Below are 144,179 nucleotides of genomic sequence, written 5' to 3'. Positions count from 1 at the left end.
TCAATTTAATGATTCTCTTGTTTTAATGGGTTGGTCTATTACTATAAATTAAACAACAAAAGTTTACCGATTTTAGATTTGAGAAATCGATTCAGAATAATTAATCAAGATAATAAACAAAACAAATGGAATTCCATCAGATCAAAAAGGATCAAAACCATAATTAAGTTTATGATGATGACACCGGTCCAAAATCATCGTCAACTGATAATTTTGCAAATTGGTGTACCAATTGTCGAATTTTTCTTTTTACAAAAAATGCGAAAAGATCAGTATTGCTATAACAATAATTGCTATTTAAAAAATATAGATTGAATAAATCAATAATACAGTAGTTAAAATAATATGGTCATGAATAAACTGGTAATTTATTTAAAGAAAAAGAACAATGAAACGTACGAGTATGCAGAGAAAAAGATCGTATCTACAAACGCTTATATAGCAACAGAGAACGAACAGGATTATGACAAGAGTATGAGCAACAGCTATAGATACATACGGGCTGTATGCAAATCAGAAGATAACAAAGGAGTGTCACATACATGATGAAACTTTTCATCGAACCGCATCTGAACTCTATGTGGAACAAGAATCAGATTACGGGCGAGGCGAGTCGTTAAAATTATTGAAAGAAAATGTATATTTTAAACCGTTTACGATACAGGTTCCCGCTAATCTTAAAACTAACTTCATTCTATGTCATCTTCCACTTACTTCTAGCGATCGTTCGTTGTATGGGGATGAACCGGGATCTATGAAACCAATAATAACTAGATTCGCCATTGCAAGCAATAGCGGATGGCACCCTCCAGGTGAGCGGCAGCCATTTTGAAAACACAAATGTCTAAGAGCACATGCAGACATATCAATTAACATTTTTGAAAAATTTCATGAATTTTGGAGCATTTTTTAAATGTTTTATGTTTCCATGGTAACGGTTACAATTTCCAAAATTCCAAAGACAGGTGCAACATTGGTACATGCCTTGTTCCATTTCTGTAAAGTTTCATTGGGATTGATGCTATATTCCAAAAGAAAATGCAGCTTTAATGTACTTTCCCATAGGGTCAATGTTAAACTTTTGCCCTGTTTCCATGACAATGGCGACCATTTTTGAACTCCTTGATATTGCATGCATATCTAGCCATGTCAGGTAACACTTCCATAGTTTCATCCACTTGGGTCTTTTAATGAAGGATATAGAATTTTTAAAATTTTTCACATTTTTGCAGTTTCACTGGAAGCGGCAGCCATTTTGAACCATTCCATGCTTCCTGCAACACTTCACATGGGGTCCTCAATATAGTAGAGTTCCATCAACTTTGTTCCATTTGATTTCCAGAAATAGCTTGGACAAAATGTGTGGAGGAAAATTAATAAGAAAAAAAAAGAAACGTAGAATAACAATACGTCACCCCAACTCCGTTGAGGGTGCCATAAAAAGTGTTAAGATAAGCATGAAAAATTTAAATTATTAAAACTTAAAAACAAATTTGGGTTTTCATCTTTTTCCTCCTTCACAAAGTCGATTTAACTGAAACGAATCGTTGTAGCAAACCAAAACCAAGACAAACACAGCAAGAATGTGTCCATAGTACACGGATGCCCCACTCCCACTATCATTTTCTATGAACAGTGGACCGTGAAATTGGGGTCAAAACTTTAATTTGGAATAAAATTAGAAAGATCATATCATAGGGAACATGTGTACTAAGTTTCAAGTTGATGTAACTTCAATTTCATCAAAAACTACCTTGACCAAAAACTTTAACCTGAACTTTGCACTATCATTTTCTATGTTCAGTGGACCATGAAATTGGAGTCAAAACTATAATTTAGCATTAAAATTAGACAGATCATATCATGGGGAACATGTGTATTAAGTTTCAAGTTAATTGGACTTAAGCTTCATCAAAAACTACCTCGATCAAAAACTTTAACCGTACGGACGAACAGAGGCACAGACGGACGGACGGACGGACGAACGGAGGCACAGACCAGAAAACATAATGCCCCTCTACTATCGTAGGTGGGGCATAAAAACACAAATTATATAGGAGGAAAACAACGGAACAACAGAAACACTGAACTGTACGTCACATGAATGAATCAACGCCACAAAAGTTACGTCATTGGTAATTTAAAAACAATAGAAAATCAATTGGGCTTAAGGTTGTGAGGGTGATATTTTATGTATTTTCTAACCATACTAAACCATAACCGATAAGACTTAACACAAATTAATTGTTTTTAAAAGCATAAAGCACCTCTTACAATTTCAAACTATCGATGACTTTTTATGAGAAAGTGAAGTCATCCCTTCTTTGCTACGAGATTTTGGTTCAATGACATAGCAGTAATTTTTTTCTGAATTTTGATAAAAGCAAAATTACGTATATGCAGAACTAATGATATTGGATGATCCATACTTAGAAGTTCCAAAAGGCAACTTTTCTTGTCATTTGACATCAAACTTATAACAAGTTAATGTTTTTAAACATGTTTGACTTTGTTACAATTAGTCAGAGGTATAAATACTCAATAGTTCATTACACAATTTATCGTCTTCGACCAATCGTCAGGATCGTTAACTCATTTAAAATGACGTATTTCATAATGCATTGACTTTGTTTTGTATAGTTGTTTGAAAGCACTTTTTTCCACCCAATATACGTTTTTGCATTGATATACCTTAAGAATAGTGTGCCAATTTCGAAACATCCTAAAAATTCGCGTTAGTGAACCCACAGTGTAGAAGATAAAACGAAATCTCGTTTATTAGGATTGCATTACTCATGAGGAAGGCCCATGATAGGGATGTGTATTTTAGTGAGCAAGATAAAAAGATTTTCTAATTCTGGATTTTACAAGGTTTTATTTGTTGCTGCAGTTCATAGAATGCAAAGCAATAACCGCACAAGAAATTCGGACAAAACAGATCGGAAAAGTATATCGCTATCCTGTTGCACATGGTTTTAAATTGTTCACCCGAAGAATGCTTTCATATTTACAAGTGGTAGCAACAATCCAGTAGCTTGATATTTATTCATCCCTAAATTGTATGTGACGTTTAAAAAAATTGGTGAATTTTCTCGTATGATTCTTTAACAGAATAGTAGATGGGAAGTATTTTACACAGTGTTGATCGAAAATTGCGTAAATGCCCGTTCGATGACACAAAATGTCGTCCTCTTTTTTTATCAATTTACGAAGATATTTGCGCGCAACAGCAAGAGATGTGTTATCCTATCCTGCAACGGCAGACACTCACTGTCATTGATAGATGACATCAGTTACAGGCGTCACATACTTGAGTACCTATTATGTCTCTTTTTTTCTCTCACATATTGTTTTGAATATTATTGAGTCATATGCGACAGCCATACAAGTGAGGGGTTTCGTTAGCTTTAAAATCAGTCTGAGACTAAATCCAGCATTTTTCACTATAAATGGATGCCTGTACCAAGCTAGGATTGTAACATATACTGACAATTTGTTTTGGGTGTTTGAGCTTTTTATTTTGACATTTGATAAAGGAATTTCCGATTTGATTTTTGTTGGGGTTGGGGGGGGGGGGGGGGGTATTTTTTGTTATTTTATATTTGAATAAACACATTCTGCTAATTTTAGGTACTTATCTTTAACAAATCTTCAAGATAGTATACATGGTATAAGTAAGTTAAAAGAGGAAAGAAAACAAGACATTTTAACTAAATATAAATAAAAAAGATATTCTAGAATAACAAAACTACAAAAAAAGAAAAGGCAAAACATTAGGTGAACCTAGTTTTTGCAACTCAGCCTCAAAACAATCAAATGTATAGAAAACGAGCAGATATTTGAGAGATATCTGATCTGTATTGTATTTTAAGCTAAACGGATATTTGCGAAAGAAAAAAAGAAAAGCTTAAAAACAATACAATTATCCCCATTCCATTCTATTGCAGCATATAAAAAAACCAAAAACCATTTAATAAATATTTTGCGGAAAATAAAATAAAAAAAAGGTCTGCCAAACTGTACATGTTAGAATGTCTTACTAAACTAAACTATGTTACGTCACATGTATTCTCATGATGTCAAACATAAAAACTTGACGTATTTATAACTTTTTGTACGCTTCAAAATGGTTTAAATTTTGACAAAAAGAAGATTTTGAGACTCAAAATGCGACTTTCATTTGTGAGACATTACATACCAAAAACAATCAAATTCAAAATGGTGGCCTTCAACGGACTGGTGGAACTTGGTATTTTCCTCTTCAAAATATTTTTCAACGACCAATGGAAATTATCGTTACAAACGAATTGCATCAGAATGAATGATAACAAATGGGATGATTATGATTATTGTTTGCATAGTATAAAACACACGAGTTGTAATGAAAAATGAAAATCCTATTTATTTATTTCCTAATAAAATAGTTAACAATTGAAATCAAAAGATCATTGCGAATTGTATAATTTAGGACATGCATACATGTGTAAAGTGTGCATATAACAACTGTTACAGTTATTTTGCTATATTAGCGATACCCTTTTGTTGTTTCAATAACTCATTTTTCTGACTTCTCTCAATCTTAAGTTCCGTCTCCGCTACTGCTGTCTGTCGTATTGCTTCCGTTCTTTCATTCTCTAATCTTGTCCTTTCGTTTTCCATTTCGTCTTTTAAACCTAAGAACAACACACACACCAGCAAGTATGAATAGTTTGTTCGCTTTCATAAATTACTTTATTATGTTGTCTTGTCTCCCACCTGTGATTTCCACTAAAACTAAGTAAACTCTTACGATATAAGGTTTTTTTTTTTTTTTTTTTTTTTTTTTATATATATTTTATTGAAATCTTTACATTTGTTAGTTTAAAACATCGATTACCGGTACCTTATCCCGGCCTCGTTAACATTAGTAATGATATTTATATATACAGGAGTTAGTGGGTGTTAGTAATATTCATTAAATATATATATAATAAACCGGTATAAATACATGTAAGTTAAAAGCTAACAAATATAAAGATGGTTCAACATAAATGTCTAATATAACAAACAAAAAATAAACATTTCTTCATAAATGAGATATTATTTAGTTTTGGATTTTGAGTAATCAAACAAAGATTATATATAAGTTGGCACGCGTTTTTGTTATTTTTGATAAATTACAGAGTATGATGAGAGCCATTAATTGCCCCCTGATATCAAATCTATTTAAATTTCTTTTATTTAAAAAAAAAAACGCTTTGAAATAGTCTGGACACTTTTAATTAGTACAAAATGGTGACGTATGGTATATATAGGACTTTAACAATTGAGGGACGATATATACCAGAGGGACAGTCAAACTCATAAATCAAAAATAAACTGACAACGCCATATTACGACCCTATATTGGAATTTCACGCATAGTTTTTTTTATGAGAAATCAGAACAGATTTACTGGAAAAATTATACATATTCATATCGTTTGAGATAAAACTGTATTAGAATTATATATTAAAGATCATCAAATAGGGCTATTTTGACTTTTTTCGTGGTTTACATTAAATGTTAAAAGTTTTGAGTCCAATTACAAATATGAAATTTTATATTGATATAAAAGAAAATACTGTGTGATTGCCAATGCAATGAGACAACTCTTCACAAGTGTGATTAACAACTACAAGTTAGTCTACGGTCTTCAACAAAGAGCAAAGCCCATACCGCATAGTCAGCTACATGTATAAAACGCTCCGAAATGACAATAATAACGTCCTCATTAATGCACTGAAAAAGAATAACAGGTCACTAACTAAGACCAGGCACATGCATACATGCGGGGTTAAACATGTAAGATCGAAACCCTCTCTTTAACATGGGACAGTTTTAACAGTACAACATCAGAACAAACTATAAAATCATTTGAAAAAGGCTTAACTCATCAGATGAATACATTATAGAGGGAATGCCACGAACCATCAAACATCATCCCTAAAACTAATTGAAACTACATTTTTTTTTTAAAATACATCTAACAAAAGCACAGATTGGACATTGACGGATACTTGTGCAGCACAACAAAAGAAAAGACACTAAACAGAGTCTGATGTCTGAAAGAGTAAGTTCTCATGAAAATCTGAAAGATGTCATTTAGTAGATTTACTACACTTTTCCGATTCGGGGGACTAAAACGGGTGCCTATTTATACTTTCTGCTTCCAAAATAAAGGCTACATAATGGAAACGTTTATAAGATAAACCAAAATGATAAACTTCATTTCCATAGAGTCACATAGAATTAAAAGAGGGACGAAATATACCAAAGGGACAGTCGAACTCATAAATCTAAAATAAACTGACAACGCCATGGCTAAAAATGAAAAAAGACAAACAGAAAAACAATAGTACACATGACACAACATAGAAAACTAAAGTATAAACAACACGAATCCCACAAAAAACTAGGGGTGATCTCAAGTGCTCCGGAAGGGTAAGCAGATCCTGCTCCACACGTGGCACCCGTCGTGTTGCTTATGTGATTACAAATCCGGTAAATAGACTAATTCGGTAAAATTTAACTTAAGATCATTCTATATATTTTATATACTGGCAATTTATTAGTTAAATCATGTCAGTAATGGCCATCATAACAATTGTCTAAGCTTATGCAAAAAATACCTTCATTAAATAAGCTCTAGATTAAAAAAAATGGAAAATCACAAATATAACATGTTGAATGATTACTACATTTTAAAAATCCATCGGTGATATATATTTAGACTTTGACTATTTCATTAAAATAAATATTGTTCGCGTCTGCTCTGTCCAATAGATATTTGTTTGGCTCTTTTTTTTTTTTGGGGGGGGGGCATTCTTGAATGTATGAGTATCCTCCTTTGGACATGATTTCGTTTCAATGTCTACATTGTATTAAATTTTAAACTTAATAACATATTGTTTGTTTGTTTTAAACATTATTGGTAGTGATTACCTAAGATCTATACTAGTCGACAAAAGAAACAATACACGACTTTTTTTCGAATTAAAGATAAAGTTTTTCGTTTATAGGACCAATATATTGAAAGTAGTAATAATTAATGACAACGGAAATATAAATCAATTAAAAAAATATTTCCTACTTTCATGACGTCATTTTGCGAATTTTTTTTGGGGACATACAACGACAATTTCAAAAACAGAAGTTTTGATTACAACCTCTCATTTGAAGGTAAAAACAATGTTTGCCATCAATTCTTTTCTAAAAATCATAGTTTCTTCATTTATTTGTAAAGCAAATTTCGGCCCCACGAAAAACCGTTTAAAAGTAAACAGTATCAATTGACATACCATTGACAGTTTGTGTAAAGTGAAATTCAAAATACTGCAACAATCTTAAAACCGCTCCGAAAGGTTCAAAATTTACAGGTTGTTGTTTTCGTATCTAAAAATTAAGATCACAAAAAATACTAAACTTAGAGGAAAATCAATTTGGAAAGTCCATAATCACATGGCAAAATTAAATAACAAAACGCATCAAAAACGAATGGACAAGAACTGTCATATTCCTGACTTGGTACAGGCATTTTCAAATGTAGAAAATGGTTGATTAAACCTGGTTTTATAGCGCTAATCCTTTCACTTTGATGACAGTGTCATCAAATTCCGTTTTATTTAATTTATATCTAAAGCATCGATTTGAGACGTAATTTTTTTTTTATTTTGTTAGATTTTTTGAGATTTCAAAAAAACTCTTTACCCAAAAAATAATTACCACGGTCTGAAAGCATCATGTCAGAATTGTTTTTATAGTTTATAATGTTCGAAATACAGTAACGTCAAATGAAACCATAAAAATATTAGACAAGTGATCTATTTGTGCAGTTCGATTGCCAAAGGTGATTATTGCTGTTTTTTCGAAAACATGTACATGTGCTTTCATGAATGAACGAACAGAAAATAAAGGCAGGTCAAACAACATCCAAAATTAAAAACAAGAAAAATCAAAAGCTTTACCTTGTTGCCACATGTTATGGTTTATCTTCAGGCAAACAAATCTATTTTATCAACGAATCAAATAATGACAAAGAGATATGCCAAAGTAACAATTGTATCTTAAACCAAAATACATTTTAGTGCAATAATAGAAAAATAAAATAAATACAAAATTGAAAATCTGATTTTGGAGAACGGGCATTAAGGCCTAGTTTTGGCCCAAGAAAATACAATGTTTGATAACCATTTCAAATTGGAACATATTGTTTAGAAATGCATCAGGTCAAGAAATATAAATGAAAAACTTAAAGATTTTTATCTGATGACGTAATAATATGTACTGTTTTCACAAAAACGATAAAAAAAAACCAGAATGTATGCAGTTTTCTATCTTTATTTCCGTTGTGGAAACATCCTGCGCAGCCAAGAAACAACAAAATAATTTAACAGAAGCTTTATTATAACTATTGGCATAATCTCCAAAAATATAAAGTTGTTTCTTGGGTGCGCACATACTTTTTCACTCTAAAATATACTTAAAATTTGATGAAAAAAACAAGGAAAATCACGAAATTTAACATAATATGCAAATTAAGTCATGATTTGTTGCCATGGTAACTTGTTCGATGTCAAATTAGTTTTGTTTTTAATAGTACCTTATACCTTAGTCAGGTTTTCAGTTATTTGAGAATATGTATGATAACTTTTAAATTTGTTGTAATTTTTGGGCCAAATAAGGGCCTTATTGCCCCTACTCCTTTAGATGGTCATTGTAGTTTGTATGACTATAAAACGGAATTAGGTGTGAAATGTGATGAAGATATCTATCATGAAATTGCATTACCTTGAATTTCTCTCTGTAACCCTTGAATACTACTATCTTCTATATCTGTTCTTCCTCTTTCTGCTTCCTCCTTTTCTTCCTGGAGCCTTCTAATTTCTGTTTTCATCGTTTCCATATATCCTTAAAATATTAGATAATAGCATAGAAATTTACACACATCTTATCTCTTTTCACCGATTTCAAATAGTATGTAATTAAATTTTTGAGAAAAGGTGTTCAACTGACAAAATACTTTTGTAAACATCAAGGGTTTTTAGTGTTAAGTTAACGTCCTCCATTTGAACATTCTAAGGCCTTAATTTTAATTTGATTGCCGGGAATTAAATATATGCATCAGTGATGATCACGGATACATGTACGTGCATCTTGTAAGAACAAACAGCTCGTTATTTTGTTTGCTTCTCCCTTGTGCATTGTCATCCTACAAAACAGTCCAGGTGGTCACGTGATGACTGGAGATTTTTGCATAGTATATACACGCAGAGAGTTGTTGACCTTGACAACTGTTAGTCAAAGGCCTTAGTTATCCCATTCCCCTATACTGTCTACTGGAGGTGAAACTTTAGGTTATTGATGTATGCAATTTAGAATAATGCAAGAATATTTGTAAATTGCGAGCCATCAATAATTCCGATGCATATTTCAATACTATTACATACAATGCACAAAAGAGTCTTTGATCATTAGACGTGAATCATTTAAAAGATCAACCACAAAATATTTAATCAAAATCTTTACAGCTTTTGGGGTTCTATCAAAATCTTTGGTTGTTCTACGATTTACACTGCTATTCCCTATATGACTGTATCGTGTTACTATGGAAATCGTGCATATTTGTTGAGTATGGTTGATTGATGCTTCAGATGGGAGATAATGCACTGGGAGGAGGGCATAACAGTGACTTTGAGATGAAAACAGCAATTAAGGTATACGGTTTTGTTTATATTGTGAAAGTTATGATTGTGTTGTCTTGGATAGAGACTTCGTACCTTTTTTTTTAATTTTAGTTATATTGTACAGAAAACCGAAAATGTGGTATAATTGTCAATAAGCAACTCTCCAACAGAGACCAAATTACATAAAAATTAACAACTATACGTATGGTCTTCAACGATGAACTCATAGTTATCAAAGGTACAAGGATTATAATTTAGTATGTCAGACGCGCGTTTCGTCTACATAAGACTCATCAGTGACGTTCATATCAAAATATTTATAAAGCCAAACAAGTACAAAGTTGAAGAGCATTAAGGATTTAAAATTCCAAAAAAGTTGTGCCAAATACGGCTAAGGTAATCTATGCCTAGGATAAGAAAATCCTTAGTTTTTTTCGAAAAATTCAAAGGTTTGTAAACAGGAAATTCATAAAAATGACAACATCATTGATATTCATGTCAACACCGAAGTGTTGACTACTGAGCTGGTGATACCCTCGGGGACGAAACGTCCACCAGCAGTGTCTTATCGGGGCCTTATATAGCTGACTATGCGGTATGGGCTTTGCTCATTGTTGAAGGCCGTACGGTGACCTATAGTTGTTAATGTCTGTGTCATTTTGGTCATTTGTGGATAGTTGTCTCATTGGCAATCATACCACATCTTCTTTTTTATATATTGAAGAGCATTGAGGATTCAAAATTCCAAAAAGTTGTGGCAAATACGGCTAAGGTAATCTATGCCTGGGATGAGAAATTCTCAGTTTTTCGAAATATTCAAAGGTTTGTAAACAGGAAATTTATAGAAATGACAACATCATTGATATTCATGTCAACACGGAAGTGTTGACTACTGGGCTGGTGTTACCCTTCGGGACGAAACGTCCACAAGCAGTGTCATCGACCCAGTGGTGTAAATAGTTATCAAAGGTACCAGGATTATAATTAAGTACGCCAGACGCGAGTTTCGTCTACATAAGACTCATCAGTGACGCTCATATCAACAGATTTATAAAGCCAAACAAGTACAAAGTTGAAGAGCATACCACATTATCATAAAACTGTGTATAGAAATTGTCTATTATTGTAGATATCTCTGTTAACATGATTAAAATGATCTCAACTTGTCCAACCTCTAGGGCAAGTTAGATCATACAACTTTGTATAGTAATTGTCTATTGTTATAGATGTCTCTGTTAACATGGTTAAGATCATCACTACTTCTCCAGACTCGGGGCAAGTTAGATCATAAAACTTTAGATACGAATTGTTTATTGTTGTAAATGTCTCTATTAACATGGTAAAAATGATCTCAACTTCTCCAGACTCTGGGGCAAGTTAGATCATAAAACTTTGTATAGAAATTGTCTGTTGTTGTAGATGTCTCTGTTAACATGAGTAAGATTATCTCAACTTCTCCAGACTCGGGGCAAGTTAGATCATAAAACTCTGTATAGAAATTGTCGATTGTTGTAGATACATTGTATCTCTGTTAACATGATTAAGAGTATTTCAACTTGTCCAGAATCTGGGGCAAGTTAGATCAAACAATTTGTATAGGAATTGTCTATTGTTATAGATGTCTCTGTTAACATGGTAAAAATGATCTCAACTTCTCCAGACTCTGGGGCAAGTTAGATCATAAAACTTTGTATAGAAATTGTCTATTGTTGTAGATGTCTCTGTTAACATGAGTAAGATTATCTCAACTTCTCCAGACTCGGGGCAAGTTAGATCATAAAACTTTTTATAGAAATTGTCTATTGTTGTAAATGTCTCTGTTAACATTGTTAACAGTATCTCAAATTTTCCAGACTAGGGGCAAGTTAAATCATAAACTTTGTATAGAAATTGTCTATTGTTGCAAATGTCTCTGTTAATATGGTTAACAGTATCTCAACTTGTCCAGACTCGGGGCAAGTTAGATCATAACACTTTGTATAGAAATCGTCTATTGTTATAGATGTCTCTGTTAACATGGTTAAATTGATCTCAACTTGTCCAGACTCGGGGCAAGTTAAATCATAAAACTTTGTATAGAAATTGTCTATTGTTGCAAATGTCTCTGTTAATATGGTTAAGAGTATCTCAACTTGTCCAGACTCGGGGCAAGTTAGATCATAAAACTTGGTATAGAAATCGTCTATTGTTATAGATGTCTCTGTTAACATGGTTAAAATGATCTCAACTTGTCCAGACTCTGGGGCAAGTTAGATCATAAAACTGTGTATACGAATTGTCTATTGTTATAGATGTCTCTGTTAACATGGTTAACATGATCTCAACTTCTCCAGACTCTGGGGTTAGTTAGATCATAAAACTTTGTATAGAAATTGTCTATTGTTGTAGATGTCCCTGTTAACATGAGTAAGATTATCTCAACTTGTCCAGACTCGGGGCAAGTTAAATCATAAAACTTGGGATACGAATTGTCTATTGTTATAGATGTCTCTATTAACATGGTAAACATGATCTCAACTTGTCCAGACTCGGGCAAGTTTGATCATAAAACGATTGACCTTCTTAGCATAAGTTTGTTATAAACACTGGAGTGAAAAAAAAAATAACAATTGAGTATTTTGTCAAGGGGGGGGGGGGGGGGGGGGGGAGGACGATCGTTCCATTTAGCATAAGTCTGTCATTAATACAGATAAGGATGACAAAATTCAGTTGAGTATCTGGTTAGCGGGAGGGGGAGGGGCGGAGAACGATCGACCTCCTTAGCATAATTAAGTCTGTTATAAATACAGATAAGGAGTGAAAAAAAACAGTTGAGTATCTGGTCAGCGGGAAGGGAAACGAATGTCGATCCACCTTCTACACATAAGTCTGTTATAAATACACATAGGATTGAAGAAAAACAGTTGAGTATCTGGTCAGCGGGAAGGGAAACGAATGTCGATCCACCTTCTACACATAAGACTGTTATAAATACACATAGGATTGAAGAAAAACATTTGAGTATCTGGCCAGCGGGGGGACGGCAGACGATCGTTCTTGAAATTTTCAGGTACCAATCGCACAATTTGGAGTATAACACACAATCTTTTCTTTGTTTGGTACTCGTTGGCATTACATGAAGAATATCGCTTTGATATCTAGACATTTTCATATGAATATACAAGCAACAAGGTATACAATAATTACCAGAATTGGTAAATTAAACAGTCAATGTGTGTTACCTCTGAATAAAACCGAAAGGCAACAAGAAACCCCTTCATCACTGGCTTATAGAAAATTTACAAATAATAAAAATTAAAGGTGCGAATTACAGATTGACGACGGATATGTTTCATTTGTCATATTAACCAAAAACCCGGCCGATTTCCCTCGAAATTAAATAAGACTTATCACCTGATTTATACTTACATGAGCAAAACGACGGGTGCCATATGTGGAGCAAGATCTGCATACCCTTCCGGAGTACCTGAGACCATCTCAGGTTTGTTGGGGATGGTGTTTTTCAGCCAATATTTTTGCATGTTTTGTTTTGTTTGTCTTTTCTTTAGTGAATAATAGGGTAATACGTTCTTAAACTGTATGAGACTCCTGAACTGGGAAAAAAACCTGTTGTCCGTCCTAAAATTGTCTAGAGGACTAATCTACAATGTAGCAGCAGCAAATTAAAAACTTTTCTTACCGTAAGTAGTACATGCAGGTTTTACATTTGGAATGTCAAATACATTGTTACATCTGAAAGAATATTTCGATTTTTGTTTCCATTGAATAAATATAGTAAACAAACCGCGATCGCAAGTCATTAATAATTTGAAAAGTTTCAATTGCCATTGTTCTCATTCTTCTGACTTGCATCTCTTTTTATAGTAAATTATCATAGAAGCTAGACAAGACATCATACACAAAACATAGTGCTCTTTCTTGCACTGTTTTCAATTGCTTTTGGAATTTTGCTGTGTGCAGAAATGCCATGCCAAAGTTGAAATTAACAAAGACCAATTAATAAAAAATGGTTCATTTGCACAGTTTGTCAAATAAAGTGCCTAAACATTAGAGCATATTCATTTGATCGGATGCCTTCCTGCAAGTCTTAGTTATATATAGAAAAATTCAGGACCCTAACTACTCAGATCAATGGACCCATGCTATACAATTCAGGACCCTAACTACTCAGATCATTGGACCCATGTTTCACACTCATGACCCTAACTACTCAGATCATTGGACCCATGCTACACAATTCAGGACCCTAACTACTCAAATCATTTGACACATGCTATACAATTCAGGACCCTAGCTACTCATATCATTGGACACATGCTATACTATTCAGGACCCTAACTACTCAGATCATTGGACCCATGCTACACAATTCAGGACCCTAACTACTCAGGTCATTCGATCCATGCTACACCATTCAGGACCCTAACTACTCAAATCATTGGACACATGCTACACAATTCAGGACCCTAACTACTCAGATCATTGGGCTTATGCTACACATTTCAGTACCCTAACTACTCAGATCAACGGACCCATACTACACAATTCAGGACCCCAACTACTCAGATCATTGGGCCCATGCTACACAATTCAGGACCCTAACTACTCAGATCATTGGGCCCATGCTACACAATTCAAGACCCTAACTACTCAGATCATTTGGCCTATGCTACACAATTCAGGACCCTCATTACTCAGATCAATGGACACATGCTATACAATTCAGGACTCTAACTACTCAGATCAATGGACCCATGCTACACAATTCAGGACCCTAACTACTCAAATCATTGGACACATGCTACACAATTCAGGACCCTAACTACTCAGATCAATGGACCCATGCTACATAATTCAGGACCCTAACTACTTAAATCATTGGACACATGCTACACAATTCAGGACCCTAACTACTCAGATCAATGGACCCATGCTACACAATTCAGGACCCTAACTACTTAAATCATTGGACACATGCTACACAATTCAGGACCCTAACTACTCAGATCAATGGACCCATGCTACACAATTCGGGACCCTAACTACTTAAGTCATTCGACCCATGCTACACAAATCAGGACCCTAACTACTCAGATTATTCGACCCACTTAAAATCACTCATAACTATGAATATACAATAAAAGTCAAAAGTGTTGCATGATTCGACGATTTCTAGCTATCTCTTTCTGAAAATTTGATATCCGCCACTGAGAGCACCAATAATCAAAAAGGTCGGGTAATTTTAACAGTGTTTTCAAGATAAATTAAGTAACAAATAACAATTAATTGATTTTAGAAAAAGAGTGGTGTACGAGCCTACGAAAAATAAATGAGTTTTACAGTAAAAATCATAAATTGTACAAAAAACCTGAAATTTTCGGCCAAGTCCCGTTTTGACGATTTGTAATACTGACTTATGACGCGGTCAGAAAATGTCCGGTCGTTAACAGTTCAGTGGACCCATGCTACACAATTCAGGACCCTAACTACTCAGATCAATGGACACATGCTATACAATTCAGGACCCTAACTACTCAGATCATTGGACTAATGCTACACAATTCAGGACCCTAACTACTCAGATCATTCGACCCTTGCTATACAATTCAGGATCTTAACTGCTCAGAGCAATGGATACATGCTACACAATTCAGGACCCTAACTTCTCAAATCATTGGACACATGCTACACAATTCAGGACCCTAACTACTCAGATGAACGGACCCATGCTACACAATTCAGGACCCTAACTACTCAGATCAATAGAACCATGCTACACAATTCAGCACCCTAACTACTCAGATCATTGGACCCATGCTACACAATTCAGCACCCTAACTACTCAGATCAATGGACCCATGCTACACAATTCAGGACCCTAACTACTCAGATCAATAGAACCATGCTACACAATTCAGCACCCTAACTACTCAGATCATTGGACCCATGCTACACAATTCAGCACCCTAACTACTCAGATCAATGGACCCATGCTATACAATTCAGCACCCTAACTACTCAGATCATTGGACACATGCTACATAATTCAGGACCCTAACTACTCAGATCATTCGACCCTTGCTATACAATTCAGGATCTTAACTGCTCAGAGCAATGGATACATGCTACACAATTCAGGACCCTAACTACTCAAATCATTGGACACATGCTACACAATTCAGGACCCTAACTACTCAGATGAACGGACCCATGCTACACAATTCAGGACCCTAACTACAGTACTCAGATCAATAGAACCATGCTACACAATTCAGCACCCTAACTACTCAGATCATTGGACCCATGCTACACAATTCAGCACCCTAACTACTCAGATCAATGGACCCATGCTACACAATTCAGGACCCTAACTACTCAGATCAATAGAACCATGCTACACAATTCAGCACCCTAACTACTCAGATCATTGGACCCATGCTACACAATTCAGCACCCTAACTACTCAGATCAATGGACCCATGCTATACAATTCAGCACCCTAACTACTCAGATCATTGGACACATGCTACACAATTCAGCACCCTAACTACTCAGATCAATGGACCCATGCTACACAATTCAGGACCCTAACTACTCAGATCAATAGAACCATGCTACACAATTCAGCACCCTAACTACTCAGATCATTGGACACATGCTACACAATTTAAAGATGCAGATAAAAATATATTGCACGTTTGTATTAATAAACAAATAATAGCACAACTTAGTTACACATTACTTTTTTTAAAATCAACATAAATAAGAAGATGTGGTATGAGTGCCAATGAGACAACTCTTCATCCAAATCACAATGTAAAAAAAGTAAAACAATTATAGGTCAAAGTACTGCCTTCAACACGGAGCATTGGCTCATATCGAGCAGCAAGCTATAAAAGGCCCCAAAATGACTAGTGTAAAACAATTCAAACAGGAAACACCCGTATTCAACGGACATGCAATTGCAAAAAAACAGGACATGAGCTGAGCTGTACTGAATTGTCACTGTCATTCCTGCTCATCCTGTCACACAATCGTAGAAATCAACAAATCAACACGTCATTATATTTTGGCTAATTAACAAAAGGATAAGTTATGGAATGAAAAAATGAGATTTGTTTAAAAAAATTGATTTAAGTTTAGGTTTCAAACTGTTTCTACTCTAAAACATGTTAAAGCCTGATAGAAGTTTGTTGCCTTGGGTATAAATAAATTGAGATCAAACATTTTTTAGATGTTAGTCAATGACCAAACCATGTAAACCAGTGTAATTGGTTTTCCAAAACGGTTTTAGTTCAGGATTATATAAACAAAAAAGAATATAGCTTAGGGTTTTGAACTATTGTTTTTGAACTGGCTACAAAAACAAATAATCATGTTTCATTTCATTATCTTCTTCAAAACAAAGACTGTTTTCAGTACGTGGTTGCCTCCTATTTAGCATGCAGTAATGTTATTTATCGGAAGAGAAATGAATTCTTTAACAAGACAATTATGCCCAACAATGAGTTTCATTAAGAATCCGTCAGTTTTTATACATCTTATATAAACAAAATCAGGTGAAATCATGGATCCTTAAATAACAATTATCTGACTCTTTAAATTTCATAAAAAAAACAGGCATTATTAATATTCACGATTTCATTTCTTTTTTTTAAAGAAAGCAACTTGTGTTTATTGTGAATACACAACACGGAAGCTAACAACGCGGACCTCGACGAAAGCACCCATCAATATTTACATGTGGAATACACATCTCCACCAAAAGGCGCTTGGGTACATAATACAGATTTTATATTAGTAATTTCTTAAAATATTCAATGTTCTATGTTATATATAGGCTGGGTATTGATCTTCGTTTCAAATCTTTTATGTATTGAACCAGAATATTTACCTGTAAGATCAATAGGAAACTAATATATAAATAACTATCTTATCAATAACCCAGTACGTCCGTCCCACATAGAGTATATATGTGTATGGTTTGTCCGGCTAACTCCTCCTACGATTTACAAGTTTTTGTTGGTAAGCTGCCTTTGTAATACAGATATCTTTGTTGGTCAGATATCTTTGTTGAAGAGATGTCATTGTCGGACAGACTAGATATTTTTGTAAGACAGACGTCTTTGGTAGAAAAAGAATTTTGTTGAAAAGATGTCGTCTTTGTTGGACCTTGGTCTTTGTTGGTCATATTAGATATTTGTCTGTTTTGGTAAGAATTTTTTGGTGGACATGTCTTTGGTGGACATGTATTTGTTGGACATGTCTTTGGTGGACAGATGTCTCAGTTTTTGTTAGTCAGATGTATTTGTTGGACAGATGTATTTGTTGGTTAGATGTCACTGGTGAAAAGATATCTTTGTTGGACAGATGTTTTTGTTGGTCAGATGTCTTTGTTGGACATATTTTAGTTGCATGGACAAACTATAGTATTTGGTTGTACGTGTCTTTGCTGGACATGTGTTTGTTGGACAGATGTCTTTGTTGGACAGATGTCTTTGTTGGTCAGATGTCTTTGTTGGTCAGATGTCTTTGTTGGACAGATGTCTTTGTTGGACAGATGTCTTTGTTGGTCAGATGTCTTTGTTGGTCAGATGTCTTTGTTGGACAGATGTCTTTGTTGGACAGATGTCTTTGTAGGTCAGATGTCTTTGTTGGTCAGATGTCTTTGTTGGTCAGATGTCTTTGTTGGACAGATGTCTTTGTTGGTCAGATGTCTTTGTTGGTCAGATGTCTTTGTTGGACAGATGTCTTTGTTGGTCAGATGTCTTTGTTGGTCAGATGTCTTTGTTGGACAGATGTCTTTGTTGGACAGATGTCTTTGTTGGTCAGATGTCTTTGTTGGTCAGATGTCTTTGTTGGACAGATGTCTTTGTTGGACAGATGTCTTTGTTGGACAGATGTCTTTGTTGGTCAGAAGTCTTTGTTGGACATATTTTAGTTGCATGGACAAACTATAATATTTGGTTGTACGTGTCTTTGCTGGACATGTGTTTGTTGGACAGATGTCTTTGTTGGACAGATGTCTTTGTTGGTCAGATGTCTTTGTTGGTCAGAAGTCTTTGTTGGACAGATGTCTTTGTTGGACAGATGTCTTTGTTGGACATAAGTCTTTGTTGGACAGATGTCTTTGTTGGTTAGATGTCTTTGTTGGACAGATGTCTTTGTTGGTCTGATGTCTTTGTTGGTCAGATGTCTTTGTTGGTCAGAAGTCTTTGTTGGACAGATGTCTTTGTTGGTCAGATGTCTTTGTTGGACATAAGTCTTTGTTGGACAGATGTCTTTGTTGGTTAGATGTCTTTGTTGGACAGATGTCTTTGTTGGTCTGATGTCTTTGTTGGTCAGATGTCTTTGTTGGTCAGATGTCTTTGTTGGACAGATGTCTTTGTTGGACAGATGTCTTTGTTGGACAGATGTCTTTGTTGGACAGATGTCTTTGTTGGACATATCTTAGTTGCATGGACAAACTATAGTATTTGGTTGTACGTGTCTTTGTTGGACATGTATTTGTTGGACAGACTTTATTATTTTGTTGTACGTGCCTTTGTTGTACATGTCTTTATTGGACAGCTATCTTTGTTGAACATATGTCTTTACTAAGCAGAAGTCTTTTTTAGACAGAAGTCATTTTTTGACAGATATTTTTGGTTGACTTATGTTTTTGTTTGACAGATATCTTTCTTGGACAGATTAAATGCCTTTTCATTGAACGTTGTTTGGGTGCTTCTCGTTGGCGTATTCTCTTCGCTTATAAAACTAGTTATTTTTGCAACGAAGCTCATAAAAAAAAATTATAGTTCGTTCTTAATATGTTGAACTGCTACACCACTGTCCCAGGTTAGGAGGAGGGTTGGGATCCTGCAATATGTTTAACCCCGCCACATTCTGTATGTTTGTGCCTGTCTTAAGTCAGAAGCCTGGCTGTAATTCAGTGGTCGTCGTTTGTTGCTGTCTTACATATTTGTTTTTCGTTCATTTTTTGTACATTAATTAGGCCGTTAGTTTTCTCGTTTGAATTGTTTTACATTTGTTTTTTCGGAGCCTTTTATGGCTGGCTATGCGGTATTAGCTTTGCTCATTGTTGAAGGCCGTACGGTGACTTAACGCTGTTAATATCTGTGTCATTTGGTCTCTTGTGAAGAGCTGTCTCATTGGCAATCATACCACATCTTCTTTTTTTATAAGCTACTGAGATAATTTTCTAATTTCCGTGATACTAACAAATATCGTCTAAAGAGCTGTTAGTTTTATAATAATTTAATTGAATCCGATGATGAGACTGTACTGCATTGAGCTTAAAAAATTGTTTAAGTTTCCCGTCTTCTGTTGATTGGTTGATTGATTGATTTCTTATAACGTCCAGTGACAAACATTTCATGCAGATTTAGGACGAGAACACTGTGTCTGTGACCAGGGATGAAGGCTTAACACTGTGTCTGTGGCCAGGGATGATTGCTAAACACTGTACGTTGATCGCTAACAAGATAAATGCTTGACACTGTACGTTGCCCACTAACAGGATGAATGCTAAACACTCTATGCTGCCCACTAACAGGATGAATGCTTAACACTGTACTATGCCCTCTCACAGGAGGATTGCTAAACACTGTATGTTGCCCACTAACATGATGATTGTCAACACTGTACTATGCCCACTAGCAGGAGGATTACTAAACACTGTACTATGCCCACTAACAGGAGGATTGCTAAACACTGTACTATGCCCACTAACAGGAGGATTGCTAAACACTGCACGTTGCTCACTAACAGGATGAATGATAAACACTGTACTATGCCCACTAACAGGAGGATTGCTAGACATCGTGTTGCCAACTAACAGGAGGAATGCTTAACACTGTACTATGCCAACTAACAGGAGGATTGATTAACACTCTATGCTGCCCACTAACAGGATGAATGCTTGACACTGTACTCTGCCCTCCCACAGGAGGATTGCTAAACACTGTATGTTGCCCACTAACATGAGGATTGTAAACACTGTACTATGCCCACTAACAGGAGGATTGCTAAACACTGTACTATGCCCACTAACAGGAGGATTGCTAAACACTGCACGTTGCTCACTAACAGGATGAATGATAAACACTGTACTATGCCCACTAACAGGAGTATTGCTAAACACTGTACTATGCCCACTAACAGGAGGATTGCTAGACATCATGTTGCCAACTAACAGGAGGAATGCTTAACACTGTACATTGCCAACTAACAGGATGAATGCATAACACTGTACTATGCCAACTAACAGGAGGATTGATTAACACTGTACTATGCCCACTAACAGGAGGATTGCTAGACAATGTATGTTGCCCACTAATAGGAGGATTGCTAGACACTGTATGTTGCCCCCTTACAGGATGATTGCTAGACGCAATATGTTGCCCACGAACATGAGAATTGCTAGACACCGTATGTTGCCCACTAACAGGAGGATAGCTAGGTACTGTATGTAGCCAACTTAAAGGAGTATTGCTAGACACTGAATGTTGCCCACAAACAGGATGATTGCTAGACACCGTATGTTGCCCACAAACAGGATGATTGCTAGACACCGTATGTTGCCCACTAACGGGAGGATTGCTAAACACTGTACTTGCTCACTAACAAGAGGATGGATTGCTAAACACTGTACTTTGCCCACTAGATGTCTTTTGGTTATTTGTGTTGTTGGATTGTTGTGTCATTGCCGTATGTCCCACATCTCCTTTTACTCGTACGTTGTGTGTTGTCCACTATATGTCTTTTGGTTATTTGTGTTGTTGGATCGTTGTTTCATTGACGTTTATCCCACACACCCTTTTACTCGTACGTTTTGTGTTGTCCATTAGACGTCTATTGGTTATTTGTGTTGTTGGATTGTTGTCTCATTGACGTTTATCCCATACCCCCTTTTACTCGTACGTTGTGTGTTGTCCACTAGATGTCTATTGGTTATTTGTGTTGTTTGATCGTTGTCTCATTGACGTTTATCCAACACCTCCTTTTACTCGTACGTTGTGTGTTGTCCACTAGATGTCTATTGGTTATTTGTGTTGTTGGATCGTTGTCTCATTGACGTATATCCCACATCTCCTTTTACTCGTACGTTTTGTTTTGTCCATTAGACGTCTATTGGTTATTTGTGTTGTTGGATTGTTGTCTCATTGACGTATATCCCACATCTCCTTTTACTCGTACGTTTTGTGTTGTCCATTAGACGTCTATTGGTTATTTGTGTTGTTGAATTGTTGTCTCATTGACGTATATCCCACACCTCCTTTTAATCGTACGTTGTATGTTGTCCACTAGATGTATATCCCACATCTCCTTTTACTCGTACGTTTTGTGTTGTCCATTAGACGTCTATTGGTTATTTGTGTTGTTGAATCGTTGTCTCATTGACGTATATCCCACATCTCCTTTTACTCGTACGTTTTATGTTGTCCATTAGACGTCTATTGGTTATTTGTGTTGTTGGATTGTTGTCTCATTGACGTATATCCCACACCTCCTTTTACTCGTACGTTTTGTTTTGTCCATTAGACGTCTATTGGTTATTTGTGTTGTTAAATCGTTGTCTCATTGTCGTATATCCCACATCTCCTTTTACTCGTACGTTTTGTGTTGTCCATTAGACGTCTATTGGTTATTTGTGTTGTTAGATTGTTGTCTCATTGACGTTTATTCCACATCTCCTTTTACTAGACTAAGTACGTTGTTAGTTGTCCACTAGATGTCTATTGGTTATTTGTGTTGTTGGATCGTTGTCTCATTGACGTATATCCCACACCTCCTTTTACTCGTACGTTTTGTGTTGTCCATTAGACGTCTATTGGTTATTTGTGTTGTTGGATCGTTGTCTCATTGACGTATATCCGACACCTCCTTTTACTCGTACGTTGTGTGTTGTCCATCAGACGTCTATTGGTTATTTGTGTTGTTGGATTGTTGTCTCATTGACGTATATCCCACATCTCCTTTTATTCGTACGTTTTGTGTTGTCCATTAGACGTCTATTGGTTATTTGTGTTGTTGGATTGTTGTCTCATTGACGTATATCCCACACCTCCTTTTACTCGTACGTTTTGTGTTGTCCATTGGACGTCTATTGGTTATTTGTGTTGTTGGATCGTTGTCTCATTGACGTATATCCCACATCTCCTTTTATTCGTACGTTTTGTTTTGTCCATTAGACGTCTATTGGTTATTTGTGATGTTGGATTGCTGTCTCATTGACGTTGATCCCACACCTCCTTTTACTCGTACGTTTTGTGTTGTCCATTGGACGTCTATTGGTTATTTGTGTTGTTGGATCGTTGTCTTATTGACGTTTATCCCACACCTCCTTTTAATCGTACGGTGTGTGTTGTCCACTAGACGTCTATTGGTTTTTTGTGTTGTTGGATTGTTGTCTCATTGACGTTGATCCGACACCTCCATTTATTCGTACATAACATTGCAATACTGAATGAAATTAACATATATAGTTAATATTTATCAGTGATCCCAGCAATAATTATCGTTTTTATTTTTGTATTATATATCATTTGTAAATTTTGGACTATAGATAAATTATCAGAAAGTTTTCTCCCTTTTTAATTGTACCAAATAAAATATTCTCAAACATATCATTTACGTAACTAATGGTTTAAAATATTCTACAAAAAAAATATTTGCTTCATTTCGACCATCTTAGGTAAACAAAATATTACAAAAGTAAAAATCTGGTGTTATTTAAAATCTAAGTAATTTCTAAAGTAAAATTCGACCTAATAGGTATAAGTAATTAATTCAGAGTAGGATAGCCGACCATATACATACTGGTAGATTTCTATGTCTAAGGTAACAGAACTTAACACCAAACATATTTCGGAAATTCTTTCGGAAATATGAAACAAAAAGAAAAAAAAAGTAATTTTTAAGAGGACATTTGAACTTTAGTCTGATGATATCTGAAATATAGTCATACGAATGTCCTGACAGTATTATTTAATAACAAATAGAAATATATCTTACATTTTAACAGGAAAAATTAAAAGTTAAAAATTGATATCAAACTGTATGTCATATTTCCATTGTCCTTGGCCTCATTTTCGTGGTTCAGCGACTGCTTAAACATGAGTACTCACACCGAATTGTTTTTTTCTGATCGTGATTGAATTTATGTTAAAAGTCTGTAACATGAAAGATTTACTGCAAGCACACGTATCACATGAACTTAACATTATCAGTGATCGATACGAATGAGGTCAAGGTCTACCAGACAGACATGTTTTACAATCATACCGTACACCATACACGTATATAAATAGCTTACAGTATCGGAGAAACCGTACACCATACACGTATATAAATAGCTTACAGTATCGGAGAAACCGTACACCATACAAGTATATAAATAGCTTACAGTATCGGAGATACCGTACACCATACAAGTATATAAATAGCTTACAGTATCGGAGAAACCGTACACCATACAAGTCTATAAATAGCTTACTGTATCGATGACACCGTACACCATACAAGTCTATAAATAACTTACAGTATCGGAGAAACCGTACACCATACACGTCTATACATAGCTTACAGTATCGGAGAAACCGTACACCATACAAGTATATAAATAGCTTACAGTATCGGAGAAACCGTACACCATACAAGTATATAAATAGCTTACAGTATCGGAGAAATCGTACACCATACAAGTTTATAAATAGCTTACAGTATCGGAGAAACCGTACACCATACAAGTCTATAAATAGCTTACAGTATCGGAGAAACCGTACACCATACATGCATACACCATACACGTATATAAATAGCTTACAGTATCGGAGAAAAACATCTAATTACAAAACTTCACATTTAGCCATGAACAATAAAAATGGTGAATGAAATGATTCCAATGTATATGTCAGTCTGGCAGGGTTAACCTGACCTAAATATAAAAATAAAGCGATGTGGCATGCTGAGGGGTATGATTGCCTATGAGACATCTCTCCATAAGAGACAAAATGACGTAGAATTGAAACAACTATAGGTCACTATACGGCCTTCAACAATGAGAAAAACCCACATCATATTTACGTTAAGCACGATATTGTGTTTCAAATGGTAACGTCAAATTTTTACGTTTTACGGCGATAATTGATAATTTGGGATATTTTTTTTTATTTCTCTGGCAATTTTTGTTTTGCACATCAATATGGATACTTCTTAATGTTTGGTTGTGCATGGAATATTTCCCGCTGAAAGTAAAACCCCATTTATTTATTTACTTTTTTTTTTCTCACATGATTTTATAATATTTTGCTGAAAATGTATAAAAATAAAATATAAAATATAAAATAAATGATTGTTTAGCTGCAACAGACACCAAGGGACGATGCTCTAGGATTGTGATCTTAAAAGCTCTAACAATCCTCCTCGTATCTGATGCAGAAAAACAAACACAAATGGAAAAAGTTTATGTATATTCACAGCAAATAACATATACTGCAGTAAACAGGTATTGAGAAGAGTGTAAGTTTCCCTACTGCAACAGACACCAAGGGGCGGTACGCAAGGAGCTGTGGTATTTACACAGTCCTCCTCGTGTCTGAAGCAGACAAGAAAGCCACATCATTAACAATTTTTTGAAATAAATTTACATGCAGCAGTGAGAATAGACTTATCTTCTGTGTTCATAAGCCATATCAGTTTATCTCTTGCGTTAAGAGTTAAAAAGTTTGGGCAACTTTTAGTTATCTCTTGAAATAGATGATTGCGATCATCATTAAATTTAACACATTGGAATAAAAAATGATATTCATCCTCCACATCTCCGGAGTTACAACGAGTACAAGTTCTGTCATTTAGAAGAGTACCCTGATACCTTCCGGACTCAATTCTTAAGTGGTGTGAGGAAATTCTGAGCTTTGTTAAACTTCGTCTCTGTTCAAAATTCCCAATAATGGAAAGACATTTTTCTCTTCCAAAAACTGATTTAAATATAACATAAGTTCTAAGTTTACCATCTGAATGCTTTGCCAATTCCACAAGTCTATAAAATATGATTTTAATTTTTTTTTCATATTAGTTTTTGAAGCTATTAATTTTTGGTAATGGTGAAGATAGATGATTGATGTCTGGGATCATTTCAAGAATTGACTTCATAGAGCCATACCAAGATGTTTTGTTTTGAATGAGAAAGATTCTTTGATGTTACATAAGCATCTTTAAGAAGAGAAAATTGGGAATCAAGATTTTCCAAGCGATACCAGTAATTTAACATGGATTTAATCATATCATAGTATAGTGGGAATCGTCCTAGCTCGGATAAAATTCCAAAATTCATGGATTTTTTATGAACACCTAAAACCAGTTTACAAAATTTTATATGTAGTCGCTAACATTTTGAACTGGAATAGATTTTTTTTCAAATGGTAAAGTTCCATTTCTGATTCTTGCTGAGAATGGATTAAAAGTTCCCCATATTTCAGACCCATATAGGAGTATTGGTTTTATGGTATGATCAAATACATGTAAGCTGGTGCTTATGCTTGGATTAAGTGATAATAAATTCTTGTACAATTTATAATAAGCCTTCAAGGACTTTTTATACAGTTCATTTTGAGCATATGAAAATTACCCTGATGCACTAAAGTGCAAACCAAGATATTTATCATTATTAACACTATCAATCAACATATTTTCATAAGTAAATTTTTCACAAATGTGTCTGCCTGCTTTGTTGAATATCAGAACCATACAAAATGTTGAGGGATTAAACATGTTAGCGGGTGTCTTCCCCCCCCCTCTTTAACCTCGGACAGTGATGGATCAGCACAACACAAGAACAAACTGTACAAAACAATAATTGGAACAGGCAAATATAGATTGTGGCGGGGTTACATGTAAACATGTTAGCGGGTGTCTCCCCCCCTTTAACCTCGGACAGTGGTGGATCAGTACAACACAAGAACAAACTGTACAAACCAATAATTGGAACAGGCAAATATAGATTGTGGCGGGAGTAAAAACGTTTGTGGGCGCCAAAACCTCCCCTAACCTGGTACATTGGTGTAATAGCACAGCAGAAGAACAAGGCTTTAAAATCAGTTCAAAAAGGCTTTAACTCATCAAAATCGATACAAGCACTCAAACAACTAACAAAAAACACTAAAGACACAAAGTAAAGATCTGACTTATAAAAACACTAAAGACACAAAGTAAAGATCTGACTTATAAAAACACTAAAGACACAAAGTAAAGATCTGACTTATAAAAACACTAAAGACACAAAGTAAAGATCTGACTTATAAAAAAAAACACTAAAGACACAAAGTAAAGATCTGACTTATAAAAAAAACACTAAAGACACAAAGTCAAGATCTGACTTATAAAAAAAACACTAAAGACACAAAGTAAAGATCTGACTTATAAAAAAAAACACTAAAGACACAAAGTCAAGATCTGACTTATAAAAAAAACACTAAAGACACAAAGTAAAGATCTGACTTATAAAAAAACCCACTAAAGACACAAAGTAAATATCTGACTTATATAAAAAAACACTAAAGACACAAAGTAAAGATCTGACTTATAAAAAAAACACTAAAGACACAAAGTAAAGATCTTACTTAGAAAAAAAACCACTAAAGACACAAAGTAAAGATCTGACTTATAAAAAACACTAAAGACACAAAGTAAAGATCTGACTTATAAAAACACTAAAGACACAAAGTAAAGATCTGACTTATAAAAAAACACTAAAGACACAAAGTAAAGATCTGACTTATAAAAAAAACACTAAAGACACAAAGTAAAGATCTGACTTATAAAAAAACACTAAAGACACAAAGTAAAGATCTGACTTATAAAAAAACACTAAAGACACAAAGTAAAGATCTGACTTATAAAAACAGTAAAGACACAAAGTAAAGATCTGACTTATAAAAAAAACACTAAAGACACAAAGTAAAGATCTGACTTATAAAAAATCCACTAAAGACACAAAGTAAAGATCTGACTCACAAAGTAAAGATCTGACTTATAAAAAAAACACTAAAGACACAAAGTAAAGATCTGACTTATAAAAACACTAAAGACACAAAGTAAAGATCTGACTTATAAAAAAAACACTAAAGACACAAAGTAAAGATCTGACTTATAAAAAATCCACTAAAGACACAAAGTAAAGATCTGACTTATAAAAAAAACACTAAAGACACAAAGTAAAGATCTGACTTATAAAAAAAACACTAAAGACACAAAGTAAAGATCTGACTTATAAAAAATCCACTAAAGACACAAAGTAAAGATCTGACTTATAAAAAAAACACTAAAGACACAAAGTAAAGATCTGACTTATAAAAACACTAAAGACACAAAGTAAAGATCTGACTTATAAAAAAAACACTAAAGACACAAAGTAAAGATCTGACTTATAAAAAATCCACTAAAGACACAAAGTAAAGATCTGACTTATAAAAAATCCACTAAAGACACAAAGTAAAGATCTGACTTATAAAAAAAACACTAAAGACACAAAGTAAAGATCTGACTTATAAAAAAAACACTAAAGACACAAAGTAAAGATCTGACTTATAAAAAATCCACTAAAGACACAAAGTAAAGATCTGACTTATAAAAAAAACACTAAAGACACAAAGTAAAGATCTGACTTATAAAAACACTAAAGACACAAAGTAAAGATCTGACTTATAAAAAAAACACTAAAGACACAAAGTAAAGATCTGACTTATAAAAAATCCACTAAAGACACAAAGTAAAGATCTGACTTATAAAAAAAACACTAAAGACACAAAGTAAAGATCTGACTTATAAAAAAAAACACTAAAGACACAAAGTAAAGATCTGACTTATAAAAAAAACACTAAAGACACAAAGTAAAGATCTGACTTATAAAAAAAACACTAAAGACACAAAGTAAAGATCTGACTTATAAAAAAAACACTAAAGACACAAAGTAAAGATCTGACTTATAAAAAAACCCACTAAAGACACAAAGTAAAGATCTGACTTATAAAAAAAACACTAAAGACACAAAGTAAAGATCTGACTTATAAAAAACCACTAAAGACACAAAGTAAAGATCTGACTTATAAAAAAACCACTAAAGACACAAAGTAAAGATCTGACTTATAAAAAAAAACACTAAAGACACAAAGTAAAGATCTGACTTATAAAAAAAAACCACTAAAGACACAAAGTAAAGATCTGACTTATAAAAACACTAAAGACACAAAGTAAAGATCTGACTTATAAAAAAACACTAAAGACACAAAGTAAAGATCTGACTTATAAAAACACTAAAGACACAAAGTAAAGATCTGACTTATATAAAAACACTAAAGACACAAAGTAAAGATCTGACTTATAAAAACACTAAAGACACAAAGTAAAGATCTGACTTATAAAAAACCACTAAAGACACAAAGTAAAGATCTGACTTATAAAAAAAACCACTAAAGACACAAAGTAAAGATCTGACTTATAAAAAAAACACTAAAGACACAAAGTAAAGATCTGACTTATAAAAAACTAACAAAAAACACTAAAGACACAAAGTAAAGATCTGACTTATAAAAAACCACTAAAGACACAAAGTAAAGATCTGACTTATAAAAAAAAACACTAAAGACACAAAGTAAAGATCTGACTTATAAAAAAAACACTAAAGACACAAAGTAAAGATCTGACTTATAAAAAAAACACTAAAGACACAAAGTAAAGATCTGACTTATAAAAAACTAACAAAAAACACTAAAGACACAAAGTAAAGATCTGACTTATAAAAAAACACTAAAGACACAAAGTAAAGATCTGACTTATAAAAACACTAAAGACACAAAGTAAAGATCTGACTTATATAAAAACACTAAAGACACAAAGTAAAGATCTGACTTATAAAAACACTAAAGACACAAAGTAAAGATCTGACTTATAAAAAACCACTAAAGACACAAAGTAAAGATCTGACTTATATAAAAACACTAAAGACACAAAGTAAAGATCTGACTTATAAAAACACTAAAGACACAAAGTAAAGATCTGACTTATAAAAAACCACTAAAGACACAAAGTAAAGATCTGACTTATAAAAAAAACACTAAAGACACAAAGTAAAGATCTGACTTATAAAAAAAAACACTAAAGACACAAAGTAAAGATCTGACTTATAAAAACACTAAAGACACAAAGTAAAGATCTGACTTATAAAAACACTAAAGACACAAAGTAAAGATCTGACTTATAAAAACACTAAAGACACAAAGTAAAGATCTGACTTATAAAAAAAAACACTAAAGACACAAAGTAAAGATCTGACTTATAAAAAACTAACAAAAAACACTAAAGACACAAAGTAAAGATCTGACTTATAAAAAAACACTAAAGACACAAAGTAAAGATCTGACTTATAAAAACACTAAAGACACAAAGTAAAGATCTGACTTATATAAAAACACTAAAGACACAAAGTAAAGATCTGACTTATAAAAAAAACATTAAAGACACAAAGTAAAGATCTGACTTATAAAAAAAAACACTAAAGACACAAAGTAAAGATCTGACTTATAAAAAAAACACTAATGACACAAAGTAAAGATCTGACTTATAAAAAATCCACTAAAGACACAAAGTAAAGATCTGACTTATAAAAAAAACACTAAAGACACAAAGTAAAGATCTGACTTATAAAAAAAACACTAAAGACACAAAGTAAAGATCTGACTTATAAAAAAAACACTAAAGACACAAAGTAAAGATCTGACTTATAAAAAAACCCACTAAAGACACAAAGTAAAGATCTGACTTATAAAAACACTAAAGACACAAAGTAAAGATCTGACTTATAAAAAAAAACACTAAAGACACAAAGTAAAGATCTGACTTATAAAAAAAACACTAAAGACACAAAGTAAAGATCTGACTTATAAAAAAAAACACTAAAGACACAAAGTAAAGATCTGACTTATAAAAAAAACCCACTAAAGACACAAAGTAAAGATCTGACTTATAAAAACACTAAAGACACAAAGTAAAGATCTGACTTATAAAAAAAAAACACTAAAGACACAAAGTAAAGATCTGACTTATAAAAAAAACACTAAAGACACAAAGTAAAGATCTGACTTATAAAAAAAACACTAAAGACACAAAGTAAAGATCTGACTTATAAAAAAAAACACTAAAGACACAAAGTAAAGATCTGACCTATAAAAAAAACACTAAAGACACAAAGTAAAGATCTGACTTATAAAAAAAACACTAAAGACACAAAGTAAAGATCTGACTTATAAAAAAACACTAAAGACACAAAGCAAAGATCTGACTTATAAAAAACTAACAAAAAACACTAAAGACACAAAATAAATATCTGACTTATAAAAAAAACACTAAAGACACAAAGTAAAGATTTGACTTATAAAAAAAACACTAAAGACACAAAGTAAAGATCTGACTTATAAAAAACTAACAAAAACCACTAAAGACACAAAGTAAAGATCTGACTTATAAAAAACTAACAAAAAACACTAAAGACACAAAGTAAAGATCTGACTTATAAAAAAAACCACTAAAGACACAAAGTAAAGATCTGACTTATAAAAAAAAACACTAAAGACACAAAGTAAAGATCTGACTTATAAAAAAACCCACTTAAGACACAAAGTAAAGATCTGACTTATAAAAAAAACACTAAAGACACAAAGTAAAGATCTAACTTATAAAAAAACCCACTAAAGACACAAAGTAAAGATCTGACTTATAAAAGAACCCACTTAAGACACAAAGTAAAGATCTGACTTATAAAAAAAACACTAAAGACACAAAGTAAAGATCTGACTTATAAAAAAAAACATCTATCGAAGGCAAAAATATCAAACAGTACACACCCAACATCTACTAATAGATTAAGTGTTAATAAAAGACGAGAAAAAAACATGATCTTGTGAAATGCTAACACATAGATATCGGTAGAATCCTCTCATTTTCCTGGTTCATTGGTCAATTTTAATGTTTTGTGATTAGCTCCGGTTCTTATGTATATACTATAAGCAACAGGTCAACTATATTTGCTGTATGGAAAGATTGTAAGGTGAACATATCAGTCTGACATGTTGCATCTGACCTTGATCTCATTTTCATGGTTCATATTAGCATGTGTTAAAGACTTAGTCTCTATCTTGATTTTTTTAAGTTGATAAATTCGGCCTTCTTTGGCACAACTCCTTTGAAAGGTTTTTTGCATAAAACGGGCATGATAATATGACATGTTTTTCATCTTCTATTTTGTCATTACACATAAAACACACTCTTTCTTCTACATTTTTATTTTACGATTACCTTCATAATTTCTTTACCTTGATTTAATATTTGGTAGACCTACATTCAAATATGCCATCTACATCGTCCATGGCAGAGTCATTTCATACAATATAAGTACCCCTCCTCACAAAAAAAAAAACAAAAATAAAAACAATGACAAACTTCATGGTTTTGTAATGGAAATCCAAAATATAGATTAAATGAAGAAATACAGTAAAACAGGAGGTTCAAAAGTATATATTGTGAAAATTTCAAAAGATTCTGATACGAAATGCAAAGTTGTGACTGAAGGAAAACGAACAAACTAACAAACAGATGCCTGTGTCATAATCAGTAGAAACAAATACAAATAGCTGAGAGGTTCACAGCAGACTGCTTATAACCCTCAAATAAAAAGATATTGTAAGAATCAGCTTTGCCTCGGTTGGCAATATGTTGTTCTAGGGGTAATAATCTGCTCTACATCCCTATCATCTGTAATTGACCTGGGTTGACAATGTTTTTCTAGGGTTAATAATCTGCACTATTACCCTTTTATCTGTTATTGATCTGCTTTGCCTCGATAAACAACGTTTTTCTAGGGTTAATAATCTGCAGTATTACCCTTTTAATATCTGTTACTGATCGGCTTTGCCTCGGTTGACCACGTTTTTTCCCGTGGTAACAATCTGCTCTTTTACCTTCTCATCCGTTATTGATCGGCTTTACCTCGGTTGGCCACGTTTTTTCTCGTTGTAACAATATGCCCTATAACCTTATCATATATAATTGATAAGCTTTGCCTCGGTTGACAATGTTGTTCTAGGGGTAAAACTCTGCTCTATAACCTTATCATCTGTTATTGTCAGATTTGACTCGGTTGACAATGTTTTTTCTCGTGATAACAATCTGCTCTATTACACTAGCTATACTCTGTAATTGATCGACTTTGCTTCGGTTAACAATGTTTTTCTATGGGTAACAACCTGCTCTTTTACCCGGCCTTTAATCTGTTATTGATCGGCATTGTCTCGGTTTGATAATGTTTTTTCTATAGGTAACAACCTGCTCTATTCCCCTACCATCCATTATATAAATATAAAAGTGTCTCAGTATTAAGACGGTCACTTTTGTTTGTTTGTTCTTTTAAGTGTTACATGAAATGTGATCTAGATATCATACCTAAGAGAGGTACTTATCAAGTATGAATCAAGATATCAAATGTTAAAGAAAAAATAGTTGTCTCTTTATTCTTACAGTTTCTATAGATTTTCTCTTCAGATTTGCTAATAACTGGAGTGCAAGTGTAACACGATTGGCTTCTTTAATTATTAGTCCTTTAGAGTGCTATCATTGGTATAAATAAAACGAGAACTAGGCTAGACGTCAATAAGACAGCCACCCAACGAGAACGAGGCTAGACATCAATAAGACAGCCACCCAACGAGAACGAGGCTAGACGTCAATAAAACAGTCACCCAACGAGAACGAGGCTAGACGTTAATAAGACAGCCACCCAACGAGAACGAGGGTATACGTCAATAAGACAGCCACCCAACGAGAACGAGGCTAGACGTCAATAAGACAGCCACCCAACGAGAATAAGGTATACGTCAATAAGACAGCCACCCAACGAGAACGAGGCAAGACGTCAATAAGACAGCCACCCAACGAGAACGAGGCTAGACGTCGATAAGACAGCCACCCAACGAGAATAAGGTATACGTCAATAAGACAGCCACCCAACGAGAACGAGGCAAGACGTCAATAAGACAGCCACCCAACGAGAACGAGGCTAGACGTCAATAAGCCAGCAACCCAACAAGAACGAGGGTATACGTCAATAAGACAGCCACCCAACGAGAACGAGGCTAGACGTCAATAAGTCAGCAACCCAACGACAACGAGGCTAGACGTCATTAAGACAACCACCCATCGAGAACGAGAGTATACGTCAATAAGACAGCCACCAAACGAGAACGAGGGTATATGTCAGTAAGACAAAACATTGTTCCGGTTGTCTTCATAACTAGTTATGCATGGACCTGTTTCCTATCTATTATATTTATATTTATATATCTATATATTATCTGTTTTAATATCTGTTGAAAGCACAAAGTCAGTAAAATACTTACGATTACATGGTTGTTCTGGTGTAAAAATCAATGCAACAGCAACCAAACGACACATATATCTAAACACACCAGCAACCCAACAACACATATATCTAAAGACACCAGCAACCCAACGACACATATATCTAAAGACACCAGCAACCCAACGACACATATATCTAAAGACACCAGCAACGCAACGACACAAATATCTAAAGACACCAGCAACCCAACGTCACATATATCTAAAGGCTCCAGCAACCCAACGACACATATATCTAAAGACACCAGCAACCCAACGACACATGTATCTAAAGACACCAGCAACCCAACGACACATGTATCTAAAGACACCAGCAACCCAATGACACATATATCTAAAGACACCAGCAACCCAACGACACATATATCTAAAGACACCAGCAACCCAACGACACATATATCTAAAGGCACCAGCAACCCAACGACACATATATCTAAAGGCACCAGCAACCCAACGACACATATATCTAAAGACACCAGCAACCCAACGACACATATATCTAAAGACACCAGCAACCCAACGACACATATATCTGAAGACACCAGCAACCCAACGACACATATATCCAAAGACACCAGCAACCCAACGACACATATCTAAAGACACCAGCAACCCAACGACACATTTATCTAAAGAAACCAGCAACCCAACGACACAAATATCTAAAGACACCAGCAACCCAACGACACATATATCTAAAGACACCAGCAACCCAACGACACATATATCTAAAGACACCAGCAACCCAACGACACATATATCTAAAGACACCTGCAACCCAACGACACATATATCTAAAGACACCAGCAGAGCCAAAAAGATGTCATAATCTCTAAATCGTTCCGGGTCTGAGTAAAGAGGTCAACCTACAGTTTTGAACAATAGACAAACGTTTATACAAAATATATAGCTCTTAATCGTCTGAATAAAGATATCAACATACAGACTTAAACAATAGACAAACGTCTCTACAAAATGTCCAGCTTTAAATCGTCCAGAGTCTAAATAAAGAGGTCGACATACAGTCTTAAACAATAGACAGACGTCTATACAAAATGTCAATCTCTTACATGTAATCGTCCCGAGTCTGAATAAAGAGGTCAACATACAGTCTTAAACAATAGACAAGCGTCTAAACAAAATGTCACCTCTAAATCGTCCCGAGTCTAGATAAAGAGGTAAACATACAGTCTTAAACAATAGACAAACGTCTATACAAAATGTCAACCTCTAAATCGTCCCGAGTCTAAATAAAGAGGTAAACATACAGTCTTAAACAATAGACAGACGTCTAAACAACATCTTAATCTCTTACATGTAATCGTCCCGAGTCTGAATAAAGAGGTCAACATACAGTCTTAAAGAATAGACAAGCGTCTATAGATACAAAATGTCAACCTTTAAATCGTCCCTAGTTTAAATAAAGAGGTCGACATACAGTCTTAAACAATAGACAAACGTCTATACAAAATGTCAATCTCTTACATGTAATCATCCCGAGTCTGAATAAAGAGATCAACATACAGTCGTAAACAATAGACAGGCGTCTATACAAAATGTCAACCTCTAAATTGTCACGAGTCTAAATAAAGAGGTCGACATACAGTCTTAAACAATAGACAGACGTCTAAACATAATCTTAATCTCTTACATGTAATCGTCTCGAGTCTGAATAAAGAGGTAAGCATACAGTCTTAAACATTAGACAAACGTCTATACAAAATGTCAACCTCTTAATCGTCCCGAGTCTCTAAATAAAGAGGTCGACATACAGTCTTAAACAATAGACAAACGTCTATACCAAATATCAATCTCTAAATCGTCACGAGGCTAGGTGTCATTTTGGTCTCTTGTGGAGAGTTATCTCATTGGCAATCATACCACATCTTCTTTTTATACATTAAACAATAGACAATCGTCTATATAAAATATTAAGCTTTTTATCGTCCACACTCTGTATAATAAAGAGTCAATATAGTGTTTCTAATTGGCAATCGAAAATCAAATTGTATCTTTTCTCAATCAAATTCAACATTTAATACTGCACGTGATTTGTATGACAACATCAGAACAATGCACAGAAAAAACAAACAAAAAGCTTGATATAACTCGTAATTATTTAGTTGTAGCATATTAATGTTATTATAAGAAAAGAATGCTTCCTTTTATTTTATTTTATAAGGTTGTGAAAGCGTTGATTTGCGCACATTTTTAGTATGAAGCGCCAGTGACTTTCTCATACAAAAAGTGCTTCGGTAAAGAACAAAATAGTTCCCAGAAAATTAACTTTGAGTACGGCATTGATCAATTGTTTAACGCCACTTTAACCACTGTGGACTATTTCGCGGAGGTATTTTCTTATTGGTAGAGGCAGCTTTTACTGCTTTTAGGAAAACTGACATTTTGTGTTACTAGTAATTCAGATTGGAGTCAAATGTATCCGTAATGTGCAGGGGGTTCAACTCAGAATCACAGTCGGACTACTTAGACCACAAGGTCACGGAGACCCCGCAAGCCCCAGTAACACATCAGGTATGTACTCGGGTGCTCCTGAAGGCACAGGTGTTCCTGCTACAAATATGACTCCTGTCGTGTTACTCTTAAAATACATTGATGAGTCAAATCTACAAAAATAGCAAAAGGAAGATAGTTTAGTCACCGATAAAACATTCCTTAAACGCTGGGAAATTAAACTCTTCATTAGTTTTCTCGTTCTCCTGCGGGGACGCTACTGGTCATAAGTGCACAAAAACCGTGACAATCTAGTAAAAATGAAAAGAAAAATTAAATTTCGTACAAATGTACAGATATATCATGTTAGCATTTCCCTCTTAACGACAAATTCGACATTTTGCTTTAAGAATTATGTGTTGAATAAATTTGAAATGGCGCTATGCAAATACATTTATTGCGTACAAATCTCAATCGTGAGTACTTTTATTATTGTCTCGTTTTCACTACATATATTCACTTCCTGTTTTCATCACTAATCGAACTCTTCCTTCAAACCGAGGCCTTTCAAGGCAATAAGGCGTTTTTTTTTTTTCTTCTAACGAACTGCCCAGAACGGTAAGTATGATTAATTACATTGTATATATAAATATATATGATCATTTCCCCTCACTATGTTCAGATTTTATTTCAACTTTAAAGAACGATAATTAAAGGGCTTTTCAAGCAATGGTAAAAAGGGAAAATTAAGAAATGTACTGTTTTCAAACGTTTCTAAAAAGCCTTAACATATGACTTTTAAAGCATATACATAATGGAATAAATATTATAATGATTTTTAAAATAAACAATATCACAATGAAATGGACAACCGGAAGATTTCATTAACGACATTATGTCAGGAAAAGAATGAATTATTTTGTTGAAGCCTATCGGATAAGGCAGAAATCAAGCCTTAAGCTTATAGTTCTGAAAAATATCAAACCCCTGTCAAAAACTGTATAGGAACATGATTTTCAAAAGAATTTTTAAGTTATAAAAATTTGTTTTACTTCAATTTATGAGAAAAGAGCTAATTCCTAGAAAACGGAAACCTCTCATCATACATGTAGTAACATTGAGGAAGACGGAAATTCGAAATTAAGATTTAAACTTTGAACTGTGCTATAATTTTACATCATTAAAACGGAAATATATGTACCAACATTTTTAGAAAGATCTATTTATTGGTGATTGGCGATTTGATAATTTTTTGACAAACTTAAGTACGTTTTCGCCTATTTAATGTGGTTTCTACACGAATGTGTATCTCTTTTAAAAGATCACTTTAAATTAGTTATATTTCAGAAAATTAAACATAAATCCATAACTTTATTCCATTTTTAGTTATAGTTTAACGAGCCAAAGTTGTATGCAAAATGTTACCAAAATCTGTGACATACATGTACCTCATTTTAAATACTGTATACCATCAGTATTAATTGAATGTATTGTTTATAAAAACTACCGACAGAGTATTATGTATTAGTATTTGTATTGTGCATTGCATAACAATGTATTTTCAACATACTATTCAGTAGGTAAACAAGAACTGAATGTTAAAAGATATTTACAATGAAATAAAAAATAAACGCAGTATTTCGCTAGACAAACTAGCTTCACCGAGCGTGCATCTATCCAGGTGAAATCGGATGCAGATAAGAAACTGTTGTAGCTCATTGTACATGAATTTTGCTGCCTTGTAAATAATCCAAATTAAGGTTGGACGAAGTTCTTGTATGAAGTATTTGTATTGTGCTACACATATATCCAGAAAGGAGTAGGTACAGTAAGACCCCTTTTTGACCCCGAAATATAGCAGTTTTACAAAATTGTTAAAATGTAAACTTTTAGCTATTTTTTGGAAAGAAGAATACTTCTGCTACATAAATATGGGCTGTTTTTGACAGTACAATGCACATATATCGGGAACTAGCATCATTAAGTCATGCTAAATTACTGAAATCTTCACAATTTTAGCGTTTGAGTTAAATTTTAGACGGTTTCCGTCTTAAATGAAAGTGGCCGCATTCGTGTTCATTCTTAATATTTAAATGTAAGTTGTATTTGATGATAATACATAACATATATAAAGTTTGAGAGTGAAAACGGATGCAGCCACTTTCATCTTGACAAAAACCATCTGAAAAGTGACATATTATGGCATATTTGATAGATTTTTTTATATCTAAGCTTGAATTTGGGCGTCTTTAATAACTAAATCAGTTCAAATCTTTCACATAAACTAATTGAATCGACTGAAGTAGACACTTAAGTGTTTAAAAAGTGTCCAAATCTTTCATCAGATGAACCTGAAATTTGAGGCCAAAATCGGCCCTTACCGGACCTACTCCTTTGCATAAAAGAGGAGGGGCACTGACTGCCTGAGAGGGGGCCCGCTCCAGTCATGCTTCGGTGATTCACTGTATAATCAACCAAATTTTTACAACAAAAGAGGGGGCAGGGCATATCGCCTCTGATATAGTTTATTTTCAAAACCCTTACTTGAAGTGCAACGAAAATAGTATCGTAATATATAACTGATGCGCTCGATTTTGCACTTTTAAAAGAAGAACGGTTCCTCAGTATGGTGTCACACCACCAAATCATCCAATGAGAATTAAGAACAAGTAAAACCTACTCTGACAAAACTTGTTCAGTAGAACAGTTCCTCAGTTTGGTGTCACACCACCAAATCATCCAATGAGCATTACGAACAATTAAAACCTACTCTGACAAAACTTGTTCAGTAGAACAGTTCCTCAGTATGGTGTCACACCACCAAATCATCCAATGAGCATTACGAACATGTAAAACCTACTCTGACAAAACTTGTTCAGTAAAACAGTTCCTCAGTTTGGTGTCACACCACCAAATCATCCAATGAGCATTACGAACAAGTAAAACCTACTCTGACAAAACTTGTTCAGTAAAACAGTTCCTCAGTTTGGTGTCACACCACCAAATCATCCAATGAGCATTACGAACATGTAAAACCTACTCTGACAAAACTTGTTCATTAGAACAGTTCCTCACGGTTTGGTGTCACGCCACCAAATCATCCAATGAGCATTAAGAACATGTAAAACCTACTCTGACAAAACTTGTTCAGTAGAACAGTTCCTCAGTTTGGTGTCACACCACCAAATCATCCAATGAGCATTAAGAACATGTAAAACATACTTTGACAAAACAAATGAAAACATAGTGCTTTGGACGTTGTTGTTAACTAAAACTAGCAATAAGAGGGACATCAATGAATCTTTACTGAATGAGAATTTTGGAGGCCAAATTTACTTTTCTACGAATACGAATGACATGCAGCTTTAGGGTAAATATGTATTTAATAATTTGCTAACATGTAGTCGAGATTTTTATTTAGTATTTCAAAAAATAGAAGTTCCTTCATAATATACGTTCCAAGTGGAAGAAATATTCTATAGTATTATTTCCACTGGAACAATTTTTACAGTATTTGTTCCTTACGAAATAAGGGTATATATAGACAATTGTTCCCACAGGAACAGATATTATGACATTGTTTATAACAAAGTTTCCAGGAGAACTTATTTATTAAGGTGGAACAATAATACATGTACGTTGAGGTGTCAGACCACCAATTACTCCCTCCAATTTAGAACGTAGCCCTACTCTGACACAAAATAGTGCTTTTGATGTCCTTGTTTACTTAAACTAACCAACAAATTTGCAGAAATGAGACTTTTGGTAAAAGAGAAATATATCTAGACCATTTTGAGCCAACATTTTCTTGTCTATGAGTTTGAATGATTAAAAATTGAGGATTCATGCGCTCCATAGTATACTAACTTAAGATTTCCAGAAAACCAGGGGTTATTTTTGGAGTATCTCTCTTTGAGGGTCATTTATTTTGTTAGAAGGCTTTATATGTATGCTGAAAATTGGCATGTAGAAAGCTGATACATGTACAATTCAGCATATACATGTACCTGGTTTCTATGAAGTTAAACGGATTTTTAATTGGTGGTCTCACACCTTGACTAAATACGACTTGGGGAATGTTATTGAACTCAATTACCTCTCCCAAAATATGTGAAAGTCTACACATTTATATACTTTATGAAAATAAGGTGAATGTTCATGATGCAAAGTTATTATAAAAACTATCCAATAAGTTTTCGTTTACCCATCATTACAAACCAGACAAAGTATAAAATTAGCTGTACTCTACTGTACTGATTATTACGCGACCATTCTGAATAAGTCTGAATTTTACTGAAAATCACTTGGTCCCAATCTTGACCACACTTAACTGTATTGATTTGTACTCGACCATGATCTTGACCATACTTAAAAATCTGATTTAGTTCTCGACCAGTCTGAAACATTTGTAATTTTGTGAGCCTGTATAGCTTGCAATGTGGTATGCTGGGGTTTTACTCTTTGTCATAGGCCTTACGGTAAATATAGTTGCTACCTCCTTCGTATTTGGTCTCTGATGGAGAGTTCTCTCTCTGACAATACCTCATCTTCGCAGTATTTTCATAATTATGCCATGCAATTATCTAAAGTCATGAAAAAATGATTGATTGTTTCTCCTAAACCTGTCGGATTTGTTTTTACCTTCCGGTCATTTTTTTTCAAAAATGATAATTATAAACAATAATAAATTTCAGGGCCGTATCTCACTGACATGGGGCTAATAAGGCAAATGTCTCAGGCGGGAAATTAAAAAAAAATAATAAGTCGAGACAAAAGTTTGTCTTCATATCAAATTGTTTTCACGGCGAGTGTCTTGCAGGAAGCAGCGTTGAATTTCATTAGTATTAGTAATTTAAATTTTAAACGTGAGTTGTATTATATTTAAGGACCTTTTGTCCAATTTTAAATTGTAAAAATATTAGAAATTCGTACACTTAAGACTTGGAAAAGATCTCCAATGACGGGTGAACGGTTGTGTGGTTTGGCATTTTAACATGTCCACCGATGTCCAATGCTGTTTTGAAAAGATACGAAGCTACCGGACATAGACAAATTGGTCGTTTTCTCATGGAAAATTAAACTTTATATTAAAGAATACAAACTGGCTCTCTTTTCTGTAAATAAAACTAAAAGTCTGAATAAGTTAAATTAAAGTGAGACAACCAATCTCCCGGAATGGATTAAACTTGCATTAAGCCGTGTACAGGACCTTAATAGAAAATAAACGGGGATATATGATGAAGACATAAACTTTCAGTCAGCTTAATTCAGGTCTGAAGCTGGCATGTCAGTAACTGCTATAGTAGTCCTTATATAGTAGTCTGTGTCATTTTAGTCTTTTGTGGATAGTTGTCTCATTGGCAATCATACCACATTTTCTTACTTACTTTAACCCCGCCTCATTTTTGCGCCTATCCCAAGCCAGGAGTCTCTGGTCTTTGTTAGTCTTGTATGTTTTTTAAATTTAGGTTCATTTATATCTTTCGGAGTTTAGTATGACGGCCATTATCACTAAACTAGTACACATTTGTGTGCAGGGGCCAGCTGAAGCCCCACCGGGTCACGCGGCGGGATTTTCTTCTGTGTTGGAGACCCATTGGTGAGTTGTCTGCACTTTGGTCGGGTTGTTGCCTCTTTGACATATATTCCCAATTTCCATTCTCAATTTGATATGGTGTAAATGTGCTTGGGACAAAATCGCACACAATTCATTGAAAAAATACAAATAATGCCTGTTCTTCATCTTGACAGGTGCTGGAGGGTCTTCATTAATGATCGAATTATTCATACCCTACAAAAAGGGTTAACACGACCCCATGCCAGTGGTGGATCCAAAGGGGGCGTAGATGGCGTACCCCCCCCCCCTTTATGCTTGGACGTTTTTTTTTTGTTTTTTTTTTTGTAGAAGTTTAATGATTAATCAGACTAGACGACGTGAACTTTGCCATTTCCTGTGTATTTATTTTATGTGACAATTCTTTACTTATAAACATATTTTTCGCTAGTATACTAACTGAAAGTCATGTGATTCACTATGGTGGAGTTGACCAGTGCGTCGAAAAAACGTCACTCAGTCATTTTAAAATTTAAATTACTGTCACAACTTGCTTAGGATGAGCATGACAATCTTAACACCTTCAAGGCGACACAGGATTGAGCAAGAACATATTGACTTCTATTTCATGAGTCCACAAAACAGTAATACTAGTTATATTAGTACACTCATGAAAAAAAGTTCCTCGGCAATATTATTTACCTACGAAAACATGTTTAACTCGTAACATCCCATGATCGGCATCCTATTTTAAAATAACAGCTGAATAATGATCCCCAGTCAGTATCATCTCTAGATAGATTTAAATTCTAAGGTACGAACCATTTGATTTGAGGAGGCAGTCTGAGATTTTTGAGAGATAAAAGAATGACTCTTATTTTTGCATTAAACAAAAATTCTGGTCGTATCTGGATTGAAATCAATAATCTTGTCCATTTTTTTGCTAATAGAAACGAATATCCAACAAACTTATTAAGCATTAAATGAACATAATAGATAAAAACGGGCGTATTTTTTTGGCCGGGGTTTGCATGTCTGATCGGAATGACTATTTCGCCGAACTGATATATTGAATACTTTTTTCAAAACCAGACTACAACCTGCTGCTGGAAGTAGCCTTAGTGTCTACATGTTTTGACCGTCATTCATATATTCGTTGTCTTATGATTTCAGACTCATTCGTAGCTTTTGGTTGATTTGGAATCCGTCAGATCCCTTAATTTTGTTGTGTAAAATATATCAACCAACAGGGGCGTAGCTAGGTTTCAGATCAACTGTAGGCACAAATCGGCAGGGGGTCTGGGGCCGCTGAAGGCCCCCTGCAGGTCCAGGGCGGAGCCATGGTAGGGGGTTCAGGGGGGCGAGCCCAACGACAGAAAACGGTTTTCTACATTTTAGTTGCATAATTTTGTGAACAAATATATCATATTTACTGGTTTTTATCATGATGATATTCATGAAGAAAAGTTCGAAGAATTATCATCGGAATAATATAACATTAACACATGAATTAACTTAGTACAAACAAAAATCTGAAAAACAAAATTAAATATTTACAATATGAGGGTCTGGATGGGGGTCTGTTATTCTGTAAACATTTAATTTTCACCCTTTTTTTCTCTAATCATTAAAAAATTAACCCCTTTTTTTCTCTAATCTCCATATTTTTTCCCGTTATTCTCTAATCTTCATTTTTTAAGGGCATTATTCTGTAATCATTTAACCCCATCCAAACCCTCCAAGTGTAGATCAGACTAGCTTTAGATAAAGGCCCACAGAGGGTCAAAGGAAAAGAATTGGTTAAACAAATTTTATATTTCTTAACTTTTATGAATAACTTTCAGATACACGTAAGATACACGTAACAGTTTCATACACAAAGACAATGATACATTTACTCAAAGTCAAGTCAATGGTTTTTTTCTGCCGATAAAATCAGTTATACTCGCATCAACATCAACACTGATGTGTCGGTGGATATGAAAAAGAAAGATTTGAAAGTCGCTCGTCTACCATTGTCGATCTCAGGAAGGATCTGACGCGTCTCATCGCGCTGAAGGATCTTTCACTAGTTGCCGATGAAACAGGCATTGTCAATAAAATCCAAATAATCATATACACTGAAGGGTACAGGTCTGAGTTAGTTACGTTAAGGACACATGCAAAGAAATATATCATAATCTGGTCTGTTGTCTTCAATACGCCAACAGGCTTTCCATCATGTTATCTCATCTTCAAATTTTGTTTTTTTCTGACCTAAATCGGGCGAACGGTAAGAGTTGTAAATTTTTTCTGCTATTTCTGGAGTCAAGTTCCCTAATTTGGCAATAATACGCATTAAAATTAAAATGTTTATCTTTTTTATTATTTTTTTCCAAAGGGTGTATAATCGGCAAATTTATGTATAGGCACGTGCATGCCTAGTCGAGTGGTCGAGCCTTAGGTAGCTACGCCCCTGACCAAACATTTGGATACATATTGCTTGTTTGTCTTTTTTAGCTCGTCACGTGTCCGTCGTATTGTAAATTTTATCGAATAGCCCGGCTTATATCTTGTTTACAACAAGAAATCTGTGAGGTTATGATAACTTAACTTACAGCAGACCAGCGAGAATTTTCCATGTCTTATTTCTAAAGAACTGAAAAGTCCCACATCAAATTTATCAGTAAATAGCTTGAAATCTGTACTATCATTTTAAAATAGACAATTAATAGGGAGAATACAGCATCGAAAATGTCCAACCCTTACACCTTTCAGGAACTACAAAATATACATGCACCACGGCAGGAATCGTTTTAAAAGTGCATATTATACTTATTTGATGTTTTTTTAGCCAAAAAAGGGTCCCAAAATTTTTTCGCATCGCTCCGCTCGCCGAATTTAAAAACTTCGCCCCCTTTCCAAAATCATGGATCCGCCCCTGCATGCGTCGATTTAAGCAGTACTCAAAGTATTGTGCTGTGAATAAATTTCAAAGTCAATGGTGTATACATCAAAAAGATAAAACAAACCTACAGAAGGTCATATAACCCAAATAATTAGTCATTCATTTTACCAGCAAATAACTTTCTTAAAATTATATAAAACTAAAGTACTTGTTACAGAATAGTTGGGTCGATATATACAGTAACATTCATTACAGTTCAAAAATTTATCTGATATTTCAGTTTTCTATCTCATCTTTAGATTTTCCGGAAAAAAGTCCCGAATCGAGTTGTATATTATGCTCACTAGTTTCGCGCCCCCTGTCAAAATAGGTTTGTGAAAGAAATGGCAAAGCAGACGGTTTTGGTCAAACATACTCAAAGATATGACCAAGATATTGTGAGAATTCATAGAAGTAAGTTATTAAGGTAAGACGTGCATTTTTAAAATGTTGAAAATGCATCTGAACGAGGGGTACAAGTCAAATCGGCACCTTCTTCTTTATTCTTTCCTCCACTATCTGGAGTACCACTACTTTTGTAGTGTAGCACGATAAGCAACTGTGTGCATGTGCAGGCAGGGCCGTAAATTACATAGAGGCATGTAGGCAGTTGCCTCCTATTGCGGGCTCACTGACAAAAAAAATAAAAAATTGGAGGAAAAAAACACTGAAAAAAATAGACGTATCCTACCGTAGTCTAAAATCGTTCATCTTGTCAGTTCGTTAGGTATTTGTGTTTGAACTTAACACACGGGGAAACTCCGCACTGACGTCACTACGCTACTTCTGGCGTAGAAAAACAGAGGAGAATACGCAAAATCTGACACCCCGGGCGACACTTTATATTTTGATGAATAACAGTTTTAAAACCAATTAATTTTAACTAAGAAACTGGTATTTGGTATAAGTCAATGAGAGGAATACAATTCTATATTAATGATACGGAGGGTAGCCTTGTAAAGTAGTTTTTTATACCGAAATTTGCATATAAAGCCTCAAAATCTGCAACACGGAAAACTAGGGCGAGGTGTTTGAGAAAACTGAGCACTGAAAACGACTGCTTCTGCTTTCAGGAAATAGATTATGTTGCGGTTCCTTCCGTGCAATACATTATTTGGTACTGAGAGTTCTAGAAATAAGAAATTTTGATGCTTGAACTTACCTTCTTACCTTTTCGTCGCTTCAAAATTGCCACCCCATGTCAAACATAGCCGACACCCCGCAAGTGGCGTTCTACACGGTGTGAATGTAAAAAAAAAAATTAAAATTAATTAACGGGAATAATAAGATCGCACAATAACTGGATAGCTGTTGTATATTTTTATATTTTGCATAAGATCACTTTTTAATGAATTATGACTCTTGATTACTTTAGTAACGATAAAACACTGAATTATTTTAATTGAAGAATTTATAAATAAAAATAGCCTTCTAAACACAAGTTTATGAACTAAAAATTGTACTATTTCAAATAAGGATCGGCAGCCTTAAATATTTCAAACAGATCATTAACAATTGCAATTATATATTTTAGTCCATCCAAAGTGATCTTTAATTACCTATTTAGAAATTAATGTGCTCATCAAAATATTTTAAATCTGACAACACATGAAGACTTCAGATATTTAAAAAGAAAAATGTTTAAAAAAATTGACAGGAAATTAAAGGATCTAATTGGAATGGAATCGACAAATTACGAACAGATATTCTTTTCAAGTGTGAAAAACATCAACAAAATTTATACATAATCGGGAATATGTCCTTCTTAAAATACTCTTCGTCTCACACCGTAACTATATATAATACTTTAGCTATTTGACCAACGATGTATAAAAAAAGACAACGAATTTAATATATTCACATCCCTCGGTATAAGTGTACTTCCAGTGGCGTATATATTACATGCATTTTGGAACAATTGTGACGAAGACGAAGACGAATTTCGTCCTTTTTTCGAGAACAATCTAATTTAATTATAAATGTCCATAACTTCGATGAGCCAAATAAAGTTATATATCGACCTGTGTTTAAATCTCTTCTTCTTCTCCTTCTTCGTTTGGTATACAATAATCTATCGCGTTTGATGATTACTTACTGTTGGCATACGTGGACTTTTCATTTTACAAAACTTTTACCCCAATTTACGCAAAATATGTTATTCTTTCTTATGTTCTATGTATAAATGTATATATTTTAATTTGCGCTATAGTTCCGTAACTTATAATCCAGGCGTATATACGAATGGTCGACAAGTGCGTACCTTTTTTTAAATCAATATATTCCTGGTATGTTCCAATCTGTCCTTCACCATTGACAACGAGTATATATTACATTTTACCAAATTTACTCTTGGATTTTTTTTTTTATTTCATCAGATCTGTTGTTTTTTTTGGTATTATTTATATTTTTATAAATAATTTTCTTTTAACCAGAAATGTTATTCATAAACAAGCGTATATGTTTAGTAATGACTATATATTATATCACTTTCGGACACGCACGATAGAGATGTATATTATACACCTAATAGTTCAAAATGGAAAGTTATAAGTTATCGGCCGTGTACACTTATCAATACACTAAGAAGTGAAACGATGCATGAATTTGCAAATTCGACAGGAAATCGCTTGAATACCTGGACGTGTCACCTCACACCCCCTACAATACCTTTGGGAGTAATACCTTTAGCCATGCGGGTGATCAGTGGAGCGAAGATCCTAATTTATTTGAATAAAGTTTATTACATAAAAGAATTATGAACTAATTAGATTGCCGAAAACAATTCAAGTTTCACGGAAGACTTATTTATGATTTGAAATTTTGACTTTTTCACTAATTCCTATATTATCAGTCTTAAAATAACAGATCATTAAAAAAAAAAGAAAATTTTCCGTATCAAGTTAACTAGTCGGATAAAACAACCGTACGATTGACGAGATATCGACACGCAATTACGACTACATCGGGTTACTGTAGTTCTGGTCCTTAGACATATCGCGACTGCAAATCGGACAAGGTGACAAAATGGCCGACCGGAGAGAATTGATACTCTGAATTTAAAATCGATGGTGATCTCTTATCTAGCAGAATAAAACTTTAATACCTATGAATTTGAGCATTTTTATACAGAATAAACATAATATCAATTTTTGATTTTTTTGCGAAGTTTCCCTTTAATGTTGTTTGCAGTTGCCAGACTATAAACAATTAGTTATTGTTCTTTAATATGTACTTTTTCAGATACTTAATCCACTTATTTATGTCCCACCTCACCTATGATAGTAGAGGGGCATTATGCAGTGGCCGATCCAGCCATTTTAAAAAGGGAGGGGGGGGGGGTTCCCCAACACAGAGTAAAGGGGGGTTTCAACTGTATGCTCCCATTCAAATGCATTGATCGGCCAAAAAAAAAGGATCCGCCACTGTTATGTTTTCTTGTCTGTGGCTCCGTTAGTGCATTCGTTCGTTCATTTGTCGTCCGTTCATTCATCTGCGTCCATTCAGGTTAAAGTTTTTGGTCAAGGAAGTTTTTGATGAAGCTGAAGTCCAATCAACTTGAAACTTAGTACACTTGTTGCTTATAATATGATCTTTCTAATTTTAAAGCCAAATAAGACTTTTGACCCCAATTTCACGGTCCACTGAACATAGAAAATGAAAGGGGGAGAATCAGGTTAAAGTTTTTGGTCAAGGTAGTTTTTGATGAAGCTGAAGTCCAATCAACTTTAAACTAAGTACAGTTGTTGCTTATGATATATGATCTTTCTAATTTTAAAGCCAAATTAGACTTTTGACCCCAATTTCACGGTTACTAAACATAGAAAATGAAAGTGGGAGTTTCAGGTTAAAGGGGCACTAGCTGTCAAATTCATGGTCACCGATTTGACTCAAATTCTCATATTTGATTTATAACAATGTAAAACATTTATCCAAACTATCAAAAGTCTAAAATTAACAGTTTACAGAGCATGGGATAGTCAGATAATAAATAGGTTCGTTTCATGTGTATTTTAGTCCAGAGGCCATCTAATTACCTATCGAATTGACCGCAGATGACCAAATAAGAGATGTAAACATAAATAAAGATATGACTAGATTAAACCAACACGTGCAATTGGATTTTTATAGGTCTGTTTGGTTTTATTTTATAGATTAAAAATAGAAGTTTTTCATTGTTTTTAACCATATATATAAGAATGATTTTATGTGCATCGAATTAGCAATCAAATTATTTACCGTAGTTTCACTTTCATTGTTGACATTCTTTTTCTTTAAATAACCAGTACACGTACAATGCATGTGTTGTCAGTCTCTAGCTGTGATTAAATTGAAGTTCACATGAATACGAATTTAAAGGGGTCGACTCATTCACTTGCAAGTGAATTACTAATTAGGGCCCCGCCGACGGCGGGTCGCCCTATAGTGATCAGTCTGTCCGTCCGTCCGTCTGTCTGTCCGTCCGTCCGTCCGTCCGTCCGTCCGTCCGTCCGTCCGTAACACTTTCGTGTCCGCTCCATATCTAGAGAACCGTTATGATTTCATACTTAATACTTAACATAATTATTAACCAACACCAGAGGGTGTGTCATGTTGTCTGTACAACTTCCTAGGTCAAAGGTCAAGGTCAAAAACTTTGGTTTCAGTTGACAACCCCGTGTCCTGTGGTGAAGATCGTGTCCGCTCCATATCTAGATAACCATTATGATTTCAAAGTTTATACTTGACATCCATTTTAACAACCACCAGAGGGTGTGTCATGATGTATGTACAACTTCCTAGGTCAAAGGTCAAGGTCAAAAACTTTGGTTTCGAGTTGACAATCCTGTGTCCTGTGGTGAAGATCGTGTCCGCTCCATATCTAGATAATCGTTATGATTTCAAAGTATATACTTGTCATACATTTTAACCACCACCAGAGGGCGTGTCATGATGTATGTACAACTTCCTAGGTCAAAGGTCAACGTCAAAAAAACTTTGGTTTCAGTTGACAACCCTGTGTCCTGTGGTGAAGATTGTGTCCGCTCTATATCTTGAGAACCGTTATGATTTCAAATATTATACTTGACATCCATTTTAACCAACACCAGAGGGTGTGTCATGATGTATGTACCACTTCCTAGGTCAAAGGTCTGTCTGTCTGTTGGTCTGTCCATCGCTAACAAATTTGATCCACATTATATTTTGAGAGGACAGCTGTTATTATTTCATACTTTATACCTGACAAACATTTTCAACTTAACATATATATTAACCAACACAAGAGAATGTGTCATAATGTATGCATCCTAGGTCTAAGATCAGTCTGTCGGTCTGTCCATCCGTTCGTTGTTCTTAACAAATTGTGTCCGCTCTACCTCTCGAGAACCATTAATATTTCATACTTTATACTTGGTGGGTCATAATATATTGAAGGCATAATTCTAAAAATATGTGACAAATATCAATTGGGCAGCACCTTTAAACATATTGTTCAAACATCAATCCATATATCCAGAAGTCACCTTAGAGTAGTAAACAATGAGTTCACATCATGCAGTCATATCACTATTATACTATGAAAGTAAGATGAGAATATTTATCAGTTTTAACTTAAAATCTTAGATCAAAATCACACATGAGACTATGTAATAACTTCAAATAATGCTTCATATCAGATTATCCATACAACTTATTTACCCCACGTTATTGACAGCGGGGCCTACAGAGATGGCTCCCATCTCAATGATATCTAGTTATCCATGTTTCTTAGGCCAAATAAAAATATATGTGTGGTTCCAGTAACCCTACCGTCCCTACTTTTTCGGCTTAAAAATAGCCTACCCTAAAAATTTTAATGTCATTTTTCATTAAGCACTGTTAAAGTCAGAATGTTGCTCCCATAGACTCAATGTAAAAAAAAACCATAAAATAAAAAAAAATCCCTACCTACCTACCCTAACTTTTTTTCAGATGTATTGTAACTGGAACCACACATACTTTTTTATTTGGCCTTAGCGTAATTTGACAAAATTGAACCTTTTTGGCTGCAAAAAGCGAATTTTTATTTCACTATTTCACTTTCATTATTGATTGAACAGAAAAAATATCAAACTTTAGATTTTTTATATATCTCGTAGCTAGTGGCCCTTTAAAGTTTTTGGTCAAGGTCGTTTTTGATGATATTGAAGTCCAATCAACTTGAAACTTAGTACATATGTTCCCTATAGGCTATAGTACAATCTTTCAAATTTTAATGCCAAATTAGATTATTACCCAATTTCACAGTCCATGGAACATGGAAAAGGATAGTGCAAGTGGGGCATCCGTGTACTTTGGACACATTCTTGTTATAAAATAAAGAAATGCCAAATGTTTTTTTTTTATTGTTTAAAATAAAATAGTGACATTCTAGAAACTTAAACAGGTTTTCTTTTGTGAATTAAATGGACAAAATATTGATAATAAATATTGTCATGATGGTCAGGTGTACTACTTGTACAAGTTATTTTTATGCCCCACCCACGGAGGGGCATTATGTTTTCTGGTCTGTGGCTCCGTTCGTCCGTCCGTCCGTCTGTGGTTCCGTTTGTCCGTCCAGGTTAAAGTTTTTGGTCAAGGTAGTTTTTGATGAAGCTTAAGTCCAATCAACTTGAAACTTAGTACACTTGTTGCTTATGAGATGATCTTTCTAATTTTTAAGCCAAATCAGACTTTTGACCCCAATTTCACGGTCCAGACCACTGAACATAGAAAACGAAAGTGGGAGTTTCAGGTTAAAGTTTTTGGTCAAGGTAGTTTTTGATGAAGCTGAAGTCCAATTGCAATCAACTTGAAACTTATGATATGACCTTTCTAATTTTAATGCCAAATTAGATAATTACCCAATTTCATGGTCCATGGAACATGGAAAAGGATAGTGCAAGTGGGGCATCAGTGTACTTTGGACACATTCTTGTTATTTACTTGAAGAAGTAAAACAAAATATACACATTTAAGTTAATTATAATCTTAAAATAATCTCCCCTTAATTTAAAAAAAAATCACTTGTATTTAAAGAAAATTTTTCTTACAGCCCCACAAATATTCTCAAGTTTTGCGATGTAAAATCATGCCTTTAATGATTTTTCCCAGGTTAGCTTATAATTTTTTATTAGAGTTCAATGTTTCAAGATAAGAACATATGGATGGACCCATCTTTAACCTGGGTTGGAACACCCTTTTAGAAATGGCTGAATCTGCCCCTGCCGTCTGTCATATGTCCGTTCTCCTTGACCTCATTTTCATGGTTCATCAGTCAATGTTTAAGTTTTTGTGTTTTAGTCTGTTTTCCAAATGCTATAAGCATTAGGTCAACTATATTTAGTGTATGGAATTATTGTAAAGTGTACATGTCTGTTGGGCAGGGAAGGTATATTCCGAACTTGTCCTCATTTTCATGGTTCATTGGTAAATGATAAGTTTTTGTGTTTTTGATCTGTTTTTCAAATACTACAAGCAGTAGGTCAACTATATTTAGTGTATGGATTGATTCTAAGGTGTACATGTCTGTCTGGCAGGTATAATCTAACTTTGACCTCAATTTCATTGTTCATTGGTCAATGTTAAGCTTTTGTGTTTTGGTCAGTTATCATAAGCAACGGGTCGATTATATATTAATAGAATTTTGGATAGATCTCTGTGCTTGATGTATATATTTCATGTAAATGCTTTCTTTCAATTTTTGATTAAAGTTGCTCAACTTTCATGACTTATATTTATCATGTTTATATATACATGATATATATCTTTTTAATCAGAAACAATGAATTTCATTAACATTATAAACAGAATAGTTTTTAAATTGAATTTAATTTCCTGTTTAATATAAAAAGAAAATTTAGTGCTAGATTTTTAGTTGGTACTTTATTACCAGAGGAAAAATATAATTGTCTAACTATAAATAATGGAACATTGTAGTGCCACGAGCGATCAAACACTTCATGCACTTTTCTTTTCAAGTCTCACCGCTTCTTTTATTTTCAGTTTCAGTTTTAAAAATAGAAGTCACTTCTCTCTACATGCTCTATGATTCTAAAGTAGTGTGAGCCCTGCAACTACAAAGTTTGTGGTTTTTGGGATACAATTGCTTTCAAGCAATCTGTAGACTTATACCGGTGGCTCAGAGCAATTTCCCTCACGTCAATCGTTTTATTCTAAACATTAAGGAACATCTCAGATTCTTATGATTCTTATGCATTAAGGAACATCTCAGATTCTTATGATTCTTATGATTGTCTTGCTTTAAAAGGTAAAAATAAACAAAGGGATTGAACTTAATCAACTTTCCTATAATGTTCTTTTCATAATCTTCATGTTTGATAATTCCCTTGACTTCGATGCGTGTTTTTAACAACACGGAAAATCAGAATTAAGCCGTATTTATATTGAGTGAAGTTATAAATTTAGAAACACGTCAGAGGGAATTCCCAGTTTTGATAAAATGCGATAGTTCTCTGAATACCGATAAATCTATTTCTGTCATATAAGAACTGAAGTGGAGTTTTTCTTATATGTTAAAATACCGTTATGAAACTGATATTTGAGATTGTACTTCCATAAAGAAATTGAGAACCATCTAGGTCGTTTAATAAGCATTTAATATATCTTGCCCCAGGGTTTGATTTGGAAATTATGCGCATGCGTATAGTTTTCTTGGCTTTAAGGGGTTTTAGATTGAATGGTTGCTCTGGATTCCCCACTCAATTAATTAATTTATAATTCATGGGGTCTTTTCTATGTATGTCTGCTATTGAGGGTTATTGTTGTTGCATAATTTTAAATCATATGCATCATTTAGATTAAAATAAATATATTCCACATCGTAGAACACCCCTTCAGGCGAAATGGAGTCTTCCATATTATCGTTTCGAGTTGTCTCCCTTCCGGCAATAACTTCGTGAATTCTGAATATAAACAAGACGTCAAGTATTAGCTGGTTCTGTCAATAAACGTCGTATTATATTAAAAACGAATGCAATTTAAACAGATAAATGTGTACGGAAAGGAGCCATGATGACTGACCCAAAAGAAATTAAATATTTAAAGAGTTAGGAATGGGGTTCCTCCTAGAATTAACGTAGGAAAAAGGTGATAAGATACGAATTGAAATCTACATCTACATCATACGACGATCGATCAGCACATTGATGACTATACGTCGGCGCATCGCTAACAGACACTTAATAAAATATAATGTAACCAATGAGTGAAATAAAATACCTTCTCTGACATCTCTCACTCTGAGTCAGTCAGTGACTGCTGTGGAAAGTAAACTTGGTATTGATAGTACAAAAATAAAACACAATAGACCTAATTACATTGTTCATACACTTTTATCCGGGTTTGGCTATTTTGTAAATATTTTACATGTCTGTTTGTCATTTGAATTAGTTTTGAAAATAATATTATCCAGCTACAGGCATACATGTGTCAATGAAACAATGGCAATCGGATCCCTCAGAGCAATCTGCTCTTTGATTCTCTAGATTGATCAACCAATATGGCCTTCTAGTCTAAAATAGAAGACCGGCAGAGCTCCAGATAAGAATTCACAAATTGGGTTTTTAACCCACCATTTTCAAATATAATTGGGTGAAAAAGTTTTTTAATTGCATGATCAATTCCAATTCACCCCTCATGTTAATATCAAATTGGGTTTTTCACCACGAAGCTCCTTAATGTATTGGGTTTCTCATCAACACAATATTGAATATTTAGGCAATAGCAACCCCAGATTTTTTCCATCTTAAATATGTTTCTTTCTTTGTTTAGCTGTTTTATTTGGTTTAGGGTTAGGGTTATTTGATAGCTGTTTTATTTGGTTTATTCACTGAGGAGCAATTGTAGGTTTAATTTGTGTTCCGTTTCAAACCTTCTGCCAATTTTGTATTTTCTCATATAAACTAAAAAAACGGATAGGTGTATTCACAGGCACTCGTCTTATACCTTTATTTAATAAATTCTGCATTTGTGTGTATTCATTAATTAACAGTAAAATGAAAAAAAATAGTATATAAACTCTAATTATACTTGAACAGTTTTGTTTTATTCCAATTTTCATAAATCTGGGTTTAGTTGTCTTTTATTAGAACTTTTGGTTTCTGATGCTTTATCATGTCATAATTGATTAGGCCTTTCACTTTTTCGGTCTGATTTCGTTTTTGAGGAAACCCTGCCTGTTTTTATTAGCAATGTTCTCGTTAAGGTACGCACACACGCCCGTGTGTTCGATGGACACTTCCTAAAAACACTGGCTGAGTCTTGTTATCATCATAACTTTTCCTCAGCTTTTCAAAAGAAGCAGAAAACATGCTTCTATTCAATATTTTTACCGGACATTCACTTTCGTTTTAATTCAATCTATGTTATGATAAATCCCGAGCAATGCGAAAAAAATATGACTACATGACACACGCTAATTGGATAAATGCCGAGAAGATCGAAATGTTTTCAAAAACACGTGTACCCTTTGAGCAACGGAAAACTCTAACAGGGACCCATTTCAGCTACTTGATGCAGGGATCTATTTTTAGAACGAAAGGAAATTTCCAATTATAAATATTATAAAAATAGTTTACGCGACGACTGTAAACAGATAAGGGTAAATAACGCAAATAGTAGCCAATAAAAGAGTTGAGAACTCATGGTTTTGGCATATTATTGGGTTTTCCTTTGAATTAATTGGGTTATTGAACCCTGCAATGGGCAATTGCATTGGGTTTTTATTATTTGTATTGCGTGATCACGCAAATACGCAGCTTATCTGGAGCTCTGAGACCGTTCTCCCTATGATTCTAAAGTAGTATGAGGCCTGCAACTACAAAGTTTGTGGTTTTTCTCCAGATTGATCAACCAATATGGCCTCCTAGTCTAAAATAGAAGACCGTTCTCCCTATGATTCTAAAGTAGTATGAGCCCGGCAACTACAAAGTTTGTGGTTTTTCTCCAGATTGATAAACCATTACGCCTCCTAGTCTAAAATAGAACATTGAGCATATAGAGGTCAAACTAATATTTCTAAAATAATAACAAACCACACCGGTAGCCAAAGAGGGGGACGCAAAGTTCCCCTTTTGTGGAGAACAAAAGTATAATTAAAAGACTTATAAAGTTGAGATTCAGATTGAAAAGGTTGACTATTAACATTACAGTGACACAACACAAAAATAACTCCCATTAGACAGCCTGTCTGATAATACAGTGACTTGACACAAAAATAACTCCCATTAGACAGCCTGTCTAATAATACAGTGACTAATGACACAAAAATAACTCCCATTAGAAAGCCTGGCTTACAATACAGTGACGTGACACAAAAATAACTCCCATTAGACAGCCTGGCTTACAATACAGTGACGTGACACAAAAATAATTCCCATTAGACAGCCTGGCTTACAATACAGTGACGTGACACAAAAATAATTCCCATTAGACAGCCTGGCTTACAATACAGTGACGTGACACAAAAATAATTCCCATTAGACAGCCTGTCTAATAATACAGTGACTTGACACAAAAATAACTCCCATTAGACAGCCTGGCTTACAATACAGTGACTTGACACAAAAATAACTCCCATAAGACAGCCTGGCTTACAATACAGTGACGTGACACAAAAATAACTCCCATTAGACAGCCTGTCTAATAATACAGTGACTTGACACAAAAATAACTCCCATTAGACAGCCTGTCTAATAATACAGTGACTTGACACAAAAATAACTCCCATTAGACAGCCTGGCTTACAATACAGTGACGTGACACAAACATAACTCCCATTAGACAGCCTTGTTAATAATGCAGTGATGTGAGACAAAAAAAACTGCCATTACCCGTCCCTAGGATTTTCATGGCATTCCATGGAATTTCCATGGCAAAATTGTTGCCATGAAAACGATGGAGTATTGAAACGAGCTTTTTCATGGTTTTCATGAATTCCATGGCATCGAAAAAAAGAGTGACAGGGATTGTATACTCAGTATTTCCATCGTTGCCATGAAATCATAAAAGGATGGAAAGCATGGCATTGATGGCAAATTGCCATGATTTCCATGGAAAGTATGGCATCAATGGCAGGTTGACATGGCCTCTATGAAAAGTATGGTATCTATGGCAGGTTGCCATGAAAATGATGGCAACAATTACAGATTGCCATGGAAAGTATGGCATCCATGGCATTTCCTTGGTATTCACTCACAAATGGATGTTCAGACCTGTAATATTACCTTGTATAGTTCTGTATAGTTTAATAACATATTCTTTTCAAAATAGGACACCGGGAAAGTAAATATCAACAGGAGTTCTCATCAGATTGAATTAACCTGATTTCTTTCAAAATAAAGCTTCACCGTTTAAATTTCGTTGCCATATATTGCTAGCAAAATAAATTAAAATAATAAAAACTATTAAAATTAGACTATGTTTTAATGTAAAGTTAAACATTTTGGAAATGTTCAAAGTTCATTATTGCTATCTGTCGTCTATCTCGTCTTGTGTTCCTTACTTGGCTTCGGCAGATGGTTGATGACCTGGTGGACAACTTTCCATTTCTTTCGTATGATGCCTAGAAAAAAAAGTTACCATATATATTAATTTTTATTCTGAAAAATATCATATATATACATGTACTAGTGAAATAAAATTAACCAAAAATGTGTTTGATATTTTGCACTGCTGGTGTTTGGTACTCGTTTGGTATCAAGAGATAATGTGTGATAATTATTTAAAAAATTGGAGATCTTTGTAAAATATGCATATGCATGTAGATGCTCCATCATGTCCATAGAGCACACAGCGACCTTCCAACAGCTATCATGTCAGGCATTGAAGTTCAAATTATATATAAAAGTTTGTACAGCTTTCTATACCCATATCTTTTGCTGCATTGATAACATTTCCCCATATTCCTCTATTTATAGTTACACTGTATTATTAACATATTGTTTTAATCGTGGTGAGAGTGACTATTACTGACCACAAAAGAAACAGTTGATTGTAGATATCATATAGTTTGTTTTGTTGGTTTTATTTTCCCAGATTTAGTTCATGTCCATTAACGTTTTGATTTTGTCTAACATAATAAATCGTCAGTCACCGTCTTTCTACTAACAGTAGATGAAGGCATATTTACCCTTATAGTAAAAGCAAGTGACATTGACCTTTAATAATTTTTCATTGTGATGATACGTACATATATATTGCGGTCATTTTTCTTGTTTGACACTGGTTTCTGTCCAATTTTCCTTCTTTGGTGTATCCATAAAGTTTCTGCTACTTGTGGGAATGGTACATTGACTATCTGTTGAAAGCTGTGATTCTTGATGTTCTGTTCTACAATAGGCCTGTAAAATTTCATTGAAAATTTTATGTAAATACTAAGATACTTATCATACATGTACCTTACGGAAAAAAATCTTTTCAATATCATTTGAGTTTGACTGAACAATCACGCTGTTGTAAACTAAACAAAGACACATATTATTGGTATACATGTCAGGAAAGAATCCATGACAAATCGCCCCACTGGCAAATCGCTCCACTGGCAAATTGCCCCACTTTTTCACCAACTCGCCCCACTTTAAAAAACCCCGCCCCAAACTGGTTTACCAAATCGCCCCACTTGTGAATTGTGTTAAATCCCGTTAATATTACTCCTGCCAACTCGCCCCACTTAATGGAAAACGGTAAAATCTAGATTAATATATTATTAACCAGGATGAATTTAGTAATGCCAACTCGCCCCACTTATGGAAAAAAGATGTTGTCCCGTTGTATATGGGTTAAATTCCGTTAATATTACTCCTGCCAACTCGCCCCACTTAATGGAAAACGGTAAAATCTAGATTAATATATTATTAACCAGGATGAATTTAGTAATGCCAACTCGCCCCACTTATGGAAAAAGATGCTATCCCATTGATAACCTTATAGAAACATCTTATGTTATTCCTTTTATGTTATTTTTTTTAAATAGCAGTAAGAAGTGAGTATTAGTATTTCGGTAACGTGAATGTCAACTCGTACAAGTATGAATAGAGTTAAGGCTAACAACTAGCACTTTGTGTAGATTAGTTTTCATTAAAGTGGGGCGAGTTGGCAGACATGAAAATTATATATTAATCTAGATATTACCGTTTTCCATTAAGTGGGGCCAGTTGGCAGGAGTAATAAGGGGACAAAGTCCCCTATTATAGTAGAAAATTCAATAAAAAAAAAAAAAAAAAAAAAATCTGGAAAATTTCCCGAATTTTTCATTGTACTAATGAACTCAAAATCGTTCAATTTTTTTGATGTCGTGTTTTTTAATTTCCAGATCTGCGCAGAACACATAACTCTACTTCCTTCTTCCGGTCTTGTTGTCGTGAGACTTTGATTAGTCTAATAAAATATAGGAACTCAAGGAACACAATACCAATATTTCATTTTTAATCATTCTTTGTCTTTGGTATGCATAAACGTTAGGCCTACCTGATGCATTGCGTTTCTTTGTTTACATTGAACATGACGTCATAACTTAAATAACGTCACAAGTAAAATCCCTAACAACAAAACCAAAATCGGAAACGTTACGGTATTTCCGTATCTTTTTTTTTAACAAATATTTAAAATACAAAAAAAATAATTTAAACAAACTTAGTCCCCATTCACAGGTAATGCCTGCCTCATATTATTAAACATGATTTAACCCATTTCACATGTGGGGCGATTTGGTAAATCAGTTTGGGGCGGTTTTTTTTAAAGTGGGGCGAGTTGGTGAAAAAGTGGGTCGATTTGTCCTGCTTCCATCAGGAAATGTACCTGATCACAGTAATGACTATTGACTGTAAATGCCAGTGTAACCCCCCTTTTTTTCTTAATTGAATTTTTAAGCTCGTTTACCCTAGGTGAAAATGAACATGCTTCTAACATAAAATGCACTTAAAATAGTATAATGGAAGAAATTATATATGATAATATATATTGTTCACTGTTGACCTTCCATGTGTCCAAACTTCATCGGGATACAATGTTGACGTTATATTTTTCTCTGATTGTGCAATTTTGATACCTATTTGGAGTTTCTAGATACAATTCATACATATGAAAAACAGTGATAGCCACATAGAAATATCGACATACCATAATAATACTTGATAAACGGCAAGTTTCTCCTCGACTGTTCGTTCTTTGTTGTTCTATCTTTTCAAATTTTCAAAAACCGGAAAAGCGCGAGTTTAAGTAATGCGCATGCGCAATATAACTTCCTGTTCAAATCCCGCGAAAATATGAATGACATAAATTGCGATCTTTGTTCAACTATTTCAAATATCTGTACATGTTATTTTTATGCAGAAATCATTCAAGTATATATACTATGTGAAAAAAATTAATGCATTTTATTTCTTTTTTCCAACGAAATTCAGTATCAAACGATTTACCCCCCTCTTTTTCCCATACACACTTTTTAAGACACTTATCAGTATCTTAAGTTTTATAAGTGAAATTTATACACAAGGTTTGAAACCACAAAAGGAAGATTGGGATTGATTTTAATGGTTATGGTCCAACAGTTAAGGAATAAGGGGCCAAAAACAATACTTTTCTAATACGTTGTATAGATTGCTTATATTTCTTTACCCTTTCAATTTAGGGGTTTTATTCTTGAATTCATTGGGTTCTTCTTTAATATGCTAAATGTTACCATGTATTAAGTTTTTGGGTCCCATTTTTAAATTGGTGCACATTGAGGTCCAAAGGGTCCAAAATTAAACTTTGTTTTATTTCATCAAAAATTGAATTTATTTATTGGAGTTCTTTGATATGCCAAATCTAATTGTGTATTTTAATTTTTAATTTTTGGTCTTGTTTTCAAATTGGTCTACATTAAGGTCCAAAGGTTCCAAAATAAGACTAAGTATGATTTCATAAACAATTGAATTCTTAAGGTTCTTTGAAATGCCAAATGCAACTGTGTATTTAGATTTTTTACTTTGGGTCCCGTTTTCCAGTTGGTCCACATTAAGGCCCCAGGGTCCAAAATTAAACTCAGTTTGATTACAACAAAAATTGAATTGCTGGTGTTCTTTTATATGCTGCATGAATATTAACATGTATTTAGATTTAGATGTTTGATTATGGGCCAACTTCAATTTTTAAGTTGGTTCATTGTGACCACATTATTAAGCTCCAAAATTAAAATGTTTTGTTTGCATTCAACAAAAATTAAATATAAGAAGTTCTTTGATATGCTGAATCTAACCATGTATTTTGATTTTTGATTTTTTGGACCCGTTATCAAATTGGTTTACATTAAGGGTCCAAAATCAAACTTTGTTTAATTTCATCAAAAATTGATTCCTTGAGGTTCTTTGATATGCACAATCTAACAGTATTCAGATTTCTTATTTTGGGTCCCGTTTTCAAATTGGTCCTCATTAATTAAATTAATTTTAACAAAAAATTAATTCTTTGGGTTCTTTGATTTGCTGAATCTAAACATGTATTTAGATTTTTGTATATGGGCCCAGTCTTCATGTTGGTGCAAATCTGTCCAAAATAAAGCTTTTGTTTGATTTCAACAAAATTGGAATTATTGGGGTTCATTGATATGCTGAATCTAAACATGTATTTAGATGTTTGATAATGTTTTCAGTGCTGCTTTTCCATCGTTTGCCTTCCTTAAAAATTTCAAAGTCCAAGTTTGCCATCGTTTCCATCCCCCCAAAAAGTTAAAGTCCAAACTTTGCCATCGATTGCCATAGATTTTCATCCTTTCCATGAAATGTCTTTCATGGCAAATATGAAAACGATGGCAATTTTTGCCATGGAAAATTTTTGCCATGAATTTCATGGAATTTCATCAAATTTTACATCGTTTCCATCCTTTTTCCATGAAAAATCGATGGCATAGATGGAATGCCATGAAAATCCTAGGGACGGGTAGACAGCCTGTCTTATAATACAGTGACGTGACACAAACATAACTCCAATTAGACAGTCTGGCTTACAATCTAGTGACGTGACACAAAAATAACTCCCATTAGACAGCCTGTCTAATAATACAATGATACAACACAAAAATAACTCCCATTAGACAGCCTTGCTAATTACAGGCCTTCATGCTATTATGAATTTGTCCTAAAACTCTTACACTGGGCTATGTATGGTACTATGGTAGGTTATATCTTACACTGAGCTATTTATGGTACTATGGTAGGTTATATCTTACACTGAGCTATTTATGGTACTATGGTAGGTTATATCTTACACTGAGCTATTTATGGTACTATGGTAGGTTATATCTTACACTGAGGTATGTATGGTACTATGGTAGGTAGGTTATATCTTACACTGAGCTATGTATGGTATTATGGTAAGTTATATCTTACACTGAGCTATTTATGGTACTATGGTAGGTTATATCTTACACTGAGCTATTTATGGTACTATGGTAAGTTATATCTTACACTGAGCTATGTATGGTACTATGGTAGGTTATATCTCTTCTTTTTCATTCATGACAAGTTACTTGTCACAAGTATACACATTCAGAAATAGTTCAACTGATATTTATATAAATGTGAAGAACTGAAATTGAACTATTTTATATTTTCAGTTTAAAGATCTACTGTTTGTTTTATTTGATTCATGTCCAGTCAATTTATTACTTAGTAAAGGTAATTTAATATTATAGTCAAATTGTATTGGATCGTTAAGTTTTTTATTTTATCGAATGAAATTCAGAAATATCATGAATATATTTCAATTGTAAATGTTAGAATTCTTAAAGGGGTGATAATCAAGAGATCACTGGTTCATTCCAAGTAGCATTTCACCAGTGCTTTTTAGCTCACCTGGCCGGAAGGGCCAAGTGAGCTTTTCTCATCACTTGGCGTCCGTCGTCCTTCGTCGTTAACTTTTACAAAAATCTTCTCCTTTGAAACTACTGGGCCAAATTAAACCCGTTGTTGGGTTGCTGCCCCTGAATTGGTGATTTTAGGGAATTTTGCTGTTTTTAGCTCACCTGGCCCGAAGGGCCAAGTGAGCTTTTCCCATCACTTGGCGTCCGTCGTCGTCCGTCGTCGTCCGTCGTCGTCCGTCGTCCGTCGTCGTTAACTTTTACAAAAATCTTCTCCTCTGAAACTACTGGGCCAAATTAAACCAAACTTGGCCACAATCATCATTGGGGTATCTAAATTAAAAAATGTGTGGCGTGACCGGGCCAACCAACCAAGATGGCCGCCATGGCTAAAAATAGAACATAGGGGTAAAATGCAGTTTTTGGCTTATAACTCAAAAACCAAAGCATTTAGAGCAAATCTGACATGGGGTAAAATTGTTTATCAGGTCAAGATCTATCTGCCCTCAAATTTTCAGATGAATCCGACAACCTGTTATTGGGTTGCTGCCCCTGAACTGGTAATTTTAGGTAATTAAGTCTCCCAAACAAAGTTTGGAGACTTATTGTTTCTGCTCAGTTCTTATTATTTTTATTATTATGGCACCCTCAACGGAGTTGGGGTGACGTATTGTTATTCTACGTTTCTTTTTTTTCTTATTTTTCTTTTTCTTCTTCCACACATTTTGTCCGTCGTGTTTCTCGGAATCCAATAGACCATTGTTGATGGAGCTTTACTATAATGAGGACCCCCATGTAAAGTTGTGCACCTTGGTATGGAATGGTAAAAGATGGCCGCCGTTTCCATGGAAACAGAAAAAATGTTAAAAAAATCAAAGTGTTCCAAACTGGAAGAAACTCCACAGGAATGTTAACTGGCATGTGCTGATTTCCAGTTTGACTTTGGAATTTTCAAAATGGCTGCCGTTACCATGGAAACAGCTAAAATATCAAAAATTCTAACTCTTTCGTTATAAGATCCAACTGGATGAAACTTTATGAAAATGTTCTCCAGTATGCCAAGGTGTCAAGACAATATTTGGATAGTTCAAAATGGCCGCCGTTGTCATGGAAACTGGGGCCAAGTTTTGCATTGACCCTATGGAAAAATGCATAAAATCAGCATTTTCTCCGAGAGTAGTGCACAAAAGTAAATGAAACTGTACTGATATATAACATGACATGTGGCAATGAGATGTCTGCTTTTAGAATTTTGGAATTATCTACTGTAACCATGGTTGCAGCACAAATGTTCAAAATTTCCAAAAAAAATTAAGTACTGCAAACTGGATGAAACTTTACAGGAATAGTGACTGGCATGTGCGGAGTTGCATTTTGAAGTTGGAATTTCCAAAATGGCCGCCGTAACCATGGAAACGGCAAAATTGTCCACAATTTCAAAATGGTCCAAACTTAATGAAATTTTGCAAAAATGATAACTTGCAAGTGTAGATGCACTCTTTGACTTTGGAATTTCCAAAATGGCTGCCGCTCGCCTGGCAATGGGGGACGAGGGTGCCATCCGTTATTGCTAGCAATTACAAATCTAGTTATGGCACCCTCAACGGAGTTGGGGTGACATATTGTTATTCTACGTTTCTTTTTTTTCTTATTTTTCTTTTTCTTCTTCCACACATTTTGTCCGTCGTGTTTCTCGGAATCCAATGGACCAATGTTGGTGGAACTTTACTATAATGAGGACCCCCATGTAAAGTTGTGCACCTTGGTATGGAATGGTAAAAGATGGCCGCCGTTTCCATGGAAACAGCAAAAATGCGAAAAAAATCAAAGTGTTCCAAACTGAAAGAAACTCCACAGGAATGTTAACTGGCATGTGCTGATTTCCAGTTTGACTTTGGAATTTTCAAAATGGTTGCCGTTACCATGGAAACAGCTAAAATATCAAAAATTCTAACTCTTTCGTTATAACACTCAGCTGGATGAAACTTTATAAAAATGTTACCTGGTACGCTAAGATTTCAAAACAATATTTGGGTAATCCAAAATGGGCGCCGTTGTCATGGAAACTAGGGGCAAGTTTTGCATTGACCCTATGGAAAATTGCATAAAATCTGCATTTTCTCAGAGAGTAATGCACCAAAGTAAATGAAACTGCATTGATATATCACATGACACGAGGCAATAAGATGTCTGCTTTTAGAATTTTGGAATTATCTACTGTAACCATGGTTGCAGGACAAATGTTCAAAATTTCCCCAAAAAATCAAAATGCTGCAAACTGGATAAAACTTCACAGGAATGGTAACCGACATGTGCCGAGTTGTGTTTTGAAGTTGGAATTTCCAAAATGGCCGCTGTTACCATGGAAACACCAAAAATCCCCAAAATCTCAAAATACTCCAAACTTAATATAACTTTACAAAAATGACAATTTGCATGTGTAGATATATTCTTTGACTTTGGAATTTTCAAAATGGCTGCCGGTCGCCTGGCAATGATGAGCCGAGGGTGCCATCCGTTATTGCTAGCAATTACAAATCTAGTTCTTCTTCTTCTTCTTCCGCCACTTTAAAAAATGAACTTGTCCGCAGCGTTTCTCCAAAACCGCTTGTCAGATTGACTTAGGATTTCATAAAATGGTAGACTAATATGTCTAGGTGAGCCATCAATCTTTCGTTTGTGCATTGGGGTATATTAAGGGGTATTTTGGGGGGTAGAAAGGAGGGAGGGGTTTACTATAGAACCCTATGGGATTTTATTTTCTAAAATTTTCAAATGAATATAACTTGAAAACTGTAAGTGATAGATACATGCAGTCTTCCGAAATGATTATAGGACAATAAAACAAATCACATGAAATTTAGGGGGAGTCCCTGGGGGGTCATCCCCACCCCCTCCAATTTGAGAATATGCTTTTATCTTGTAAACGGTCCAGATCCCCACCCCTAAACCATATATATTCTTGAATGGGACGATAAAACAAATCAAATGAAATTAAAGGGAAGTCCCCGGGGGTCATCCCCACCCCGTTCAATTTGAGAATGTGCTATTATCTTGTAAACAGTCCAGATCCCCACCCCTAAACCATATATATTCTTGTAGGGGAGAATAAAACAAATGAAATGAAATAAAAGTGATGTCCCTAGGGGCTCACCCCACCCCCTCTTGTTTGAAAACTTGTAAACGGTCAACATCCCCACCCCTAAACCATATCTATTCTTGTATGGGACAATAAAACTAATCAAATGAAATTAAATGGAAGTTCCTGGGGGTCACCCCCACCCCGTTCAATTTGAGAATGTACTATTATCTTGTAAACGGTCCAGATCCCCACCCCTAAACCATATATATTCTTGTAGGGGACAATAAAACAAATGAAATGAAATAAAAATGATGTCCCTAGGGGCTCACCCACCCCCTCTTGTTTGAAAACTTGTAAACGGTCAACATCCCCACCCCTAAACCATATATATATACTTGTATGGGACAATAAAGCTAATTAAATGAAATTAAAGGGAAGTTCCTGGGGGTTGCCCCCACCCCGTTCAATTTGAAAATGTGCTGTTATCTTGTAAATGGTCCAGATCCCCACCCCTAAACCATATTTATTCTTGTAGGGGACAATAAAACAAATGAAATGAAATAAAAGGGAAGGGAAGTCCCGAGGGGGGTCACCCCACCCCTTCTTGTTTGAAAACTTGTAAACGGTCAACATCCCCACCCCTAAACCACATATATTCTTGTATGGGACAATAAAACAAATCAAATGAAATGTAGGTAAAGTCTCTGGGGGTTACCACCACCCCCTTCTATTTGAATACTTGTAAATGGTGGAGATCCCCACCCGTAAGCCATATATATTCTTGTATTGGACAAAAAATCAAATCAAATGAACATGGGACCATATAAATGGCGAGTTATGGGAGCTTTGTTTGGGAGACTTCGTAACAGCATCCTGTTACAATTACTTCTTGTTTTTGCTGTTTTTGGCTATAATCTTGAATATTATTATAGATAGAGATAAACTGTAAACTGCAATAATGTTCAGCAAAGTAAGATTTACAAATAAGTCAACATGACCAAAATGGTCAGTTGACCCCTTTAGGAGTTATTGACCTTTATAGTCAATTTTTAACCATTTTTCATAAATCTTAGTAATCTTTTACAAAAATCTTCTCCTCTGAAACTACTGGGCCAAATTAATCCAAACTTGGCCACAATCATATTTGGGATATCTAGTTTAAAAAATGTATGGCGTGACCTGGTCAACCAACCAAGATGGCCGCCATGGCTAAAAATAGAACATAGGGGTAAAATGCAGTTTTTGGCTTATAACTCAAAATCCAAAGCATTTAGAGCAAATCTGACATGTGGTAAAAGTGTTTATCAGGTCAAGATCTATCTGTCCTGAAATTTTCAGATGAATCGGACAACCTGTTGTTGGGTCGCTGCCCCTGAATTGGTAATTTTAAGGAAATTTTGCTGTTTTTGGTTATTATCTTGAATATTATTATAGATAGAGATAAACTGTAAACAGCAATAATGTTCAGCAAAGTAAGATTTATAAATAAGTCAGCATGACCAAAATGGTCAGTTGACCCCTGAAGGAGTTATTGCCCTTTATAGTCAATTTTTAACCATATTTTCGTAAATCTTAGTAATCTTTTACAAAAATCTTCTTCTCTGAAACTACTGGGCCAAATTAAACTAAACTTGACCACAGTCATCATTGGGGTAACTTGTTTAAAAAATGTGTGACGTGACCTGGCCAATCAACCAAAATGACTGCCACGGCTAATAATAGAACATAGGGGTAAAATGCAGTTTTTGGCTTATAACTCAAAAACCGAAGCATTAAGAGAAAATCTGACAGGGTTTAATTGTTTATCAGGTCAAGATCTATCTGCCCTGATGTTTTCACATGGATCGGATAACCCGTTGTTAGGTTACTGTCCTGAATTGGTAATTTTAAGGAAATTTTGCTGTTTTTAGCTCACCTGGCCCGAAGGGCCAAGTGAGCTTTTCCCATCACTTTGCGTCCGGCGTCCGTCGTCCTGCGTCCGTCGTCGTCCTGCGTCCGTCGTCGTCCGTCGTCGTTAACTTTTACAAAAATCTTCTCCTCTGAAACTACTGAGCCAAATTTAATCAAACTTGGCCACAATCATCATTGGGGTATCTAGTTTAAAAAATGTGTCCGGTGACCCCGCCAACCAACCAAGATGGCCGCCATGGCTAAAAATAGAACATAGGGGTAAAATGCAGTTTTTGGCTTATAACTCAAAAACCAAAGCATTTAGAGCAAATCTGACATGATGTAAAATTGTTTATCAGGTCAAGATCTATCTGCCCAGAAATTTTCAGATGAATCAGACAACCCGTTGATGGGTTGCTGCCCCTGAATTGGTAATTTTATGGAAATTTTGCTGTTTTTGGTTATTATCTTGAATATTATTATAGATAGAGATAAACTGTAAACAGCAATAATGTTCAGCAAAGTAAGATTTACAAATAAGTCAACATGACCGAAATGGTCAGTTGACCCCTTAAGGAGTTATTGCCCTTTATAGTCAATTTTTAACCATTTTTCGTAAATCTTAGTAATCTTTTACAAAAATCTTCTCCTCTGAAACTACTGGGCTAAATTAATCCAAACTTGGCCACAATCATCTTTGGGGTATGTAGTTTAAAAAATGTGTCCAGTGACCCGGCCATCCAACCAAGATGGCTGCCACGGCTAAATATAGGACATAGGGGTAAAATGCAGTTTTTGGCTTATAACTCAAAAATCAAAGCATTTAGAGCAAATCTGACGGAGTGAAATTGTTTATCATGTCAAGATCTATCTGCCCTGAAATTTTCAGATGGATTCGACAACCGGTTGTTGGGTTGCTGCCCCATAATTGGTAATTTTAAGAAAATTTTGACGTTTTTTGTTATTATCTTGAATATTATTATAGATAGAGATAAACTGTAAACAGCAATAATGTACAGCAAAGTAAGACCTAAAGATAAGTCAAACATGACAAAAATGGTCAGTTGACCCCCTAAGGAGTTATTGTCCTTTATAGTCAATTTTTAACAATTTTCATAAAATTTGTAAATTTTTACTAACATTTTCCACTGAAACTACTGGGCCAAGATCATTATAGATAGAGATAATTGTAAGGAGCAAGAATGTTCAGTAAAGTAAGATGTACAAACACATCACCATCACCTAAACACAATTTTGTCATGAATCCATCTGCTTCCTTTGTTTAATATTCACATATACCAAGGTGAGCGACACAGGCTCTTTAGAGCCTCTAGTTTGTTATTATCTTGAATATTATTATAGATAGAGATAAACTGTATACAGCAATAACGTTCAGCAAAATAAGATCTACAAATAAGTTTTCATGACCAAAATAGTCAATTGACCCCTTAAGGAGTTATTGCCCTTTATAGTTAATTTTTAACATTTTTCATAAATTTTTGTTAATTTTTAGAAAATATTTTCCACTGTAATTACTGGGCCAAGTTCATTATAGATAGAGATAATTGTAGCAACAAGAATGTTCAGTAAAGTAAGATCTACAAACACATCACTTTCACAAAAACACAATTATGTCATGAATTTATCCGTGTCCATTGTTTAATATGCACAAGACCAAGGTGAGCGACACAGGCTCTTTAGAGCCTCTAGTTGGTTATTATCTTGAATATTATTATAGATAGAGATAAACTGTAAACAGCAATAATGTTCAGCAAAGTAAGATTTACAAATAAGTCAACATGACCAAAATGGTCAGTTGACCCCTTTAGGAGTTATTGCCCTTTATAGTCAATTTCTAACCATTTTTCGTAAATCTTAGTAATTTTTTACAAAAATCTTCTCCTCTGAAACTACTGGGACAAATTAATCCAAACTTGGCCACAATCATCATTTGGGTATCTAGTTTTAAAAATGTGTCCGGTGACCCGGTCAACCAACCAAGATGGCTGCCATGGCCAAAAATAGAACATAGGGGTAAAATGCAGTATTTGGCTTATAACTCAAAAACCAAAGCATTTAGAGCAAATCTGACATGGGGTAAAATTGTTTATCAGGTCAAGATCTATTTGTCCTTAAATTTTCAGATATATCGGACAACCCGTTGTTGGGTTGCTGCCCCTGAATTGGTAATTTTATGGAAATTTTACTGTTTCGGGTTATTATCTTGAATATTATTATAGATAGAGATAAACTGTAAACAGCAATAATGTTCAGCAAAGTAAGATTTACAAATAAGTCAGCATGACTGAAATGGTCAGTTGACCCCTTTAGGAGTTATTGCCCATTATAGTCAATTTTTAACCATTTTTCGTAAATCTTAGTAATCTTTTACAAAAATCTTCTCCTCTGAAACTACTGGGCCAAATGAAACCAAACTTGGCCACAATCATCATTGGGGTATTTAGTTTAAAAAACGTGTGGCGTGACCCGGACAACCAACCAAGATGGCCGCCATGGCTAAAAATAGAACATAGGGGTAAAATTCAGTTTTTGGCTTATAACTCGAAAACCAAACCATTTAAAGTAAATCTGACCAGTAGTAAAATTGTTTATCAGGTGAAGATCTATCTGCCCTGAAATTTTCAGATGAATCGGACAACCCGTTGTTGGGTTGCTGCCCCTGAATTGGTAATTTTAAGGAAATTTTGCTGTTTTTGGTTATTATCTTGAATATTATTATAGATAGAGATAAACTGTAAAAAGCAATAATGTTCAGCAAAGTAAGATCTACAAATAAGTCAACATGAACAAAATGGTCCAAAATGGTCAGTTGACCCATTAAGGAGTTATTGCCCTTTAAAGTCATTTTTTAACAATTTTCGTAAATTTTTGTAAACTTTTAGAATATATTTTCCACTGTAATTACTGGGCCAAGTTCATTATAGATAGAGATAATTGTAGCAAGAAGAATGTCCAGCAAAGTAAGATACCCAAACACATCCTGATCACCAAAACACAATTTTGTCATGAATTTATCTGTGTCCATTGTTTAATATGCACATAGACCAAGGTGAGCGACACAGGCTCATGAGAGCCTCTAGTTTTAAAATTCTTTTTAAGGTGGTACCTAACACTTTAACAAAATTTAATTTGGCTCGTTTAATTTTCTGAATATTTTGACAAATTATTTACTTTGACCCTTTGACAAAAATAAAAATTTCAAAAAATTTGAACCAACCGTTTAATCAGAAAAATTACACTGGTTATATATATAAAGCAGTTTGACAAACACTTATTTTGATCATTGAGAAGCTTGATACTCCCTTATAAACACAACGTCATTAAAACATTCTGCTGATTTTACAGAGTTATCTCCCTGTAGTGTCAGGTACCACCTTAAACAGGATTAACATTTTGCACTCATCTACTTTTGTTAAATAAATTGGAAACAAAAAATAACATGACATAATTTATACAAAATGAAGTGCATTTGTTAGTGAAAACTAAACAAAACATTACAATCATTACAATGTGAGTTGCTTAAAGAGTAAGAATTTTTAAGATGTCACTTGTGGTGTAGGAATGACAGATTGGATGTTAAAAAAAAAAATGTCAATGAGGTAGCAACCATTCAATGAAAGAGGTCAACATTGTATTCAACCATTAGAAACTATCTTTAATTTAGAACTATCACTGAGTTTGTACTTACATTAATGAGCAACACAAGTGCCACATGTGGATCACCTAAGATAACCCCTAACTTTTGATGGGTTTCCTGGCACTCAGTCTTTAATTTTTAGCTCTCCTGGCCCTAAGGGCCAAGTGAGCTTTTCTCATCCGTCGACGTTAACTTTTTACATTTTGAACTTATTTTAGAGAACCACTGAATGGAATGAAACCAAACATGGCATGCATGTTCCATATGAGGTGCTGACCAAGTGTTGTTACTTTGTAGCCGATCCATCATCCAAGATGGCCTCCAGCGGGGGACTTAGTTTAACATAGCCCTATGGGAAATGCATGCAAATGACTTCTTTAAGAGAACCACTGAATGGAATGAAACCAAACATAACCTGAATGTTCCTTATGAGGTGCTGAACAAGTGTTGTTACTTTGTAGCCGATCCATTATCTAAGATGGCTGCCATCAGGGGACTTAGCTTAACATAGGACCCTATGGGAAATGCATACAAATGACTTCTTTAAGAGAACCACTGAATGGAATGAAACCAAACATGTCATGAATGTTCTTTATGAGGTGGTGACCAAATGTTGTTACTTTTTAGCCGATCCATCATCCAAGATGGCCGCCAGCGGGGGACTTAGTTTAACATAGGACCCTATGGGAAATGCATACAAATGACTTCTTTTAGAGAACCACTGAATGGAATGAAACCAAACATGACATGAATGTTCCTTATAAGGTGTTGACCCAGTGTTGTTACTTTGTAGCCGATCCATTATCTAAGATGGCTGCCAGCGGGGGATTTATTTTAACATAGGACCCTATGGGAAATGCATACAAATGACTTCTTTCAGAGAACCACTGAATGGAATGAAACCAAGCATGTCATGAATGTTCCTTATGAGGTGCTGACCAAATGTTGTTACTTTGTAGCCGATCCATTATCCAAGATGGCCGCCAGCGGGGGACTTAGTTTAACATAGGACCCTATGGGAAATGCATACAAATGACTTCTTTTAGAGAACCACTAAATGGTATAAAACAAAACATAGCATGAATGTTCCTTATGAGGTGCTGACCAAGTGTTGTTACTTTGTCGCCATTGCAACATCCAAGATGGCTGCCAGTGGGGGGACTTAGTTTAACATAGGACCCTATGGGAAATGCATACAAGTCTTCTTCTAAAGAACCACTGAATTGCACTGAATTGAATGAAATCAAACATAGCATGAATGTTCCTTTCCTTATGAGGTGCCGGCCAAGTGTTGTTACTTTTAGCCAAATTTTATATTTTTTTATATGATTTCAAAAACCCAAGTAGAATCAGGTGTCAGAGTGATACAGGCTCTTGAGAGCCCCTAGTTAATTTTGTGTTTTGTGTACTGTTGTTTGTTTTTTTTCTTTTTTAGCCATATTTTTATTTTGAACATCTATTATTTGTATTTATTAGATCTGTGTCCAGTCAATGTGATCCTTGTACAGTCAAGTTGTTATTATAGTCAATGTGATCCTTGTACAGTCAAGTTACTATTATAGGTAAGTGTACTTATATGTGAACTATATAAGATCAATTACTATTGAAATTTGTTTCAGATGTAAAATGTTCAAACTCTATAGGGGGAGATAATGTAAAATGTTCAAACTCTATAGGGGGAGATAATGTTAAATGTTCAAACTCTATAAACATGGTAAGGGGAGATAATGTAAAATGTTCAAACTCTATAGGGGGAGATAATGTAAAATGTTCAAACTCTATAAGCATGGTAAGGGGAGATAATGTAAAATGTTCAAACTCTATAGGGGGAGATAATGTAAAATGTTCAAACTCTATAAGCATGGTAAGGGGAGATAATGTAAAATATTCAAACTCTATAAGCATGGTAAGGGGAGATAATGTAAAATGTTCAAACTCTATAGGGGGAGATAATGTAAAATGTTCAAACTCTATAAGCATGGTAAGGGGAGATAATGTAAAATATTCAAACTCTATAAGCATGGTAAGGGGAGATAATGTAAAATGTTCAAACTCTATAGGGGGAGATAATGTAAAATGTTCAAACTCTATAAGCATGGTAAGGGGAGATAATGTAAAATATTCAAACTCTATAAGCATGGTAAGGGGAGATAATGTAAAATGTTCAAACTCTATAGGGGGAGATAATGTAAAATGTTCAAACTCTATAGGGGAAGATAATGTAAAATGTTCAAACTCTATAAGGGGAGATAATGTTTAATGTTCAAACTCTATAAGGGGAGATAATGTTAAATGTTCAAACTCTATAAGGGGAGATCAGGTAACTGTAAAATGTTCAAACTCTATAAGGGGAGATAATCAACATATAGTTTTTACATTCAAAATACCATACCACCAATGTTTTTATAGTAAACATGGTAAACAAGACACAAAAATGTGATGACATCATTACAATGTCATTTGTCTTCAAATATAAAATTGAACTTGTGCTATAGAAAAAATAAAGTGAGATGAGCAACCCAACAAAGCAAGAATGGAGATGTGTACAGGTTAATATATAGTCAACGATTCAAAAATAACCTCATATGATAAGGTCTTCATTTTTATGAAGCGGGCCATTAAATTTAGGATTTAATTGCACATTATACCTTTTTTTGTTTGGTTTTGTTTAATTTGGTTTAACGCCGTCACATGGTGCCCTATAGATTTGGTTAGTGAATTTCATATGGGTTCTTGACCTCTGTCTATTGTTAATGGTGACGTCATCTATTGATGTTGTTGTATTTCATTGTTTATTTTTATACAAAACGCAGCAGGAAAAGTCCCATGTGCGATAAACTTGTTATATCGTATATATGGTTCACTACTTACCCCCTTCGGCCTCAGCCCCTATGGATTTTACTAACCCTCTATGGATCCGTAGGGGGTCAATAGCGAACCATATAACTTATAACTGTAAGTTTATTTTATTGAAACAGGGAGATAACACACACACACATTGATATGTTATAAGAAACATTCATAACAAGTACGAATGAAGTATTTTAAGTCATACTTCAATTTTACATATATATCGGGCTTAAACAAGTAAATATGATTTATAGTTATTTTTCACAGATGCGTTAGATGACGACACAACGTTACTTATAAATTAGGCTGACCTCAGAAGTACATTCATCAGTATTTATTTATTAGTATGTATTGTATAATATATGTTTTTTAAGAGAACAAAACAAATCAATCCATAAAGACTGCCTCAATGATCTTCACGGTGTTGTGGTATTGTGTTCACCATTAGTGTGGGAGGTGGTGGGTTTGAACCCTGGACAGTTCAACCAAAGACTTGAAAATTAATATTTGCTGCTTCTCCAAAATGAGGTAAATCAATACAGAGTCAGAGTAAGTAGTTTTCACATCTGCCATACAGCCACTTCCTTTTTTTCACATCTGCCATACAGTCACTTCCTGTTTTCACATCTGTAATACAGCCACTTCCTGTTTTCACATCTGTAATACATCCACTTCCTGGTTTCGCATCTGTCATACATCCACTTCCTGTTTTCACATCTGTCGTACAGCCACATCCTATTGGTTGATAGTTTGAAATTATATAACACTCATTGTACAATGAAAATTTCTTTTTCTTGGCTTCTATGAAAGGGAATGATTTTATATTTGATGAACAGCTTGAAAATGTTGATTTGTAGAATGTTAGCAATTTTTATGCCCCTTTTTAATGGGCATTATGTATTTTGATCTGTGGGTCCGTCTGTTCGTCTGATCTTTCATCCGTTGGTCCGTCTGTCCTGCTTCAAGTTAAAGTTTTTGATGAACTTGAAGTCCAATCAACTTGAAACTTAGTACACATGTTCCTTATGATATGGTCTTTCTAATTTTAATGTCAAATTAGAGATTACTCCAAGTTCACGGTCCACTGAACATAGAACATTATAATGCGGAATGGGCATCCGTGTACTTAGGACACATTCTTGTTGTTTATGCTGTGCAACTTCTTTCTGTTACCCAATAGTTTGAAATTATTCAAATTCATTGTATAAAGAAAATGTTCATGAAAGTTCATGTGATGAATAACAATGATGCATGTATCCCTAGACTAAAGAATAATGATATAAACAATTACAGTATGTCCAACAGCCTTCAACAATGAGCAAAACCCATACCATATACTGTGGATTCATTTTTATTCGTGGTATACCAATTTTCGTGGGTTTCGTGGGTTACAGCGAACCACGAATTTAAGAATTCAACGAAGAATAATCCCGAGAAATGTGTATGGAGTCGGATGTTTATTTCCGGTTATGTTATGCAGTTCTAGTATAGTGTTGACTAGCGATAAACATTGTAACATAACACGTGTTTTTTTCTATTGAAAGAAGATACAAGTATTTTAATTAAATCAATAATAAATATATCGAATATCAGTAATAATTTACTTTCTAAAATTGATTAACACTGTTCATGGAAAATAACTGCAAGTTGTTAATTACCGTGTCATAGTTTGGTTTACTAGTGATTTAAAATCAATAGGATTAAGTACGGGGATATTGCCCGTAGGTAATATTGTTTATGACAGGAACATTTATTTTCACACCTTATACTTATATGACTGTTTATTATATCGTGATTAGGGAAATGAGCTTTCAATCATAAAGTTTTGAATGCCTTATAGAATTCCGACAAGAATTTATAAATTGTAAAACAAACAAATAATTAGTTGTCTCTGTCCATTATTGTAATAGCAGTTATCAATGAACACTTTAACCTAGAATGACCAAGCGAGGATTTTGACAATTCAAAACTTTTTCAATGAATTCCTTCTTTTTTGTTTGTTTTATTATTGATCAAACCAAGGAGGTTATATGATCTCCTAAATCAAAAAGAATTCCACGAATTACGTATCTGATTTTTTTTTTGTAATTAGCGATCCACGAATTTACGTATACCACGAAACGTCTTTTTTTCTCTATCCACGAAAATTGATACCCACGAAAATAAATGAATCCACAGTAATCATCTATAAAAAGCCTTGGTATGATAAAATGTGAAACATTCAAAAGAAAAATCAACAGCCTACTACAACAATGAAGGAAAAACAAATATGGTACACAGCTTCTAACTTCAGCCACTACGTTAGAGGTCCTGTCTGTGGAAAGAGTCACACCCTGTATGTAGAATACACAGCTTCTAACTACAGCCACTACGTTATAGGTCCTGGCTGTGGACAGGCACATACAGAATTAAAAAAAAATCATTGAATTTAATGTGACTGGTCTAGTTCATTATTGATAATGTTTTAAGAAACTGTTACTTGATATTTTTTATGCGTTTCTTAAATGCCGACCTTTTTATAAACCCTTAATCTTGAAACGATCTCAAAATAAGGAGTTGTGGTATGATTAACAATGAAGCAATTAATCCTAGACCATAGGACAAAGATATAAACAATTACAGGTCGTTCAACAGCCTTCCACAATGAGCAAAACTCATACCATATAATAATTAGGAGATGTGGTATGATTAACTGATTAACAATGAAGCAATTAATCCTAGACCATAGGACAAAGAAATAAACAATTACAGGTCGTTCAACAGCCTTCCACAATGAGCAAAACCCATACCATATAATAATTAGGAGTTGTGGTATGATTAACAATGAAGCAATTATTCCTAGACCATAGGACAAAGATATAAACAATTACAGGTGGTCTAATGGCCTTCAACAATGAGCAAAACCCATATCATATAATAATTAGAAGATGTGGTATGATTAACAATGATACAATTATTCCTAGACCATAGGACAAAGATATAAACAATTACAGGTCGTCCAACAGCCTTCCACAATGAGCAAAACCCATACCATATAATAATAAGGAGTTGTGGTATGATTTACAATGATACAATTATTCCTAGACCATAGGACAAAGATATAAACAATTACAGGTCGTTCAACAGCCATCAACAATGTGCAAAACCCATACCATAGGATAACTAGGAGTTGTGGTATGATTAACAATGATACTATTATTCCTAGACCATAGGACAAAGATATAAACAATTATAGGTCGTCCAACAGCCTTCAACAATGAACAAAACCCATACCATATAATCATCTATAAAAAGCCTTGGTATGATAAAATGTGAAACATTTCAAAAGAAAAAATCAACAGCCTACTACAACAATGAAGGAAAAACAAATATGGTACACAGCTTCTAACTACAGCCACTACGTTATATAGGTCCTGTCTGTGGAAAGAGTCACACCCTGTATGTAGAATACATAACTTCTAACTACAGCCACTACGTTATATAGGTCCTGTCTGTGGAAAGAGTCACACCCTGTATGTAGAATACACAGCTTCTAACTACATCCACTACGTTATAGGTCCTGTCTGAGGAAAGAGTCACACCCTGTATGTAGAATACACACCTTCTAACTACATCCACTACGTTATAGGTCCTGTCTGTGGAAAGAGTCACACCCTGTATGTAGAATACACAGCTTCTAAGGCCTAAATTAAAATATTGTTTGTTTGCCCTTTTCCGACCCTATGTCTTGAAACAGGGTAGGTAGGTAGGTAAAATATTTTATTTTTCTTTCCCAAAAAATAACTTAAGCTCGGTACATTTTTTGTCATGGGTAGGCAGGTAGGTATAATATTTTATTTTATAGATACAAAATCTGCATGATATCATTTTTGTCTGTATTGCTTTTGTTTAAGTATGCTTTTGCTTTTAAGTATAATAGTCCCAAGAATTTTAACTTACTAATATTCTGTACTACGTACATGTACCTTGTACGCTTAACCTGGACCTAAAGTTTTTCTGTAAGAGATAACTTTGTCCTGGTAAAATATGTCCGGGTAGACATACCATGCATACTTTGTACATTACTAGTAGAAAAAGTCCCTAGAGTGTTTAAATTTTCGTGTGTGCCTGTGTTTCCAATAAAAATGCTACAAGACTTGAAACTCAATTGTCACGTTTTTTACATCGCATTTATATATGATCTGTATGGAAAAACTTGGCGATTTTACTGCCAAATATTCTCCCCTTTACAGACCTTTGGTTCATGTTTGATATAAATCAGAATATATCAATGCTGGTCAAAGGCATCGTTAACATAATCATCCTGATCTACGGACCAAAAGCCATCACTATATAGGATACAAAGTCTGTTTACAAAATATTTTGTACACACATTGATAATTTAGTATTGGAGGAACTTTTTTTGAATGAACCCAGCTCTTCAAGTATAAAGACACAGAGTAACGTTTGTTAAATCATGATTTCAAAGCTTTCAATACAACATCCATTTCAAACAAATTTATGCTTTGAAACTCCAAACGCAAGTGTTCGTTCATGTCAAACGCTCACATGATACAAAACAGACTAGACCTTATACGGGAAAGATAAAACCCGAGAATTCCGGTAAAAAAGCTTTGAGCGGGAAATACAAATATAAGATTAATTTTTTGTAGGAACAAAAAATAAAATAAAATAAAATCTTGCTGGTAAACACAAATAAAAGATTTTCAGGCGGAACGAATTTATAGGGTCGGTCGGTAAAGAGCAAACAAACAATATTTTAATTTAAGCCTAACTACATCCACTACGTTATATAGGTCCTGGCTGTGGAAAGAGTCACACCCTGTGTGTAAAATACACAGCTTCTAACTACATCCACTACTTTATATAGGTCCTGTCTGTGGAAAGAGTCACACCCTGTATGTAGAATACACAGCTTCTAACTACAGCCACTACGTTATTGGTCCTGTCTTTCGACATGCACATACAGAATAAAAAAAAATGATTGAATTTAATGTGACTGGTCTAGTTGATTATTGATAATGTTTTTATTATACAATTACTGTCTTTTGATGAGGTAAATGTGTAGTTTTATTGACTTTTGAAAAACTGATATTCACGGAGACCAACAGCCGAAGTGAATATCAGTTTTTCAAAAGTCAATTAAACCACATATTTACCGAAACAAAAGACAGTAATTGTTTTATTCCATATTCCGAGAGAGATGCATGTAATTGCAATTATTAACCAAAACCAATTGTACATCAATCGTTTTTTCTTTACCAAAATAGTGCAGGTAAAAGCACGCGACGTTATGCGCGGTGAATATCCTTTTTCCGCAGGTGAATATGCTTATTTATTCAAAATCCTCATTCATATAGAAAAACCTTCTAAAGTTTTATCAATATGGAATAATTAATATTGTTCTTTATGTGTGTCTTAATGCTGGTAAATAAAACTCTTGAAATTTTTAGATCTGGAAAAGTGCAATAGATGTTCTGATGTTCGATGGAAAAAGTGACACCCTGCTTGTAGAATACATTTGTACTTCATTTAGGTATGTGATTAGATTTTTAAGGTTTTGAGTTCAGTTCATTAACTATAAATAGTGCAGAAAAGTTGAGATAAATGACTGTTTCAATGCTATAATATATTATTTGAATGAAATAAGAAGATAAAAATATTAAGTCAGTATTTTACCACTCATAGTGATCATGTTTCAATTGGCAATAACACAAATACCTCAATTAAAACTCAACAGTATATATTGACTATAATTATTCTTTTCTATTTTTAGGCTATAATGGAAAGTTGGAATAAGGTAAGATTTACTTAATAGTCTCCTTGTCATTTATAGTTTTGTTCCCCATTAGGCCAAATAAAAATATATGTGTGGTTCCAGTAACCCTACCATCCCTACTTTTTCGGCTTAAAAATAGCCTACCCTAAAGATTTTATTGTCATTTTTCATTAAGCACTGTTAAAGTCAGAATGTTGCTCCCATAGACTCAATGTAAAAAAAACCAACATTAAATAAAAAAAATTCCCTGCCTACCTACCCTAACTTATTTTCAGATGTAACTGGAACCACACATACTTTTTTATTTGGCCTTAGTGTACAATTAGATACAAGTATGTGATAACTTGAGATAAAAACTAGTAGAATTCTAAGTGAACTACCAAACTACTTATTTAAAAAAAAAAATAAAATACAAAACTGGGACAAAGCAAGGTGAACTCAAAAACATTTCTACTCCTTACACTTGTGACACAAACAGCATTTGAATCAGTATTCAGTAACTGAACAAAACAAACAAAAATGCAGTTTAAGAAATTTAGCGAATATTTTTCAAGTATGAAGGTACATGATGTAGGAGGGATGGACAGCTTTTGAGGATGGAAAGCTTTTGAGGGAGGTGGGAAGGGGGGGAAGATTTTTAAAGTGGGAGATAGTGTATTATTTATGTAGTACCTTCAGAATCCTTGTTTATTTGTACTCTATGTAGGTCTGTAGAGTTATTTGAAAAAAATATTGGGACAATTTTTCTACATAAAAAAAATAAAATACAGAAGTTATCTCCCCTTGCCATTGTTAAGTTCATGTGAGTGGAATACGACAAATCTATTTTATGGTATAAAGAGCTGACTGATGCAACACACTTTTTGTCTTGTTAGTTTACATTCTCATTGCTTTATTATATCCCACATCTACATTTATTCAATCTACATACATTTATATATGTATCTCTTTAAGTAAGTTAATAGATAGATTTCTACTAGCTGATATGAAAAAAGGATGAGAAAGTACCTAGGGGCAAAGTGAATGAAACACAACTACATTTCTTTAAAAGGCAATTAAAGGACTTAGTGAATGAAAAACACAACTACATGTCTTAAAAAGGACGAAAAGTAGGGGCAACTAAAGGACTAAGTGTATTACATGTCTTTAAAAGGACAAAGGTCAAAGTCCAGAAAATACTACAAGAAAGAAAAATCAAGGATATGCCAAATCTAGTCCATGATTCTATAAAAAAATAATTTTTTGAAGGTTAACAATTTTTGTCGAGCCTGTGACTTAAGTCCCAGAAAGCTCGACATAGGGATAGTGATCCAACGGCAGATAACATCTTAAAAGCTTCATATTTTAGAAGGTTGAAGACCTGGATGCTTCATCAGTCAGGGGACTTACTTAAATAAGTGATTTTCTAAATCACTGATTCAAGTAACATTATTTCCATAAAGGTTGGAAGTTAGAGTTGTCTTTCTTTAATAATCACCTATTTAAGTAGTACAAATTAATCACTAGAAGAAGTGATTAAATTTTAATGTAGCTTTAAATATAGAATACTAATGATCCAGGGAGTAATTATGTTTCTAAACTTATCAGAACCAACATCTGTGTTGTCTAGGATGACCAGGTCATTTCAGGTGATGACCTTGTACTGAATCTAGGATAATGACATAAAAATCACTTGTTTAAGTATCAGACCTCAATTTCCTTCCCAAAAATCACTTCTTTAAGTATCATTCTTTTAATAACCACCACTAATTTCAACACCCCCGAACAGTGAAATTTTTATCGCGAACAGTAGAATTTTATTACATAATCTGAAAGATGAAACCTTGAACTTCACAGGAAAAATACTCCCACTGCTGGGAAAAATCTTTTAAGAACGTATCAGTTCATTATGTTAAGCCATTATTATAGCATTTTTTCAATTAAAATAGAATTTTCAGCTAAATGATAGCATCAAAGGTATAAACCTTGCTACTTAAAAGAAGCAAAAAGTTAATTTTTTTTTTTAATTTTACTAATTAAAAGATATTATTTAAACATATATTTTTAAAATTTTGAAAAAACTACAAAATCCCAATTTGTGACAAAACCTCAAATTTGCTACTCAAATAAGTGATTTAAAAATCACTTATTTGTGTAAGTCCCCTGACTTGAAGACCTGGATGCTTCATACTTTGTATATAAATGCCTCATGTTATGAAGTTTCCGTCAGTCACATGTCCAATGTCCTTGACCTCATTTCCATGGTTCAGTGACTACTTGAAAAAAAATATTTTTTGTAATGTTAAATTCTCTCTTATTATAAGTAATAGGATTACTATATTTGGTATGTGTGTACCTTGCAAGGTCTTCATGCCTGTTAGACAGTTTTTACTTGACCTCGACCTCATTTCATGAATCAGTGAACAAGGTTAAGTTTTGTGGTCAGGTCCATATCTCAGATACTATAAGCAATAGATCTAGTATATTCAGTTTATGAAAGGACTGTAAAGTGTATATGTCCAAATGGCAGGTGTCATCTGACCTTGAACTCATTTTGATGGTTCAGTGGTTACAGTATAAGGTTTTTGTGTTTTGGTCTGTTTTTTTGCCCCACCTACGATAGTAGAGGGGCATTATGTGTTCTGGTCTGTGCCTCCGTCCGTCCGTCTGTGCCTCCGTTCGTCCGTCCGGTTAAAGTTTTTGGTCGAGGTAGTTTTTGATGAAGCTGAAGTCCAATCAACTTGAAAATTAATACACATGTTCCCCATGATATGATCTTTCTAATTTTAATGCCAAATTATAGTTTTGACCCCAATTTCATGGTCCACTGAACATAGAAAATGATAGTGCAAAGTTCAGGTTAAAGTTTTTGGTCAAGGTAGTTTTTGATGAAGTTAAGTTACATCAACTTGAAAATTAGTACACATGTTGATATGATCTTTCTAATTTTAATTCCAAATTAAAGTTTTGACCCCAATTTCATGGTCCACTGAACATACAAAATGATAGTGGGAGTGGGGCATCCGTGTACTATGGACACATTCTTGTTCTTATTCTGTATGCAATAGGTCTACCATATTTGGTGTATGGAATGATTGTAAGGTGTACATGTCTAGCTGGCAGGTGTCATCTGACCGTGACCTTATTTTCATGGTTCACTGGTCAAAGTTCAAATTTTGAGTTTTGGTCTTTTTATTTAATACTTTATGCAATATGTCAACTATATTTGTTGTATGGAAATATTTTATGGTGTATATGTCAATCGCACAGGTTTTATTTGACCTTGACCTCATTTTCACGGTTCATTGCTCAGTGTTAAGTTTTTATGTTTTGGTCTGATTTTCTTAAACTATAACCAATAGGTCAACTATATCTGTAGTTTGGAAGAATTGTTAGCTGTACATGCCTTGACCTCATTTTCATGGTTCATTGGTCAATGTTTAGTTTTCTTGGTTAATGTTAAGTTTATGTGACAGTTGTGATAAAGCTTTTTATTTAGGACTATCAACATAATATCAATGATTAGTATAGAAGGCTAGACATTTCAGCGTGTGCACTCTTGGTGTTTTTGTTGATAATATAAAATGCATAAATCCAACAATTATATGCTATTAAAAGAATTCCTCTCTGTCTGTTATTTGAAGGAAGGATACTACTGATTTATGTAGTCATTGCTAAACAGAAGAATACAAAATTATTACCTAATTTAACAGTAAGGACATTCATTACAATATATTTTTATTACGGTTTACTTACAGAAACTTAATACAGCTGCTGGGAATAGAGATATAGAAGCCTTAAAATTATGTCTACAGAATGGTGCAGACATTGATTATCAAGATTAAATGTAATTTTTATGTTTTACTTACAGAAACTTACTACAGCTGCTAGAGATGGAGATATAGAGGCCTTAAAATTATGTCTACAGAATGGTGCAGACATCGATTATCGAGATGTAAGTATTATATTCACATTCAAAACTACCTTATTTTAATAATTCATAGAAAAATCATTTGAAGATACAGCCTTTTATGGTACATGAACAAAAATAGACACAAAACTACATGTTACTTAAAATTAAAGCACAGTGAAACAGTGAAAACTACAAGTAACTTCAAAATGTTGAATATTGTACATAAACACACGACAACAATTTACTTTAGAACTATAATAACAAAAGTATAAAAAATAAAAAAACAAGTTGCTTCAGAACATAACAGATTGTACATAAGCAGTATAAAACAAACAAAGTTCTACAAATTACTTCAGAACAGAACAAATTGTACACCAGCAGTATAAAACACACAACTACAAGTTACTTCAGAACATAACAAATTGTACATAAGCAGTAAAAAAACAAACAACTACAAGTTACTTCAGAACAGAACAAATTGTACATAAGAAATATTCATATACAATTTGTCATATCTAATAAGACTTTATTTACAAAATATAACACATGAGTAAAAAAATCAGAAAAAGAAGAGCCACTATAAAAAAGAATTATTTAAAAAGTGGGACACCAAACATAAATAATATTTCATGGTAGAATTTGACATCAAAATAACAAATAATAATTATAGCAATACAAACAAAACATAACTTAATTACAATGTTTACAGAAGCTCCCATTTCGCCTTAGTTAATTCTTATGTACCTGAAAATTTGTACTAAGGCAAACTGGGATTAATTTTATATAATTATTTTGACAGCTAATGCGAAATGAGAATAAGCCGTTAATTAGACAGTTTTAATGAACAAATATTTGTAATAATTATATCAAGTGGGGTCTCATTTTACTCGTATTATTGTTCTGAATTAGAAAATATTACTCCTTTTCATGTTTCTTAAAAAAATTTTTTTTATTGAAATGAATGATGATACTGAATCTACACTAATTCCTGATGTTTATCAGACAGTTTTAACGAACAAATATTTGTAAGAATCATATAAAGTGGGGTCTCATTTTACTTGTTTTGTTCTACTGAATCCATTGATATAATTATTTTACACATTTCTTGAAAAAATTATTTTTTTAAGATATCAGGTTTTATGGAACTTCTGACATTTCACAACAAAACATGTTTATTTGTTGTTTATGTCGAATATAAATACAAGTATGACTGGTCATTTTATTCAGTTTTGACCACTGATTCATGTGATATATATTTTGTTTATATTTATTACACAACATTGTCCAGTTTATCAGACAAGTTTTGATGTCAGTTGTATTATTCCAGGGTAGTGGACAGACAGCATTAATGAAGGCTGCCGAGGGAGGACACCTGGAGATCTGTAGACTCCTCATTGACACAGGATGTAAGATCGACATCACAACAGTATGTTATCTACTTAGTCTGATCACATTACTATTAATCTACACTAAATCATGTTGTTAATTAGACAAGTTTAATGAACAAATATTTGTAATAATTATATCAAGTGGGGTCTCATTTTACTCGTATTATTGTTCTGAATCAGAAAATATTCCTTCTTTTCATGTTTCTTAAAAAAAATTATTTTATTAAAATGAATGATGATACTGAATCTACACTAATTCCTGTTGTTAATCAGACAGTTTTAATGAACAAATATCTGTAAGAATCATATAAAGTGGGGTCTCATTTTACTTGTTTTGTTCTACTGAATCCATTGATATAATTATTTTACACATTTCTTGAAAAAAAATATTTTTTTGAGATATCAGGTTTTATGGAAGTTTTGACATTTCACAACAAAACATGTTTATTGTTTGTTTATATACAATATAAATACAAGTGTGACTGGTCATTTTATTCAGTTTTGACCACTGATTCATGTGATATATATTTTGTTTATATTTATTACACAACATTGTCCAGTTTATCAGACAAGTTTTGATGTCAGTTGTATTATTCCAGGAGGATGGATGGACAGCATTAATGTTTGCTGCCGGGGGAGGACACCTGGAGATCTGTCGTCTCCTCATTGATAGAGGATGTAAGATCGACATCACATCAGTATGTTATCTACTTAGTCTGATCACATTACTATTAATCTACACTAAATCATGTTGTTAATTAGACAAGTTTAATGAACAAATATTTGTAATAATTATATAAAGTGGGGTCTCATTTTACTCGTATTATTGTTCTGAGTCAGAAAATAAAACTTTTACAAGTTTATTAAAAAAAATTATTTTATTAGAATGAATGATTATACTGAATCTACACTAATTCCTGTTGTTAATTAGACAGTTTTAATGAAAAATATTTGTAAGAATCATATAAAGTGGGGTCTCATTTTACTTGTTTTGTTCTACTGAATCCATTGATATAATTATTTTACACATTTCTTGAAAAAAATATTTTTTTAAGATATCAGGTTTTATGGAAGGTTTGACATTTCACAACAAAACATGTTTATTTATTGTTTATATAGAATATAAATACAAGTGTGACTGGTCATTCTATTCAGTTTTGACCACTGATTCATGTGATATATATTTTGTTTATATTTATTACACAACATTGTCCAGTTTATCAGACAAGTTTTGATGTCAGTTGTATTATTCCAGGAGTATGGTGGAGTGACAGCATTAATGAAGGCTGCCCAGGAAGGACACCTGGAGATCTGTAGACTCCTCATTGATACAGGATGTAAGATCGACATCACAACAGTATGTTATCTACTTAGTCTGATCACATTACTATTAATCTACACTAAATCATGTTGTTAATAAGACAGGTTTAATGGACAAATATGTGTAATAATTATATCAAGTGGGGTCTCATTTTACTCGTATTATTGTTCTGAATCAGAAAATATTCCTCCTTTTCATGTTTCTTAAAAAAAATATTTTATTAAAATGATCAATTATACTGAATCTACACTAATTCCTGTTGTTAATTAGACAGTTTTAACGAACAAATATTTGTAAGAATCATATAAAGTGGGGTCTCATTTTACTTGTTTTGTTCTACTGAATCCATTGATATAATTATTTTACACATTTCTTGAAAAAAATATTTTTTTTAAGTTATCAGGTTTAATGGAAGTTTTGACATTTCACAACAAAACATGTTTATTGTTTGTTTATATACAATATAAATACAAGTGTGACTGGTCATTTTATTCAGTTTTGACCACTTATTCATGTGATTTATATTTTTTTTATATTTATTACACAACATTGTCCAGTTTATCAGATAAGTTTTAATGCCAGTTGTAGGATATGTTGTATATTATTGATATTGATAACAAAGTATTGTACATAATAGTTACATGTCATTTGGTTATATTATAGATTGATGGATACACAGCTTTACATTGGGCTGCTGAGGGGGGGTATCTACAGACCACAAGATGTCTGGTAGAACAAGGAGGTGCCAGTCCCTTGATTAAATCACATCAGGTAATATTTTATAGTATATGACCAGTGTTCAACTATTAAGTAATGAATCACTAAAATGATGTATAAGATATGGTTGGATTTTATTTAAAGGCTATAGTTAAAAGTCATATGATTATTTGAATTGAACTTAAGAAGTTTGCTGTAATTAAAGTCTGTGTAAACAAACAAACTGTCAAACAAAACTTACACCTGTCTGTTGTCATGACAATTATAACAAAGTTATGTGATAATATCAAAACAGTCTAAGCAATGCATTGACATTCGTTCACCATGTGTTTATATATTTAAACAGATACGAGGTGGGCAATGACAGATAATCTTTAAGATGGGTGAAACAAACTTAAACACTACTAGACAATATTTATATGGATTCAATAAGGGGGAAAAATGCTTAATCATTTCATATTGTTGGCAGTAGGAAATTATTTAATGCAATAATTTGAAAGAGATGATCCTATGTTAATTTCTACAAATCTGTCTAGAGATAAATGTCATCTTGTCATAATTTATTTATTTCCTTATTTGAACAATCACTAAAAACTATGAAATGCTGTAAAAAAAATATATATACAGATCTAGGTGTACATGGCAGTGGTCTCGTTAGCCCAAAATAGAAGGGCGCCGCGCCCTGGGTGCCCTCAGCCGCGCCCTGGGTGCCCTCAGCCGCGCAGAGGGGGTGGGGAGAATAGTAAGTTTATTTTGCCTCTTTTGGTTAATAGTATGAATGTGTATTGCCATGTATTATGAACATGATATAGTATGAATGACTTTTCTTATGCAAATTTTATAGAATAAATAATCAAAACAACAAGTTTATAAATGCATCTTTATTAACAATATATACAGTAAAAAAATATGTGAACTCGTGATACACGCAGGGACGTAGGAAAAAAAAATGAGCCGTGCCTTCTATCATAAAAAAGTGCCCTGCCCTCCCCTGGCACCCTGCCCCTTTTGAATTCTAGCTAGAGCACTGCATGGGGTATACAGATATAGGAGGATGTGGATGGGGTATACAGATATAGGAGGGTGTGGATAGGGTATACAGATATAGGAGGGTGTGGATGGGGTATACATATATAGGAGGGTGTGGATGGGGTTTACAGATATAGGAGGGTGTACATAGGGTATACAGATATAGGAAGGTGTGGATGAGGTATACAGATATAGAAGGGTGTACATGGGATATACAGCTATAGGAGGGTGTGGATGGGGTATACAGATATAGTAGGGTGTGGATGGGGTATATAGATATCGGAGGATGTGGATGGGGTAAACAGATATCGGAGGGTGTGGATGAGGTATACTGATATAGGAGGGTGTGGAGGGGTATACAGGTATCGGAGGGTGTTCCCTAAATTCCATTCTCAATTTTACTAAAAAATGTTTATTTATTGTGATTTTAAATAATTCCTCATAAATGTGTATGTTTCAGTTAAAAATGTTTAAGAATGCAAGTTCTTATTATTGCGATATTTACCTAGTCACATTATTCGCATTCAATTATTTCTGAATTTACAGTACTGTACATGTATAAAGTTTGAGTGGTTTACAATAGGCAATATATGTGTAATGGAACTTTACGGAAGAAAAATAAATAAGCGAAGACAATGATAGAAGTCTCATCTGTGTCTTATTTTGATAATGGAAATGGCAATACTTTATGATTACATGTATCTGTATATTTAACAGGACTGAAAGTATGTTTTTTATCCAAATACAGTCTAATCATCTATTAATGGAACATACTTGTACAAGTTTAACTTTTACTGGGATTCATGTTTAGTATCAAATTGTTGCTTTTATATATGTTTATTTTCTTTAAATATTTCTTTATGAGTCCTTGTGCATGTTTCGTGTGTTTTACACCAATCAAGTTTGATTGAGCTATTGATATATTTTTGTCTTCTTTTTTTTCTGCATTGTCTACAGAGTTTGAACTTGTCAATTGCTGGTATTCATTGATATCTACATGTCATGCATGTATACTTAAAAGCTAGTCACTCATGTTGACCGACACTCTTTGCCTTATACATGTAGTAGATTCTTTTAAATATATTGCAAGAATATAAAAATCCTAAATTTAGCTGTTGAATGTACATGAAACTTTCCGTAACATTAGAATTAAAAGTACAAGGTACCACCTTCTATTGAACAATCTGCATCTCAAACTTTGAACCTGTATTCACCACTGCATGTTTCATTTATCATTATTTACATAATTTTCTAAGGATTTCTCAGGGTTGAATTTTTTTTCTGGTTTCTTTTTTATTGAATTTTGTACTGCAGCACCCTCAATTGTTAAAGGCAGTACAATTTTCAAGACGAGCATTTCAGCTAAATGACTATGTTGTATGAAATTTGCTCATAGTTGTAGGCCTTACACTGACCTTGAGTTTTTGACTTTTACGTCATTTAGTCATGTTAGTTGCTTGCCCATGTTTGGGAGAGTTGTCTCATTAGCAATGAAACCACATTTTTTAAATTTTGTATGTACCCATACATGTACATGATATCTTATGCCCTTTCTTATTCTGATACATGTATATGTTAATGTCACAGAAAAACTCTCAAAAACATGATTACTATTGTCTGATTGGCAATCATACCACATCTTCTTTTTTATATTTACTATGTCACATTTTATGTGCCTGAGTCTCTCAACATGCTCAAGCTAAAGCTTATGTTGTTCTTATTTGGTTGCTGTCTGTCATTATTTGTTTATTTGTGTATTAAAGGTAGCATAACTCATGTACAAATGTAATTGTATGTATAAATGCAAATGATAAAGAGTTTTACTTATTGTTGAAAGCGGTACAGTAACTTATAAAAATTGTGATAAACATGATGAAAGAACCAAGAACTTTCATAAAAATCTGTAATCAAACTGGCCTAATTACTCACGAAATTGTAATGAAAGTACAGTGCATAAAAATAAATATTTAATCAAATTAATGTTTTGATACACACGCTTGACAAAAAATTAATGGATGAAGTTACTGTTCAAATGTTGATACTGCCGTTCTTATGAACATTATGTAAAATTACAGATATCTATAACAATTAGCCCTTTTATGTTGATCTTCTGTTCGTAATCAACTGCACATGTAATTTTTCCACTATACAGGTACAACATTGTACAACGTACATGTATATGTGCATAAATTCTTTTTAATCAAATTGTACTTGTTTAGATTAATCTCTGTCTGACATGTCTGTGTTCATGTTGAAAATTAGAACTGTTCATCTTTGATTATCCTTTACAGCTGTGGAACAATCTCTACGAGGCTGCTACAAGATATTGAATTACTTTATAGACTTGAGGGTTTTTGCTTTACACATGTTTCCATTTGTAGGTTGACTAGGTTCCGTTAACGTTAATTTTACAATTTAACAGTCAATTAGCCATATCTTTCACTTTCTGCATTCCATTAATGGAGGGTTTTCTTTCTGTCCAGAAAAAAACAGGCAAGAAAAGATGGGTGTCAATAACTGGGTCCTCCTTTCACCTTTAAGCTGAGTCTTACTAGTATTTTTAATCATTTTTATCATGCTGTTTGACATCACCAATCACCATGATCACACTGTGGAATGTCTGGTTGGAAAGTTAACTTTATTCCATTTCAAAAAGTTGTGTTGCCCTGAACACATTGTTGTCCATGTTTTCTGGATGACAATAAAATATGTGTTGAAAAAGAGGAATTTTGACACAAAGCTTGTGGATTAACAACTGTTCATAGATCCTGCAGTCAGGAATTGCAATGTACATGTAAGGCTTATCTTTTGCACTTTTGTTCTCATCATTGTCATCTTGAACCTGTAATAAAAAAAGTAACAATTGGCAATTGTGTACACAAAACAAAAAACATCCAGTAAGCAGTATAACAGTATTACTGATACAAATATTTTTCATATACACGATATATATATAAACATGAAGGACTTATATTGTAATCCAAGTTTTTATGCAAAAGTTCTGTGAAAAAAGATGTGTTAAAAACTTAACAATATCCACCTAACATTTTTGTAAAAGATTCACGAATTATCAATATATTTTTAGCAAGTTTTTGCAAAATAAAAAAAAACTCCGCCACATTATGTATGTATGTAAATATATGTTCCTGCCTCGTTTGAATTGTTTTACATTGTAAATTCAGTGTTTTTGATAGCTGACTATGCGGTATGGTCTTTGCTCATTGTTGAAGGCCCATACCATGACCTATAGTTGTTAATTTGTGTGTCATTTTGTTCTCTTGTGGAGAGTTGTCTTATTTGCAATCATACCACATCTTCTTTTTTATATAGTTAATTTAATTTAATTCAAACCAAAACAAATTTAAATTATATGCTTGTTTCCAGCCTTCAATTTGAAACAAAAGTTTCAGGTAGGTAAGTCACCTTTTCCCGAATCTATATATATAAGACCTGGGGTAAATGGTAATCTTATTGTTCGTAGACCAGAATGAAAATAACACCACATCATTGGATGGAATTCAAATATTTAGTATGTGTTAAGCCAATCACAACTTTTTGGTGAACGCTTTTAAAAATATTACCAAGAATACATAAGATTCCGAAACGACAAATCTATTTTATGTCTTATTTTTTTTAAATGATTATACAGGTACATTGCAGAACATTGAATCTTCTAACTTCCAAGCCTATACCAAATTAGCATTAAACACCATATAGTAACCCAGTGTTCACGTTCCGCAGGGTCTTTCAGTGTCATGTGATGCTATCTCAGTGGTGGATCCACAAATTTTCCCAAGTTGGGGCCCACTGCACTGACTAGTTACCTAAGAAGGGCCCAACTCCAGTCATGCTTCAGTGATCACCTATATAAACAAATAAATTTCCTCCAGAAAAGGTGGACCCAGAAGGTAGGCTGAATAATTATAATATTAATTTTCCTTTTTAGGCCACACCAATTTAATGTCTTGTTCTACGGATTTTTGGACTCCAAAAGTTGGGGCGAGCGAGCGATTTGAAAATTTTAATAAAAAAATATTTAATTTGCAATTTTTGTCGAGCCTGCAACTTTTGTTGCAGAAAGCTCGACATAGGGATAGTGATCCGGAGACGGCTACGGCGGCTACGGCGGCGGTGATAGCTAACTTCTTAAAAGCTTTATATTTTAAAAGGTGGAAGACCTGGATGCTTCATACTTTGTATATAGATGCCTCATGTTACGAAGTTTCCGTCAGTCACAAGTCCAATGTCCTTGACCTCATTTTCATGGTTCAGTGACCACTTGAAAAAAAAGTTCAGATTTTTTGTAATGTTGAATTCTCTCTTATTATAAGTAATAGGATAACTATATTTGATATGTGCGTACCTTGAAAGGTCCTCATGTCTGTCAGACAGTTTTCACTTGACCTCGACCTCATTTCATGGATCAGTGAACAAGGTTAAGTTTTGGTGGTCAAGTCCATATCTCAGATACTACAAGCAATAGGGCTAGTATATTTGGTGTATGGAAGGACTGTAAGGTGTACATGTCCAACTGGCAGGTGTCATCTGACCTTGACCTCATTTTCATGGTTCAGTGGTTATAGTTAAATTTTTGTGTTTTGGTCTGTTTTTCTCATACTATATGCAATAGGTCTACTATATTTGTTGTATGGAATGATTGTAAGGTGTACCTATCTAGCGGGCAGATGTCATGTGACCTTGACCTCATTTTCATGGTTCAGTGGTCAAAGTTAAGTTTTTGAGTTTTGGTCTTTTTATCTAATACTATATGCCATAGGTCATCTATATTTGGTGTATGGAAATATTTTATGATCTTTATGTCAGTCGCGCAGGTTTTATTTGACCCTGACCTCATTTTCACGGTTCATTGCACAGTGTTAAGTTTTTGTGTTTTGGTCTATTTTTCTTAAACTATAAGTAATAGGTCAACTATATATGTTGTATAGAAGCATTGTTAGCTGTACATGTCTGCCTGGCATGGTTCATCTGACCTTGACCTCATTTTCAAGGTTCATTGGTCTTTGTTTAGTTATCTAGGTTAATGTTAAGTTTATGTGACAGTTGTATTAAAGCTTTATACTTAGGACTATCAACATAATATCAATGATTAGTATAGAAGGCGAGACATTTCAGCGTGTGCACTCTTGTTTTAGGTCATGTAGCATGAAAGATAAAAGGCGAACGATTATAATTTTTTTTGGTAAACATAAAATATTAGATTTTCTAAATATTAAAACTTGATTTAACACTTGTACTCTGACATTTCTTTAATTCATGAAGTGTTTTACCCTGTACACCAAGAAATAAATAAATAATTAGATGTGGTCTATGTACATGTATGTGTGCCAAAGAGACTTTAACCATGTTAATGTTAACACATATCATTTACTTTTATATTATTCAGAATGTGTGGACCCCTCTTTTAGAAAAGTTGTTTCAAATATGATGCAGTTCTCCTCTTTTTAAGTAAAAAATTCTCAGCTTTTCCAAGGATTTGTATAGTAGCACTATACAAATCCTTGGTTTATTCTATTTTTCTTTTCTATAACAATAAAATAACCCCTGACTTTAGGGAGGGTTCTTCCCAGCCTGATAATAACAAATTCAATTCATTGTTCTGCCTTTTACGCATACTAGGGCTATGACCCAGACTAAACAGCAAGCTATAAGTACATAAGCAACCCCAACATTACTAGTGTACACAATTCAAACAGGAAAACCAACAATCTAATATATATATACAAACTGAGAAATAACAGGCTATGAACCATATCAACATACTACTGAACAACAGGCCCCTAAATCAATCCTGACAGGTACATAAACAAGAGGCGAGTATGGGTAGTTTTGTTCTGCCAGCATACAATATATTTGCAATATATTTGCAATATATTTGCAACTGAAGCCAACTGTTCTTTAGAAGTTCTGACAACGAACATATTTTGATGTGGAATGTAAGTAAGGGGAAGGCAACCGACATACAGGCATGTTTTTCCTGTTATATATTTATTTTGGAGTACTCCACACTTGGGATATCTATACTATTAAACGAGAAGACCTCATTTTGTGTAGCTTCTCTTCCTTCCACAATAAATTAATCATCATGCCTCTGTGTCCTATAGGTAACATGCATAGTCGCATTTGTCATCCATTCTTATGATTATTCAGATTGAGTTATTTTGGGAGAAAAACGACAAAAAGGGTGTCCGGATATTGATTCCGTCATCAGACTGACTTTTGGTCATAGATAGGTTTTCCGGTTTTAAACATGCACAACTACATCCAATTGTATGATGTATAACAAAAATGAAAATTAAATAAGCCAATCAGAGCGTTCTCAATATTATATGGTTTATGGATCAATCGATTGATGAATAACAAAAATGAAAAATAAATAAGCCAATCAAAGGGTTCTCCATATTATGGTTTTTGTTTCGCAAGAACCACAACTATTATTTTTATACGACCGCAAAAATTGAAAATTTTTTGGTCGTATATTGGTATGATGTTAGCGTCGTCGTCATCGTCTGCGTCGTCGTCGTCGTCCGAATACATTCTGTAGATTTATTTCTACAACAAAACAAACTAACAAAACTGTATGTATATAAATATATATTATTAATTCTCCAATCCCTTAAACAAAGACCAACAGAAATAAAAAGTCAACGAATGATTTTATGTTTAATAATTCAAAATAATACACGTTTTTTATTCTAGCATTTATAATACAATGTATCATCCACATGAAGGGGCGTAACTCCTAATATCATTCTGACACACTAATCTTAACTCGATCTGAAAGTTTTGAACGTTACTTTTTATGATTGGTCTTAATTTGTCCAAAACAGTCTTAACAGACTTGATTTAACGCTAGAGCTTTCCATCTTGATTAACTTGACATGACTGAACAGTCTTGACACAACATATCTGAACTGTGTCTTAAAGTCTGAAAATTCTAAACGTTTTTCTCTAGCGGTAAATTAAGTCGATCAAGACTTGATCAGACCAAAATGACCGTTTCAGACTTTAATCTGGCTACTAGTGTATATAGGAGAGAGTGGGTGGGGTACACAGATATAGGAGGATGTGGATGGGGTATACAGATATAGGAGGGTGGGGATGGGCTATACAGATATATAAGAGGGTGTGGATGGGCTATACAGATATAGGAGGGTGTGGATGTGGTATACAGATATAGGAGGGTGTGGATGGGCTATACAGATATAGGAGGGTGTGGATGTGGTATACAGATATAGGAGGGATTGGAGGGGTATAAAGATATAGGAGGGTGTAGATGGGGTATACAGATACAGGAGGGTATGAATGGATTTACAGATTAGAAAATCATGAATTGAAGAAGAAAAAAATGATAATCATGAAAATGGAGAGAAATCGGTAAAAAATTAATGAATGGAAAAGAATTGGGTGCAGAAATATAAAAAATGGAGAACAATATTGGGGTGTTAAAAATATAAAGAACTATCAATAATGTGTCCACAAAATTAGAAAAGATAGTTAAAAATGAAGACCCCAAGGTCCTCCACACCCTCATGTAGACATAAGGATGCATTTACCAATCTTCAAACTGCAAAGAAAATTATAGGACAAAAAAGAGTTAAAAGCCTATTTAAAGTCTTCACAAAATTGTAAAAATAATCTAAATGTCATCTTATGAGTTATTTAGATTATTTTGGAGTAATTTTCAGACTTATATAAATATTTGTATTTATAACCATGTATCTCTATCACTCTGAGATCCAGTGGGCATATATATTGTATGGTTTGTCACTTGTTAAGACTTGTTTGTATGATATATATATATATATATATATATATATATACGTCTGAGTCAGTGACAACTCTACAACAGATGTATCCATCGGATCGCCATCAATGATGGTGATACATGGCTGTGTACATAATGTATATACAACTCGTCTAAACATCAACCCAACAATGTTAGATCTGTAAATTTGCTTTCGCAAATTTTTGGTTCTTCCCTCGCCGGGATTCGAACCCATGCTACTGTGATATCGTGACACCAAATCGCCTGCACTGCAGCCGTCCCGCTAGACCACACGACCACCTGGGCTCTCAAAAAAAGAGCTGTCCTATGGTAAAGATCGTGTCCTCTCTATATCTTGAGAACCGTTATCATTTCAAAGTTTATACTTGACATGATTATAAACCAACACCAAAGGGTGTGTCATAATTTATTTACAACTTCCTAGGTCAAAGGTCAAGGTCAAAAACTTGGATTTCAGTTGACAAACCCATGTCCTATGGTAAAGATACAATTTTTTAATGCACATTATTCACAGCAGGGCCCACAGAGATGGCTCCCATCTCAATGATATCTAGTCTGCTACTGGTCTTACTAATTGTAAGATATGTGTTACAGAAGCCTTCGTTGTATCAGATGAAAGCAATATAAAGATTTGTCTGTATTTCAGGGTGAGACTCCATATGATCTAGCAGCAACAAAGAAAAATGTACAGTATAAAGCAGTGATGGAATACTTACAGGTACATATAGTGATATAGAGTTACAAATGCTTACAGCTGCTACTGGTCTTACTAATTGTAAGATATGTGTACAGGTACATATAGTGATATAGAGTTACAAATGTTTACAGCTGCTACTGGTCTTACTAATTGTAAGATATGTGTACAGGTACATATAGTGATATAGAGTTACAAATGCTTACAGCTGCTACTGGTCTTACTAATTGTAAGATATGTGTACAGGTACATATAGTGATATAGAGTAACAAATGTTTACAGCTGCTACTGGTCTTACTAATTGTAAGATATGTGTACAGGTACTACATATAGTGATATAGAGTAACAAATGTTTACAGCTGCTACTGGTCTTACTAATTGTAGGATATGTGTACAGGTACATATAGTGATATAGAGTTACAAATGTTTACAGCTGCTACTGGTCTTACTAATTGTAAGATATGTGTACAGGTACATATAGTGATATAGAGTAACAAATGTTTACATCTGCTACTGGTCTTACTAATTGTAAGATGTGTGTACAGGTACATATAGTGATATAGAGTTACAAATGTTTACAGCTGCTACTGGTCTTACTAATTGTAGGATATGTGTACAGGTACTACACAAGGCTTCCAAAAAATATTTGAGCCAGCCGGACATTTCATATCTGATCCCGATTTTAATCCCGTAAGACTTAGTCACAAAAGGCAATAAAAATTTATGGTAATCAGATGGCCATAATCCAATGATTGACATACCATTAAAAAAAACGATTTTAAACTTTACTTTGATATGATATGAATTTGATGTACGGATGTAACTGTTAAATTGGCAGTGCATCATTCAAAGTGTGCACATCAGCGCGCTCATATCTGCCTTAGACTTTTTATTTGTGCAAAATGACATTGTCAAAAACTTTACTTTCGTTTCACATTGTTCTAACCGGAGAGGTCAACCGGATGTTGACTTGACAATGGTAAAACATGGACCATAAACGGATACGTAAAATCCGTGTACGTTTACAAAGCACGACTGAGTGAAGAAGCTCTTTCCACGTTATTTCTTCAACAAAATACTTGAAACGAACGTTAGATACATGTATCAATGATAATTTTAGCATTTTTGAAGAAATGTAGGATGCATAATTAAATTTCCCACCTGTGCACATGCGCACACGTGTTCTAGTTCATACGACGTAGTTCTGACGATTTTTCATTTAAAACCTTTTTAAATTTTTCATCAAATCATGTTGATAAACTATTTTCTAATAATTTTAATCTTTTGGACTAAATCAATTAGAAACAAACCGCTGAAAAGTAAGAAAAAAATTGTGAATAAATCGATCAATTTATAAAATGTCCGGTACTGAACATAGATCACCTGTCACCTGAACAGGTAGATTTCAGCTGTCCAACTACTAATTAGCCTTGATTAAAATTAGAAGTATTGAAGTAGGTGTTGTTTTGATAGTAATTAATCATCATGTCACATTTATGACCGGAAATGTGATGATGTTAAAGCCAAAAGGTTGGGTCAAAAAGATCGTGAATTATGTAAAAATGACCGAAAAAGCCTTGAAAACTAAAAAGTACAAATGTATATGACCGTTTCATGCTTTGAACAGCCGGACTTTTACCGGTCATTTTACAAATGACCGGAATATATGACCGTTTTGGAAGCCCTGGTACTACATATAGTGATATAGAGTTACAAATGTTTACAGCTGCTACTGGTCTTACTAATTGTAAGATATGTGTACAGGTACTACATATAGTGATATAGAGTTACAAATGTTTACAGCTGCTACTGGTCTTACTAATTGTAAGATATGTGTACAGGTACATATAGTGATATAGAGTTACAAATGTTTACACTTAGAACATGTAGAATGAATCAAGTAGAAAATAAGTGATAAAATATAAAGAAATAAAAAATATAGAAATCAAATGCCACAAAACCAAGATTCATCAGGAGAGAAATCTTAAAAAATTAGTTTTGAACAAACAATTTAAAATTCTAATGTAATTTATTTGTTATCACCATTTTGATTGGACATCATATATTTGAGGCACTAAATCCACACTTAACAAGCTTTTAACTAAGCTTAGTTGTCATTTTTCAAATCAGGAATTTATTATCATGTGTTTTCTTCAATATTCAATAAAATTAGCAAATGTCTTTTATTTCATATTCTAGAGCGAACAAGACAAGAGCAAGTTTTTTTGATTTTTGATATTTAATTGTTTTGGGTTATTGATTTAAGGATGTACAGCGGTTGGTGGACGGCTGCCAAACACTGTCCGTTCATTAACATGAAAAAGCTTTGACGAAATCTTTTCAAATTAAGATATGTCGTTTCCTGTGACTAAATGAAGGTCAAGTTCAATTTTCACGATTTGAGCTGTTTTCATTGTTGAGTTGTTGACCTTTCAGTAAAAAAAGTGATTTTTACCATATGAATTTGAGTTATTTCCCTTTGAACAGAAATGGTGTAATTAATAATTAATTTCTGTCATTTGGTCTCTTGTTTATTTTGAGTTATTTCCCTTTGAACAGGAATGTTTTAATTATAAGTATCTTATTAAAAATAGAATTCTTGTTTTTTTTTAATATGCTTATTCTAACAATGTACTTAGATATTGGACCATAATAGATAAATGTCCAATTTCAAATTTTTCAGTTCTTTGACCACATTCTTTTTGTTTCCGTGCTGTGTCAAATATTCATTTTTTTTATTTTGTATAGAATGCATAGAAATGGAGATGACTGTATTAACTATTTTTTGCTTTGCCAACAATTAACTTTGTCCTACTTTAGCAAATATCCTTTCATGTAGCTAAAAACTATATCACTAGCCTTTTTACACTACGGTTATGAGTTTGAGTCCCTCACATGGCAGGTCCTTTGACTTCTTAAATTCATGCAAGTAATCAGTTTTCCTCACTTTTTGTCGTCATGCTTACAGATGTTGATTTGATATTTGGTATACAGTTTTAGGTTTACCGTGACAAATTATAGAACAATTTCAGATTTTATTCCGGTCTGAAGTTTTGTGCAGAGTTATGTTCCTTTGACTTAAACAATAAAGGAAAGTTATCAGTTTTCAGCATTTTTATACGTTCATATAATGCTATATGATGTCGTAGGTGTTGTCGTTGGCATCGTCCGAAGACACATTTGGTTTCCAGACAATAAATTTAGTTTAATTAATGATTCTCTATGAAATTTTACCAGAAGGTTCAATACCACAAAAGGAAGGTTGGGATTGATTTTTGGGGTTATGGTACAAACAGTTTAAGAATTAGGGGCCAAAAGCAAGAATTTTTGTAGTTTCCGGATGATAATTTGTGTTTTAGTATATGGATCTTTCTATAAAATTGTACTACAAGGTTCCATACCACAAGGAGAAGGCTGGGAATGAGTTTGGGGGTTTCATACTTTTTTTAAGTTTTTGAAAAATTGAAATTTTTTGAAAATTTTCAAGAAGAAATCTTCAAAAGCACCATATTGCAAAAAAGCACAGTATTGCGCAGTAGCACAGTATTGAGCAATATCACAGTATTGCGCAAATGAACAGTATTGTACAATAGCATAGTATTTGGGCAATAGCAAGAAATCTTTAATTGCACAGTATTGCACAATAGCATAGTATTGTGCAATAGCAGGAAAACTTCAATTGAAAATAAAGACAAACTTGTAACCAATTTTAATGGGATTAATTTAAAATCTTTAACTTTTTTCAAGGAGAAATCTTCAATTGCACATTATTGCGCAATAGCATTATATTGGACAATATCACAGTATTGCACAATAGCAAGAAATCTTCAATTGCACAGTATTGTACAATAGCACAGTATTGGGCAATAGCAGGAAATCTTTAATTGCACAGTTTTTCGCAAAAGCACAGTATTGCGCAGTAGCAAGAAATCTTCAATTGCAAAATAGCATAGTATTGCACAATAGCACATTTTTGTGCAATAGCAAAAAATCTTTAAGGTGGTTCCTAACACTACAGGGGGATAACTCTGTAAAATCAGCTAAACGTTTTAATTACGTTGTTTTGTTACAGGAATATCAAGCTTCTCAATGATCATAATAAGTGTTTGTCAAACTGCTATATCACCAGTGTCATTTTTCTGATAAAACGGTTGGTTCAAATTTTTTGAAATTTTTATATTTTTGTAAAAGGGTCAAGGTAAATACTTTGTCAAAAAAAAATTTAAGAAAATTAAACGAGCCAAATTAATTTTAGTTAAAGTGTTGGGTACCACCTTAATTGCACAGTATTGTGTAATAGCAAGAAATCTTCAATTACACAGTATTGCACAATAGCATAATATTGCACAATAGCACAGTATTGCACAATAGCTGGAAATCTTTAATTGAAAATAAAGACATTCTTTTATTAAAAGTCTTCATTTTTTTGGGTTTCTAACCTTGTATTCCTATTTTGGATATTGGGGCCCCATTTTTAAATTGGTCTACATTGAGGTCAAAAGGGTCCGAAATTAAACTTTGTTTGATTTCATCAAAAACTGAGTTATTGCGGCTTTATGATATGCTGAATCTCATTATGCATTGAGATTTTGTATTTTGGGCCCTGTTTTCAAAGTAGTACATATTAAGGTTTGAAGGGTCCAAAATTAAACAAAATTTAATTTCAACTAAAATAAAATTTTTGGTGTTTTTTTTATATGCTGAATCTAACCATGTTTAACCATGTTAGATTTTGGATATCAGACCATTCTAGGAAAATTAAATGTCCCATTTTAAATTTTTAAGATCTTTAACCACATTTGTTAGTGTCAGAAACCTATGTTATGTCAAAAATTTGATCACAATCCAAATTCAGACAGTATCAACCTTGAATATTGTGTCCAAACTTGTCCGAACTTGCCCAAGCTGTTCACGGTTCGACCTCCGCGGTTGTATCAGGCTGCGCTCAGCGAATCATTTTATTTTATCTTGCTTTAAGATATTGATTTGATATTTGGTATATAGTTGTACCATGACAAGTTACAGATCAAGTTCAGAGTTTGTTCTGGTCCTTGGACTCAGAAAATTCGTTTGTATGTATTGGTGTAAACTATTGATTTTATTTGTACATGATTTGTGTCTGTACTTGTGTGTTTAATTATGATGAAGGACCAAAAAACATGGAGATTGAATACACAATCATCAAGTGTCATATCGAAAAAAAGGCACACTGTTCAAAGTATCTATTTTATACACATCTCATAACTTATTTCATGCATTCCAAATTTATGACAACACACTCGACCTCAGATGAGTTGAACCTCGGATAAGTCGAATACTTTGGTCCGTTTCCTTCAACTACGACATAATGAGGTTCGACTGTTTATAATGTGACACATTTTTATTGTATATTATTTTTCGGGGTAAATATTTTAGAAATTTAATAGTTTTACGAGTGACATGAGAGAAGATATATTAACATTGCATATTCCTCATTTTTTAGACTGTCATGTCAGAGAAATCTTCAGGTGTGACTGCTGGACAAGGGATAGAAGGTAATTTATTGTGGAGCCTGCGACTTTTGTCACAGAAAGCTCGACATAGATATAGTGATCTTGCGGTGGCAGCGTTAGCTAACTTCTTACTTTGTATATAGATGCCTTATGTGACAAAGTTTCTGTCTGTCCATTGTCCTTGACCTCATTTTCATGGTTCAATGACTACTTGAAAAAAAAGTCAACATTTTTTGTAATGTTAATTTCTTTCTTATTATGAGTAATAGGATAATAAAATTGAGAATGGAAATGGGGAATGTGCCAAAGAGACAACAACCCGACCATAGAGCAGACAACAGCAGAAGGTCACCAACAGGTCTTCAATGCAACGAGAAATTCTCATTCTGATTACTGCCATACAAGTTTGCGGCTTGACACACTTGACACCTGGTTCCCTCCTCTTGTATTCAATTGTGATTAATGTCATATAAGTTTGAGGCTTGACACACTTGACACCTGTTCCCTCCTCTAGTATTCAATTGTGATTACTGTCATACAAGTTTGAGGCTTGACACACTTGACACCTGGTTCCCTCCACTTGTGTAAAATTGTGATTACTGCCATACAAGTTTGAGGCTTGACACACTTGACACCTGGTTCCCTCCACTTGTGTAAAATTGTGATTACTGTCATATAAGTTTGAGGCTTGACACACTTGACAACTGGTTCCCTCCACTTCTTCTATTCAATTGTGATTACTGTCATATAAGTTTGAGGCTTGACACACTTGACACCTGGTTCCCTCCTTTTCTTGTTTTCAATTGTGATTACTGTCATACAAGTTTGAGGCTTGATACACTTGACACCTGGTTCCCTCCACTTCTTGTATTCAATTGTGATTACTGTCATATTAGTTTGAGGCTTGAAACACTTGACACCTGGTTCCCTCCTCTTGTATTCAATTGTGATTATTGTCATATAAGTTTGCGGCTTGACACACTTGACACCTGGTTCCCTCCTCTTGTATTCAATTGTGATTACTGTCATATAAGTTTGAGGCTTGACACACTTGACAACTGGTTCCCTCCACTTCTTCTATTCAATTGTGATTACTGCCATACAAGTTTGACGCTTGACACACTTAACACCTGGTTCCCTCCACTTCTTGTATTCAATTGTGACTACTGTCATACAAGTTTGAGGCTTGACACACTTGACACCTGGTTCCCTCCACTTGTGTAAAATTGTGATTACTGCCATACAAGTTTGAGGCTTGACACACTTGACACCTGGTTCCCTCCACTTCTTGTATTCAATTGTGATTACTGTCATATAAGTTTGAGCTTTGACACACTTGACACCTGGGTCCCTCCTCTTGTATTCAATTGTGATTACTGTCATACAAGTTTGAGGCTTGACACACTTGACACCTGGTTCCCTCCACTTCTTGTATTCAATTGTGATTACTGTCATATTAGTTTGAGGCTTGACACACTTGACACCTGGTTCCCTCCGCTTCTTGTTTTCAATTGTGATTACTGTCATATTAGTTTGAGGCTTGACACACTTGACACCTGGTTCCCTCCACTTCTTTTATTCAATTGTGACTACTGTCATACAAGTTTGAGGCTTGACACACTTGACACCTGGTTCCTTCCATGTGTGTAAAATTGTGATTACTGCCATACAAGTTTGAGGCTTGACACACTTGACACCTGGTTCCCTCCACTTCTTTTCAATTGTGATTATTGTCATATAAGTTTGAGGCTTGACACACTTGACCCCTGGTTCCCTCTTTTTGTATTCAATTGTGATTACTGTCATACAAGTTTGAGGCTTGACACACTTGACACCTGGTTCCCTCCACTTCTTGTATTCAATTGTGATTACTGTCATATAAGTTTGAGCTTTGACACACTTGACACCTGGGTCCCTCCTCTTGTATTCAATTGTGATTACTGTCATACAAGTTTGAGGCTTGACACACTTGACACCTGGTTCCCTCCACTTGTGTAAAATTGTGATTACTGCCATACAAGTTTGAGGCTTGACACACTTGACACCTGGTTCCCTCCACTTCTTCTTTTCAATTATGATTATTGTCATATAAGTTTGAGGCTTGACACACTTGACCCCTGGTTCCCTCCTCTTTTTGTATTCAATTGTGATAACTGTCATACAAGTTTGAGGCTTGATACACTTGACACCTGGTTCCCTCCACTTCTTGTATTCAATTGTGATTACTGTCATATTAGTTTGAGGCTTGATACACTTGACACCTGGTTCCCTCCACTTGTGTAAAATTGTGATTACTGCCATACAAGTTTAAGGCTTGACACACTTGACACCTGGTTCCCTCCACTTCTTGTATTCAATTGTGATTACTGTCATATAAGTTTGAGCTTTGACACACTTGACACCTGGGTCCCTCCTCTTGTATTCAATTGCGATTACTGTCATACAAGTTTGAGGCTTGACACACTTGACACCTGGTTCCCTCCACTTGTGTAAAATTGTGATTACTGCCATACAAGTTTGAGGCTTGACACACTTGACACCTGGTTCCCTCCACTTGTGTAAAATTGTGATTACTGTCATACAAGTTTGAGGCTTGACACACTTGACACCTGGTTCCCTCCACTTGTGTAAAATTGTGATTACTGCCATACAAGTTTGAGGCTTGACACACTTGACACCTGGTTCCCTCCACTTCTTCTTTTCAATTGTGATTATTGTCATATAAGTTTGAGGCTTGACACACTTGACACCTGGTTTCCTCCTCTTTTTGTATTCAATTGTGATAACTGTCATACAAGTTTGAGGCTTGATACACTTGACACTGGTTCCCTCCACTTCTGATATTCAATTGTGATTACTGTCATATTAGTTTGAGGCTTGACACACTTGACACCTGGTTCCCTCCTCTTGTATTCAATTGCGATTACTGTCATACAAGTTTGAGGCTTGACACACTTGACACCTGGTTCCCTCCACTTGTGTAAAATTGTGATTACTGCCATACAAGTTTGAGGCTTGACACACTTGACACCTGGTTCCCTCCTTTTCTTCTATTCAATTGTGATTATTGTAATACAAGTTTGAGGCTTGACACACTTGACACCTGGTTCCCTCCACTTGTGTAAAATTGTGAATACTGACATACAAATTTGAGGCTTGACACACTTGACACCTGGTTCCCTCCTCTTGTATTCAATTGTGATTACTGTCATACAAGTTTGAGGCTTGACACACTTGACACCTGGTTCCCTCCACTTGTGTAAAATTGTGATTACTGCCATACAAGTTTGAGGCTTGACACACTTGACACCTGGTTCCCTCCACTTCTTTTCAATTGTGATTATTGTCATATAAGTTTGAGGCTTGACACACTTGACCCCTGGTTTCCTCCTCTTTTTGTATTCAATTGTGATTACTGTCATACAAGTTTGAGGCTTGACACACTTGACACCTGGTTCCCTCCACTTCTTCTTTTCAATTGTGATTATTGTCATATAAGTTTGAGGCTTGACACACTTGACACCTGGTTTCCTCCTCTTTTTGTATTCAATTGTGATAACTGTCATACAAGTTTGAGGCTTGATACACTTGACACTGGTTCCCTCCACTTCTGATATTCAATTGTGATTACTGTCATATTAGTTTGAGGCTTGACACACTTGACACCTGGTTCCCTCCTCTTGTATTCAATTGCGATTACTGTCATACAAGTTTGAGGCTTGACACACTTGACACCTGGTTCCCTCCACTTGTGTAAAATTGTGATTACTGCCATACAAGTTTGAGGCTTGACACACTTGACACCTGGTTCCCTCCTTTTCTTCTATTCAATTGTGATTATTGTAATACAAGTTTGAGGCTTGACACACTTGACACCTGGTTCCCTCAACTTCTTGTATTCAATTGTGATTACTGTCATATAAGTTTGAGCTTTGACACACTTGACACCTGGGTCCCTCCTCTTGTATTCAATTGTGATTACTGTCATACAAGTTTGAGGCTTGACACACTTGACACCTGGTTCCCTCCACTTCTTGTATTCAATTGTGATTACTGTCATATAAGTTTGAGCTTTGACACACTTGACACCTGGGTCCCTCTTGTATTCAATTGTGATTACTGTCATACAAGTTTGAGGCTTGACACACTTGACACCTGGTTCCCTCCACTTGTGTAAAATTGTGATTACTACCATACAAGTTTGAGGCTTGACACACTTGACACCTGGTTCCCTCCACTTCTTCTTTTCAATTGTCATTATTGTCATATAAGTTTGAGGCTTGACACACTTGACCCCTGGTTCCCTCCTCTTTTTGTATTCAATGGTGATAACTGTCATACAAGTTTGAGGCTTGATACACTTGACACCTGGTTCCCTCCACTTCTTGTATTCAATTGTGATTACTGTCATATTAGTTTGAGGCTTGACACCTGGTTCCCTCCACTTGTGTAAAATTGTGATTACTGCCATACAAGTTTGAGGCTTGACACACTTGACACCTGGTTCCCTCCACTTCTTGTATTCAATTGTGATTACTGTCATATAAGTTTGAGCTTTGACACACTTGACACCTGGGTCCCTCCTCTTGTATTCAATTGTGATTACTGTCATACAAGTTTGAGGCTTGACACACTTGACACCTGGTTCCCTCCACTTGTGTTAAATTGTGATTACTGCCATACAAGTTTGAGGCTTGACACACTTGACACCTGGTTCCCTCCACTTGTGTAAAATTGTGATTACTGTCATACAAGTTTGAGGCTTGACACACTTGACACCTGGTTCCCTCCACTTGTGTAAAATTGTGATTACTGCCATACAAGTTTGAGGTTTGACACACTTGACAACTGGTTCCCTCTACTTCTTCTTTTCAATTGTGATTATTGTCATATAAGTTTGAGGCTTGACACACTTGACACCTGGTTCCCTCCTCTTTTTGTATTCAATTGTGATAACTGTCATATAAGTTTGAGGCTTGATACACTTGACACTGGTTCCCTCCACTTCTTGTATTCAATTGTGATAACTGTCATGTTAGTTTGAGGCTTGACACACTTGACACCTGGTTCCATCCACTTCTTGTATTCAATTTTGCATATACAAAGTCAGGTTAATACAAGTAAGTTGTCAATAGTTTGAAGAATTTTCACCGAATAATTCTCGTATATATTAACATTGATTATTAGAATTGACTATAAAAGTTAATATTGATAAGGTCTATGCTTTTCCAAAAGTTTAAATACAATAGACGGAGTTTCCGGTTATGTAATAAATGATTTACTTTCAATGGTGTTTATTTGTGTGACAGTATCAGGTTTAATCTGAGTGTTCTTTGTGACAGAAACTATAGTTCCCTCCACTTCTTGTATTCAATTGTGATTACTGTCATACAAGTTTGAGGCTTGACACACTTGACACCTGGATTCCTCCTCTTCTTGTATTCAATTATGACTACTGTCATACAAGTTTGAGGCTTGACACACTTTACACCTGGTTCCCTCCACTTCTTGTATTCAATTATGACTACTGTCATACAAGTTTTAGGCATGACACAGTTGACACCTGGTTCCCTCCACTTCTTGTATTCAATTGTGACTACTGTCATACAAGTTTGAGGCTTGAAACACTTAACACCTGGTTCCCTCCACTTCTTGTATTCAATTGTGACTACTGTCATACAAGTTTGAGGCTTGACACACTTGACACCTGGTTCCCTCCACTTCTTGTATTCAATTATGACTACTGTCATACAAGTTTGAGACTTGAAACACTTGACACCTGGTTCCCTCCATTTCTTGTATTCAATTGTGATTACTGTCATTAGTTTGAGGCGTGACACAGTTGACACCTGGTTCTCTCCACTTCTTGTATTCAATTGTGACTACTGTCATACAAGTTTGAGGCTTGAAACACTTGAAACCTGGTTCCATCCACTTCTTGTATTCAATTGTGCATATACAAAGTCAGGTTAATACATGTCAATCGTCAATAGTTTGAAGAATTTTCACCGAATAATTCCAGTATATATTAACATTGATTATTAGAATTGACTATAAAAGTTAATATTGATAAGGTCTATGCTTTTCCAAAAGGGAAATACCTTACTGTATTTCTTCTTATTGTTAACATTCTGCTGCCAAACTTTGACACAATTTCCCTCTGTAAGACATCACAATCAGGTTCATACTTAATAATGTTATCACAAATACCTATCTGGATCTCACCCTGGGAGTCTCAAAATTTTGTCAGTCCAGAGTTATCTGCCCAAAACCCAAACCAAAAAATCTTGTTAGTAAATAAATGCCTTAACTGTCATAGGAAGACCAAAACCGATGAGTGGAATTTGTTCAAGAACTCACCCTGTGAATTTGATTTATTTAAACCGGAAAGATTCAAAGACTCCTTGGTTGGGTTATTCCCCTTTGAAAATTAAACAAAGTCGGTTGGCCACTCTAAATCAGAAACCGTAAGTCGTAGACACTTGGGATCATGTGACCTTATAGATAACTGGACGTTACACAAACAACAATCAATCCATGTTTGACATACACTTTTAATGATTTGTTAATGAAAAATATTGAAAACAAACTTTTAAATTGGTTAACAAATCTTTATTAAACTTAGACTTAATGATATTTTTATAGAAAAAGTTATAATTACAGATCCAATCCACACACAGACAAAGTCCAATATGTTAAACAGGTTACTTGGCAGTGGGACGTATGTTTCCTATGACATGCGCTGTATGGTAACAGGCCAGTTCGCGGTCGGAAAATCGAGTCTTGTCAAGCTCTTAGCTGGTGATGTCGTCCCAGAAGGAAGACATCCTACCGATGGAATTTCCCTACTAGAAGGTCGCTGTGGCCTTGATGTTGAGAATAGAAGCTGGATTTATATTGATCCTGGTAAGAAAATCTACAACATAAAAACTTTTCATTTATATTTGAATTCCTCTTTGGTATCTTCAACTTCTCTATTAGGTTCAGAATCAGGTAATCTTTATAACATGAAAAGACAAAGACATAGATCATGTAGAAAAAACCTGCGGCTTATTGAACGAATTAAACGGTAATACGAACTCAATAACACTATTGTTGGGATTGGTGAATGTAGTTTCTCTTATGATTTAAACAAAATTCTAGTCTGATATTCAGAGATATTGTCCTTGTATCATGTTAATGGTCATATTATTGGCAATTTTTATATGCCTTAACCGATTTAAGATATTGTTGTGCATTTTTTTTCTACAGGGCCGTTATACTGACTTCTGACAAAAAACAAAAAAACTTTTGCATATAATATTTGATTCTTACAGCAAGTTCAAAAGGATATACTATAATGTACTCATTGCATAGCTCTTTATAAGTACCCTACCGACAGAGTCGAAGGGAACTTCAGGTTGCACTCTGTTCGTCTGTCTGTCCTTCTGTCAGTCCGGCAAATCAGTTTTCCACACTTTTTATGCCCCAGCCGTTGTGAAGGGGGCATTAAGTTTTACCCTTGTCCGTCTGTACGTGGGTACATCCCAAAATTGATTTCTGTTCTTTTACTTAGCTGGCCTTAACCAAATGTTATGAAACTTTATATACACAATGCTTATTACCACAAAACACAGATCAAGTTTTAATTTTGGTGACGTCACTTTTACCGTTCTAGAGTTGTGCCCCTTTTACAATTGGAGAAATTCCTGAAATATATGTGTCTGTTCTCAGTTAAACTTTAGTTTGCCTCCAAATGTTATGAAACTTATGCACAATGCTTATTACCATAAAACTCAGATCAAGTACAAATTTGGGTAGCGTCACTTTTACAGTTCTTGAGTTATATCCCTTTCTAACATTACAGTACGCCCAGAGAGTATGTAATCGCGAACTCTAATCACCGATTTCCGAGTGTAGCGGTGTGACACCGCGAATCACTGATTATACTCCCAATTTCCTCCAAAGATTCTCTCCCAACACCGCGTGGCTGTTTATTGGTTTATTGCCCATCGGATGTACTGAAAATTAATGACGCGTGACAACATCATCGGATTAGCCAGATTTATTACCTTTGTACATTTAATCGATCTTGATTGCACCTGTGTGCTTTAAAATACGTTATTTAAATGTCCTTTCATTGGCAGATAAAAGTGTGACTATTTTCATTTAAAATAAGATAATTATTCTTGTATGTATATGCCCATGTCATTGTCATATGTCATACAACGTACAAACGTATAAAAATACGAGTAAAACACTTATTTTGTATTTTCATTATAGTCCGATCAGGTCATAATTTTTGTTTTTTCAACAAAGACGATTTTACCACAACTAGAACCTTTTATGACCTACTCAGTGAGCAATATTCGGTTCATTAATAGTTTAATATTAAATAATTAATATCAACTGGCTTAAAACAAAATGATGTTTTTACGGTAATATGTCCAATCTAAATTAAACCCAAGAGTTAATTTATCGGATCAACAAGTGAACTCTGTTACTTTCAATTTATTTTGAAATGTAAAATATTATGTTTCACTACCTCGGTAGATTACCGACTAGAAATATTTGAATTTAAAAAAGAAACTGTAAAGTGACAAATAGTTTTGTATGCAATGTGGCAGCCCTATATTCATAAATACTGAGATACATTCGCCGCCCAGACACAACACAATAATCACAACCTTTAAATATTTAATTATATGGAGAACAGAAATCATGTGTTTTTATCCGTTATGATCTGTTATTGATCTTTAATGATTTTAAATAAAATTGGATTGGCGCAATCCGTATTTTACTGCTCGTTAAAAGTCCTCAGCGAAATATAAAAAGAAGTTTCAACAATTATAAAATAGAATATTTTAATGAAATTATATCGTGTTCTACAAGAAAGAAATATGTGAAAAAAAAATGTGGATCGGATTTTTACGATCGGCAAATTTTCACAGAGGATCTCTACCAACACCCATCAGGAACTGAACGACATGCATCCTGTTTTCATCTACCATTAATATATAGTGTTGACTATGGACGTATAAAAAAACGGTCCGGTTTTATGTCCTCTGTTGACTGAGAAACGTAAAAATAAAAGGCTGATGTTGGTTAATTCAGAAAAGGAATACAATTTAGAATCCGGTTAATATCAATTGTAAAAGTACATTCAAGAGCCTCAATCTTAAGGCACACAAATTTATGTCAATCATTACAAAGCAAGTTTAAACCTTGACTGAATTTTCCCACGGTTATTCAGAAAGGTCACCTGAGTTTACTGTTACATGATACTATTTCCCGCCAAATAAAAATCTCGTGGACAAAATTGATGTCACTATTTTTAGCATTCAATATTGTGAGCAAAGTCAAGTTCAAGTTCAACTACGCACTGTTGATCACTGAGATGCGTATCGTCTTCCCACGGCAATTAATTGCTTTAAAAATATTTAAAGATCACTGTTCTAAATACAACACAAAAGTTTACATTCATTAAATGAATATTATGCAACGACGAGTTGATGCAGCTATAGAAATATTCCTGTTGTAGCTGAAATGTATTATTTATCCTAAAGTAATGTTAACAAATCGTGAAGAGAAAATGCCGTAGACTTATTAAGCATAAGGAATGGTGAAAAGTATTTTCTTTTTTTCTTGCCTATACAAGTTTTAAGAAACGTAATTTTCTTTCTTTCTCACATTTTATACCTTCAGCGTTAATTTCCGTTTATTTTCACATAAGTATGTCTCTTTTCGTAAGTTATATAAATTACCGATAAAAAAAAACCGAGGTCATAATCAAGTATAGATTTTTTTTTTTATTAAACTTTAATGCAATTGAAAGCATTAACAACAACCTTTTGCTTTTTAAAACTTTTATTTTGTAATCGTAAAATGGAAATGGCGTAGATTTATTAGCATAACAGATAGTGAATAATATTTTCTTATTTACTTGTATAAAAAACTTTGAGACGTGTCACTTTTCTTTAAACTACCCTAATTTATTCAGCGTTAGTCTCCGTTTATTGTTACACAATTATATCTTTTTTAGTAAATTAAATATTTATTTACTGATAAAAAACGGAAGTCAAAAACAAATATAGTGATTTAAATGTACAGAGTAATTAAAAGAATTAACAACAACGTTTTTATGCCCCACCTACGATAGTAGAGGGGCATTATGTTTTCTGGTCTGTGCGTCCGTCCGTCCGTTCGTCCGTCCGTTCGTTCGTTCGTCCGTCTGTCCCGCTTCAGGTTAAAGTTTTTGGTCGAGGTAGTTTTCGATGAAGTTGAAGTCCAATCGACTTCAAACTTGGTACACTTGTTCCCTATGATATGATGTTTCTAATTTTAATGCCAAATTAGAGATTTTACCCCAATTTCACGGTCCACTGAACATAGAAAATGATAGTGCGAGTGGGGCATTCGTGTACTGAGGACACATTCTTGTTATTTTTATTTTAATCTTTCATTTGTTTCAAGCAATCAGATATAAACTGATAATCAATAGACAGGAAATACAATTGTTTAATTACATTAGAAATCTCGCATACCTTGACTGCCGTGTGCCGGCATAGATCAGAAGGATAAGGGCAATAAATTACCTGGTGTGACACCGCGTCACTCCAGACTGGGAGAGATGTCGCTAATACAATAAACAAAAGGTAACGGATTTACGCGGAAGTCGGAGGGAATACTCCCAAATTTCTCCGAGAATTTAGGGAGTGATGTCGGAGTTTCCTGGTGTCACACCAGGAAAAAACTCGGTGTATGGAGTTTGGGATGGCTTTCGCGAAAATGGTACTGTATATGCAAGCAGGGGCATCATCTGTGTCCCATGGGTACATTCCTGGCTGTTTGGTGTATAGGTTTATCATGACAAGTTACAGAGCAAGTTTGAATTTTGTTCCGGTCTGAAGATTTTTTGCAGAGTTATGGTCCTTTGACTTACAAAATTCACTCAAATAATCAGTTTTCAGCCTTAATGTTCGTCATGCTTGAAGGTATTGATTTGTTAATTGGTATATAGTTTTATCATGACAAGTTACAGATCAAGTTTAATTTGTTTTCCAGTCTAATGCTTGAGCGCAGATTAATAAATGGTCCTTGGACTTATTGACTTGATATTTGTTAAATAGTTTACATTATGACAAGTTATAGATCAAGTTAGAATTTTGTTACAATACAATGAATTTTAAACTGGTAGGGGACTATGTATTGCCATGCAATACTCACAGAATGCTTGTTAGCTATAAACTTTGAGTTTATCGTCTGTTTATCTACTGCTGTTCTGTTTGTAATTTTTTTTTAAATATTTCTTCTTCTTAAACTGAACTTAAATCATACTTGAGGCTTCTAGCTTCAAATTCATTCCTGAATTTCCTGCTCAAAGTTAAAACACAGGAATAAAACAGACAAAATGGTAGTTTTTGTCTTGGCTAAAAAGACAGTACGACATATACATATAGGGACCTTATTTATTCTGTTGAGGCATATGTTAGGGTTTTGCTAAAAAATCATTCAATGCTTTTGGCCTTGAGCATGTCTTTTGATGGTATCAGTATAACAACAGCACATTATTAAACCAAAATATTTTTTTTTTTAATATTATCTATTCAAGTGATATAGACTATTTTACAGAAACGTATGACGCTTTAGATGTGGTTTACAATAAGGTGTTGATGACTTCAGTAGAAGAGGATGAAAGAAAAGAAGAAAAAACACCAAAGAAACCACATTTACCAGATTCAAACCCTGTTAGAAGTGATAGTAAAGTGATGACCACTGGTCCCTCCCAACAGCCCCTAGCAGCCAAACCTTTGTCACCTCAAATATCTGACAGTGAGTCCAAGACAATACCAGAGTTAAAAACACACATGAAATCAAAAATGACAAAAGAAGAAATAAGAAAGAGAATGGAAAAAGTCCTTAAAAGTGGAAACTACAAGATGAAAGTTGGAAGACTGATTTTTTGGGACTTTGGTGGACAGTATGTTTACTATACGACACACCAAACCTTCATGACGTTCAGAGCTTTGTTTCTTGTGGTATTCGACGGAAGCAAAGGATTACATGAAGTAGTCCCAGATGTTCTGTGTTTTCCAGGACAGCACATGACACCAACCCCAGCAGGTACTGTATGTTAGTTACAATACAAAGACTCATATATATTGAACATCATTTATTGTTTATTATGTTAAAAAAAACATCTACTTTATCATCAGTAAAAACAAGGCGTCCAGGTTACTGTGCCAATACTTACTTTAATATTGTGAAGACAATGAAAGCTTTCCCAATAATCAGTTGGAATTTACCTGTGATTTAAATTTTTGCAAAGTGTACTGTCCCATTGAATAGTAACCGTAGCTTTGTTATCTGTGTTAATCATGTTTATGTTGTTCAAGGGAAACTTTGAATTTCGAATTTTCATGAAAAAAAATCATTCATTGATTATAAATAGGGCTGTACAAAAACAATACTAGTGATAAAAAAAACATTAAGGTGGTACCTAACAGTACAGGGAGATAACTCTGCTAAATGTTTTAATTACGTTGTGTTGTTAAGGGAATATTAATGTTAAGCTTCTCAATGATCAAAATTAGTGTTTGTCAAACTTCTATACAACCAGTGTAATTTTTCTGATAAAACGATTGGTTTAAATATTTTGAAATTTTTATATTTTTGTCAGAGGATCAAAGTAAATACTTTGTTAAAATTTTATGAAAATTAAACTTGTCAAATTAATTTTAGTGAAAGTGTTGGGTACCACCTTTAAACTAAATAAATGATAAATATTACAAAATTATATTAATAATAGACTAGTATTGTATCGTAGATAATTTCGAAAATCAGTGCCAATTATTTATTTTTAAGCATTCATGCCCCTTTGAAATATTAAATATATCTAAAATAGCTTTACATTTGCATTCAAGTCTGTGTTTTCTAATTTTTAGCTCACCTGGCCCGAAGGGCCAAGTGAGCTTTTCTCACCACTTGGCGTCCGTCGTCCGTCGTCCGTCGTCGTCGTCGTTAACAATTTACATTTTGAACTTCTTCTAGAGAACCACTGAATGGAATGGAACCAAACATGGCATGAATGTTCCTTATGAGGTGCTGACCAAGTGTTGTTACTTTGTAGCCGATCCATCATCCAAGATGGCCGCCAGCGGGGGACTTAGTTTAACATAGGACCCTATGGGAAATGCATACAAATGACTTCTTTTAGAGAACCACTGAATGGAATGAAACCAAACATGGCATGAATGTTCCTTATGAGGTACTGACCAAGTGTTGTTACTTTGTAGCCGATCCATCATCCAAGATGGCCGCCAGCAGGGGACTTAGTTTAACATAGGACCCTATGGGAAATGCATACAAATGACTTCTTTTAGAGAACCACTGAATTGAATGAAACCAAACATGGCATGAATGTTCCTTATGAGGTGCTGACCAAGTGTTGTTACTTTGTTGCCGATCCATAATCCAAGATGGCCGCCAGCGGGGGACTTAGTTTAACATAGCACCCTATGGGAAATGCATACAAATGACTTCCTCTAGAGAACCACTGAATGGAATGAAACCAAACATAGCATGAATGTTCCTTATGAGGTGCTGACCAAGTGTTGTTACTTTGTTGCCGATCCATCATCCAAGATGGCCGCCAGCGGGGGACTTAGTTTAACATAGGACCCTATGGGAAATGCATACAAATGACTTCTTTTAGAGAACCACTGAATGGAATAAAACCAAACATAGCATGAATGTTCCTTATGGGGTGCTGACCAAGTGTTGATACTTTGTAGCCGATCCATCATCCAAGATGGCCGCCAGCGGGGGACTTAGTTTAACATACAGTCCGTGTAACGTAAAAGTTAACAATACGAACGATGCCCGAACCATGTACGGACGATGCCCGAACGATGTACGTACGCTTACCGAACGGTGTACGAATGCAAACGAAACGCTGACCGAGCGTTGTACGGACGCTGAACGAACGATGTACGAACGAAACCATGTACCATAAACCATTCCATAAACGATAACATAAGCGCCCTTTTATCGTATATCTTATGGTTTTGCGTAAATCGTTTCATTTAGCGTATACCGTATCGTTTAGCGTACATCGTTTCGTTTAGCGTACATCGTTTCGTTTAGCGTACATCGTTTCGTTTAGCGTATATCGTATCGTTTAGCGTACATCGTTTCTTGGCGAGCATAGTTTCGTTTAACGTATATGTTGGTTTTTTTTTTAAATATAAAACATGAATTGTGTTCTGTTAAATCTTTTTATATAGGCGATAATATGCGTAAAATTCGGATCACTCAACATTTTTTTGAAAATAGCCTAAAGTATCACCCTTTTTTTCCAAATGACCAATTCAAGTTATTTTAGATTGAAGTCGGAATTGATATAATGTTCTTACAAAAATATATTCGGGGTCTTAAGGTTGACTTTTTGTTCAAAAAGATTGTTAAATATTTTTTATGTATTCTCTTTTATAGCATGTATTTTAAAAACGACTGAATAGAAGTTTTATCTATATGTCGTAATTAAACAATTTATTTTTTTATTATAGATTTGATTATTCATTTTAATATCAGACGAAAAAAAAAAAATATTCGAGAAATTTCAAACAAAAACAATTACTCATTATGTGCCTCATCAACTCCAAACATAATTCCCTACCAATGTACAAACGATTGTGTATTATTTTTACCTATAAATGCACTTTACTTTAAACAATCATCAACAATTGTCCGACAAAAAACTAGACCATGTCCCTCTATTCTTGAATTTTCTTATACCATGTTCCTCTGTTCTTTATTTTGCCCGTTATACTCTAATCTAATTTTGTATTTTTTTTCTTTATTTTTCTGTATTTATACCTTCTTAATTCGGAGCAACCCACACTAAATATACATATGATACACACGGTCTATAGGTCATCGCTTGTGCCGAAATACACATCTTTGCATAACACAGGATATCCTTCTTCATATTTATTTTAAGTACTGAATGCTTTTTTTTTGTAACTTCATTGGGGTGTAAAAGCGTTGACCGAAGTACATTTTGTAAGAAGCGCGAAAGCGCTTCATTCTAAAAATGTGCACACGGTCATATGAATATGTTCGTTATTTGATTTAACGAGTTTAACAATCGAAACCCCTGAAATATCGCCTTATGACAAGCACGAAAAATGGCTAAACTAAACTTCCAACAGCGGACAATTATTTATAATTATACGATATTCTTTCAATGGATGTTTTAAATATAATGCAGAACTTATCAATTAAGACATTTCTTATCCCTTTTCAAATATGAAGTCACATGCACGAACAAGTTTGTCTGACAACATATTTCATCCTGGCCACAACTCCCCCACCCTTACCCTGTAAAAGTTTAATGGTATTTCCCTAGTGTTGATTTCGACAACGAGCTTTAATTGTAACCGCAGATAAATAGTCAATTGTAAGTCGGTGTGACTCTATCCACCACCAACACATAACCACAAGCTGAGTGAGGAGACTTTCTTGCTATAAGACGGACGTCTAGAACTATTTTCAACCTTGTCGTCTTATTTCTTAAATTACGTTTTAACGAAATATTCGTTCCCGTGAAAACTAAGATTTGTTTAACTTTCAAATTTTATTGTGGTCTCTTCTCATGATATAGCGGTTATCTGTTTGTTGGCTTTACAGCTAATTTCCTAATGCATGTAAAGCGAGACTTTAGTTAGCTTGCTTGCTTAGTTTGTATATTTTACAATTGTAATTGGGATAACCAATCAAATTTAAATATAATATATACAGATGAAAATATGCCTCTATATTGTTTGAAGTTGTCAATGTTATTTACAAAGCTTGAATCCATGTTTATACAAACAGAGCAAGCAAGCCTATCAAAGTGTTACTCTACAAGCATTGGGAAATTAGCTGTAAAGTTGACAAGATAACAGGTTAATGTATTCAAGTGAATTTAAGATTTGTTGCAATTCTAAAGTACAATGGTTAAATCAATCTAATCTTTGATGTGTCATATGGGCATCCCTATGAAATAAGACAGTCCATGTGTGACCCATGGCATTAGATATTATGCATGTCAGTGGATATTTTCTTTGTGAAGCTAGCACTAGTAAGTAAAATGTAAGCAAGTAAGTAAGTAGGTAAATTATTTATTATAGTGACATGTGTTTTTTTCCACAAAATATTGTATTATACAGTGAGATATAAAAACAATAATTAGAACACCCGACCCTTTGGGTATATAAGTCACTTTAAACATAAATAATTAAGAATGGTACGGCGAACAAAAATAAATAAATGTTATCGAAAATTTTAATATAAAAATCTTACGAATAACCTATATTATTTACGTGTCTGAAATATTTTGAAAAGTGAAATTAAACTCTTGAACAGACCATTTATGAACGTCGATTCACAGGCACTTGTCTCAAATTTTGTTTTCCTATATATATTGATATTAAGGTATATAGGATTTTTTTATTGAGACAAGTGCCTGTGCGTCGTTTGTGTGAATTCGGGATTTACACGTATTAAAACCTCTTCACTTTTCGGGATTCGAGGAAAAAAAATATTTAGCAAGCACTGTTGAGGAACACAAATAAAAAAAATAATTCTGTTTCATAAATTTAATTTGTTAATATTTGCAACTCTTAAAACCAGCTGATATTTTTTTTTTATTTCTTCGTGTTGAATAACCTAACAAATGGGGATACATGTATCAACGACTTCCCAAATTTAATTTAAAATTCAACTACGTTACCCAATACTTTTAATATTGAAACAATGCAAGATATAAATATATTTTTGTTTATCAAATTCGAATACTGGGAGCTATCTGAAGTCTGTTCATAGGATCTCAGTTTTAATATAGGCGTGGCAATCCATCACTTTTATCCAATCAACTGTCCTTAATAATAAAGATTGACGTGCAATTGTGTCTGTGTCAAGTTAGATTAATATATTCATATTTCTGGACGTACATACTAGTATGTCAGAGTTTAGGCTTTTTCATTCGATAGTAGCAGATGAAAAAAAAGGATTTTCTGATATTCTATCTATAACTGAAAAAAATGGCATTAAATCGTAGAGGCAGTCCCACTTTATGTGAAGAATAGAACGTATTCAGTTTTTTGGATTTTCTTCTGTCCACTAGCAAATGTCTGCCTGTACCACTGAAAATATATATAACTTCTGGACTAGCGAACACAGGCAACCTAGTAACTAATCTTCCTGCTTCCAACTGAACGACATGTTCCAGATTGTTGTAATCTTGTTGAGTACAGTCATCCCATAACTCACGTGCATATTACATAATTGGTCTTATAAGTGTTAAGTTTATGTGAATAAGATAATTCCTAGTCAATACATATTTCAATTTTTTTTTTTGAAATTTAATCTTGTGCTTTCACACTTTGAAACGTTTTCTATATTGTATAGATTTTACCATTGAAATCAAAATTAATACTTAAATGTTTATGACAGGAGACAATTCTACTACTTGATTTTGAAGTTCTATTTTATTATCATCTGGAGAAATATTACAAGAGAATAGCATAGTAATAGTCTTGTTCCGATTAAAAACAATAAACCAATCCTTAGACCATACTAAAATTTGTTCTAAATCGCTATTTAAGACATTCGCTAATATGTTAGGACTAGTACTTGAATAAGAAAGGGATTTTTCATCAGCACACAATCGAGTTAGACTTATCAAATTACCAGCTATGTCATATACATGAATAAGGAATAGTAGGGACCCTAATACAGAGCCTTGTGGAACTCCGGCATTAGTATTCTCAAAAGGCAAATATGAACTTGAAACAGAAACGCATTTTGTATATTTGAAATATAACTAATTAAGTGATTAAATACGTTTTTAAATACATTTTTTTTTCAAATATTTTCCTACTTCTGATAATAATGAGATTGGTCTAAAATTGGAAATCAGTGATTTGTACCCGGTTTTGAAAATAAATAAATGCTGAAAGTCAACTCATTTTAAAGAAGTTTTGAAAATAAAATGGTCAAATGCATTTTTTTTTTACATAAAGCACAAATAAATTTACATGTTACATTATGAGATCAAAATACCTTAAATAACCCAGTCCAGAGATATCGTGTATATTCGACTGAATATACCATATCCAGTATTTTACATTCATACTTGTTACGTAACAAGATCTGGGCCCAGGTAAAAAGATCCAGCAGGCGGTGTATATTCTAAAGTGTTTATCGCCTTCCATTATACATGCTGACGATGACATTTAGCTTTAGGGCCATTTTGTTTTCGCAAAGACAAACAAAAATTAAATAATTTTATATATAAAATATTCTGTTGAAAAATTATTTTTTTAAATTAAAGGTAAACAGATAAGCATAATGTCTTCGCAATTTCTTGTTAAGATCCATGGACACAGATGTCAGACGGAATAAGAAAACACTAAATTCTTAAACAAATATATTGTAAAATGGACACCAAACATATTTTGATAGAGTAGTGTACTGATAAATTTTCTTGTGTATTTTCTATGTTCTGGAAACTTCAACATCCCATCAACAATACTTAAATTAAAGTCCTAAGTTTAATAAAGTAAATATATATATTTTTTAGAATATCATTTGCAAGGCTGCATGCCCTGCATGCCCATTGCATCTATCGTTTTCATATGTTTCTTTTCCGCCATGCATAAGTTTAATCTCTACTTTGACTTTATTCTATATAATTATATATAATTTGTTTCAGAGATCGATTTATGAACTTTATGCTTAAAATAATTAACCCACAATATATGTATATGGTATACAGCATTTTTTTTGTATATGTACATGCATAAATTAATAATAATCCCTTAGATATATTTTAGTTGATTGATTGTAAGTTGTTTTATGTCCAGTGTAAACTATCTCAAACATTTTTATGAAGAAAAGAGTTTCTAATTCGCAGGAAGAATTTACGTCATATTTTGCACAATGTAATTTAAAGTATTATTTCCTTGTTTCAAAGTAAAAATAATAAATATTATCATATTTTAAAAAAAACGTGGATTTGTTTTGTGATCAATAGAACTTACTGCGACCAATTAAATTGTATTTACAATGAGATTTATATTTAGGTGTGTGCCAAATAGGGAAACAATAAACTGGTAAGTTGGTGACCATTTAGACTTCGTTTAGATAACACACGTCTTCAAAATTAATAGTTTAAAATAAAATTTTGGGGAGTTAAAAATTGAAAAGTGAAACGCTAAAATGTATATACAAACCTATTCTATCACTTTCCTCTGAGCAAGGGAAATATATATTGAAACTGTAGGAGATCATTGTGGGTTTAACGACAACGAGACAGCAATCAAACAACAAAAACACATAAGGACAGCTAGTGGGTAACATTATATAGTTTAGTTTAAACATATTTTATTTGCTGAATTAAAGCAAAATGGATTAGACACAAGTAAATCATACTTATGAAGTCTTCTCCATAATACAATATATAGTTACAATAATAGTATAATATAATGGACATGCATATAAAACAAACAATTTATACAATATAATACTAGCTTTCATTAGTGAACAAAGAGGATAGAAAGTAAAAAGAGAAAAAGAAAGTTTGAACAGTCGTATAATTCTGTGACAATTACTTGTGAATTGATGGCAATGATGACGTTCAGTGTCAGTAATAATAACGCTCTATCAAGGCATAAGAAATCTGTTTGACCTTTTTATGAAATTTTGAACATGTTTGAAAATTTGAATATTTTGTTCGTTCGAAAGTTCCAAGTGTCCGCAAATTAATAGTTTTGTATCTAAAACAAAGTTTTCAGATAGCCAGTTAAGGTTATGGAATAAGGTTTTTCTACATAATGTGTATTTTGGGCAAACGAAGAAGTAATGGTAGACATCCTCAATATCGGACCCACAATGGCAAGAAGGATCATCTATAATATTAGCTCTAAATAGGTCATTGTTTAAGAATGAAGCGGAACATCGCAATTATATTATATAGTGTTCACCAATTATAGATAGGTGTATATACAACATGCCAATTTCTAAATCATCCCTTATTTCTTTATCATTGTGAATAATTTATCTCGGAAAATAAAATACATGTACTACAAGTCTTTGATTTAACAAATGATAAAAGATCTGGCATAAAAACGTGATTCTCAATATAATTTAAAAATTGAGGAGAACGCCAGAATAAGAAAGTTATACAATTTAAAGAATACCAATCTTAAAGTTTTACTACTAAGAGGTACATTGTCCCCCTTTTTTTAACCTACAAGAAAACTTCATGAGAGCCGATGATTAAATATCCACCTTAATTTTCCGAAATGTTCATATATAATATTAATACGGCGTCAAGTGTTTAAACAGTTATCAAATCGTTATGCACGTTAAATAAATATTAAAAATGTCATATGAATAAATAAATGCTTAAAAAAATGATGCAATTATGTTATCAATCTAAAAATATTAATCATGAAATAATAAATATATATATATATATATTAAATGACTGAAGCAATTAAAATTCTTAACGATATTGTTTCAATATTGCCGAAAACTGAGACTACTATAACTGTTATACAATGTACATGTAGTAGTCTCAGCCGAAAACAATACGTAATATTGATAATATAAGCAAGTGTGACAAACCAATCAAAAATTTGTTGTTTGGGACTATTCATGGTTGACTAGTTCTATATTAACCAGTGACACTAGTCCTAATTTTTAAGAAAAGGGACAGACAAAGTATGAAACAAAAATAACCGGTTTTTCAAAACTATATTTTCAAAATGCACTGCATAATTTGAACCGCTTTAAAGTGTTTCATTTTATTTTATGTTTGTGCGTATACGAAAAATTGATAGCAAGTTAAACTTCAATGTTCATAATGTTAATGTCTGTGTCATTTTGGTCTTTTGTGGATAGTTGTCTCATTGGCAATCATACCACATCTTCTTTTTTATATGACTTACGAGTATTATATTTCTTGTGAAATCGATAGATGAGCGTTTTTTTCACAAATACCGAACAAAAGAATATAGCGTAAACGTCATTAATGAACAAACAACCCAACGAGAAAAATAAAACTTAAGAGGCATCTACATGTACATGTATAACTAGTTTTGAATTAGAGAAATCATTCAATACCATATGATTCTATTCAGATTTGTGCGTTTTTTCGATTTACGAATAATTCAATAAGATAAAAAAAGTAATTGAAGCAACAACAAAAAAAAAGATACATGAAATAACGAATTAACATAAGTTTACAAATACATACCAAGGTGCATTTAATAAAACAACATTTGAACTTATTAATACATTTTTTCAATTGTAATTTTATGTACCCGATATGGTGTTCTTCTAAAAATAAAAATAACTTGAATGGGTATTTATGGTGTATATACATGTATCACACGTGCTATCTACATGCACAATATACGGAAATGACATGGCTGGGTATTGTAAAGTTACTGAATGAAGATTACTGTCAAGTGTATATCACCGGGCGAAGAATTTACTGGTTTGTCAAAACGGTTAGGTGTAATTTGTCATATTGTAAAGGTTTGAATCGCGCTCATCTCTTCTTTTTTATAATATGAATTGCGCCTATAAATGGAACTTGACACATTCCCATTTCCATTCTCAATTTTATTAATTGTGTCATATTTACCTCGAAACGATTAACCTATTTACACGTACATGTAACATTAAAATACTGATATCAACTGTTAAATAACTAAAATTACTAAAATTTGAAATTATGTACTTCTCCTTCCGTATGCCATGTTTTTTGTGTCAATTTTATCTTTCCATCAGGTCCTAGTGCACTATTTTGTCAAAAGTGCACTAAGGAGGCCCTTGCGGTATCTGTACCTGTAAATACTGGAAAGGACCTCGTCAGTGCACTAAGAACAGTCAAACATTTGAAAACAAGTCTATAATATTTGCGCAATTAAATGATTGTTTTATTGGCACAAATAAATGCTGCAGTTTTTACAATAAAGTGATGCAAAAAAGAATTGGCTTAATTAAGTTGTGGCTCAAATAATTCTTTTATAGCGAAACTGGATATCGACCTTCAAAACATGGTGTGTACACAAACAAAACAGTATTCATCTTTTACGCAGTCTAGCCGGAGAATAAAAGTTTTTGCAATTTGTGTAGGATTTTAATTTTAGAATGTAATGAACAAGTAAGAAGATCGTTAGAAACCTTAAGTGAATCGGAAAATGAGCTATGCACGATGAAAGGGAAAAGTTTGGTGCGTCGATAAAAAATTTCATAGATGCATGTGATAATTGTAAAATTTCAAGTCTTTAAATAACATCCATTTGTAGAACTGATTATTTCGATCCTTCCAATATGTGTAGAATAATAATAAAAAAATATAATATTTAGTCTCTTTCATATAAATACTGTAGATTTGTATTTTATCATCGATTGCAAACATAACGTCCAGTAAGAAATATTTCATGTATGCGTACAAAGAACAAATCAATTTCTTTTAGAATACAATTGATTGGTTATTTAAGGTAAATGATTTGCGACAGAATAAGTGAAACTTGGCCAGAAGCTTACCTCTAAAATAAAGAAATATAAAAAAGGTAGAGTTATTTTTAAATTCTGTATTTTACTCATACATGGACTTAAGCACTTTTTACAGTAAAAAAAAACAGTTTTAACACCAACAGCAGGAATCACAAACGACACTGGTTCCATAGATATCTTTAACGAATTTTTATATATCTCTGACAGTTTTCGGTTTATATCAGACTCTGACATTGAGGAGAACAAATATCATGGATGTGTTGTATTTTTTTTTAATACATTTAAATATAAAACATGTACTTCATATAAAGCCTCATTTATAGAACATTCTTTATAATTTATTGTGTCAAGGAAATATTTGGATCAGAGAAATGTTTGGCGGAGGAGAGAGAGAGAGAGACATAGAGAGTCTGACTTATATCACGGTATTTGGTCTCATGTTATTCATGTCAAAATGTGATGGAAGAAACGTTTCCTATTCGTTTTATATATATTCCATAATGATATTAGTTAGAGATTTAATCCAATTCAAACTAATAATTGTTTTTTTTTATCCCGCATCTTTTTATATTAAATCATTTTAACTCAAAACTATAATAATTGAAATAACTTTATCAAATAAAACCAAAACATACGTGTATATCAGACGCTTAACAAAACGATATACCATACGATTGATGAAACGCTAAACGATAGCACATACCATACGATAAACGAAACGCTAAACGCTAAACGCTAAACCATACCATAAACCATACGACAAATAAAACGATTAACGATACCATGAACCATACGTTATAACAAAACCCTCAACGGTGACATTTACCATACGATGAACGAACGATGAACGAACGCTGACCGAACGTTGTACGGACGATATACGAATGATGTACGAACGATGACCGAACTCTATACGAACGATTACCGAACGCTGTACATACGATTCCCGAACGAAAAAAGTGTTAACTTTTACGTTACAGGGACTGTAGGACCCTATGGGAAATGCATACAAATGACTTCTTCCAGAGAACCACTAAATGGAATGAAACCAAACATAGCATGAATGTTCCTAATGTGGTGCTGACCAAGTGTTGTTACTTTGTAGCCGATTCATCATCCAAGATGGCCGCCAGCAGGGGACTTAGTTTAACATAGGACCCTATGGGAAATGCATACAAATGACTTCTTCTAGAGAACCACTAAATGGAATGAAACCAAACATTGCATGAATGTTCCTTATGCCGTGCTGTCCATGTGTTGTTACTTTGTAGCCAATCCATCATCCAAGATGGCCGCCAGCGGGGGACTTAGTTTAACATAGGACCCTATGGGAAATGCATACAAATGACTTCTTTTAGAGAACCACTGAATGGAATGAAATCAAACATGGCATGAATGTTCCTAATGTGGTGCTGACCAAGTGTTGTTACTTTGTAGCCGATCCATTATCCAAGATGGACGCCAGCGGGGGACTTAGTTTAACATAGGACCCTATGGGAAATGCATACAAATGACTTCTTTTAGAGAACAACTGAATGGAATGAAACCAAACATTGCATGAATGTTCCTTATGCCGTGCTGTCCATGTGTTGTTTCTTTGTAGCCCATCCATCATCCAAGATGGCCGCCAGCAGGGGACTTAGTTTAACATAGGACCCTATGGGAAATGCATACAAATGACTTCTTTTAGAGAACCACTGAATGGAATGAAATCAAACATGGCATGAATGTTCCTAATGTGGTGCTGACCAAGTGTTGTTACTTTGTAGCCGATCCATTATCCAAGATGGCCGCCAGCAGGGACTTAGTTTAACATAGGACCCTATTGGAAATGCATACAAATGACTTCTTTTAGAGAACCACTGAATGGAATAAAACTAAACATTGCATGAATAATCCTTATGAGGTGCTGACCAAGTGTTGTTACTTTGTAGCCGATCCATCATCCAAGATGGCCGCCAGCGGGGGACTTAGTTTAACATAGGACCCTATGGGAAATGCATACAAATGACTTCTTTTAGAGAACCACTGAATGGAATGAAACCAAACATGGCATGAATGTTCCTTATGAGGTACTGACCAAGTGTTGTTACTTTGTAGCCGATCCATCATCCAAGATGGCCGCCAGCAGGGGACTTAGTTTAACATAGGACCCTATGGGAAATGCATACAAATGACTTCTTTTAGAGAACCACTGAATTGAATGAAACCAAACATGGCATGAATGTTCCTTATGAGGTGCTGACCAAGTGTTGTTACTTTGTTGCCGATCCATAATCCAAGATGGCCGCCAGCGGGGGACTTAGTTTAACATAGGACCCTATGGGAAATGCATACAAATAACTTCCTCTAGAGAACCACTGAATGGAATGAAACCAAACATAGCATGAATGTTCCTTATGAGGTGCTGACCAAGTGTTGTTACTTTGTTGCCGATCCATCATCCAAGATGGCCGCCAGCGGGGGACTTAGTTTAACATAGGACCCTATGGGAAATGCATACAAATGACTTCTTTTAGAGAACCACTGAATGGAATAAAACCAAACATAGCATGAATGTTCCTTATGGGGTGCTGACCAAGTGTTGATACTTTGTAGCCGATCCATCATCCAAGATGGCCGCCAGCGGGGGACTTAGTTTAACATAGGACCCTATGGGAAATGCATACAAATGACTTCTTCCAGAGAACCACTAAATGGAATGAAACCAAACATAGCATGAATGTTCCTAATGTGGTGCTGACCAAGTGTTGTTACTTTGTAGCCGATTCATCATCCAAGATGGCCGCCAGCAGGGGACTTAGTTTAACATAGGACCCTATGGGAAATGCATACAAATGACTTCTTCTAGAGAACCACTAAATGGAATGAAACCAAACATTGCATGAATGTTCCTTATGCCGTGCTGTCCATGTGTTGTTACTTTGTAGCCAATCCATCATCCAAGATGGCCGCCAGCGGGGGACTTAGTTTAACATAGGACCCTATGGGAAATGCATACAAATGACTTCTTTTAGAGAACCACTGAATGAAATGAAATCAAACATGGCATGAATGTTCCTAATGTGGTGCTGACCAAGTGTTGTTACTTTGTAGCCGATCCATTATCCAAGATGGACGCCAGCGGGGGACTTAGTTTAACATAGGACCCTATGGGAAATGCATACAAATGACTTCTTTTAGAGAACAACTGAATGGAATGAAACCAAACATTGCATGAATGTTCCTTATGCCGTGCTGTCCATGTGTTGTTTCTTTGTAGCCCATCCATCATCCAAGATGGCCGCCAGCAGGGGACTTAGTTTAACATAGGACCCTATGGGAAATGCATACAAATGACTTCTTTTAGAGAACCACTGAATGGAATGAAATCAAACATGGCATGAATGTTCCTAATGTGGTGCTGACCAAGTGTTGTTACTTTGTAGCCGATCCATTATCCAAGATGGCCGCCAGCAGGGACTTAGTTTAACATAGGACCCTATTGGAAATGCATACAAATGACTTCTATTAGAGAACCACTGAATGGAATAAAACTAAACATTGCATGAATAATCCTTATGAGGTGCTGACCAAGTGTTGTTACTTTGTAGCAGATCCATCATCCAAGACGGCCGCCAGCAGGGGACTTAGTTTAACATAGGACCCTATGGGAAATGCATACAAATGACTTCTTTTAGAGAACCACTGAATGGAATAAAACCAAACATGGCATGAATATTCCTTATGAGGTGCTGACCAAGTGTTGTTACTTTGTAGCCGATCGGCCATCCAAGATGGCCGCCAGTGGGGGACTTTTGAATGAAATTAAACATGTTCCTTTCCTTATCAATGAGGTTGTGTTGTCACTTTTAGCCAAATTTTATATTTCTTCATATGATTTCAAAAACCCAAGTAGAATCAGGTGAGCGATACAGGCTCTTGAGAGCCTCTAGTTTATAACAAAAAGGTTATTTTTTTAAGAAACTGCCACTGGACCTTGCCAAGGTGAAATATGTGCTATGCAGCGGACAGTCGGTGTATTTTATTTCAAATGGATTTCCGTCATCAAAAATGAATTGTCTGTCAATTTGCTCCCTAATAAAATGTATTTCTTTGGTTTTTATCACTATCAATTATGTCATATCAGTTTCTATTTGTATTAAACTTTTATTTTATTTTTTTTGTTGTTTTTATATTTCAGTATTCCTTCAACATTGGGTTAACTCAATCCTAACGTATTGTAAGGTGGTATATGTAGGCATTCCGAGGATCTTGTTTGTTGCCACCCATAAAGACAAAATACCAGTGGTGAGTAAATTATTTAAAACAGGAGGCTGATCAAGTCAATCTTGTCCCGTGTCCTGTTATTTATTTATAGTTATTAACTAAATATTTAGATTGTCTTTTATTCTTTCGTAAGATATGACATAAAAATTTTGAACTCATGACAAAAGTCTTGTGCAATGGGTCATAATTTATTCGTTCTATTGACTCGTATGAATAAAAGCAGATATTTGTGTTGGTATTAAGTAAGTACGACAGCAGCCTAACATCATCAAAAACAAAAGAACATTAATAGTCAACAGTTATCAACAGTAGACAAATGATTTACAATTATCAAGCACTAAATCATCACAAAATTGTTTGAATTAAAGATCTGCTATTACGCTAATGTAACGTTAGAATACCATCTGCTCTATGGTCGGGTTGTAGTCTCGTTGACGCATTCCCCATTTCCACTTTCAATGTCATTTAACTGTATTGAGAGTAGATAACACCAACCTAGAATATTATGTACAACAAATATTCCAGGTTAGTGTACTCTACCATGTAAGATTAAGACCACACACAATAAATAATATGTTAATTGTCTGCAGGCCACACACAACAAATAGTATGTTAATTGTCTGCAGGTCACACACAACAAATAGTATGTTCACATAGGCGGATTTAGGGGAGGGGTCCCTTTTTGGGAAAAAATTTGGTTGCTTATATAGGGAATCATTGAAGCGTGACTGAAGTGGGCCCCCTCTTAGATCAGTCAGTGGGCCCCCACTTATGAAAATTTCTGGATCCGCCACTGGTTCATTGTCTGCAGCCCATATCAGTTAAGTTTACATGCAAGAATGACGTCATGGTCAAAAATAGAACATAAGGGAAAGTTTTCTCGTGTATCTTGTAAACCTGTGTATTATATAAAAAAGTAAATAAGTACTCTGAAAACACGTATTAGTATGGCGTTCATTATCACTGAACTAGTATATATTTGTTTAGGGGCCAGCTGAAGGACGCCTCCGGGTGCGGGAATTTCTCGCTACATTGAAGACCTGTTGGTGACCTTCTGCTGTTGTTTTTTTCTATGGTCGGGTTGTTGTCTCTTTGTCACATTCCACATTTCCATTCTCAATTTTATTGTTGTCAAGTCCGAGGTATTTTCAATATCATCATTTAGAAAAATTAATTTTAAAAGGAAGTTTAACGTCATATCTATAATTATCATTGTTTAAGGATGATGTGGAGTCCAGACGTGAGGAATTGTACAATGGAGTAGAGGAATTGTTCAAGGACCACGAGGGACGAAACCACCTAGTCCTAACACAACGGATATTTGTCAATGCACGGGATAACACAGATACAGAAATTGAAGTCCTGAAGAAAGCCATCACAGAACTTACGTTTGAACATCCTTGTTGGGGGGAGAAGATGCCCAATGCTTGTGTCCCCCTTGAACTCGAGATTGCAGAGCTGGTGGCAGAGGGAAAACAAATCTTGTCATTGAAGGATGTAGAAGAATTGAATGATATAAGCAATGTGTCTGTACTGTCCCCTAACCAACTTAAAGATTTCCTAAATTTCCACCACTCCTTGGGGAAAATTGTTTACTTTGATACTCCACACCTTAAAGATTTCGTAATCATCAACCCCTTACTCATGGTGGAGGTTATGAGGTCCTTTGTGACAGGTAGTTATGTCAATACTTATACGGAAACTATGATATTGTGGGACAGGTACCGTAAAGCGATTTATTTTCGCGGGGTGTAAATTTTTACTTATTTTCGAGGATAGAACTAAATCGCCAAAATAAATTTCGTCAAGTTATAAGTGTACATGCAAAGGTATTGATAAAAATTTTCAATCCGCAAAATTATTAACTGCAAAAAATATTTCCTATACTGTGTATTCATTTATTTTCGTGGGTATCAATTTTCGTGGATTGATGAAAACTTGCATTTTCGTGTGTATTTGATTTCGTAGTTTTACAGAGTCTATAGAAAGTTGTTAATCGTTAAACATTTCTATTCGTGGTTCATCTGTTCTTATGAAAACCACAAAAATTGGAATCCATTGAATAATTATATTGAATCCACAGTACAAATGTACCTTCTTCCGTTAAAATTGCGAAATTTTACACCCGCTATACGGTATTTATGTCAGTGGAAGTTACATGTATGAGATCCTTTTTGATTGGTATTTATGTCAATACTTTAAATTGTATAGTACATTCAAAGTTTTTTTAATATCAGGAAATTTATAAAAATGACCACATTATTGATATTCATGTCAACACCGAAGTGTTGACCACTTGGCTGGTGATACCCTTGGGGACGAAACGTCCACCAGCAGTGGCATCGACCCAGTGGTGTAAATAGTTTTCAAAGGTACCGGGATTATAATCTAGTACGCCAGATGCGCGTTTTATCTACATAAGACTCATCAGTTACGCTCAAATCGAAATAATTATGAAGCCAAACAAGTACAAAGTTGAAGAGCATTGAGGATCCAAAATTCCAAAAAGTTGTGCCAAATACGGCTACGGTAATCTATGCCTGGGATAAGAAAATCCTTATTTTTTTCGAAAAATTCAAAGTTTTAATAACAGGAAATTTATAAAAATGACCTCATTATTGATATCCATGTCAACACCGAAGTGTTGACTACTGGGCTGGTGATACCCTCGGGGACGAAACGTCCACCAGCAGTGACATCGACCCAGTGCTATAAATAGTTATCAAAGGTACCAGGATTATAATTTAGTACGCCAAACGTGTGTTTTGTCTACATTAATTAGTAACCTTCAAGATTTGCTTAAGATAAGATGACAATTTGCCTTCAAGTGAACTTTGATTAATTACAGTATAACCTAAGATGACTTACATTCAAGTAGGTTTGTCTGTGGTGAATAGTTGTAACATTGGCAATCATACCACAGCATCTCATTTTTTAAATAGTTTTTTATGTTTTTTTTTATATTTTGTAGATAAAGTATTTTGGCCAGAGGAAACGAGAATTCAGGAAACTTTCAAACGAATGTCAACACGTGGGACCATAAGACGGGAAGACCTTTACTTGATTTGGGAGCAAAAAGATTTCTGTGCAATTTTACCATACAAAGAGTTTATATTTAACATCCTTATTTATCTAGATATCTTGGCAGAGCAACGGAGATATGATACAACTACAGGAAGTCGGTTACCAGTGGAAAACTTCTTTGTTCCCTGTATGGTCACAGAGCGAAATACCACCAGCTTCATGGACAAAGAATGTACAGCAGAGAGAGCTATATGCTTAGCGTTTTTATTTAAAGGCACTATTATACCACCAGCCCTACCAAATCGTCTAATCAGTGCATGTCTGAGCATGTGGACTTTAAAGCAGTACCAGGGAAGAAAGCTCCTGTTTTCAGGATTTATTGGTTTATCATTTGACAAGTCACATGATGTTGTTGTATGCGTTGAAGGCAACAAGATTCTCCTTTACATCGTTCACAGAACCTCCTCCGGGTTAATCGTACCAGATATAGCTACAGGTGTTAAAGAATGCTTGGTTACAACAATGGAAAGAATCTCAGATTTCTATCAGTCCACAATCCATGCAAAACGCAGCAAACAATCAATTTTCCATATTAAATATTCATGTTCAAAATTGCATTGTTTCATCAGTGAAGAAGAAGCTTTGCAGACCAGGGAATGGGTTTGTGACGAACATAAACTAACACACAGAGATGGAAACTGGCTTGTTTGGAATCAAGATAAGGTATGCACTATTTATAAGTATAAAGAAAATTTAACAATTTCAAGGCAATACAAAACAAAATATGACAAAGTCAGAAACTTGGTTCGTACTCTGAAAATGGAAAAACTTATAATAAAACCTAAATTAATATATGTGGGTTAATGATCAGGCAGACAATGACACAAATAACCTAAAGATATTTATAGACAATAAAGATATATCAATCAATATAAGGTCTTCAACAATAACCAATGGGGGTTCCAGAGTTTAACAAGCTACAATGCTCTCATATTTGTGCATACCCCTGTTTGAATAAAAACCTTATAAAGATCTAAAGGTTGACCGGGTAATCTAAAAAGCAAACATTTTTAACAGTATCATTTATGCTGTGACTGACGTGGTGCATGTATAGAAACATGTTGCGTATTTTACATGGTTACATATTGAAAACAAGAGTTTATGTTTTACGTGTCTTAGAATGAAGTTATATACAAGCATTACTTCATTTATTCCTGATGGTGAACTTCAAATTTCATTTATCAACATTCTAACAGCACCTGTATATGGAATCGTAGATAACATGTTCCTGAGTTCCTGTTTCTTTATAGAATTTCCTTGATACAAATTGTTTGCTAACGCATAGGTTTCTCTATTTATGTCGACCATTCCCGAAAAGTAATAAGGCATCCTATGAATGTAATGATGTTGACTGCAATAGAAATCATTGTTGTTTTGCACCATTTATAGAAACAAACTTGGTTTTTTTTTTACGAGTAACACAACTGGTGTCAATAGTCGTTCTATGTCTTTGCCGTCACTGAAACTCATTATGGATGTTGTTCAATATATTAAAAATAATTATATCTTGTTATCTTATTTTAACAGAAGAAAGTACAGTGTGAGCAGAACTGTCCAGGTTAGTATTCTGCTGGTTCATAATCTGTCAACCTACATGGCTAAAAATAGAACATAGGGGGAGCATGCAGTTTCGGCTTTCTAAATCTGAAACTAAGCAGTTAGAGCAATCTAAAAGTGGGTATAATATTCATCAGGCTAAGATCTATATGCCCTGATATGTGCAGATGAATCAGGCAACCAGTTGTTGGGTTGCTGCCCCTGAATGGGTAATTTTTTGGATTATTTTCATGTTTTAGTTAGTTAAGTATCTTTAATATTATTAAACATAGGGATAATTTGTACACAGCAATACTGTTCAGCAAAGTAAGATCTATAAATAAGTCAAACATGAACAAAATTATCATTTATTGACCTAATTAGTCAATTTTTAATAATGTTTTGTACATTTTTGTAATCTTTACAAATACACTTGGTGAAAGAAAATTAAATTTAGCCATAGTTTTCAATCTTGATTGAAAAATGTATCCAATTACCCTGTCATTTAACAAACATTACCGCCATGTCTAAAAATAGAACATAGTTGTTTACTATAGAAGTTAACAGGAAAATTGTAGAAAAACACAATTTCAAATGATCACAACTTGAAAGCTAATTTTGATATTGATGAGGGGTCTTTGGAAACTATTGTAAGACCATAAGATGACATGCTTTTTGGGGAAGTTTGCTATAGTAATACTTTCCTTAGGCGTCTGCAAGATAATGTAGTACTCGTGTTTGAATACTGATTCTAGGAAGATGCTTTTCAAATTTTGAGACCTTTTGAAAAGATTACAACTGGAATAAAAAAAGGAATGAGTGTTCACCTCCAATTCATGTGAAACAAACTTTATTTTGAAAATGAGTATCAAAAACATAACTTTGAGGATTTTCAATTCGCTGAAGAGAAAATCAAAAGAAATCTATGCGACATCGTTTCATTCATGAACATTTCATGAATGAACGTTTTCCCGCGTAATTTTTACTATTTACGATACTTACAAATGTTTAGTCTTAAATATAAAGTAAAAGCCCGAGAAAAATCGAAAGACTTCAGTATTCATGACTGACATTACTGAATGCAACTTGTTTATATTTTTACCAAGCCGTCGGATAATTGACAAGTAATAAAATTTTAATTGAACAAATATACACAGGTGACATAAATACTCGATAATCATATGACTTACATCACACGCCAAGGACGAGTAAAGGGAAATACCGACTATAAAACATCGATCGGAAGGTTTTGATGCCAAAAACATTGAAAACTTTTATAAATTCCGCTATTTAAATACTAGCTATTTCACATTCCAATGTGGATTTAAGGACCTTCACTCGTCCAGCATGCTCAGTCACATGGATCAAACTGACAGCTGAAAAACATTGACTCAACGACAGTTCGTACATAGCACAGCCTCCTCAGTGTTACGATTAACAATTACATTTGTACACAATTCGTTACAAGGATAAGGTAGACAAGTCAGCTTTTACATAGAATAACTCAGTGTATCAAGACAAGTGATGTAGCAATTATTTACATGACTAAATAAAATCTGTCCATGTAATAGGAAAATGACTTTCTTACTCTTAGTGCTAGTCCAAATAATTATGACGAACCAAAAATCTCAAATGTTATTGCCTCAATGCTAAATTTCACAGGATCAACTGTAAAATGTGTTACAGGGTTATAAGCACCTCTATGAATCTAGTGTATATAAACTTTTTATTCCTGTCATCACACTGCTTTTGTTATGTCCCCATCATATTAAATTTCACCCTTTTCCTCTGTAAGCATGTACATTTCTTACTTGTCCTTTATTCCAAACATTTGTTTCTGATCTCTAACTTTTAGTTTTCCCTTAACCAAATTGTATGAAACTGATACGCAATGCTTATTTCCACAAAACACGGGTCAAGTTGAACTTTGTTGGCGTCTATTTTACAATTCTAGAGTTATGTTCCTTAACAAATTGGTTTCTGTTCTCTAACTTAAGTTTTCCTAAACCAAATTGTATGAAACTTATAGGCAATACTAAGTTCAACAAAACACAGGTCAAGTTGGATTTTAGTGGCGTCGATTTCTATGAGTTATGCTCCTTAACAGATTGAAAAGTTGCTTGAATTTTTTTGTTTGCTAACTTAAGTTTGTCTTAACCAAATGTTATGAAACTTATACACAATGCTCATTATCACAAGATACTGATTAAATTTGAATTATGGTTGTGTCAGTTTTACTGTTCTATAGTTATGCCCCTTTATAAATTCAAACATTGTGATTGTTGTCGTGCCAACGACATTTGTCGAAAAAGCTAAACATAGCGATCAGACATTTTGTCTGCAGCGTCCACTAACTTTCACTCATTGGTTAATTTTTTTGAAATTTTAATAACTTTCCTGGATTCCTACCAAACTTGGACAGAAGCTTCAATGTAGGATAAAAAAAACTGAATTCATATAGTTTCTTTCACTGACACCCTACCCCCTCCTCTCTTAACTTAATTTGGGAAAAATTGATTGATCAATAAGGATATATATAAAATCGATGTCAATAAATCAAAACTTGCAGCAATTTTGACCCCCCCCCCCCCCCCCCCCAAAAAAAAAAACTATTTGAATTAAGTGTTTTATCCTTCATTGATTTTTTGGTGTCGTCCCTAACCTATTTGAAATAATAAACATCTACAGTTGCAAACTTCCCAGAGGTGCTATGCAGCACTTTGATTATCATGGGAGGGGGCAATATTTTTGGGGGGAGAGGTGCTTATAATTTCTGCTTGATATGTTTCATTATATATCAGAACTTGTTCTATAACTTTTCTATAATCCATGATTATCATGTCTTTTTCGGCTTCCTTATCTTGGGTGAATACCACCTTGCCAAAATTTATTTCAAATGTCTTTCCCAAAAATCATTTAAAGGCATTTCAAGCATTAAACAGGCCCTGGTGAAATTAATTTTTACTCAGATTATACAAGAGACTTCATAAAATCAAATAATTCTTTTAAAATATCTTGGTTGCTAAGGACATTTCAAATATCATTGTGTTTTCGAAATGTCAAAACATTTTTGTAAGACCATTGTACACGAAATGTATATATAACAGGTCTAATAAAGCACATCCCCTCTTTTCCCCTAAAAACTTGGCATTGCACAAGGTGATGTTTTTCTCTGGCTGTTTATGACGTCTTTACACTAAATCCATTGGATGATGGATGTGTACGGATTGATTGTTTAGTCTTAGATGCATGATTTTTTTATTAGTTGTATGTGGATTTGAACTAGCTGTCATATAACTGTGAGTACTCTCAGATCTGTTCATTGTGTCTTTTTGTGTCGGGATGTATAAGTACCCGGCCATGTCCTCTTGTATGTTTGTCCATCTGATGAGTTAAGCCTTTTTCAACTGATTTTTATAGTTCGTTCTTATGTTGTACTGTTATACCACTGTCCGAGGTTAGGAGGAGGGTTGGGATTCCGCTTACATGTTTAACCCCGCCACATTATTTATGTTTTTGCCTGTCCCAAGTCAGGAGCCTGTTATTCAGTGGTTTTCGTTTGTTTATGAGTTACATATTTGTTTTTTCTTTCATTTTTTACATAAATAAGGCCGTTAGTTTTCTCGTTTGAATTGTTTTACATTGTCTTATTTGGGCCTTTTATAGCTGACTATGCGGTACGGGGTTTGCTCATTGTTGAAGGCCGTACGATAACCTTTAGTTGTTGATGTCTGTGTCATTTTGTTTTTTTGTGGATAGTTGTCTCATTGGCAATCATACCACATCTTCTTTTTTATGTTAATTACTTTGACATGTTTTCGTCAGATTAAATGTGATCGATAGAATCATTAGAAAGTACAAAATAAATTATTCTATTTGCTTCTTGGTAACATGTGTTCATGATAGAGGGACGAAAGATACTAAAGGGACAGTCAAACTCATAAATAGTCGGTAAATAGTCTTATTCAGTAGGTCACATTCATGAAAGGGAAGGAGATTGACGTAAGGAACATATCCAATATCATTTGTGAAATGGCGTCCTTAAAATTTACGAAGGGATGATTTCAACTTCACCATTTGGAACTTTTGGTTTAAAAGCTTCCTTGTGAGCAGCAACCCTTTATCAAGAAAATCATGATAGGAAATGCACCATACATTTTTGTCCGTGCATGTTTTTGGCATCTCTATTAAAGGATCATTTTCAGATCGAAATGATCGTGCTGGTTTGTAAAAATGTATGATTTCCCTCAGATACAAAGGTGCAAGTCCATGCAAGGCTTTAAATGCCTCAAACAACAGTTTGTACTGGAATCGGAATTTAAATGTCAGCCAATGAAGAATCATAAGTGTTGAAGTTACATGTTCAAACATTTCTAGCCTGGTAGCTGTGTTTTGAACACGCTGAAGTTTGTATAGGTTGGAGGCATTCACACCATACATCAAAGCATTACCGTAGTCAAGTCGCGACGTAACAATAGAGCATGCAAGAGTTTTGCAAGCGTCCTCTGTTATATATATAATCGAATCCATCCTATGTTACGAATCTGATGGAAACAGGATTTGTTCATTGCATTTGTCTGTTGCTGCATGTTGAGGGTTTGATCGAGAGAAACTTCTAGATTTCGAACACAGGTAGATTCACTTAGTATAGTTCCGTCAAAATTCAGTTGTAACTTATTAAGACATTTGGCTGTGTTTTGGAGCAAACAAAATCAATTTCTGGTTTAACTTTAACATATGTGTTCACATCCAAGTTTTAATATCTTCCAAGCAAGCTTCTAGGCTCTCGGTAATATCATTCCAATTAACTAATGGTTTGATGACTTGGTAAATTTGCGAATCATCCGCATAACAATGGTATGCCATACCATGTTTCCTACTGATTTCACTAACCCGGTAGGAACACATTCCAAGCACGGAACCCTGTTGGACACCTTATGTCAGAACCATATTGTCGTAGTGAACAGATCCAATGAAGACGTGTTCGATTTCCCCAAACGTGTCCACATAACGTCATTGAACTGCAAAACATGTCTAAATGTAACAGGTCGCCACAATGTGTCATTTGTAAGACTATTGTACACGAAATGTACGTGTACAGTCCCCCAAACTTGTCCATATCAAGCTTTTTTTTCTTTTACTGGAACTATCATTCGTGTCAATTTTATAAATACGTAGGTTAATTTGTAATTGGTAATTGTGTTTTTCCTTAACTTATAGCTGACTATGCGGTATGGGCTTTGCTCATTGTTGAAGGCCGTACGGTGACCTATAGTTGTTAATGTTTGTGTCATTTTGGTCTTTTGTGGATAGTTGTCTCATTGGCAATCATACCACATCTTCTTTTTTTATTTATTCTCATTTTACTATTTCATTAAAAAAAAAAATGTCAATTACTATATATAGATATAGGAAGATGTGGTATGAGTCCCAATGAGATAACTCCATCCAAGTAACAATTTATAAAAGTATCTATTAAATGTCAATGTACGGCCTTCAACACGGAGCCTTAACTCACTTCGAACAGCAAGCTATCAAGGGCCCCAAAAAATACTAGTGTTAACCCATTTAAAGGGGAAAACCAACGGTCTACTCTAATAAAAACGAGAAACGAGAAACACGTATGAACTACATAAACGGAGGGCAACTCCTGTTCATCAGATTAAACCCTGATAAAGGTGTTGGCGTCCGTTTGAATATGTTGGATGTAAATGTTAGCAGCAATGCTCAGTTAAATTATAGCTAGGTATTTTAAAAATAAGATACCTCGTGTAGATGAATGTTTCATTCTCTGTGCATAAAAACCTTTGTAGTATTTCACTTTTTTTATTGTGCCAGAAGTTGTATTTTAGAAGGCAGATTTTTTTTTTTAATTTCCGCAACTTTTAGTTTAATTGGCCTCTATCACATAACAGAGATTATAGCAGTTTCTTACTGAAGTCATAAAAAAACGATTTTCACTCGCTCTTGTAAATTTATTAGATAAAAATCCACTCTAGTGTAACCCCGAATAACGTAAAAATTACGGACCAAGAACAAATTCCCTATATGATAATAGAACCTGAAATATTTGACACTGGATGTTATATATCTTGTAAGTTTATATTGATTGGTGCTCGGGACCTACAATATATTTTCAAACATCATCAATCTTTTCCCTATCATAGCACTGCTGTAAATGTTATTGATGTGATTTAGGATGTTCGTGTGTTAGCGTTAAAAGACGTGTGACACGTTTCGGCGAATAACAATTATCGGACACGTTTGAGGATTATGAAATTGGACACGTTTTCGGCAAAATTGAATACTACAGACACGTTTAGGGAAAATATACATGTTTGGGGGAATCGGACACGTTTGAGAGTGTTAAATATATATCTACAGTAAGGCAGATGAATTTGTGATACCAATAACGAGAATAACCATTTTTTTTTTTTTAGGTTTAAGTGAAGATGCTTTAAACCAGATACCAAGTGATATTGAATTGTTGCGTTTTTCAATGAAATGTCCATCAAGCAAAATGTTTGAATTAGTTACATATCTTGAAATGTCAGAGGAATGGGATGATACCTCACACAATTATCCAAACGATATAAAACTAGCCAAGTTTCTGGTATTATCAAACATGAAAGAAAAGAAAAGAAAATTCAAAGCGTTGGAAGAAGCTCTGACCAAAATGAATTTATCAACACATGTGTTATGTCAAGTAAGATTTCGCAATTAAAAATTTGCATATCATTTATACTTTCTTAGCTGACCTGTCCCAAAGGGTCAAGTGAGCTTTTCCCAACATTTATGAAAACACATGTATTCTCCTCTTTAACCTCTGCACCAAATTAAACCACACACTGATCCACAATCATCATTTAAGTATCTTGTTAACAAAATATGTTCAATGACTTTACTTGCTTGTCAAATTAGCTTACATGGCTAAAGTAGAAAATAGAGTTAAAAGTCCAGTCTTAATACAAAAAAAACTGGAGCAAACAAGTCTCCACCAATTGTCCATATACATAAAAACTTTTAAAAAAAAGGATTCTGTTGGCTATTTGGTGAGAATTGTTTTTTTTTGCGTTCTGTCAGATATGATAAAAAATCTATTAGAAAAAAGATATTCTTATAGCACAAACAATGATCAGCAAGGCAAGTTATATTTACCTGTCAAATTTTGCCAGATACAGTTAGTAGACTATTACTCTATATACGAGTAATTGTCACTGAACGAGGATTTGTAAAAAGTTAAAGTTATCAAGATAAACTAAACCGACTAAAGGATTACAAGAACAAAACAGATTTCTCGTCATGAGTACTATTCTCTTCTTTGTTGAATATGCAAATATACCAATGTTATTTTATTTGGCCTTGCACCTTCGTGTGTTAAGTTGTAAGGGTTTTACAAAATAATAAATTGCAAGAACCAATATATATAATAGTGGTTTGAGGTCAAATGCTGGTAATTCTGTGTTTGGTGCAGAACTTAAATTTTGAACACCAGTAAAAGGCAGGGCCGTCGATGTTCTTCCACAAAGCGAACATGGATGAATATTACCATTTTAATTTCAATATTTATTACTTTATACTATTCAAATTACGCAAAGGAAACACATATCTTTGTGTGAACATTTAATTTTTATTTGCAGGTAAGAAGAGTCAGAAAAGCAGAAACGGGTATGTTAACTTTAATGGGAAGTATTAGTACAACATAAATAAGTTATATAATAGGATGTTGCATTTATTATATTTTCACAGATCAATGAATATACGTATAACAGTATATATTTCAAAATAATCTTATATAGATATAGGAAGATGCCGTTTGAGTGCCAGTGAGACAACTCTCCATCCAAATAATAATTTATAGTAAACCATTATACGTCTAGGTACGGCCTTCAACACAGAGCCATGGCTCACACGGAACAACAAACTATAAAGGGACGGAAATTACAAGTGTAAAAAAATTCAAACGGGAAAACCAACGGTCTAGTCTATATATAAAAAAAGAGAATATATGTTAAATAATTACTAATTCGTTTTCAGATATTCCTGTTGATTACTTGGACTTAATTCCAACAGACGAAATACTAGATACATTAGCTCCACAGATTGGTCAGGTATTTTTCCAACTTGGCACAGCAATTGGGCTATCCATTGCCAATTTGGAAAATATACAGAGCAATAATCCCAGAGACTTAGCAGCACAGAACAGGGAAGTACTATTTACATGGAAAAAGGAGAAATCAGTCAAACCTTCATTGCATGTGCTTGTTCAAGCTTTATTCAATATTGGAAGAGGGACCACATGTTTGGAGGAAATCATGCGAAATATAGATATAAACACACTTAAAGCTTCAGAAGAAAGCGGACATACAAGTAAAGGAGCAATTCCAAAGCAAATAACAGTAAAACATGTTCCTGCAACATTAAAATATGTTCCTGCAACATTAAAATCTGATAAACAGACACCACGTCAGGGAAACATTACTAGGCCGTCTAGGATACCTGTAGCAGTAAAGAAAGTGACACCAACTACAAAGAGAAACCTAGGACAAACTAATCTGCCACCGAAAGGAAAGAGAAGTGACAAATCGTAACTCTTTCAAGTGTCATTGCATCAAAGACTGTAAATGGCAACATATTTTTGAAATTATTTTATATATTTACCTAGTATAAACACAAAATGAAATCTTTAAAAATAATCAACCTATGTAAACAAAGTCAAACAAATCATTAAATGTTTAAAGATTTTTGGGGATGACCACTTGTGAAATAGTAATTTGGACGTCAATATTTGTGTGTCAAATTGTACTATCTTGTTAAGCTCATAAAGTTTTTATGATCATTTTATGACCGATGTGTATTAGATTTCTTGATAAGATTCACAGAATGAATTCACGTGTAAACAAATGAATTGGGGTCATGTGTGTTGTTTTAATTAGTTACCATGTAGTAGATTAAGAAATATGAGATCTACAGACGATAATACTAGAATCAAAACGGAAGCAAATTTGAGAAATAAAATAAATTTTATTTTTTGCATTTGTATATTTAAAGACAGATTTTTAATGAAAACGTAGATATTTGTAATTGGTTATATTCAAAAATCAATTTTTATATTAATATTTATTAATCTTAATAATTATTTTCCCGGGTTTTAATCACGTGGGTTAAGTGAAATTTTAGAGATTTTGGGAACTTGCGGCATACGCACGCTGACTGTTCAGATATCAAGAGGTATATTTTGTCAGTAGGAAAGATTCTCATGTAAAGGTCAGTTTGATAATTTTATTATATGTTACTTAGTTACTTTATTGTATAGATGTTGTTTTATGTTATATTATTCTTGAAACTACATTTTTTAGAATTATATTGTTATGAAATGTATAAGAATTGACGAGTAGAAAAGCCTTGAAATTAAGTTTCGTTGTTCGTATGCTTTGTGAATCTATTATTTAATTTTTTATCTTTCCCGAATTTGTTAAATATTATCTTCGTACTTTTCGTAAGCAGAAAATTGAGTAATTAGATTTGTTAATTAATTAAGTCTTTAACTTGTAATCAATTTTATTATCCATTTAACGGTAAAGATTATTTTCTTGTCTTAATGTAAATTAAATAATGATCTGTGGTATTCCCTATTGTTAAGGGCATACGATACAGTTTTGATCCTGTATTTACAAGTTCATGAAAATTTGCATGTAGGCTATTGTTTACCTGATTAAATCAAATATGTAATAAAAAATATACCTTCATGTGCTACTTTTTGAGTAAAATGAGGTCGAAATTTTGTATATTTGCTCAAAATTCAGATTTGTGGCCGTAATTTCTTTTTCGAAAGAAAGACAACTTTTTTGTTATAAAAGATAAACACAAATTGTTTTTTGTTGAATAATCGTTAATTTCTGTATTTTATAAGTATCCTAAAAAAATATGCATTTTTTTATTCAGAAATAACTCATATTTATCAAATGTTCATGAATTGAGGAAAAAACGTCATATTTTGCTGCATGTTTATCAAAATTAAAAAAAAATCCTCTATTTACAGTTTTATAAAAATTTGGGTCACATAATCTCCCTGCAAAATGAAACAAATTGCCGTTTTGAAAAATAGGGGTCCATGAACTCGTTTTCAAATTAAATCAATTTGAATGATAAAAATCAGTCGAAAAATGCATTTTTTCCC

At 34.1% G+C, this 144,179-nt stretch overlaps 1 protein-coding gene and 1 long non-coding RNA gene across 2 annotated transcripts; one reads left to right on the top strand and one right to left on the bottom strand.

Annotated features, from left to right (window-relative positions):
- The first annotated feature begins 37,154 nt into the window (after positions 1-37,154).
- Positions 37,155-142,741, top strand: LOC139498965 (uncharacterized). Its single transcript, XM_071287556.1, has 22 exons — positions 37,155-37,299; positions 62,651-62,775; positions 73,064-73,149; positions 74,812-74,965; positions 79,891-79,973; positions 80,214-80,237; positions 84,067-84,150; positions 85,436-85,534; positions 86,096-86,194; positions 86,752-86,853; positions 87,481-87,588; positions 97,017-97,088; positions 102,547-102,598; positions 109,220-109,462; positions 114,167-114,658; positions 129,294-129,400; positions 130,601-131,054; positions 132,351-133,126; positions 133,991-134,021; positions 140,440-140,705; positions 141,640-141,667; positions 142,037-142,741. The coding sequence occupies exons 6-22, from the start codon at positions 80,220-80,222 to the stop codon at positions 142,588-142,590; spliced, it is 3,585 nt and encodes a 1,194-aa protein (XP_071143657.1). The 5' UTR covers positions 37,155-37,299; positions 62,651-62,775; positions 73,064-73,149; positions 74,812-74,965; positions 79,891-79,973; positions 80,214-80,219; the 3' UTR covers positions 142,591-142,741.
- Positions 57,526-60,329, bottom strand: LOC139497969 (uncharacterized). The gene is made up of 3 exons (XR_011657775.1): positions 60,239-60,329; positions 58,311-58,461; positions 57,526-57,683 (listed from the first exon to the last, which is right to left on the bottom strand). It is a non-coding gene; the product is annotated as an uncharacterized lncRNA (long non-coding RNA).
- Positions 142,742-144,179: the final 1,438 nt, after the last annotated feature.

Source organism: Mytilus edulis, chromosome 12 (assembly GCF_963676685.1).
Source record: "Mytilus edulis chromosome 12, xbMytEdul2.2, whole genome shotgun sequence".
In the NCBI taxonomy this organism is placed as follows: Eukaryota; Metazoa; Mollusca; class Bivalvia; order Mytilida; family Mytilidae; genus Mytilus; species Mytilus edulis.
Note: the sequence above shows the minus strand (reverse complement) of the source record. Positions and strands in the feature narration are given on the sequence as shown.

Bases quoted from the DNA above. Each gene is read 5' to 3' on its own strand.
- LOC139498965 (XM_071287556.1), top strand. The intron at 85,535-86,095 runs GTATGTTATCTA...GTATTATTCCAG, and splicing joins GTAAGATCGACATCACAACA to GAGGATGGATGGACAGCATT. The intron at 133,127-133,990 runs GTATGCACTATT...TTATTTTAACAG, and splicing joins TTGTTTGGAATCAAGATAAG to AAGAAAGTACAGTGTGAGCA.